Source organism: Strigops habroptila, chromosome 1, assembly GCF_004027225.2.
Source record: "Strigops habroptila isolate Jane chromosome 1, bStrHab1.2.pri, whole genome shotgun sequence".
NCBI classification, from domain to species: Eukaryota; Metazoa; Chordata; class Aves; order Psittaciformes; family Psittacidae; genus Strigops; species Strigops habroptila.
Genome location: NC_044277.2, coordinates 155,490,177 through 155,634,355, shown reverse-complemented (window position 1 = coordinate 155,634,355; position 144,179 = coordinate 155,490,177). Strand labels below are relative to the sequence as shown.

At 42.8% G+C, this 144,179-nt stretch overlaps 3 protein-coding genes across 3 annotated transcripts; 2 read left to right on the top strand and 1 right to left on the bottom strand.

Moving 5' to 3' along the window:
* The first annotated feature begins 40,386 nt into the window (after positions 1-40,386).
* GGCT (gamma-glutamylcyclotransferase) lies at positions 40,387-50,113 on the top strand. Its single transcript, XM_030498949.1, has 4 exons — positions 40,387-40,583; positions 43,468-43,613; positions 46,666-46,801; positions 48,824-50,113. Exons 1-4 carry the CDS (start codon positions 40,437-40,439, stop codon positions 48,971-48,973), a joined length of 579 nt encoding a protein of 192 aa, XP_030354809.1. The 5' UTR covers positions 40,387-40,436; the 3' UTR covers positions 48,974-50,113.
* A 988-nt stretch (positions 50,114-51,101) lies between these two features.
* NOD1 (nucleotide binding oligomerization domain containing 1) lies at positions 51,102-80,159 on the top strand. The gene is made up of 12 exons (XM_030498934.1): positions 51,102-51,166; positions 58,181-58,511; positions 60,408-60,582; positions 61,771-63,574; positions 65,657-65,740; positions 66,791-66,874; positions 68,798-68,881; positions 70,771-70,854; positions 72,959-73,042; positions 73,668-73,751; positions 75,837-75,920; positions 77,296-80,159. Exons 2-12 carry the CDS (start codon positions 58,296-58,298, stop codon positions 77,366-77,368), a joined length of 2,856 nt encoding a protein of 951 aa, XP_030354794.1. The 5' UTR covers positions 51,102-51,166; positions 58,181-58,295; the 3' UTR covers positions 77,369-80,159.
* A 3,263-nt stretch (positions 80,160-83,422) lies between these two features.
* On the bottom strand, positions 83,423-143,598 carry ZNRF2 (zinc and ring finger 2). Its single transcript, XM_030484400.1, has 5 exons — positions 142,600-143,598; positions 112,226-112,321; positions 91,237-91,342; positions 90,408-90,485; positions 83,423-89,238 (listed from the first exon to the last, which is right to left on the bottom strand). Exons 1-4 carry the CDS (start codon positions 143,069-143,071, stop codon positions 90,428-90,430), a joined length of 732 nt encoding a protein of 243 aa, XP_030340260.1. The 5' UTR covers positions 143,072-143,598; the 3' UTR covers positions 83,423-89,238; positions 90,408-90,427.
* Between the last annotated feature and the right edge of the window lie 581 nt (positions 143,599-144,179).

The window sequence follows — 144,179 nt, the reverse complement described above, 5'->3', positions numbered from 1 at the left end:
ACTTGGATTGGCAACATAAGGGTGAACTATTTTTAGCCCGGTGGGCCCATGACACATCAGGCCATCAAGGCAGAGATGCAACATATAGATGGGCTCGTGATCGAGGGGTGGACTTAACGATGGACACTATTGCCCAGGTTATTCACGAATGTGAAACATGTGCTGCAATTAACCAAGCCAAGCGGTTAAAGCCTCTCTGGTATGGAGGACGATGGCTGAAGTACAAGTATGGGGAGGCCTGGCAGATTGACTATATCACACTCCCACCAACCCGCCAAGGCAAGCGCTATGTGCTGACCATGGTGGAAGCAACCACCAGACGGCTGGAAACATACGCTGTGTCCCACGCCACTGCCTGGAACACTATCCTGGGCCTTGAGAAACAAGTCTTGTGGCAACACGGCACCCCAGAGAGAATTGAGTCAGATGATGGGACTCATTTCTGGAACAACCTTATCGACACTTGGGCCAAAGAGCATGGCATTGAGTGGGTATATCACATCCCCTACCATGCACCAGCCTCTGGGAAAATCGAACGGTACAATGGGCTGTTGAAAACTACACTGAGAGCAATGGGTGGTGGGGCTTTCAAACACTGGGATACACATTTACCAAAAGCCACCTGGTTGGTCAACAGTAGGGGATCTGCCAACAGGGCTGGCCCAGCCCAATCAGAACTTTTACGTGCTGTAGAGGGGGATAAAGTTCCTGTGGTGCACATAAAGAATTTGTTGGGGAAGAGAGTCTGGGTTATTCCTGCTTCAGGTAAAGGCAAACCCACACGTGGGGTTGCTTTTGCTCAGGGACCTGGATATACTTGGTGGGTAATGCGGGAAGATGGGGAAGTCCGATGTGTACCTCAAGGGGATATGATTTTGGGGGAAAACAGCCAATGAACTCAATTGTACACTGTTGCCTACTCTATAACACTTTTATAGCCCACCAGCTAGATATCTTCAGGTTGCCAGCAATTGACCCTGACTTCCCTCCGATCATCACCTCAACAAAGAATGAATTTTGAGGAAACCAGAGGAGCTCAGCAGTGACCAGACGAGTTTGGCGGTGTCATCAGCAGGCAACAACCCAACACTACATACCGTCCCTCCTGCCCTGAAAGACTATTACAAGAGATGGAGCCTGACATCAGGGACTGGATGAGTTCAGCAATTTTACAGGGATTGGTCCATGGACTAGGGAATGATATCTTTCTCTGTGTGTGGCTGTGGGTGTATATATATGTGTATATATGGGACAGGGGTGATTGTGTGTTGAGAGATGTGGGATCTGAGCATGACGTGAATGGTATGGAATAAGGGGTGGATACTGTCCTGGGTTCAGCTATAGCAGTCATTTTTCTCCTTCTTAGTAGCTGGTGCAGTGCTGTTTTTTAACTTTCAGCCTGGGAACAACGCTGATAACACTGAAGTTTTTAGTTGTTGCTAAGTAATGTTTATTCCAACCAAGGACTTTCTCAGTCTCATGCTTTGCCAGGGAGGAGGGGAAGCCGGGAGGAAACAGAGACAGGACACCTGACCCAAACTGGCCAAAGGGGTATTCCATGCCACAGCACGTCATGCCCAGTATATAAACCGGGGGGAGTTACCCGAAAGGCCCAGATCACTGCTCAGGTCGGGCTCGGTATCGGTCGGTGGGTGGTGAGCAATTGTATCCTCTCCCCTTGTTATTTCACTAATCGTTATTATCATTGGTGGTAGCAGTAGTGGTTTTGTATTATACCTTAGTTGCGGGACTGCTCTTATCTCAACCCGTGGGAGTTACATTCTTCCGATTCTACTCCCCATCCCTCCGGGAGCGGGGGGAGGAAGAAGGGGGGGGAGTGAGCGAGCGGCTGTGTGGTTCTGAGTTACTGGCTGGGCTCAAACCACGACAGCCATGTAGCGGTTGTAGGACATGATAGTGAGAATACTCTGCTGAACAGGAAAAGATGGACAGAAATACTTGGACAGCGCAACCCAGATAGGAGATGGCCCTGGTGGCCCAGAGGGAATTGACCATGGATTTCAGGAGAGTAGTAGATGTAGAGACCAGGTCCAGGAGGGAGAGGTTGAGCAGGAAGAAGCACATGGGCGTGTGGAGGTGCTGGTCGCAGGCTGTGCTGGTGATGATGAGGCCATTGCCCAGGAGTGCAGCCAGGGAGATGCCCAGGAAGAGCCAGAAGTGACAGAGCTGCAGCTCCCGTGTGCCTGCGAATGGCAGGAGGAGGAACTGGGTGATGGAGCTGCCGTTGGACATCTGCAGCCCTAACTTAGGGAAAAAAAGACTGTGAGAAGTTAGGGAAGACCGACCCTAACATCGGCACTCCCAGTGCTAGGCAATAGGAATGGCAAAGGCACTTTATCAGCTCTAGTATGTAAAAAAAAGGTTTTTACAATTCCCCACCATCTCCCATGGTGAGTATTCTTGGATGTCAGAAGCCCTCAGCATTTCTGCTGCCCACAGGGAGAACAGAGCGAATTCTGCAAGGCAAGAGGATTGTCTGTGGTTTAGTGCAGAATGAGGGGAGATGCTCTGTCCCTCTGTCTAGGTCCCAGTTTCTCTGGGCTTGTACCTTTCTGAGATGGAGGGTCATCACACTCTCATGGGCCCCTGAAAAGCCACCAGACAATGCTGAGATCAGAGGGATCCAGTGTGGACCGCTAAATGTCTCACCCTTTCTCAAGGTCTCAGCACTCCACTTCTAGCCCAGGACACAACACGGCTCATGTCACAAACACAACGGCATTTGCTCTTTCAATGCATTTCTGTGTTTCTATGTGGGGCTTTCAGATAACACAGAGATGCTCTAGGACAGTTTTGAATCCTGGAGAGAAGCTCACAGCTTGGAAGGAAACCTCAGGGAGAGAGCCAAGTGTCTCAGTGATGGCATTTGACTGAGGGATATGCGGCTCATTCCCTAGACGCACAAACTGCATTGCCCACAGCCCCACAGGTGAGGAAAGCGGGGATGCTTTTTCCCATCGACACACCTGCATTTAAGGACCCAGGCGATCCATGTGTGACTCTGCAGCTGAAACTCCTGTCCCAGCGAGCCTGACAGTAAGAACAAGACAACAGCACTGACACAGCCAAGTGGAGAACAAAGGCAAAACAGGGCGAGGGCCTGGCTGAGAGAGGCCCGGGCAGAGTAGCCGGCTCTCAGGACAGCGTTCCCCTGCCCGAGCCGTGCAGCCGCCTCCCAGCACCAGCACTGCCGGGCAGCTGCTCCCAGCCCCGGGGCTCTGCAGAGGGCACTGGGCACGTCGCTGCAGAGCGGCACCACAGCTCTGCGGGAGCTCTGCCTGCAGGGGAGGGGGGTCACGCCTTGGACCCCCGGCCCTGAGGGCAGAGCTGTGCTGGGTGGGAGAGGAGCCAAGGGGGCTTGCTCAGAGGAAGGGCTCTGCATGCAAGGGCTCACACGGGTAGTTCTGAATTCTCCCTGCCACAGCAATTCTGGGTTTAGTTTTCTCCTGTTCCCAGATCATATCCCTGCTACTTGGAGATTTTCCAGCTGGGAGGTGTTTCCCTGCCCCATGTCTTTCCCTGTGAGTGCTCACAGACCTCATGTGAACCTCTCTGCACTCACCTTAGTCCTCCTGAAACCTGCCTGTTTTAAGGGAACTGCCTGGGCACGTGTTCCTGTTTGCAGGTGGAGCAGGGCAGGTCACACCAAGCCTGATGGATGATGCTGGTGGTGTCCATAGGCAGAGGAGTGGCTGAAGGTACTTCAGGATGCTCATACCAGACCGGCTGGTCACTCCAAGTAACACCTCAGGAGTCTCAGAGACTTGTTCAGGCAGGAGAGTTCCTTTTCATTTCTAACCCAAAATTCGTCAAAAATAGGAAACTGAGAACACAGGCTCAGAAAAGCTCCTTGTCTTTATGTGCTGGCTTGCCTCGAGCTTCCCCTTGGAAAGTCCCCTTTGAAATGTCCTGCAGTGACCTGGAGCTGTGAGCAGCCCTGACCCACACAGCACCCTTTTTCCAGCAGCAGCACCCTTCATTGCCCTGCTGGGGTCAATCTTCCCCTCCAGCTTCTCCCCCAGCACCGTGGGGAGCTCCCAGGCAGGCTGAGCGCTGACCCTGGCACAGGGTGCAGGGACACTGCTCGGAAGGACAGCGCTGGGCACCCCTGGCTGCACACCGACACTCACACCCTGCAGCCAGCCCCGGGACAAGGGACCTGTCTTGTCCTGTCCCTCGCATGGTGCAGAGGGAAGCCCTGCTCTGGAGCACATCCTCCTCCTTATCTACATAGAGAAACTAAGAGAGTCCTCCTGACAGATCCCATGGACTGTCTGAAGCAGCAGCTTTAGGAGATCCCTCCGGGAACTGCAGCCGCAATTGCCCTGCACCCAGAGCCTTACCACGCACAAGGCTGGGAATGTTTCTCCTGCAGGGAGCTCCTGAGTGTTGCTGGGGCTGGGGCAGTGCTTGCCAAGGGCAGGGGGGGGCCCAGCAACAGCCTTCTGTCCTGGCACTGTTGCTGTGGGAGCACAGGGGCTCCTGGAGGCATTGCCACAGTCAGGATTCTGCAGGGGTGGCCAGAGCCCACCAGCTCCTTCCCACCTTCTGGAATGCCTGGCAGGTGTTTGCAGGCATTGGCAGTACCTGCCAGGGCCTCCTCCTCCTTACACAATGTCCAACACTCTTCCCAGGGCCTTGCCAGAGCCCAAACGTTACCCTGTTGCCTGCCAGAATTCCCGGTGGGCGTCCATGGGCTTTGCCCTAGTTCGTGAAGGACACTACTGCCTTCCGCAGTGCCTGGAGGGCTTTCATTGCTGGAACCCAACAGCTCGCATGTTGCCTTCTGGAATGCCCGGCACAGGGATCACTAGGACCTGACGGGACCCCACCACCTTCCGGAATGCCCGGTGGGCTTCTGGGCTGTGCCTGCGCCTGCCAGGGCCTTTGTCACCTTCCAGAATGCATTGCCAGAGCCCAGCAGAGCACTGGAGCCTTCCGCAATGCCCGGCGCTGGCCTGGGCTTTACCAGAGCCCACCAGGACCCCTCCTGACTTCCGCAATGCCCGGTGGGCTTCTGCGCGCATTTCTGGAGCCAGGCAGGTCCCCTTGTGCTGAGCTCCCAGGGACAGCACCAGCAGCTGCACTGCCCAGGGGCTGCTCCTGCCCTCACACCTTCTCAGCACCTCTCACACCAGCAGCTCCTGCACACACAAGGCTCCTGCTTCGCCCCCAGCACCTCTGCAGCCAGAGCTGAGCTCCAAGCACAGGAACAAGCCCAGGGCCTCCTCCTCACCTCTCCCCTGCTCCTCCAGCTGGAATGGCACCAGCACATCGACTGACAGCTTCTCCTCCCTTTAGAGCACGCACCCACAATGTGTTTAGATCGAACACTAAACTAGGATTGAAAAGTCAAAGAACACGTACCTGGATGCGCAGGGCAGCCAGGGGAGATGCAGCCTCCCCAGGGAGGGGTCTCCACTGCACTGGTTAACTCCAGGGCTCTCACTCCTTAAATAGCCCATGGTCACCGGGGGGGCCCCCGTCACAATGGACGTCTCCACAGTGACCGCCACGGCTTTGTGATGGCGGCAGCATCGTGCCCATGGCCACTGGGCACCCAGGGGTGCTCTGGGAGTCGCTGTGGGGGAACCAGCCTCTGCCCAGCTGGCTTGGGGAGGTCCCTCATGGGCTGCTCTTCCTCAGTGCCTTTCGTCTGGAGCTGGAGCACGCGAGGGGTCACAGCTCAACCTGGGCAATGGAACAGGGCGTCACGTCCACCTACGAGAAGTGGAGAGTGACTGACATTTGCATATCAGAGAATCATGGAATCCCAGACTGGTTTGGGTTGGAAGAGACCTTAAATTTTGTCCAGTTCCAACCCCCTGCCGTGGGCAGGGACACCTTCCACTAGAGCAGGTTGCTCCAAGCCCCTGTGTCCAACCTGGCCTTGAACACTGCCAGGAATGGGGCAGCCACAGCTTCTCTGGGCACCCTGTGCCAGCGCCTCACCACCCTCACAGGGAAGAGCTTCTTCCTAAGATCTCATCTCAATCTACCTTTGTGTAGATCTATTTGTTGGTAAACACAGAAGATGAAAAGAGAAAAAATTATTTGGAAGACCTATTTAAACCAAAGTTCTAAACCAACAAATATGTTAGCATTGCAGAAACCATCAGAATCAAATGAGAATTGTTAAAACAGTCGAATTCTGCACTAATGTAGAAGATTGGCTTTTATTACTCACAGGTAGAAAATACAGAGAATTTAACGGACAAGCAGTGAAAACTGGAGCGACTCATTCCCTCCAGAGCTCAGCTGAAAACCAGATCTGATCCCATCACCGCTGCACTTGTCCAGTTTTATCAAAGTTCATTCTTCATTAATGTGGTGATAAGAGAGTCAGGTTCAGATCCTCAAATCCGGAGCAGTGAGGACAGGTGCCACGAGGTATCCCATGCAGTGGTGGGTGTTTAGCCGAATATTACACAGCATCATACAGTTCAATTCACTGGCTATTTTCACCCAAAATCAGATCTCCTTCAGGTACACACCGGAATTCCCCATCCTCTTGCAGTACCCACCAAGTGCACCTAGGTCCTTGAGCAAAAGCAATCCAACAAGTGTGTTTGCCTTTGCCCAAGGCAGGAATAACTCAGACTCTCTTCCCCAACAAATTCTTTATGTGCACCACAGGAACTTTATCCCCCTCTACAGTATATAGAAGTTCTGATTGGGCTGGGCCAGCCCTGTTGGCAGATCCCCTGCTGTTGACCAACCAGGTGGCTTTTGGTAAATGCGTATCCCAATGTTTGAAAGTCCCACCACCCATTGCTCTCAGTGCAGTTTTTAACAGCCCTTTGTAACATTCAATTTTCCCAGAGGCTGGTGCGTGACAGGGGATGTGATATACCCACTCAATGCCATGCTCTTTGGCCCAAGTGTCTATGAGGTTGTTCCGGAAATGAGTCCCATTGTCTGACTCAATTCTCTCTGGGGTGCCGTGTCGCCACAAAACTTGTTTCTCAAGGCCCAGGACAGTGTTCCGGGCAGTGGCGTGGGACACAGCGTATGTTTCCAGCCGTCCGGTGGTTGCTTCCACCATGGTCAGCACATAGTGCTTGCCTTGGCGTGTCGGTGATTGTGATACAGTCAATCTGCCAGGCCTCCCCATATTTGTAATTCAGCCATCATCCTCCATACCAGAGAGGATTTAACCGCTTGGCTTGCTTTATTGCAGCACATGTTTCACATACATGAATAACCTGGGCAATAGTGTCCATTGTTAGGCCCACCCCACAATCACGACCACATCTATATGTTGCATCTCTGCCTTGATGGCCTGAGGTGCCATGGGCCCACCAGGCTAAAAATAATTCACCCTTATGTTGCCAATCTAAACCCACCTGAGCCACTTCAATCTTAGCAGCTTTATTTACCTGTTGGTTGTTCTGGTGTTCTTCAGTGGCCCAGCTCTTGGGTACATGAGCATCTACATGGCGTACCTTTGTAGGAGAGGATGGAAACTATTTGATTATTGCCAAAGAGAAGTAACTGCTTGGCTGGAGAAGAAAGAATTAAAGAAGCAGCAAAGTACACTGCGTGATTAAGCAGAGCAACCCAGGTGGACAGGAGTAAGAGAACAGAAAGATAAGGAACTAGTTATTTTGGGACTGTTTGTGAAACAACGAAGAATGTTGAAAAAACAAAACTGTAAACCAGGAACTAAACATGATGTGCTAAAACTAGCTTGGTATAAAAGGTAGAGCAATAGGCTAAAAATATCTTTTGCTAGAATGGTATAAAAGCTAGAGCAACAGGCATTAAAGTGATTTGCTGCATGAAGATGCTCTGAGTCTGTGCCTTTCATACACCACATACCTTCATCACCAGGTTCTGCACCGGGGCAGCGATATCTCACCACAATGCAGCAGCCCAGATGGGTTTACTTCTGCGTTGCCAGTTGCTCTGCTTCCATTGCTGCAACCGCCAACACAGGGCATTTGCCATCATCCATGAGTCAGTATAAAGTACTGGCCATTTTTCTCGTTCAGCAATGTCCAAGGCCAGCTGGATGGCTTTCACCTCTGCAAACTGACTCGATTCACCCTCTCCTTCAGCAGTTTCTGCAACTCGTTGTAGGGAACTCCATACAGTGCTCCAATGCTTTCCCAAAACACAGCAGGACCCATCAGTAAACACGACCTATTGCTTCTCACTGTCTGGGAGTTTGCTGTACAGTGGGGCCTCTTCAGCACGTGCCACCTCCTCCTGTGGCGACATTCCGAAATCTTTGCCTTCTGGCCAGTCCACGATCACTTCAAAGATTCCTGGATGATTGGGATTTCTATTTGAGCTCATTGCGTGACCAGTGCAACCTACTTACTCCATGTAGCATCGGTTGTATGATGTATAGAGAAGACCCTCCCTTTGAACATCCAGCCCAGCACAGGCAACCGGGTTGCCAGGAGGAGCTGTGGGAGCAGGGGCCGGACGTTCACACTCTGCGCGCCGTGCTCCAGGAAACCCGAGAGAGGGCACCAGAGAGGCCGCACGCAGAAGGACTGTTAGGTGGGAAAGCGAGGACGGACAGCAATGCCGATGGCACCGTTGCGGAGCTCTGTGTGTGTAGAAGATGCCCAGCATCAGGTTTCTGTCCTGGCTCTTCGGCTGTGGGAGGAGGGGCCGGACGTTAGCACTCTGTGCACCGTGCTCCAGGTCGCCCGAGAGCAGGCACTGGAGAGGCCGTACACAGATGGAGTTTTAGGTGGGAAAGCAAGGACCAATAAATTCCAGAAACTATTCCTTGGGACTTCATCCTTTAAAAATGCTATATGAAAACCTGTTCAACATGGAGCAGTGAGGTTGTGAGGCTGACAACTCTAAATGAATAATGTTTCACCTTGCATGGTTCAGAAGTAATTGCTGGGAAACTGCTAGTTCAGGAGAAGAGAGTCATGCTCTGTTTTTTTAAAAAAGTATGAAGTAGTCCTCATAGCAACATTTCTGTCACCTTTTTGTGCTCTTCCAGGAATGGACAAAATTGGCTGAGTAACTCTAAAAGTCCTGGATAAAATCCCTTCCACTGCAATTCCATGCAGGTCAGGTTATCTTCTGGAGAACAAGATCTGTAGTTGAAAAAAGATTTACTGCAACTTTTTCCAAGTCCACCTCCCATTATTGTTATTCACTGTTGCTTTGCTTCACTAACTCTGAGTCAATGTTAACAAGTTCTTTTTGGCATTTTCAATGCGCTAACATTAAACTGCAATTGTTTGGGATTGTTCATAGGCTCAGAAATACATTTATAGCCATTAAAGTCAGTTGCACAGAACAAGAAGCCTGTGGGGGAAAACAATGAGCACACGAAGGAGTAGAGTGATCCCTGTAATAGTAATAACAACAACCACTTCTAATCTGCAGACTCACCCTTATGTAGTTCCTGCTTGAAAACAACCCGCACTAAATAGGTTGTTTGTTCACCGATTGAATAAATAGATATTTACTAAAATAATAGTCCTCATTCTAACAGATTGAAAAGCTTTTTCTTATCCTATATGAGGGAAAAGAACTTCTTGCTAACTGGAGAGCAAAGCTGGGTCCGGTGGATGGCGTGAGGTGCATGTTGATTGGGATGCTCCTACAATCTTCACTGTGTTTCATTATCTTCATTCTTCTTTGCAGTCACAATCACAGTACCATCTCTCCAGTTCATGATAGCAATCGTAAATATGCATCTGACATGAACAATGCATCCAGTTTTGGTATGTCTGTGATTTCTCCTTTTGGTCATTCCTTTTGTCTCCATTTTGGTGCCCTGAATATTTATGACCTGCTTAAAGGCACATGACACACACCATTTTATCATCAGCTGATGGGTTTATGAACCCCTTCAAGGCAGCACTTCTGGCTTATGTCAGGCAGGTTTGTGCCTTGAATCAGCCCTGGGTGCAAGCAGAGTGCCAGAAATAGCATAAAATCTAAGTGACAGAGATCCTGCCTGCAACTTGAGTGTTATGCCATTCACAAGCAATAGGCCCTGTCAACCATAGGATTTGTTGTATATGAACAGTAAAACCAGACATATTAAAGGCAGCTGATGTATGGACCAACCACGCCCAGGAGTGCTCTCAAACACTGCAGTTACTTGGTTGGCCATATGAGCAGTATAAGCACAAAATAAGAAGGGTGACAATTTCATATGAACACTTTGAAGGCTGGTGTCAGTCTGTTAGGCATTAGTTTCTCCCTGTGTCTCCCCAAGTCAGGTATCTTAATGGTATCCTGTCCCACTGTTCCTCCTCCAAAGCCAAATACACTTTTTGGCCCCTTGGCATGACAGTCATCCTGCACCTCCTTACCTGTCTTGCTTTGCTCCTCACTCAGACGTCTTCAGCTCTTCCCACTGGTTGTGCTGTTTTCAATGGTTTCCTCCTCAAATGACACACCTCTCAGACCTCTCTCCAAAATGTTTCCATCTACCATTGGTGGCAGATTCCTTTAAAAAAATTCAGGACAAAAGAAAACCCCTCTCCTTGAAAAAGCATATGTGTGCATTGAATACTCTGTGACAACAGACAGGCCAATGTCCTCTCCTCTACTCCCTGTCGTGGTCTGTGTTGTGAGCTCTCTGAGGAAGGGATTATCTCTGAAGTGGAAGAGGCATGGTGCCAAGAACATTTGGCCAGAGTACAGGACAGAACTGTGACAAAAGATATTAATCATCATAAACCTGGAAAGGGGCTCCATGAAGCCACACATGCTTATAGTCCAGCTGACTTTGAATAATATCCATGAGCACAAAAGCTGACCTCCCCAGGGTCTCTTCACATCAGTGCAAATGATTATAACCCATAGGAAAACAAACCACTTCTCTATGGTTTCCAAGCTATTTATTTGCCCAGAACAAATTAAGTTCATCTTGTATTGCACATATACAGCTTTTTACATAAACCTGTATATGCAAAGTTCTACATGTCAGAAGCTGCCAGACAGGCATTTTCATTTTGATTTCTATCTGCTGAGCAAGGTTAAGTGTATTTATTTCAGGAACATACCTATGCATACTATTAATATTGTATTTTTCAGTTTGCTCTCTCCCTTCACCTCAGTAATTCAATCCTGCCTTCCCAAAACTAATACAAAAGAACTATCAAATGTACAAGATCAGACAGAAGGCAGATGTGCCTTCTCTCTGAACATCGGTAGGAGCAGATGTCTGTGAGAAGGCTCTTGGGACTGGGCTACCACACATGGGTAATTCCTCCGAAATACCTTCTCAGTTTCTGCCATCTCTGGCCTTGGAGAATTTTTGTGCCAGATGTCAGATTCACTTTAATAGCCCCTGATGGATCTCTCTGTATTTGATGACTTTTTGAGCACATGCATGTGCAGCAGGCAAATCCACAAGGTGCCCGTCTCTTTCTTTAAAGTTCAACAGCAGCTTGAATGCTAGATGTGGTCTGGTTTAATCAGCTTGACTCTCTCAGTAAGTTCCAGACTTCCACAGAGAAACCTTGTCCAAAAATGTCTTTTTTTAATTCTCTGAGACATACTTAATTCTTTTATAAGCTGAGGTATATTTATCCAGTATTACAACATTTGGTTCTTAGGGTATATTTATGCTTGCCTAGTCTTTAGGATTAGATTATTAGTTTTATTATAACGGTGAAAAATGAAAACGTGAAATGCTATAATATTACTGTTTCAAATTCCTAATTCTGCATGTGTAAGCCCAAGAAAAGCCTGGGCAGTAATAATGGTAATAATAACAATTATTTGCAGGCACCCAGCCTTCATCCTGTTTTGCACCAGGAGGTGCAAGGCCATTATGATAAGATTAGAAAAGGCACAAAGACCCTGTAAGGTATCATTTTAAATGCTTTTTATTATAGCTATCTGTCCTAGGTTCAGCTATAGCAGTCATTTTTCTCCTTCTTAGTAGCTGATGCAGTGCTGTGTTTTTGACTTTCAGCCAGCTACACTCTCACTGAAAAAGAGATACTGGCAGCCTGTGAAGGGGTTTGAGCTGCTTCAGAAGTGATCGGAACTGAAGTGCAGCTCCTCCTGGCACTCCGGTTGCCTGTACTGGGCTCGATGTTCAAAGGGAGGGTCTCCTCTACACGTCATGCAACCATGGAGTAAGTGGGCCGCACTAATTACACAACGAGCTCGAATAGGAAATCCCAGTCGTCCAGGAATTCTAGAAGTCATCATGGACTGGCCAGAGGGCAAAGATTTTGGGATGTCACCAGAAGAGGAGGTGACGCGTGCTGAAGAGGCCCCACCATATAATGAACTGTCAGAGAGTGAAAAGCAATATGCCTTGTTTACTGATGGGTGCTGCCGTATTGTGGGAAAGCATCGGAGATGGAAGGCAGCTGTGTGGAGTCCCCTGAGACAAGTTGCAGAAACTGCTGAGGGAGAGGGTGAATCGAGTCAGTTTGCAGAGGTGAAAGCCATCCAGCTGGCCTTGGACATTGCTGAACGAGAAAAATGGCCAGTACTTTATCTCTATACTGACTCATGGGTGGCGGCAAATGCCCTGTGTTGGTGGTTGCAGCAATGGAAACAGAGCAACTGGCAATGCAGAAGTAAACCCATCTGGGCTGCTGCATTGTGGCAAGATATCGCTGCTCGGGTGCAGAACCTGGCGGTGAAGGTATACCATGTAGATGGTCAGGTACCCAAGAGCTGGGCCACTGAGGAACACCAGAACAATCAGCAAGTGGATAAAGCTGCTAAGATTGAAGTGGCTCAGATGGACTTGGATTGGCAACATATGGGTGAATTATTTTTAGCCCGGTGGGCCCATGACACATCAGGCCATCAAGGCAGAGATGCAACTTATAGATGTGCTCGTGATTGAGGGGTGGGCCTAACAATGGACACTATTGCCCAGGTTATTAATGAATGTGAAACATGTGCTGCAATTAAGCAAGCCAAACGATTAAATCCTCTCTGGTATGGAGGACGATGGCTGAAGCACAAGTATGGGGAGGCCTGGCAGATTGACTATATCACACTCCCACCAACTCCCACTATGTGCTGACCATGGTGGAAGCAACCACCGGACGGCTGGAAACATATGCTGTGTCCCACGCCACTGCCTGGAACACTGTCCTGGGCCTTGAGGAACAAGTCTTGTGGCGACACGGCACCCCAGAGAGAATTGAGTCAGATGATGGGACTCATTTCCGGAACAACCTCATAGACACTTGGGCCAAAGAGCATGGCATTGAGTGGGTATATCACATCCCCTACCATGCACCAGCCTCTGGGAAAATCGAACGGTACAATGGGCTGTTAAAAACTGCACTGAGAGCAATGGGTGGTGGGACTTTCAAACATTGGGATACGCATTTACCAAAAGCCACCTGGTTGGTCAACAGCAGGGGATCTGCCAACAGGGCTGGCCCAGCCCAATCAGAACTTCTATGTACTGTAGAGGGGGATAAAGTTCCTGTGGTGCACATAAAGAATTTGTTGGGGAAGACAGTCTGAGTTATTCCTGCTTCAGGTAAAGGCAAACCCACTCGTGGGGTTGCTTTTGCTCAGGGACCTGGATATACCTGGTGGGTAATGCGGGAAGATGGGGAAGTCCGATGTGTACCTCAAGGGGATTTGATTTTGGGGGAAAACAGCCAATGAACTCAATTGTACGCTGTTGCCTACTCTATAACACTTTTATAGCCCACCAGCTAGATATCTTCAGGTCGCCAGCAACTGACCCTGACTTCCCTCCAATCACCACCCCTACAAAGAATGAATTTTGAAGAAACCAGACGAGCTCAGCAGTGACCAGACGAGTTTGGCGGTGTCATCAGCAGGCAACAACCCAACACTACATACCGTCCCTCCTGCCCTGAAAGACTATTACAAGAGATGGAGCCTGACATCAGGGACTGGATGAGTTCAGCAATTTTATAGGGATTGGTCCATGGACTAGGGAATGATATCTTTCTCTCTGTGTGTGGGTGTGTATATATATATGTATATATGGGACAGGGGCGATGGTGTGTTGAGAGATGTGGGATCTGAGCATGACGTGAATGGTATGGAATAAGGGGTGGATACTGTCCTGGGTTCAGCTATAGCAGTCATTTTTCTCCTTCTTAGTAGCTGGTGCAGTGCTGTGTTTTTGACTTTCAGCCTGGGAACAACGCTGATAACACCGATGTTTTTAGTTATTGCTAAGTAGTGTTTACTCCGACCAAGGACTTTCTCAGTCTCATGCTTTGCCAGGAAGGAGGGGAAGCCGGGAGGAAGCAGAGACAGGACACCTGAGCCAAACTAGCCAAAGGGGTATTCCATACCACAGCACGTCATGCCCAGTATATAAACTGGGGGCAGTTACCCAGAAGGCCCAGATCGCTGCTCGGGTCGGGCTGGGTATCGGTCGGCGGGTGGTGAGCAATTGTATCCTCTCCCCTTGTTATTTCCATTATCATTATTATTATTGGTGGTAGCAGTAATGGTTTTTTATTATACCTTAGTTACTGGACTGTTTTTATCTCAACCCGTGGGAGTTACATTCTTCCGATTCTCCTCCCCATCCCTCCGGGAGCGGGGGGAGGAAGAAGTGGGGAGAGTGAGTGAGCGGCTGCGTGGCTCCGAGTTACCGGCTGGGCTCAAACCACGGCACTATCTCTACAAGGAGAGAATGGTACAGATGATTTTATGTCCCCTTAGCCTGTGGGAACTGCAGGTGGTGTAGCACCAAATGGGCCTCTAATCCATGTACAGCATGTTGGGCAAACATCTTCCGTAGAGGAGATATTCCCATACTTCGTTCACTGGAGCTACTAAAGGATTTTCTTGCAAGAAACAACTTTATTCATCATTTGTATTGCCAAACAGAAAGGATGTCCACATGAGAACTTGCTGCTGCACACCCAGATCACAGCATGGACACATAAGAAGACAATCATTCATGCCAAGAGAGAGCTGCCTGCAGCTTCCTCCACTATAATTAACTGCAGAATTTATCCTGCAGGCAATGGGTTTGTGCAGCACAAAAGGGGGCTCAAGGCCAGGCTGAGTGTGAGGCAAAGTGGCTGGGTGACTGCAGACACCCAGCATGGTGACAGCGAAGCATGCAGAGACCAGGAACCACGTTTGTATTGTGATTCCACTCTATATTACTATTGTGATACCATGCTTGTGTGGTGCCTTCAGAACATCACTCTTCTAAATCAAAATCATGTGTAAAGCCAAATATATCAAAGTCGTCAATCTGATATTAAACATTAAGCCCTCCTTGTGGAACACCCAAAGGAGACTAGTCATAGAATATTGGACTCCGACAGCATTACAGACAAAATCTTGGTGTGAATATATGGTCTTTGCTGTGGGTTCAATGTCTTTTGATGGGGTGCATACAGCAGTCAGAAGAAGAGCTTAATTGGTACAGAGGCTTTTTGCTGGTTCTCTGCACAAGCTGAATTTCAATCACTACCAAAGTGTCTCGTGAGAGCTTATTTACATGTATCATTTTTACAGCCAGACCTTGGCAGAGCTTTCTGATCCAGACATAAATTTAAAAACTCACGTCTTTTTAGGAGCCTGACTGTCAACACTTGCCTTTGACCTGGTCTGTGACCCACCAGCCACCTCCTGCTGGTCCCTCTGGCCACTCCTTCATGTTTCTGGCAGACCTTTAATACTCACTCGATGTAACTTCGCAAGGCTTTTGGACAATCAAACACATGAGAAAACTACATGAATTAGGGGATTTCAGGGTCAGAATTTAACAATCGACAGGAGCTAAAGACCAGCCTATACATCCTGAGAACTAAGATTCACTTTTGCATTACCCATTTGCATGACTGCACAGACTTTTAGAACAACCTGACCTTATGAGGAAATTGCATCCATTCCTCCATACTGTCACAAGAAAAATCCAGGAGGAGAAGCATCAAATCAATTAGGTTGGAAAAGACCTTTAGGATCATCAAGTCCAACCATTACCCAGGACTGCCAAGACCACCATTAAACCATATCGCTGAGGGCCTCATCTGCACAGTTTTGAGAAGTAACTGTTAGTGCCACCACATCCTAATTACAAACCAAAAAACATGGAGAGAGAAAGTTCAGGCATTTAAGCAAAACCGCAATTATCCCATTCTGGTCTCTTTCAAAACAGGGGCTTGCTGCTGTCACCTGGGAAGGGTCAAAAATTAACAAACATGACACCTACTGCTGTCATGTCTGCCCACAGCGGTTGTCCACATTCCGGCCACTAATCACCAAAGGTGGTAGACTGGAAATTAAAGGACCACTCAAATGAAAAGTGCTCTCCTGAATTGCCAGGCTCCTTGGTGAGATATACTGAGACACATAGAGAGGCAGCTTTCAGAAATGAGATCAGTGCAAGTTCTCTATAGCTGACACAATATGTATATTTACCAAAGAAACAAGTGGGAATAGAAGAAGTACAGCATGCCTAGGGCAAAGAAGAGTGTGTTTGTGTTCAGCACATCGGAGAGGTCACCAAAGAATTGTTCTGTGTGAACATATGATGTCTGTACTGCTATCAAGAGCATGGAAGCATGGTATTATGAGCAGCAGCTTTCATTAAGCACCTCATATTTGTAAGATAAAACCAACAGAAAATACACAGCAAATTTGTTGCACTCAGTTATTTCGCCCCTTTCCCTCCTCTTAAGTAATATCCATCTCATCTCTTTTACCTGGAGACATCCTAATACACTTTCCAAGTCAGAAGGGTAATTTTGCCTAGTTCAGAGCTACGTACATTCACCCCACAATGAAACAGAAAATCCAGTCATGATAGAAAATTGAAAGAAAATAGTACTTTTTTAAAACTTCTGCTAGAGATCTTTACAGTTATTCCTGTTTTCCAGAGCAAATGCAGTTGACTTGTAGGAACTGACAGCCCACTAACAAACTGGTCTGTTGAGACCATGAGAGATATTTATTCTTTTGACGTCAAATTCTCCATGGGCTCAACTCCACCAACTGTAACTGAATTCTGCAGTCATGAATTTAATGAAGCTAAAATTCAAAGACAAAATTCACTCATTCTTTGCAGAATTTTTTCATATATTGAAGCTAACAATGCAAACTGATTAGTGTGTGCAACAAATACATAGAACTGTTTTTCTTTAGTGATAGTTGATGTTGCTTCAAGATACAGTCTCTCCTTCTAAGGCTGGAAATGAGATACAAAGGAAAAGTCTCATGTATTCTTCACATCACTCATAACATAAATAACATAAATAACTCTCCATAATTTGAAAATTTAGTTATTGACATGGAAACCACTTTCTGCATTTTCCCACAAGCTCTTGGGAGCCTCTGCTAACCTCATGCCAGTGGCACTTCAAAATATAAAACAACCCTACCCCTTCCAGAAAGAAAAAAAGATATTTAAATCAGAACAGGGGCTGTGATGGGAGACAATATTGCATTAGCATAGAGACAACTACTTATGGTTTGGCAGCTTCTGATTAACAGCAAGCTTAGTCCACCTCCCAAGAAAGATATTTGCCAATTGATTTCTATGGGGTTTGGCTATGACCCACACTGTGCATGCTGTGAATTATTCTTCTCATCCTAGGCTCTCAAATACTAAATAAATAGGAATAAAGTTAAAAGGGGGAAGAAAATTCCCAGTTTTGCCCCTTTTTTTGCATGGACAGGTTCAATGGGATTTTCAGGGGGTAGATAACTGCCTGATGTCTTCTAACCTGATGTCTTTTTTTACAGTTTTGAGAGTAGTATCATGATATACTTGCAACATCCATTCTCTCATGCCTGACTGGCTTAGTAATCATAAATAATAACATTGTTCCATTGAGAAGCAGTAAAAATATACAAAAGCTGCAATTTCTCTGATCACACCCACACACCACCCCACCCCCACCCTCCGTTAAAATACTGAAAAGACTAAAATCTCCTGTAGAGAAAAAAAAAATATCTAGGTTTTCTGTATTGCTGCTGCTCACTGAAATTTCTTTCTGATGCCAGTTCAATAGTAACAGAATTGAGCAATATGCTCCACAAGAAAAGATAACAAAGAATCGATCTCTAAGCAATTTCAGGATCATCTCTGAATTTGATGTCCAGCTGATTAGTCTATATCATAATGGTTCCTTGGTCCTATTTTAAGCATCTTAGAGAAGAACACTTCGTAACCCAGTTAAAATGTTTCCTCCTTGGACAGAAATCAATACCCAACAAGGTGACAATGACCTTTCTCAAGTTTTGTCATGCTCACTACAGGAGTGCTTAAAATATCAATCCCAGGAAACCTACTGCAAAATTGAACAGGTTTTTAATAGTCCATCATAGTAAAAAGAACCTCTAACAATTCACCCAGAGAAGAGAAGATTGCCTGTTCCTCCTTCCTTCACCCAGATTGGCCAGGTCTGGGTGGCTCTGCCTATTTGACTTGGCCTTGAGACAAGGCAACTCTCAACACGTGTGTGTCATGGAGGGAGGCAAGGCAAGGCAAGGCATTCTTGAGAAACACGTTTCTTCTGTGTCAGTGCTACCATAGTGGAAAGGATGAAGAAGTTCATTACTCCATTGTCTTTAATTCTCCATAGTCCCTCTGACCTTCACACAGTCTCTGTTCTTGGAAATATAGAAAATAGGTCATATATATCTCATACACATGTATGCATACATATGTATATACACATATATTCTTCGTATATATACTTCTGCGTGCATTGGGTCTCCTCACCTGTGAATACAGCTCAGACAGTGTTACACTAGGTGCAATGCTTGGCACATAGGCTTGAATCTTTGCTATCCTGGCTAGACATATTATTAGTATACACCCAATAATACTAACACATATAGTCCAAGCTATCCAATTATTGCTCACTCCTTTTAATTCTCTAGTTAAAACGGTTATGCACAGACTTTCTGTTAGTCCTTTCTCTGTTGCTAATTCTTTCCATGGCCTCCTGGGTCCTAAGGTTGATGGTACCAGTCTTAAGAGTGAAGGTTTAAAGTGAGTCACCAGTGTTCCAAGTGTTTTGTTGGGAGGTATGTGCTCAATACGTGTGTGTGGGCAGGGCATTCATTCCTCCTTGGTTTGGTGTCCACTTAGAATTGCTTTTACACACCCTCTGTTTTTTGGTGGTCATTCGTTCTTTCTTTACTGGCCCACAGGTTACTTACAACAACTACTTAGTTTCATTAAACTTTCCCTTAGTTTTGTTAGACTTTTACCACAAATGGCCAATGATACCATTGCAGAATCAGCATTAAGCCATAGCAGAAGTGCCCTGAGTAGGGCAGCATCTGGCTATAAGATAATTTTCCAGTCCTAGCAAAAGCCAGTATGGGAAAGAAAAATTAAAGCAAACTGGAAGAGACGGATCTGGTCTGAGTCAGGCATAAAGAAGCTCATAATGACTTGAAGAAGAATGGAAGAAATTATCTGCTTTGCTGATTTAACAGACCAAAAATTTTCAATCTGGAATTGTGTTTGCACAGCAAAGTGTTCACAAAGGGAATGTTTCTCATCCCTTTCCCAGAATGAATTGGGACACTCTCCTGCAAACACTGCAGGAACAAAAATGGGATTTTCCAGTCCTGATCAGTCAAGAACACTTTATCTCTGGCAGCAGAAAAAAAAGAGAGTGCTGGAGAAAGCATCACACAAACTAGGACTTAAGGGGCTTCACAATGACTCTTGTTTAGTACCACTTGTTTTAAGCATCCACTGGATGGAATGGGGAATTAAAAGGATGGTTTGGTCACTTATTTGAGAGATAAAAGATACATAGATTCACCTATTCTCACCTGGTGTTCCAAGACAGGCACTGAGAAATTTTGTACTGCTTAACTTCGAAACAGACAGACTCTGGTTGCTTTCCCCAATTGCACAGGTAATTAAGTTCTCAGCTAATTAAACTGGATAGTAATTATTCTGCTCATTTTAATGTGCTCTCTAAAAACTGTACCATTATAGTCGTTAGATGGATGAGTGCTTATAATATACTTCTGTTTTGCTGTTGGTGGTCAGAGTCCTGGGGGCTCCAACAATGCATCCATCGCTGCTTAGATGCACTTCTGTCAAGGAGCCAGATGTCCCTGGGCAGCAGAGAAGCAGCAAGCATCAGGCATTCAGGAACAGAGAAACCCCCAGGAAACCTGAAAAGAAGGAAGCTCATTGACCAGATAAAATTCTCCTGCTCATCTGGTGAATCTGGAAACAGCAAGACAAGAATATTGTCTCCATGCGGAGGCAAGTATGTAAGTGCTGATGTAAAGTCAGCTTGTGGCTTCAACTGCCTGGCCCATGCAACTGTAGGGCTCACACGGGGATTATTTGGGTGGCACCACTGTCCTTCACACCTTGTGCCTGGAGCAGGCACCTGAGTAAGGGAGAACCAAGGCTTGCCCCTGTCCTCCTCCTTGTCATCTTTGATCCCACTGATGACCACAGGGCTGGGAGGGCAGAGGGAGGGATGCCAGCCACTTCCAGTGCATTACCCTCTTGCTCTTCTTGCAAGGAAGTGAATAATACTGCTTTCACAATCCCCTGCTTATATCCTGGCTTGCATTACTTCTACAAGCCATCCCACACAAACCCATCCTTTCCTCAGGTACCACCACTCTGCCTTCAGTGGGAGTTTGAGTGGAAATGGAGTAACTACCCAGATTTGGGTTATAGCTCTGGAAAAAACAACTTAATCCTTGTAAGAGTTTGGTTATAACCACATTTACATATTAGCAAGCTATTTAAACATAAGAGAAAACATCTGTCTTCTGCTTGGCTCGTGTATCTTATTCTGTGTTCCAGCCAAGGAATGCCTGTTATTAGACTCAGTATTTTTCCATTAATTAAAATGCTTTAGTTAGGTGGGACAGGTACTTCAAATTAGCTCTAGAAACAGGTGTAATCCTCAAGAGAGCAAAGGACAATGACTGCAGTTAATTCAGAATAGTTTGAGGGAAGCTCTGCTTTAGGAAAGACATTTATCCAGGTAAACCAAGACAGCACTGGATGCTCAGCTGGTTATTTAAATGTGTTAGGTTTTGCTGGTTTTTTTTTTTTTTTGCACACAGTCCTTATTGGTCCTTTCTGGAGCTATAGCCGCAGGTTTTCCGTGCACACCACCCCACCCCCCCCCATATTATCCCAGCTGGATTTTTGTCTGCCAAAAAAAGGTATTTTTCACAACCCTGTACTACCTTCATGCAATGTGAGAACTAGAAAAAACAAGCCAGCTGTGTCTTTCCAGGGGTGGCATACTGCATGTCACCAGCCCTGAGACAGTTGGGCCATTAGCAATCTTTTCCATTACTGCCTTTCTTTCACCACAGTGAGGGACCATACTGTGTGAAAAGCCAACATGCTGAGGGCACATACCAGAGCTGGCTCACCGTCCCATGGAGCAGGGCGGAACACGAGATCAGAAGCCTAAAAAGGAGCAGGAAATCCAGGGCTGATGCTATAGAAGACACCTGGTTCCTGATTCAGAAATGGGCAAAGAGCCTTTCCAAGGAGGCAAGCTGGACTAGGGATACAGAAAACAATATCAAATATGTTTTCTTTTTTCTTTACACAAGCAAAATTCTATCAACAAAGGAAGGAAATGGGGAAAACAAGGTACAGATTTTGATCAGCTGTTGTGATTATTCTAGCAATAAGCTTTGGATTTTAAATCCCTGATGTGTTTATCACTGCAGGAAGAACTTGTTCTACAGAACAGGTAAGGCCGTCTGCAGGTGCAGACAAATGTATAGGTTACTTTTCTCAACATTGACACATTCCAGCAGGCTGGCCTGTAGAAGGATTTTGACACTGGGTCAGAAAAAAAGTGTTCACTGAAGAGTGAAATGTTCTAGCTAACCAAAACCTGCCAGAGCCAGGATAGAATCCTTATCACTAGCACAGATATGCCTCCAAACCCAACAAAATACAGCTATTTTAGAAATAGCAGCAACTTCTCATCCTTGTACAAACAGCCACGAATGGACATTGTTGGAAAGGCCACAACATATTTGCTTTGTGCTGACATGAATCCTTCACATAAGATGTGAAGCAGGACCCCAAGCCAGTGACTTGGACTTCTTGAGACCATGCTTCTTTTTTCCCAGGAAATACCACTTTGAGCTTAACAAACACATCACACTGTTCAGCAGGACACACATGTAAAACTTAAGACAGCAGATTAAGTTTGGTTCTGCATATCAGCTGATCCACTTTCCTCCAGGGAGCACATCAGAACAGGGGCATGAAAATAGGCTTGCAAAAGTCTCCATGGGGTTAACCACCCTACATTCAAATGAGGGTGTTGCATTCCCCACTCTCCACCCTGTCAAACGTAAATCCCTATCAGTCCCATATGAGGTACCTCCCTCACCACTTGAAGAACCGCAAAGAGCTGACCAGCATTAATGCAAGGCTGGTATATTATAACAGCTTTTTAATCATTTTTCCAGGAAATCAGTATTTGGGGGGGATTTCTTTGTTGGTTTTTGGTTGTAGGGGTTTTTTCCTACCTCTTTTGTTTTAAAATGTTAATCTGTTGAAAAACCGAACTGCTACTAAATACACCAGGAAGGCCTCATCAAGCAAACAATTAACAAAGGAAGATACTAAAATAAGGCTTCTGTAATATGATGGGATTGATTTAAGAGGGTTACAGGAAGCTGCAGCCTGCTGTTCCACAACAAATGATTTTCCTGAGAAAACCCGGTAAGTGAAACATAATCACGTAATGAAATTGGTCTTGAAATATTACTAGCTCCAGGGTTTAGAAACTGGCAGCCCCCTCTGACCTTGTATTTAATATCTTTATTCATGATTTAGGAAAAGTAAAGGTAAAAAGCATAAAGGGTAAACTAGTGGACAAGAAGGGCCTTCAACTGAAGCAGAAGATGGCAATGTCAGGCTTGTTGTCTATGGGGAACTCAAATGAAAAGAGGTCTGATTAGAGAAGTCAAGTGGGATGTTACAGGCTACATCAAAAACCAAGTCTGATGAGTCATTTAAGGGGAGGACAGAATGGAGGGTTGCAGAAAGGGAGAGCAAGGCAAGCAGAAGCAGAGGAAAAAACTGAGCTTACTGATGTGATTTAGGGTCACATGAGAAGTAGACATGGTGCCCATACGGTGCTAAGAGGTCTAAAAGCCCTTTGGTTCTCAAACACAGCTACACGCAAATGTCAGCCCAGATCACCAAGATCAGAAAATCAGGAGCAGAAGTGGAAACTGTGCCTTCCCAACCCCTCCAGCTTGAAAATTAAAGCAGTTACAGAACATCACAAGCCATTTCCTAGAGCCACTGGTAACACCAGTCAGCCTCCAGGGCAACTCTCATGGTGGCAAGCAGGTAGGAAAGCCTAGGTTGGAACTAGATGATCTTTAAGGTCCCTTCAACCCAAACCATTCTATGATTCTATTATTTCATTCACAAGGAAACATGAGGGCCAGGAAATGCCAGGACTCTGTTGCCTAGGACACAGAAAACTGTGCCCAGAAGATGAGCAAAACTAGGGAGGCTACCCCATGGAAACCACAGGCTTGAATTCCATGACCAAAACAGAAGGGGTAACTACTGCACTTACAGCAATTACAAACTGTTCAGTGCTAAATAACACCATAAGGTCCCAGAGGAGACATAGGCTGGAGGAAGCACCAACTTTTCTGATGTACAGCAGAATGAGGAGATGGCGAAAGAGGCCACAGCCTTCTCAAGCAGCAACTTTCCATCTACATCCCTCCCTATGCAAAAACACTGCCGGCAAAGCTGAAACTTAGACCAGGGTGAGTGGTACCCCAAGTTTTTCAGCATCAGGAGCTTCCCAGTGTCCCCCTTACTGGAGGGTGGGGAGAGGCTGCTGTCCCAGCTGTAGGAATATCCAGAGATGGACAAAATGTTTCCACTTTTCCTGCAAACTATGACTGTCTCTGAAGCCTCCCCATATTTCCTGTGGAGTGAGAGTGGGACCTGGTGGTCACATCTCCCCCGAACTAGCCACAAACTGATTTCAGTACTACTGTTTTGAATGCTAGGTACAGTGGAAATGATGGGGGAGCACTTTGTATAATGCAGTCCTGATTAACCAGATCAGTGACAACTGCTGGCTGCAATTAGTCCTGTAACTCACTGTTCTTCGGTGCCCCTCGTCATGCAAGTAGCACCAATTCACAATCTGTCGTTGCAGCATGAATGCTGCACAAGCCTCCCTACCCACTCATTATGCTCCTGTGAGTGGAAGGAAGGAAGGAAGCAATGAGGACCTGTTCTAGCTTGCTGGAAACAAGTATTATTTTTTTCCTGACTGCTAAAAAAATACATGTATATTCAGGGCTTCCTATGCAGGCAGATATAAAATAAGCCTGTCTCCAATCAGCTACCAAATGTACATCCCTAGAGATGCTTAGGGCCACATGTGCCTTGGAAGAAAATGTTATCCTCCTGTCTGTCTCTCAGACATTCTGTGCCCCAGTAAGACATGACTTCTGTAACTTCCTGCATTCTGCAAACCCTGTGAATAATACATGTGCTCTGAGTCAGAACTACTGCCCGGCGTGCTTCTCACATCGCTGACTTGTCTGGCAAGCTGAATTTTTGGTGCAGAAGGGCTCTTTCTGAGAGATGAACAGGAAAACAGGCCCACACAGAGCCCTGAACCTGGAACAGCCTGTTTTCATTGTATTCAGAACTTGCTGCTGAGTGATTTTTGCATGGCTGGAGTGCTTCATTAGAGATCAGAGACATCCTAGAGGGGTTGTCTGTCCCCTTATCTCTGACAAACATAAACTCCTATTTGAAGTTTTTCTGCAGCTGGCCACTGTCTCTCTCCTGGGCAAGGTCTTTGCTGTCTAAGAGTAGATGTACTCAGACTGCTACCTTTCCCTATTTGAGACTTATTTTTTTGCCCAGACGCCCCCTCTCCTAAAACTCACAGGAATGTACTGTCTCAGAGATTGGTACCTCTCTGCAGTACTCTGTAGGATTTGCCCAACATGCTGAGCAGTCACTAGGATGGCCAGTGAAGGATGTGCACACAGTGGTGTAAGCACGTGATGCCATAGCATGAGCTGCACTTCCTTAGGAAAACAGACTGCAAGGTCTGGGGATGAATGAAACAAAATTCATCTCTCCATAGCTTTTGTTCTGCCAAGACATTGAGAGAGTGAAGATGAAATCAATTATACAGCAACTGTCACAAAGCAAAAGCCACCTGGGCTGGCTTTCCTATGTGCCAGGCTCACCTTTCCAAGCACCATAACTGCACTCAGAGAGGGATATCCACCTGTTTGACATTGCCAGCACAAACAGCAACTGAAGAAAGGGTGACTTTATGTGAGCACTGCAATGAATTCTAGTGAAGAGTGGGATCTGCAAGTACAGCCTGAGGGTGCCTTCCCTGGCTTTTTTTCCTGAGACACCTTCAAGGTAACAGAAATGAGGTATCTCTAATGTATCCTGTGTCGTGGTTTGAGCCCAGCTGGTAACTCAGAACCACGCAGCCGCTCGCTCACTCCACCCCCTTCTTCCTCCCCCCACTCCCAGAAGGATGGGGAGGAGAATCAGAAGAATGTAACTCCCACGGGTTGAGATAAAAACAGTCCAGTAACTAAGGTATAACACAAAACCACTACTGCTACCACCAATGATAATAATGATTAGTGAAATAACAAGTGGAGAGGATACAATTGCTCACCACCCGCCGACTGATACCCAGCCCGACCCGAGCAGTGATCTGGGCCTTTCGGGTAACTCCCCCCGGTTTATATACTGGGCATGACGTGCTGTGGTATGGAATACCCCTTTGGCTAGTTTGGGTCAGGTGTCCTGTCTCTGCTTCCTCCCGGCTTCCCCTCCTCCCCGGCAAAGCATGAGACTGAGAAAGTCCTTGGTCGGAGTAAACACTACTTAGCAATAACTAAAAACATCAGTGTTATCAGCGTTGTTCCCAGGCTGAAAGTTAAAAAACACAGCACTGAACCAGCTACTAAGAAGGAGAAAAATGACTGCTATAGCTGAACCCAGGACAGTATCCACCCCTTATTCCATACCATTCACGTCATGCTCAGATCTCACATCTCTCAACACACCATCGCCCCTGTCCCATATATACATATATATATACACACCCACACACAGAGAGAAAGATATCATTCCCTAGTCCATGGACCAATCCCTGTAAAATTGCTGAATTTATCCAGTTCATGATGTCAGGCTCCATCTCTTGTAATAGTCTTTCAGGGCAGGAGGGACGGTGTGTAGTGTTGGGTTGTGGCCTGCTGATGATACCGCCAAACTCGTCTGGTCACTGCTGAGCTCGTCTGGTTTCCTCAAAATTCATTCTTTGTTGAGGTAATGATCGGAGGGAAGTCAGGGTCAGTTGCTGGTGACCTGAAGATATCTAGCTGGTGGGCTATAAAAGTGTTATAGAGCAGGCAACAGCGTACAATTGAGTTCATTGGCTGTTTTCCCCCAAAATTAAATCCCCTTGAGGTACACATCGGACTTCCCCATCTTCCTGCATTACCCACCAAGTATATCCAGGTCCCTGAGCAAAAGCAACCCCACGAGTGGGTTTGCCTTTACCTGAAGCAGGAATAACCCAGACTCTCTTCCCCAACAAATTCTTTATGTGCACCACAGGAACTTTATCCCCCTCTACAGTACGTAAAAGTTCTGATTGGGCTGGGCCAGCCCTGTTGACAGATCCCCTACTGTTGACCAACCAGGTGGCTTTTGGTAAATGTGTATCCCAGTGTTTGAAAGTCCCACCACCCATTGCTCTCAGTGTAGTTTTTAACAGCCCATTGTACCGTTCGATTTTCCCAGAGGCTGGTGCATGGTAGGGGATGTGATATACCCACTCAATGCCATGCTCTTTGGCCCAAGTGTCTATGAGGTTGTTCTGGAAATGAGTCCCATCATCTGACTCAATTCTCTCTGGGGTGCCGTGTCGCCACAAGACTTGTTCCTCAAGGCCCAGGACAGTATTCCGGGCAGTGGGGTGGGGCAGAGCATATGTTTCCAGCCATCCGGTGGTTGCTTCCACCATGGTCAGCACATAGCGCTTGCCTTGGCGGGTTGGTGGGAGTGTGATATAGTCAATCTGCCACGCCTCCCCATACTTGTGCTTCAGCCATCGTCCTCCATACCAGAGAGGATTTAATCGTTTGGCTTGCTTAATTGCAGCACGTTTCACATTCGTGAATAACCTGGGCAATAGTGTCCATCATTAAGTCCACCCCTCAATCACGAGCCCATCGATATGTTCCACCTCTGCCTTGATGGCCTGAGGTGTCATGAGCTCACCAGGCTAAAAATAATTCACCCTTAGGTTGCCAATCCAAGTCCATCTGAGCCACTTTAATCTTAGCAGCTTTATCCACTTGCTGGTTGTTCTGGTGTTCCTCAGTGGCCCGACTCTTGGGTACATGAGCATCTACGTGGTATACCTTCACCACTAGGTTCTGCACCCGAGCAGTGATATCTTGCCACAGTGCAGCAGCCCAGATGGGTTTACTTCTGCGTTGCCAGTTGCTCTGCTTCCATTGCTGCAACCACCAACACAGGGCATTTGCCACCACCCATGAGTCAGTACAGAGATAAAGTACAGGCCATTTTGCTCGTTCAGCAATGTCCAAGGCCAGCTGGATGGCTTTCACCTCTGCAAACTGACTCAATTCACCCTCTCCTTCAGCAGTTTCTGCAACTTGTCTCAGGGGACTCCACACAGCTGCCTTCCATCTCCAATGCTTTCCCACAATACGGCAGCACCCATCAGTAAACAAGGCATATTGCTTTTCACTCTCTGACAGTTCATTATATGGTGGGGCCTCCTCAGCACCCGCCACCTCCTTTTCTGGTGACATCCCAAAATCTTTGCCCTCTGGCCAGTCCATGATGACTTCTAGAATTCCTGGACGACTGGGATTTCCTATTCGAGCTCGTTGTGTAATTAGTGCAGCCCACTTACTCCATGTAGCATCAGTTGCATGATGTGTAGAGGAGACCCTGCCTTTGAACATCCAGCCCAGCACAGGCAACCGGGGTGCCAGGAGGAGCTGCGCTTCAGTTCCGATCACTTCTGAGGCAGCTCGAACCCCTTCATAGGCTGCCAGTATCTCTTTTTCAGTGGGAGTATAGCTGGCCTCGGATCCTTTATATCCCCGACTCCAAAAGCCAAGGGGTCGACCTCGAGTCTGCCCTGGAGCTTTCTGCCAGAGGCTCCAGGTAGGACCATTCTCCCCAGCTGCGGTATAGAGCACATTTTTCACGTCTGGCCCGGCCCGGCCCGGTCCAAGGGCTACTGCATGAACTATTTCTCGTTTAATTTGTTCAAAGGCTTGTTGTTGCTCAGGACCCCATTTGAAATCATTCTTCTTCCGGGTCACGTGATAGAGAGGGCTTACAATCGAACTGTAATTTGGGATGTGCATTCTCCAGAACCCCACAACACCTAAGAAAGCTTGTGTTTCTTTCTTGTTAGTTGGTGGAGACATTGCTGTTATCTTGTTGATCACGTCTGTGGGGATCTGGCGGCGTCCATCTTGCCATTTTATTCCCAAAAATTGAATCTCCTGTGCAGGTCCCTTGACCTTACTCCATTTTATGGCAAAACCGGCCTTCAGCAGGATTTGGATTATCTTCCTCCCTTTCTCAAAAACTTCTTCTGCTGTATCACCCTACACGATGATGTCATCAATGTATTGCAGGTGTACTGGAGCTTGCCCCTGTTCCAGTGCAGTCTAGATCAATCCATGGCAGATGGTAGGGCTGTGTTTCCACCCCTGGGGCAGTCGGTTCCAAGTGTACTGGACGCCCCTCCAAGTGAAAGCAAACTGTGGCCTGCATTCTGCTGCCAAAGGGATTGAGAAAAATGCATTGGCAATATCAATTGTGGCATACCACTTGGCTGCCTTTGACTCCAGTCCATACTGAAGTTCTAGCATGTCCGGTACGGCAGCACTCAATGGTGGTGTGACTTCACTCAGGCCATGATAGTCTACTGTTAGTCTCCACTCTCCATTAGACTTTTGCACTGGCCTAATGGGGTTATTAAAGGGTGAGCGGGTCCTGCTGATCACTCCTTGGCTCTCCAGTCTACGGATCAGCTTATGGATGGGAATCAAGGAGTCCTGGTTGGTGCGATATTGCCGACGGTGCACTGTTGTGGTCGCAACTGGCACTTGTTGTTCTTCGACCTTCAGCAACCCCACAACAGAAGGATCCTCTGAGAGACCGGGCAAGCTGGACAGCTGCTGAATTCCCTCTGTTTCCAAGGCAGCGATGCCAAAAGCCCATCTATACACTTTTGGGTCTTTGAAGTACCCTCTCCCGAGATAGTCTATGCCAAGGATGCATGGAGCCCCTGGACCAGTCACAATGGGGTGCTTTTGCCACTTTCTCCCAGTCAGGCTGATTTCAGCTTCCAGCATAGTTAACGCTTGGGATCCTCCTGTCACTCCAGAAATATAAATGGGTTTCACCCCTTGATACCTTGATGGCATCAGGGTACACTGTGCACGGGTATCTACTAGAGCCTTATACTTCTGTGGGACTGATTTGCCAGGCCATCTGATCCACACAGTCCAGTAAACCCGATTATCCCTCTCCTCCACCTGGCTGGAGGCAGGGCCCCTCTAATAGTGATCACAAGATTGTCCACTTCTGTCTTGTAGAAAGGGATTAGTATTCCTTATCGCAGGAGCTGGAGTAAAATCAGCTCTTCCACTCCATCTGGGAAACTGCTCACCAGAGACTGGAGCAGCAGCTTTCCTGGGAGGATCATCCTTGACCATTGTTCTCCTCTTCAGTTCACGCACCCGTTGCTCCAGAACTGAGGTATGTTTTCCATCCCACTTTCTCATGTCTTCTCCGTGATCCCGCAGGTAAAACCATAATTGGCCCATGGCGTGTACCTCCTATATTTTCTCTCTCGAGCAGCAGGGCACCTTCTGTTAATAGCTGAGACATGGGTTGGTACACGTGTGGAGCTGGATAGATCGGATAAATCGTCTCTCAATTGTTTGAACTCCTGGGACAGTTTTTCCACAGCTGAAATGATGGAAGGGGTGAGATTGTCTTCAAAATCTCGGAGTTGACGAATCAGGCAATCCACTGTTGGTGATATTCCGTCACTCCAGGTCATTGATACCAATGAGTGGGCATATGATGATGGTGCACTCCGTGTAAGTTTCCGCCACATGGGTCGTGTACATTTGGCTTCATGTGGATCTACAGATGTGTTCCTGGCATCCGGCCTACAATAGATCGTCTCTAGAATGGCTGATTCCCTCAGGGACTGGATGCCTTTCTCTATCGTGGTCCAGTTGGCTGAGCGACTCATAACATCGTCTTTATAGGGAAGCCTTTCCTTCACAGCTGCCAGGAGCCGCCTCCAAAGGCTGAGGGCTCGCTTCTCTTTTGCAATCGCTTTGTCAATTCCTCCTTCCTTAGCAAGTGATCCCAGCTGCTTGGCTTCCCTACCTTCTAGTTCGTGACCGTCAGCCCCATTGTCCCAGCATCGGAGCAACCAGGTGACAATGTGCTCCCCTGGAAGACGGGTGAAATCTTTTCGCATATTCCGCAGCTCGGTTGAGGTCCAGGGTCAAGAAGTCACCTCTTCTTCTTCTTCCTTTTCCTCTGATCCACATAGTAGTAACTCTTGTTCAGATCCTGTTCCGTGTAGTAATGGCATTGGGTCTTCATCTTTCTTTGCTTCACGGGTTGCTTTTTGTGCCTCTCGTTTGCTTTTGCTTACAGGGGCAACAGATATTGTCACAAACTGGCCATTTGGTTTAGCTGCAGTGTCTATCACTGTGGTTGGAGTGGCTGCAATGTCTGTTGCTGGGGTTGTTGCAGCTGTTGTGCTTGGGAGTTGAGTAACACCAACAGCTGCATTGTCTGTTGCTGTCGGGGTTTGAGTAGCTACTGTGCATGTCACTGGGGTTGGCGTAGCTGCAGTATTTGGAGTAGCCACGTTGACCGTTGCTGTCGGGGTCTGAGTAGCTACTGTGCTTGTCACTGGGGTTGGTGTAGCTGCGGTGCTTGGAGTAGCCACATTGTTGCTGTCGGGGTTTGAGTAGCTGCTGTGCTTATCACTGGGGTTGGTGTAGCTGCTGTATTTGAAGTTGAGGTGGTTGCGTTGTCTGTTGTGGTCAGGGTTTGAGTAGCTGTTGTGCTTGTCACTGGGGTTGATGTAGCTGCTGTACTTGGAGTAGCTGCGTTGTCTGTTGCTTTGCCATCAGATCCAGAGACATTTTTTTCCCTTTGAAGGTGCTGCATAGTGTTGAGCAGGGCTCTGTAGGCGTAGGCCAAGCCCCAGCATGTTGCAGCGAGTTGTCCCTCTCTGGTATAACCAGAACAACAGCACACCTCGATTAAGTGTTCTACTAGTTTTTCCGGACGTTGCACTTGTTCAGTGGTGAAGTTCCAAAGCACTGGAGGGGCCCACTGGCCTAGATACTTGCCCATACTATCCCACACACCCTGCCACTCATGACTGTCCAGCCTCAGGGAAAATCTCTTGGTGGTCCTCCTATATCATCGTCTAACCCTAGACCAGATTTGAACCCGACACTGCTTAACTTTCGAGATTAGACGAAATAGGGTGTTCCCAGGGTGGGATGGCCATGGGTAAAACACACTCCGTATGTGTGCCAATATGCTGATCCCCAGCACAATCAGCCAGCAGGTCTCAAGGGTATTCAAAGGCCATCCAAAACCTTCAGAACTCTCAACTGCTGTTGCAAACAGGCTGGTGGGAGAACGGGGGGTGTAAGGGAATGCCTTCTTCATAGGTTTACCCCCCGAGGAGAAAAAAAAAGATATGCAACTGCTAAAATATTTCATTATATACCTCCCAAAGTATAAAGGTGATGGCCACGCTGGGAACGCAAGCCAGACCAGTTTCGTGATCAATCAGTCTATTGTATTACAAGTCATTACCACGAAGTACAGTGAAACAAGAACCTTAGCCCAGGCCCCCCAGCTGATAAACACTAAAACAGCAAATAGTGGCTGTAAGTAAGGTACAACATGCTGAAACTCTGAGATCAAGTGCAACAAGTCTGAGAGCCAAATAATCACCATTGTTACGAGTAGTAACAATGAATGCTTATCACAAATATGATTAGACACTCTCTGGTCAGATCTGTCATTATCTCAACCCTTCCTGCCCCACGTTGGGCGCCACAAAGAACTGTCGTGGTTTGAGCCCAGCCAGTAACTCGGAACCACGCAGCCGCCCACTCACTCTACCCCCTTCTTCCTCCCCCTACTCCCAGAGGGATGGGGAGGAGAATCGGAAGAATGTAACTCCCACGGGTTGAGATAAAAACAGTCCAGTAACTAAGGTATAACACAAAACCACTACTGCTACCACCAATGATAATGATGATAACGGAAATAACAAGGGGAGAGGATACAAACCCGCCGACTGATACCCAGCCCGACCCGAGCAGTGATCTGGGCCTTCCGGGTAACTCCTCCCGGTTTATATACTGGGCATGACGTGCTGTGGTATGGAATACCGCTTTGGCTAGTTTGGGTCAGGTGTCCTGTCTCTGCTTCCTCCCAGCTTCCCCTCCTCCCCGGCAAAGCATGAGACTGAGAAAGTCCTTGGTCGGAGTAAACATTACTTAGCAATAACTAAAAACATCAGTGTTATCAGCGTTGTTCCCAGGCTGAAAGTTAAAAAACACAGCGCTGCACCAGCTACTAAGGAGAAAAATGACTGCTATAGCTGAACCCAGGACAATCCTGGAAGGCTCATCTGGTGAAGAAAGCAAAGAAGTGCCGGCGCTCTTTCCACCACCAAGTTTTCCTCCTGTCCTCCTCCAAGGGTTGCATCCCAGACACAATGGCAGAGACTGTGGAAGAAAGAAGTAAATGAAGGAAGACAGATGGTAGTCAGAGTGCTCCATCACTAAGAAGTGATAAGAATATGGTCGTTCAAAGGAAACAAGATAGGAGTGCAAGATGAAAGAAAAACAGCTTTGAGGGACAAAAGACTTACTCTTCCTTGTTTCTCCTTGAGAAGTGCTTGTAGACAGCAGAGGAGTATTTTTATTCTTGCCACATCTTCTCTGGAGATATAGAGCTTGCCCTCAGCCTGCTCTCTTCCCCTCCTGGTTTTGCAACATAAGGCTGGAGTGAAGAAAACACTGCCAACCCCTAACCACAGTCAAGCACGGTGCAGCTGAGCCAGACCAGGTCTTGCTGCTGATTCAAGATTGGCTTACACGTAAGAGCAGAGCAATGGGAAGCCACAGTGTGAGCTCAAACTGCTGTTGTCACACCAACGGAGTGCTGAGGATCCACCTCTTTTTCTGATGTGGGGATTTTACTGGTTTAGCTTATGTCACGCTGGAACAGGTTTAAAACAAGTGAAAAAGAGTGCCACTTTTATCCACAACAAAAACATCCACCAGCGTAGCAGAAGGACTGAATTAAATTTACCAGTAATTGCTGCAACATTTCTGACCAGAATCACTCAGCAGGGATTCATACCATGTTTTGCAAGGTCTGTGCAGAACTAGGAGGAGCTGGACAACCAGGGCCTGTTTTGGTGTGCACGCCACATGCTTCTGCTACAGTTTCTAGCACTGCTCATGAAAGCAGGGATATGCTACTGCCTTTCTCCATCCCAACACTTCTCAGGCCATAGCTGCCCTCAGAGCTCACAAAGGGCAATGGTGCTGCTTCTGGGAAAGCATGTGACTGTGAGCCACATTCTGGCTCAGCAGCTACAGCTATGCAATATCTTCTGCAGGCGGAAGGTTAGCAGCACAGAAATGGTTACAAACATGGCTCTGCAAAATAAGAAGTACCAACCTACTTCGTGTGAAACACACTGCAAGGTTCAGATGTCAAGCCATAGGGTTAATACAGGATTGGAAAATACCATCCGGAACTGAATTTATTTGATAGCCTTCCTGTGCTGAAAGAGAACAAAAAGAGAAAGAAAACAAGAGTGCTTTGAGCCTACAAAAGGTAAAAGAATGGGAAGAAAGCAAATTAATATTAAACTTTAAATAATAATATTAAATACAATTCTAAAATAAGAATTAAATTGTAACATGGACTAAATAGCAGAACTGCCTAAAGACAGCAGGATACAGCCCCTTCATCTGCCAGTCTACATTCAATAGTCATAGAAGCAGTCGCTTCTGCAGTGGGAGATGCTAATGCACCCCGAGACAACAGGCCACAGAAACATCACACTGACAAAATCCTCTTGACACAGCAAAGTAAAAGATGTCAGTAACAAGGGAAAATATTTTGACAAAATATCCTGTAACCATTTGCTCTGTATCACTAGAGACTTGCTGTCATGCAGAACAGCTTTACAATGAGGGAAGCAAAACATCAGGTCATAGGAAAGCAGCTAGATTTTGCATGTACTAACACAAAGATGAACACATATTCAACATTAAGCTGTTCCCACTGTACATTCATATACAAGAATAGAAATCAGGCCCCAGGTACAGCCTGTGCAGTACAACCCAGCTTTCTTCCCTTGAAAACTGGTGTAATACTTGGCAAGATTTTCAAACCAGTTGCTGAAGTCAGACCTGCAAGTACCTGTCAGCCTGTGAGCAGAGCAGACGCCCTCACAAGCCAAAGTGACTGAAGCCAGATGCATGCCAAGACTGCACGCATCAGGATCAGTTTTCAAAAGCTCTCTCCCACTTTTCATGAGTCCAGATTTCATTCACATCAAGGTTTTAGCATTTTTATTTTTTTTATTAAATAGATCCCATACATTTTGTCCCTCCATGGGTTAGAAGTTGTTCAGGTAGCAAGAAGCTCATCACAGTCTGTACAGACCTGGGGTCCAGGAGGTACGAGCAAAATCATGACATAGATATGCACCCTCCTCCTTACAATATCAGATTTGGAAGGGGAATTCACATGGCTATTCTTTCCCTTTGCCCCTTTCTTCACCCTGACTGGTACAGACCATACAGTGACATCTCAGGACTATACTGAATGTGAAGCAGCCAGGGGGAGCTCGAGGCTGCCTCAGGAAAGGCCTAAAACTCACTTTAGCATTGGCCAGAGCCAAAAAACCCACATGTGGATACATGCACAGACATAGCTACTTTAATAGTTCATCTCTCCTAAATGATTGCATATACTATTTGTGGAAACACATGAAAACAGAATTGCAAAATGAATGATGGGTATTCCTCCTGGTCAGTGGTGTTACAAGCCACATAGATGAGTGGCTATTCCATCAGGCAGAGCAAGGAAGGAGTCTGGGTTTCTGCAGGACATCATGGTCACTGTTTTGTATGGCAGGAACAAGCTGTCGTGGTTTAAGCCCAGCCGGTAACTCAGAACCACGCACCGCTCGCTCACTCCCTCCCTTCTTTCTCCCCCTGCTCCCGGAGGGATGGGGAGGAGAATCCAAAGAATGTAACTCCCACGGGTTGAGATAAGAGCAGTCCAGTAACTAAGGTATAATACAAAACCACTACTGCTACCACCAATGATAATAATGATAAGGGAAATAACAAGGGGAGAGCATATAAAACTAAAAGGGGAAAAGGAAAAGAAAACAGTAAACACAAGTGATGCACAATACAATTGCTCACCACCTGCTGACCGATACCCAGCCTGACCAGAGCAGCGATCTGGGCGTTCCAGGACTCCCCCCAGTTTATATACTGGGCATGGTATGGAATACCCCTTTGGCTAGTTTGCGTCAGGTGTCCTGTCTCTGCTTCCTCCCAGCTTCCCAAGCCCTTCCTCACTGGCAGAGCATGAGTCTGAAAAGTCCTTGATTTCAGTAACCATTACTTAGCAACAACTAAAAACACTGGTGTGTTATCAGCGTTGTTCTCAGGCTAAAGTTGAAAACACAGCACTGCACTAGCCACTAAGAAGAAGAAAAATAACTGCTACAGCTGAACCCAGGACACAAGCACAGCAACATCATGACACCTTGTAAAATCATTTGCATTCATTTGCATGAACATGAAACTGCTGCAAACCTCTGGACCTCGCACACAGTATTAATATGCTACCACCAGCCATAACCATCTTGCAGCTAAAAAGGTATAATTTCAATTAAACACTAGTTGCAGAGCACATTCTACACGGCTCCTCAGGGAGAAGAGAAAAGCTGTGGGGAGGCCTGCACATGTGGTTTGTTTGCATCACTTGCCCTTATTATTCCTCCACGTTCTCTTTTTAATTCAGTCTCAATTAAAGTTCATGCTGTGATAACCATGGGGAAGAAAGAGAGTGATGGGGAGGCACACTGAGTGACTAGCAGACATTTCAGCAGCTTTAACTTACCCCACTATATCTTATTCCTAATTCCTTTTTTTCCCTAACTCCTCATTTTTTCCTAATTTCCTTGTTTTGTTCCCTAAAAACCTGAGTATATAATTTAAATAATATATTGCATCTAAGGATAAAAACCTGATGGAAACAAATTCCTGCTTTCTTTGTATGAATAACCCTGTTGATCTCCTCCACAGACAATGCACAAATAGCTGTGGATATCCAGAGCTTTCCCCCATGTTTGGGAAGCCCCCAAACAGGAGGCGTACTCCTGACTGCTTACTCTGCGCAGGTTTTGTAGTACCATGCAAGGGAAAACAATGCCTCCAAATTGTTTGGGGCTTCAAACAGGTTAACACAGGTCTCATGTCAGCTGCTCTGAGGTAGTTTTCGACTCCAGAACTGATTTAATTTCCATAAGAAATATCAGGGGTTTATTTAACACCTTTCTCTACCAAAAAGTTAATTTTCACCTTAAAAGGTTGTGAACCAGCAGAAGCGTGAAAGCCAGTAGTACCACCAGAGACCTGCAGGTTTCTACTCGAATTGCTACAGGAAAAGTTCTCTCATCCTCCTCCCTCTTTTTTCAACCAGAAATTTGGTTTCAAAGCAAGGTCTGCTTTGAAAGAGCGTCCAAGTGTCTTCCTATGCACATACAGCCATTTGGCCACAATTTGGATGTTCATCAACAGAAAGACTTGCAAAGCTTTCTCTCCAGACCAAACTCCCCTTCTGCTTTGTGACTGTCCACACTACATCTGCAGCATGCATCAGTAGACCTGCCTGAGGCTTTCTGTCCCTTTTCTGGCTCATAGCAGAACTGTTTTTCTCCCATCTCAGGCCTAACAGTATGAAAACAAAGAACAATCTAAGCTGTGCCACCTCACAGTGCTATGGTGAGAAGCTACAGACAATTCAGAGGCTGATTCCTAAGGAGCATAAACACTGGCCTTTGCATCTTTTTAGCAAAGAAAACTTTATTTTCTGCCTGACAGTAAGTTCCAGAGTTAATATTCCCTCTTTAAAGTACACTTTGTATGCTCTGTAGATGCAGGAGGCCTCATTTCTATGAGCTGTTCAGTGCTCTGCAGTAGCTATTACCATCTCACTGCCCATGGGCTCAGAGCATGCAGTGCACATTTGGGTGCTTGATCAATTCAGTTTTAATAAAGGCTTTAATTAAAAAGTGCTTAATAAAAGCTATTGGGATTAGAGGTTTGTATTCTCCAGATAGTTTAAAGCAAAAGTTTACTGTGACACTGACACACCAGCAGTGTTGGCCCTTTCAATTCAACTCTCAAATCTATCATCTTCCTCATGAATAGTCGAGAGGCTCAATGCGCTCTTTCTAAATTGCTGTGGGCCATGCTGGGGAAGAAATGGGCTTCAGAAGTGCAAACTGCTTGACGTGGTTCAATTAATTAAATATTAACCTGAACAGCATAAATCAAGGTTTTACCCCAATACCATCTGAATGCACGTCATGCTGTATCTAGAATAAGCAAGAATGGCTTATACCATGTACACCAAAACGATGCTCCTGGAAATACTGGCTACTGCTCCTTGGTCTTAGAATAGGCTTGGTATTCAGTAGACTATAAAAATATAGCTTCTAAAAAAATATTTTAATTATTTTAAATATTTTAAATTATTTTAAATATTTAATTAGTTTTAATATTTTAAAATGCCTTTTTAAGGGATTAATACTTAGAATTGTGAGTGGCAGTGTTTTAAACTGACTCTCTTTCCATAAATTTAACTGTAATTTGACTGTAAACTGCCTTTGCTAACAACGGCTTCCACATGCACAAACCCAGCCATGAGATCAAGGACTTGGGTTCTCATTCGTCAATCCCCCGACTTTCTTTGTAACATTAAAGTCTAGATTTGAATAGCATGAAAAAGGACACTAGTTCTAAGAGAAAACTTTCCCCTTGTTCAAAGTATTCATGGTTTTTGAATGAAAAATCGTCACAACTGTTGCTGAAATTCTGAGTATTGAGGAAAAGGTTGGACAGAGCCCTGGGCAACATGGTTTAGTGTGAGGTGTCCCTGCCCATGGCAGGGGGGGTGGAACTAGATGATCTTAAGGTCCTTTCCAACCCTTACTATTCTATGATTCTATGATTCTATAAAAAATCGCATTTTTTGTGCAGAATGCCAAAAGTTTCAATAATTTAAAAAATGTTATGAGAGGCTGGTTGGGGTTGGGTTACTTTTAGAAGGCTCTTTTGAGATTAAAAGGAAATAATTGCTACGTGCTCCATTATAATTCCTACATAAGATTTTTCTGTTTAGAAACAGCAAACCCAAACAGTTTGCTCAGCATACACCAGCACCTGGAGAACCTGCACTCCAGCAGGCTCAGTCCCTGGGGCTCCAGGGTGCCCTCTGCAAGCTTCTCCCATGGGATCTCCACCGTCTCACAGCCAGCTCTGCCTCTTTTCTTGAGACCAGCAGAAACTTAGTTCCATCTTTGAAACCTCCTGCTTGCTGGTTGAAATCATCCAGTAGTCCAGACACTGCTGGAAAAGGAGAGACACTTCTCATGGAGCTCACATTTCCATAAGAAAAGGGGAGTAAAAGCATGTATGACAAGCAGATTTTCAAAAGATGTGTTCAGCTACTAGTTGTTAAGGAGTGAGAGTGAGGAAGTCTTGCTATATAAGCCTATGACTTGTGTAAAAAGTGAACACGTTCCCTCTCACACCAAAGTATTTATTCCTACATAAGCAAAAAACCTCAAACCCTTAAACATGGAAAACTGCTATTCAAGAAGGACTAGAGCCACATTGATCACTTTATGTGTTTTATGATGAATCTGAGTTTGCCCACGCCTGTGTTGGGAAAACTAAAGCCGGGATCCAAATGGAGCACTGCACCCATCATTAAGGAAGGAACAGCTTCAGTTCACTGGCTGCTTTCCCCTCTGTGTTGCATATTGTGAGGTGAGGTGAGGACGTGCCCAAAGAAGCCAGATCCGATGCCGAATCCTGCACGAGCTGCCTCTGCTCAGCAGGCTGGTGCAGGCCAAGGGCTATTTTAACAGCGTTAATGAATGGTGCCTCACCATGTATTGTTATGCTGTTGTTAATTACAGCGTTCTGTGGCAGTTTTGCTGTATTATACATATATGTTTATATCGCTTCAACAGCTTAGGGTACCTGCAATAAAGCTTCCTCCTATCTCATTTGAGCATTGCTTACATCAGGAACTGCCTATGTGCACAGATCTGCAGTCCTGCCTGCTTGCACGTCTGCATCTTCTCACCTTTTACTCTTGCATATTACCAGCTTACTCTGTTCTGAGCGCTCCCAGCAGGGACAAGTTGCACTATTTTACTTCTCAGGGAATGTATTTACAATTCGTCGCTGTTTAATTTCTCTCAGAGGCAGACAGGATACTCACAAGTGAAATGCATTAGCTTGACTTTAGCGGGGGGCTGTAACCCTCCCCAGTTCAGTACAAGAGGCTGCGGGCTCTGCTCAGTGACTCTGTGTTCCTCCCCACAGGAAGCAGCTCCCGCTCCCTGCCATGGCTAACACACTTGAACACATGTGCTGCACAAGGTGTGGTGCCGAGGCTGCAGGGACCCAGGGCAGTATGCCTCCCTCCTCCTGTCTAGATTATAGAAGGGCTTGTGTTGGAAGGGACCTTAAAGCTCATCTGTTCCAACTCCCTGCCATGGGCAGGGACACCTTCCACTAGACCAGGTTGCTTCGAGCCCCGTCCAACCTGGCCTTGAACACTGCCAGGGACGACGCAGCCACAGCTTCTCTGGGTACCCTGTGCCAGTGCCTCACCACCTTCATAGTGAAGAATTTCTTCCTGCGGTCCAATCTCAATCTCCCCTCTGGCAGGTTAAAGCCATTCCCCCTCGTCCTGTCACTACTTGCCCTCACACAAAGCCCATCTCCATGTTTCCTGGAGCCCCTTTGCGCACTGGAAGCTGCCTTCAGGTCTCCCCAGGACGACCGGAAGCCTCCTTGCTCTCCATTACTGCCCCGCGGGGAGCCCGCATGACGCAACCCAAACACGCCACCACCGCCACACTGCACATCGGCTCTCACGTGACTACGGTAATAGCGATGGAGGCGTGGCACGCGGGTGACCCGCCAATGGCGAGCGGCCCCGCGCGGCGGCCCAGCCCAGGCAGCCGCCGGCGGGAAGGGGGGGCTTAAAGCGGCAGCGCGGCGGGGCCCAGAGCGGAGCGATGGAGCCGGGTGGTGGCATGGGCACCCAGCAGGGCAGCAGCGGTGGCTGTTGCTTCTTGTACTACGCGTACGGCAGCAACTTGCTGCGGGAGCGGCTGCTTCTGAGCAACCCCTCGGCGGCGCTGTACGGCCTGGCATGCCTGCAGGTGTGTGCGGCGGACGGGGAGCGGGGCCCGCCTTTGCTGCGTGGGGCCCGGTGCTGCGGAACGGCGATCCCTCCCACCGGTGACGGGCGGGGGGCCATCAGTGGTAACGTCACGGGGTGTGCCGCGGCGCTTCGGGCTGCTGGGCCCACGCAAGTGGTGGCGTTAGTCCCGCCTCTGCGGGGTATCTTACCGCGTTTAGCCACGTCTGTCGTGCTGCCAGCCACGACCCTGCGTGTAGAGAGCTGTGAACTACCAGTGAACACGTTGAGTTGCAGGTGTTGGGCTTATGGGATGAGTTTCTGGCAGTTCTAAAAGGATGATGCTTCACCTATAAATCAGAATTCCTCCTTCCCCTCTGCCACACTGGCTACAAGTGGGAAGCCCTTCTCGTGCTGTGTGTCGAGGCGGATGCAAGCTGCCCTCAGCGCTGCTCAGCAGCAGCTGGCTCCTTCCTCTGCCCTGGCAGTTCTCCCCCTGCATGGGGTTATTAAGTAACAGTACATCAGCTTGGCTTTAGGAGACTTGGAAATAAGAGCTTATGGTCATTAAGTTGATGTAGAGATTTGTACAACTGGAAGGATCCTTGGAGAAGCAGAGCATTGACTGATGCCATTTAAGGATGACTTGAAGGTTCTCTTGGGGTAACTGGTAGGAAATGATCTATGTGAGAGTGTGTGAAGAAGTTCCAAAAGCTTGTCATAAACTCCCTGCAGTCAGGTACTTGGTGTCTCTTGGAACTATCAACCGGGCAACTGAGGCATGTTACTAAGCGTGAGGTGCTTAGAAGTACCACTGAGGAACTGAACGTGTTGAGAGCCCAGCACCTTGCAGGATCAGATGTGGAAGGTGAGCAGGAAAGCAGCAGTAGTGTGTGCTTACCTTGGAATAAAAGAAAGCCCTATGCTTCAGCTTTCGTTTTGGGTAGATTTTCAGGTGACACATCTGTCACACTGCAGGACAGCCAGGCGCTGGCTTTTCTGGCCAGCCTCTAACTGATTGCCATGTTCCCTGTTAACACCGGGTGGCTTTGCTCCTGTGCTTCGAGCTGGAAAGCCACCGAGGTTTGGGAGTGACAAAGTGTGCAAAGGTTGGAGCTGATTTCTATTAATTGCCCTACGGTAGGACCGTGTTGGCTTAAAAAAGGAAAACCAGCCTGTAAACAGAATATTTTGGCTGCTGAACTACAGTATTAAATTAACTTCCCTCTGGTTTTACTTCTTAAAGCTTTGTTAATCTTCAGCCAACAGCTGTAAGGAATGGGGTGCATAAGATGCACAGAAAGGGTATTACACTGGTATTTAGAAGAAGGGCCAAAGACCAAGCTCTTGACCCAAGAAAGTATGTAGTGTGTTTGTTCCCTCTGCCCTGCGGTGCTTGCTGCAGTTGCCTGCACAGCATAACATCAGGTTTCCTGCTTCTGGAACCAGAGCTAACTGCACTATTCCTGTGTGGTCTTTGTCACCCTTTTTGGATGTTACCTGATCGTTTTATACACCCCCTTGCAGGTATTCAGTGTGGGTTAGGCCAGGAAAACATCACTGAAGGAATAAATCAGCACTGATTGCTGATCAGTGCTGTTCTGTGTGTGAGCCTCCAACTGCTCAACTTCTGCAAACTTTTTTCCCATGTCTCTTAAGGGCATATTACAAGAAGGCAACATGTCTCAGAAAGTGAATATTAATATGTACGCATGCATATTTCAAATTAAAATTAGAGCTTAAAGAGGGTGATTTTTGAGAAATAAGTAAAGCTGTGGGGTTGTGTAGGTTTGGGCTTTATTTTTGTTGTTGTTTTTAATCCCTTTCACCTTTGCCAAATTTTGTTGTTGTGGTTAAGCAGGAAGTCTTCTTTAAAGTTTGTTGGTTTGGGGTTTCTTTTTCTTTCCCTTTTCTACTGCTAGGGAAGGATCCACAAACTAGCTAACAAGTAGGAGAGGAAACGTAGTGTATGGAGTCAAATGGGAAATTACTCTGGTAAAATGCAAGAACCCATTACTCTCTTTTGTCTCTATGGTAAGATGTGATATTACTTGTAAGAAAAAGAGATACTTGATTTCTAAAAGAATGTTTCAACTTCAAGTGTTGTTTAAATACTGTAGAATTGCAGAATAAGCTCACTCAAGGAGGCATACACCATCACTTAAAAATACCCAGGAACATTTCAGTGAAGTGATGGCACAAAACACTGGAAAATGCACAGGGTAGTGCATGAAGACAAGATCTAAATTTCACCATCTTGTGGGCTTCTTTACCCTTACTCTTTTCCTGGACCCTGCATGGTAGCATTTAAGTCTTGTAACTGCACCAAAAGCTGCAAAGGGGTGGGCACTGGGTGGGCATGTCTTTTGAAGAATGAGAAGGCGGCAGTTCCTTCCTTCCTTCCTTCCTTCATGGCACACCTCAGCTGAGGGCCCTTCAGACTGCCTAACAGGAAACACATTGGCAATCCTGTCACTGCCAACCTGGACAAAGGTCAAGCTGACTTCAGTGGTACTGTGTTTACTGCACAATGGGGTGCATATGCTGCTCGTGAAAAAGGGCTACCTCTGCTTTCTTCTCACCCCTAGAAGCTGTTAGCTCATACTTAGGCCAGAAGTTTGGATTGATCCAGGTCTTGGCAAACCAAGACTTTTATCAGTAGTGCTCTCTGCCAGATCTCCCTCCCCTTTGTCCCAAGGCTGCTGTTTCTTATGGGGAGGTGGAAAAGGCTGACTTCAGCCCCTTGTGAGATGGGAGCTGGATCAGATCCTGCCTGTTCGTTCTTCCTTCTGTGGGTCCAACTGACTACTTGCAGATTCTCCTTTAGCTGCCCCATTCATGTCAAGATTAGCCAACAGCCCTTGCCTTAAGTGGAAATTGATTCTCTGCATTGGTTTCATTTGCAGGATTTTAAGCTCGAGTTTGGCCATCATCAAGGCAGGACAAGTTCTGTCTGGCATGGAGGTACAGCTACCATTGTTCAGAGCCCTGGAGACGAAGTATGGGGAATAGTGTGGAAAATGAACACTAGCAATTTAAGTTCACTGGATAAGTAGGTGACTTAACTTTTGCTGTCTTCTACTTTAGAGAGCAATTAAAAGTGGTAGTTAATTTTTGGTGAAGAGCTGTGTGGAAGCTTTGGTGTTGGAATCAAGAAGGTGCTTTGGACTTTAATATGTGAATTTCACTTCACAGTATGCGTATTGACTTCTAGCACATTTGGGGTTAAAATGGCTTTGTTTTCAACATAAAGCTACTTAAGGGTATTTCAATAAGATGTGGACCTTGATTTGGAGCCGATACATTGGTCAGGCTCCTTTTTTTAACCCCTGACCTCACAACGTCCTGTCCCATAAATGACTCAACTCTCTATTTGTGGTGTAGCACTTCTCCCATTGGTTTAGGGGGAGTTTCCTTTGAGACTGATGTCAATTTCTCTCTATACATCTAGTCTCGAGATGTAGTGAAAAGGAAGGGCTGAAGACAAGACTTTGCAGAAGAGAAGGGGATCTTTAATAAAGGCAATGGGACCTTTTGAGGAGTTTATTTTGCATGTCTTCTAAGGATTCAAACTTTTGTGAACTTGAGGTATATCCAAGCAAGGAGCTGTTTCTCCCATTGAATGGGAGGGGCTGCCTGCACCATTACAGTGCATGGTGGAGAATGTTCTGCCTGTGACTGATAATTAAAACAAGTTTAAGGCAACCTGAGCAAGTTGTTCCCAGGCTGAAGTCTAGAGGACCACCTGGGTAAACAAAATCAAGGTGTAGCATAATTTCTTGAAGCATCTAAGGCAGGATTTAGAACTTAATCTCCAAAATTTTGGCTGGTGTCATGTGCTTATTGCAGCTTTTGGGATGCGCCTGCCCAGCATAGTGCTTTTAGTATACAAGGATAGTTTGTTCAGAGCCGTTCATCACCATCAATTAAATCCAGTAAAAATCTGGGCTTGGGAGGCTAAGAAAGCAGGGCGTATTAAACCCACTGAAAGCACTACATTAACACAGTGCTCCTGCCTGTGGTACTGTTGCCATTTTGGTTATGGCTGCACCGTGCTGTGTAGACATGTCCTTATAACCTTGGCCATGGAACTTGGAAGTTCCAACTTGCTTTTGATTGCCTACAGTGAACCTGAAATACAACAGAAACTGTTGCCCAAGTTCTGTTAGCACACCATAGGAATGGGCACTCTCAGCAGTGTCATGTCCTGGTTGGGGGTGCTAGTCCCAGGCAGGAGGGCATCTACTTGGTATGCTTATGGTTGGAGAGAGCATCACATATCCCTGCTTTATGATCTCCTGAGTTCCCCCTCTGTTGTATACACTAGCACTTACCTCCTGCCTCCGTTTCTGCTGACCTTTACAGAAATTTCCCCATGTACCATGCTTTCCTAAAGTGTAAACTTTCACCAGTATAAAAAGCCTGTCTGGTAGCATCTGCTTTGATAGTAGCACTGTGTTTCCCTGCTTTATGGGGACGTTGTTTTGTATTTTGACTTCTAGAAGTGTTGTTTAAATACTGTAGAATTGCAGATCCCTGCCATTTGTTTGACAGGGGATAAACTTTAATGCTGGCTAAGATGCTAGAGACTTGAGTGCTGTAACGTCACCAGAAACGGCAGGATGGATGCTAGCATTAAAGAATGCTTTTTATCCAGCTGCTTCATTGATGTCATAAAGGTGAGCTGGAAATGGAAGGAAACAGAATGTGTTCTTGGCTTTTAAAATGTTAGTTGATGGTGTTCTTCTAAGGACTGCTCTAACCAACTCAAATGAGTTTGTATGTGTCCCTGCTGAGGGTCTTGGGATTCTCTGGCTGTGCACAGATATATTTGTAAGTTCTTCACCAAGTTATTCCCTGAAATTTCCATTTATCAAGAAAAAAAATCACATTCCCATTTCCCTCCTTCCTTTTTCTTCCTCCACAATCTGGGTAAAGAGGTCTGTGCTTGTTATCCAGAAGCAGAGGAAGGAATGTGTAATTGATGCTGCATGTAGTTACTTGAACTACTAGTAAAACAATGTAATACACAGAAAAGAAACATGGGAGAGGAATCTTTTGCTTAGATGGCTGAACTCTTTGGCTTCAAATGCATTTTGGTGCTATCTTATCGTTAGATTTATTTTTTTTTTTTTTTGTCCTCTGTATTTCACACAGAGGTTACAAACTAAATCATGACTTTTTCTTATATATCATAGCAATTGATCTCTTCTGTAAACATTCCTTTACTGTAACATTTTTCTTGCTCTTCACACCCAACTGACTGACTTTGCAGTCTTTGTAGACCTTGAATCTGTGGTTAGCTTCGAGCGTCTACTTGTACTTAACCTAATTACTCACATAACATGGCCCGTGTTGTGTATGTTAATTGAAATGAAAGATAAGTTGTCAAAATGATATTTTGATGAGCAGCCTTAAAACCCATGTTATCACTCGTATCTAAAGCACATCTAAAGGTGGCTAAATGCTAAATGGTTAAAGGCAGCAAACAGCCTTGGTTTTGAGTTTGTTAAGACAGCATGGTTTTGCTAATGAAAAAATAACAAAATGGGGTTTGCCCTGATCTAACTCTTTGTTGCTGTACAAGTCTTACACAAACTAAAAGGTGTCTTGGATTATTCTTTGGAATGTGCTTTGCAAGAGTTGTATAAGTTTCCCCTTATTGAAATGTAACACAATGGGCAAGATAAAACTTTGCAGTTGTTTCATTCTCTGAGCAGAATGTAATGACTGGTATATGCCTGGCTCATTAATTCTGATACTCTTGGTTGTGTTTCTCTTGTAGATTATCAGACTTGCATGGTAATTAATTCACAAGGAGTATTCTCTAACTTTGCAAGTCATCTTTCTTACAGAGATGAAATTATAAAAGTGTATGCTGCTGCTATTGTTGCTGCTTTAGAAATATTTTTGGATATGAAACAAGTCTGCACAGAAAGTACTGGAACATGTTTTGCTTTATTTGCTTTTCTTTAAGTCTGTTAACAGTGCAGACCAGTGTCCTGCTTTGAATTCTGTTATAATAAATGCATATGTTTAATTGCACAGTTTGTTTGAAAGATATACCTGTTATTTGGCATGAAAGGAATATATGTCCTTTACAGGCAAGAGGGAGTTGAAGCTGGCATTTATGTCCCAATAGAAGTTAATGTCCAGACTCAAGCAGGAGAGGTACTCACGTGTCGGAGCTACCAGATGCAGGACTATGTCTGTGGTCCCCCTTCTCCTCAGTATAAAAAGGTAGGTATTGCATCACTGTAACTTTGGAAGAATTAATAGAAATATATAATGCAGTACTTCTGTCCCATTTAATAAATATGTTAGTTAGTCATGCCTTCCATCCACTGTAAATAAAGATATACCTCGATCCTTGTGCAATCTGTTGCTGTAATGATGCTCACAGAGGATTGCTAGCTCTTGAAGGCCTGCTAAAACAGTTTTACTTTTTGGCTTAGTTATGTCTTGCATGAAGCCTCTATTTAACTTGTGAATTAGTTACGACTGACACAAGGATTTCTGAAAGATGCTGTTTATAGATATGCAGCAATTCTCTGTTTGAAAAATTAATGTACTCCACTAAAAGGACAGAGGGAAGCTTCTGTGGGGAAAATAGAGCACCTGGCTTATAGTCTCAAGGGCACAGATTATCTTTGTTTTATGAAGTATCTCACTATCATTTAATACAGAAGTCCACCTGCCTTCTTTTAAAAGAGGCATCATCAGTATATCACAGGACTTCCAGCAACATTGCAGAGCACTGCAGTCTTCCCGCTTGATGGCTGGTGAGGCAGTGTTTCAACACTTCTGCAACGCACTGGCTCTATAGAGACACATGATCCAGTCATGCAGCAGGCCTGACCTGCTTAGCTTGTGAGATCTGATGTGGGCCTAGCCTCAGGTGGAATGACAGCATGTCTGGAATTATACAGCTGTTAGCAATTGTAGATGGGCATCACGGTGACGTGTTGACTTTTTCTACCAAAAGCAAAGCTTGCACTTGTTAAATCCCAAGTGTGCTGCTTTCTCTTAACTGAGGAACTCACTGCTGTGAATCAGCTTCCAGGAGCACAGCGGAAGCCAGCTGCTGCAGGACTCTTGAAGAAAAAGCTTGCTTAGAAAGCAGGCTCTGCTACTTCACAAACCTCCTCCCTACAAACCCACTTCCTGTCAAGACAGATCTTTAGGGCTTTTCAGGGAGTTTCAACAGTCTGCTGCTGTCTGTCAGCTCTCCCTAGTATGCTGTAAAAGCAGACCTCCAATACTGGCAACGTTAGCTAAACATTCCTGCCTGCTGTTGTCAGGGTCAGTTGTTAGTTCTCTTCTTTCCCCATGCCCCCAGCTTTTTTTGCTTAAGTTAACCAAGTAAGGGGGCTAAAAATTTAGTACAGGTGACTGCATCAACACACAGTGATCGGTACCTATCTACTGTTGTGCACGTTCTGTGGCAAAGGTCATCCTTTCTAGACAACTCATCCTTGAATTTCCTGCATGTTGAATACATGAAATAATATTTACAATAGTGTCAGCTTTTAAAACCTGTGTGTATATCTATTCATGGGGAGCTTACTGGTCTCTTTCAAGTCTTGGTTCCTACAGCTTCCTCTCTTCCTCTCACTGACACTTCTTTTCTCTTGCACCAATGCTCAGGTTTATTTTGTATGTAGAAGGAAAGCTATGGTAACAAACCCTAAGTGCTTTTTCACTCAACTAAGTATCTGTTTCTGTTACTCCTGCAACCTGTCTAGGTACTCACCTCTGTGGTTTGGATTTGAACAGCTTAGTTTTAAAAACAACTTCAATAATATACACTGCTTCTCACTCAGAAGAGATACTAAGCCTGGCTAAAGGCATAGAAAGTAGTTCTCATCCTCACTTGAAAGAATGGAATTAACAGCTTAATTGTACAGTCTTGTGTAATTACTGTTGTGTACTACTTGTATGCAAGTAGTACACAACAGTAGATTGTAGAGTACAACAGCAGAGATTGTGTACTACTTGTGTAGCTATTAAGATTTCAGAATCTTAGGGGTATGTCTTAGTGTAGCTACCAGCCTTTTCAGAGTAATTTTGTTGATACTATTAAGGTCTTCAGTGGTCTTCCAGAAGCCTTTGGCTATCTTTAGGTACAAATAGCATTATTTGTGATTAATTCTCTTGTTACCTTAAGTAGTTTTTCCCATACAAGTAAGTTTGGAGGAGTCTGTTGTTCCTAACACTATTATTGAAGGCTTATTTATTTATTTATGTATCTTTTCATTATAGGTTATCTGTATGGGTGCAAAACAGAATGGCTTGCCAACTGACTATCAGAAGAAACTAGAAGCTGTTGAAACTAACAACTATGCAGGGCCGGTGCCAATCATGGAAAAAATTGAAGCTGCTATTAAAGAAAAGGAAAAAAAATCTGCATAGAATACCTCTGCACTTGCTTGGCCATTCACCTTCATTTAGATACCGCTCATCGCTCTGCTGATCAGGAGTTTCTTTATTTATCCAGGAAAGATGAGTTTGCTCTGCATCTACATCAGACATAATTTGCAGTCTGATGACACACTGACATTGGTAACTTCTTTGCTTTGCATGTATAGCTTGAGTACCTGCTGAAGTTGTTGCAGATTTAGACAATATATTTCTGTAGCTGTCATACTGTGCTGCGCACATATCTGTGCTTCATGTCCTGTTTACTGACCTTTTTAAAAGAAAAAGGCCATCTTGATGAGTATATCTCTTGCCTTCTGAGGAGTAAGCACTGCAGGATCAGGCCCTTTGTTCTTCAGTGTTGTATACACAAGTGTCAAGACTTTCAAAGATTTGTTAGATGCAAAGTAGACTCGAACTCTAAAACAAGACTAAACTCTTTCCTCTGCTGCTTCTCTTAATGGTTTAAAGCCCAAGCTACTTAAAGCTATGGACTTCCTGTTTCTGTTTATATAGTTAACAAAGAAAAGTAATTTTTTTTTTTAATTATTTGCATGTTTTTAAGTGTTAGTCCAAAAGGCAACCCAGGCCTGAAGACAACATTCAGCAAAGGATCTCATCCAAAGCATAATGGCTGTCTACTTTCCATGCATAGTAATAGGTTAGGTATAATCAACAAATTTCAAAGAATTCGTTTTAGTTAGATAATTGTAAGGGTTTTTTAAATGACCTTTTTGACCAGCTTGTTGCTATCTAGGCCTTGTGCTCACGTCCAGTGAAATCAGGAAGTCCCCTGTGAATCCTAGTGCATTTGTTTCATGGGTTTGTCTGTTATACCCCAGATGAACAGACTTGGCCTCTTCCCCCGCCTCACCCCCAGCTTTGCCAATCTGCTGCAGAACTGGAAGCTTTTGTAAGGTTTAGCGTACTTATCTTCATGGCGCTTGGCAACCTCTGTAGTTAACCTGTGGGGAACAAGGGAAAACTGACACCCTGAAAAATGTCAAACAAGTGAACTTTGGCTTATCTTCTGTACAGTGTATTTTGTTGTTTTTCTCTTAATGTACAGAGGGATGTAAGAGATGATAACTAGTGTCACTGTGTGACTGCTTAAATAAACAAATGACAAAGTAACACGTCTTCTCTGCATAAACTTTTTCTGTAAACTTCTGCCGGGGATGGATGGGTGCTGTCTTGATGTCATATGTGTGTTTTCAGAGTTGGGCACTGTGTCTGCAGCAAAACACAGTACTTTCAGTGTTGGCAATGTCTAGTCTGAAACTGAGTAAATAAAACCTCTCCCTATCCAGTGCATGCTTCAAGAGGATCAGTGTTGCATATGTAAGTGAAGGTTACATGGAAAGGTAACTGAAACTTCTGTTGGTTATTTGTGGTTTTTAATGGATGTAATTTCAGTATGGAGGGCATGATCATTAATTTTAAGTATTTTTCATATATAAAAAAAATTTATTAAATGAACAGTATGTAGAGGGTGGCTACAACAAAGACAGACACCCTTTTTACGAGGAGTCACATGATGAGGTGTAATGGGCAAAAGTCCCTCCTAGAGGGATTCTGACTGCACACAAGAGGAAGATTTTTTTAACAGCCATTGGCATAATCTCTCTAGGAAGTGCTGGACTCCCCAGCACTGGACTCTCTGAAGATTAGGCTGGACAGGGTGCTGGGATATTTAGTCTAAGTCAGGCTTGCTGAGAAAGGTTGGACCAGATGATCCTCGAGGTCTCTTCCAACCTGGGATTCTATGATCAGCACCACTTCTGCTTTACCCTTACCACACCCACTTGGGCTTTTGAACTCTTAAATGCGTATTTTGCAAGAAGAAAGTGGAAATCAATCTCCCGACAGCCTCCCTGGGGGCTGTTGACAGAAGGTACTTGGTGCCTCCTGTTGAGGAAAAGAGAGGGAGCTCCTGAGGGCTGGGGGGAGGCCGCCTTCCCTGAGGCGGGACCCCTGGCACCTCTCAGAGGAGGAGGCCTTCGCCATGCCGGTGTGGGGAGGGAAAGCCGGTGTTCGTGAGGACAACAGGCTCTTCGGCGATGCCTGCGTGGGGAGGAGCCACATCCCGCCAGGGAGGAGACACCGTGTGTGCGGCGGGAGATCTTTCCCGGGGGGAAGGACCTATGGGCCGGCTCCTCCCCTTGCCTCCGTCCCTTCGCCGCCGCGGTGAGTGCAGGGGAAGGGCCAGGGGTGGAGGAGGGTCGTCGGGGTTGCTGCCCGCCCCGCTCTCCTAGTCGCGACCGGCGGCTTCCTCTGTGGGGCAGAGTGGGGGGTGGCCGCCATGTCGTGAGAGGCGGGCGGCGCGGAAGAGGGGGGAGCTCGGGGCAGGCGCGAGGGGGCCGTGAGGCAGCAGGGTAGCGCCGGGAGAGGCTGTAGGGGGCAAGTCAAAATTTCTGCTTTCTGTAAACCAAAGTTTTCCTGTTGCCGCGTGAAAGTTTCTCTGTTACTTTTTTCCCCTGCCGAGGTGGAAGGGGAAGAAGGGCTGCGCCGTGGCGGCTCCTGCCGGCGTCTGCGTCTTGGTGAACTTGTCGCGCTTGCGAATTGGAAGTTGGGACTTTTTCGTGTTTCTATAGCAGGGGCTTCTTCCGCCTCCGAGGTGGAGGTTGCCGAGTGTCAGGCAGCGAGTGAGGAGCGGCCGGGACAGGCAGCAGTGTCCCCGCATCTCCTCGGTGAGGAAAACAGCGCCTTCATACAACAGCAAGGCTACCAGGAGTAAATAGTTTTTTACCCATGCTGGCCGGTGGTGCAGTTTTCCTGAAGGAAAGGCTGGCACCGGCAGTTAACTCTGTCTCACTTGGGGTAGTCGGGCATTTCCCGCTCGGGACCCCGTGTTGCTGGATCGGTGGATTACGAGGCACAAGCGAGCGGTGGTGGTCGGCCGGCGGAGTGGCTGTAGCTAATTTGGTTTGCTGTTTATGACCAGAACGATGCTTGAGAGCGAGCGTTAGGAGAGCTGTGAAAATGCGACACCATCAGTTGGAACTTCAGTTGTAGAATTTGCTGCAGGTTGCATGTAAGAATATTATATGGTGGTAGAAAAGCAGTTCCATTTTTTAGATACACCAGTAAATAGTTCCCTTCCTGCTCCATCTCTTAATAAAATCCCCAAGATTTCTCTGATTGAAGGAATTTTCCTTTGCTTTTTAATAGTGGTTCCTTCTTATTTATTGAACTTTTCACACCAGAACAGAGTTATCAGGAAGCCACATACAATGTTTTTGACAGGGGCTGGCTAATTCAGCCAAACGTTATATACAAAGTTCTGTTTCTTTAAAACTAATCTTTTAGGAAATGTAGCAGCAAAACTGTGAGGGATTTGAATATTTTTGTAAAAACCTTTGCCTTTTAAACAAAAGCTTGTCAGTTTACTGCGTGGAGGCAGAAATAATTCCTTCTGTTTTCATTTATATCTGTGGCTCTTCAAACAACTAGGGATGGCTACAAAAGCTTATGCTACTGTCAGAGAGGGGGGGAATCGCTGAAAGATGCTGATCTTGGTGACCCCAGAGCAAAAAAAATCACAGGAGTTGTAATGGATTTACACCATTGTGATGTTAATGTATGGGTCCCAGGGCACTTACTGACATACATAGCATCAATGATGATAGACAGAGATTGTAAACGGGGGCTCTGAACAAGCTCTACCAGTGCACCATTTCTGCTATAAAAAGAAAAAGCTATTTTTTTAGTACCTCTGAGAAATACATAGAATCACTTTTCATCAAGACGTACAGATCTTTTGTGTAGTGTATGTGTCCTTTTTCCCCTGTTTTCTACATATTTTTTACTATTCTTGAACTATGTAAAATAGTTTTAAGTTCTTTCAAAAGTGAGAGCTGCTGTGTGGAAATGTATTCTGCCTTATTCATTTGTTACAGACTGGCTGCTGTGGCACACATGAAATAAGACATGGAAAATCAGTTTCTTGCTATCACTGGGAGAAACAGAGGAAGTTGAGTTTACATTGGGCTGACTGAGTCTAGTTTACTGTTATTATTGAGAAAGCATGGCACAGTCTGCAGTTCTCTTGCTTGTAATGACTCTGCAGTGGGGTGGCTGGCACTGTAAAACAGCTTTCCTCAGGAAACAAATCTGACTTGGAGACGTAAAGAGCACAGATTTTCATGTGAAATGGGGCACTATTTTCATACAGCCACCTCTCGAAGAGTAATTACATTTTGAATACCACAGGCAGAGGGCTATGCCAGCAGGGGCTCCCTTGCCCTAGGCTGGCACTGGGATTTGTGTGTGTGCTTTGCTGTTTGCCAGAGATGGCTGTTAATTGCTGTAAAAATCCTGAAGATGTTCCAGCTACTGGCTGTGGTTAACCAGTTATGTACCTTAGGACTTTGTTTCACAAGCAATTTAGAGGAACAGTTTTTGTCAGAATAACAAGACTACAGAAGAAGTAGTATTGACTGAGTTTTCAGCTCTTCAGGAATATTCTAGTTTGGTCTTAAAACAGCTGCTTTAAAAGGCAGTGAATTAATTTGCTGCTTGTATTGCCTTCACTGCTTCATCCTACTCAATCTCTTTGGGAGCAACTGTCTCGATTAGGAGTAAATTCCCTAGTTCACCCCAAAGTGGAAATGTTTTTTAGCTATTCTTTAAGATTCTTCAGCCCTTTATCTGCAGCATTTACATATGGTACGACCTTGTTGTGATAAAAGAGCATTTTTTTCACTGCCAGAGGACTTGCACTGGAAGGTGAACAGGCATAGCAGTTTTGTTAGAAGAAGAGCAAGGAGATCTTAGTGAAAAGAGGATGTGAGAAGGGCAAGGCTAGGAAAGATATAAATGTATGTATACTTGCACAATGTTGAGAACAGAGAAGTCAGAAGAACCACCACATAAAAGTGCCAGTGCGTTCATGCAGAGGCCATCAGCACCGCTGCAGCTTATTGACATGGGTTATATAAAACCTTGCTGTAAGCACTGATACGTTTAGTGTACTTCTTACTACGACTAATTTCATTTCTCTTTTTCCCTCCTTGTCCCTGGCCTTATCACTGTCTTGCTTTCTCTTTGTATTTCTCAGTTATACAGGCTTATGCTATGCATCTCTTGCCACACTTGCTGTTGCTTCTCACATCCCTTCAGTCCCCATTGCGTTTCATTTGGCCAGGGCTGTGTCTTTTCTCTCTTCTCGGCCTTTACAACTGATGAGTGAGCACTCCGTTCTCTGGTTCTTTTTAATTCCTGGTAGTCTCTGTCTTGTTAGTGATTTTTATGAAGGGTTCTAAGAGCCTTAAGGTGGCTTTCAGAAAAATTATTGTATTCATAAGCTCTTTCAGAAATGGAACAGTTCCAGAAATCACAGAATCATAGAATGGTAGATGTTCTTAGACCTTGGTCAGTGAATTGAGATGTCTCACATCAATGTATGTCTTGGTCTTTTCTAACAGCTTTCTAATGACTGATGCCACATCAGTCACAAGAATTGCACTAGAATCCAGCATCTGGAGTGCCCAAAATAAGGCAACTGCATACAGAACACTGTATGCACTATAAGCAAGGAGATGCTTTCAGCACATGTTTAAAAGCTGTAGAAGCATTTACCTTTAAGCATACCAGATGTGTAACCTAGCATTGTAAAACTAACAGATCCTTTAACAAGAGACTTAGTACTTTGTAACCTTGCGATCCCTCATTGAAAAGGCTCATGTGTATAAGTGGAACTCTTTCTAGGAAGAGACGTGATGGACTTGCAGATAAGTTGGAGACCTCGTGATGTCAACACATTGGCCTTATGTTTAAAAAAACCCCAACAAAACCAAACTGACAAAAAAATGCCCTAGCAAACCAGAATCGTATACATCAGAATCATAAGGCAGTGTGTTCCTCTGAGAGAACAAGCTTGTTTCTCATGCTGATCAGGACTTTTAGGTGCTGTTGTACCAAGAACTGCTACTGAAGGAAATTTTTGTGGTTACTTTTGTCTGAGTAGGACCTGAAGTTTCCTCATATAGCTAATACACATTGCTACAAACATGCATGTGCCTGCCTTGTTCTTAACTACGTGCGGCAGGAAGTCTTTCTGTTCCAGCACCATTTAAGGTGTTCAGCCTCTCATCTGATGTGGCATTTTCTTAGTCTATGGATAGTGGAAATTTCCATTGTTTCTTATTAAGAGACTGATGAAAATTACTGTTTTCTCCAGTACTGAGTGGTGTACAGTTTTTTGCTTTGAAGTCAATATTGCCACTGAAAATACCACTGAGTACGTCATCATGCACAGAATTCATATTGCTAGCTCTGACTTCCCTGCCTGGCATTTCTGCACTCTTTCCTTTTCTCCCCAGATGCTTAGCCTCGCTTCATATTCTCTTTGATTGCAGCTTTATTTCTCCACTCTCTTGCACCCGGGCATTTTTGGGACCTTCTGATCTTTCCATATTTTCCACATTCTTGTCCTTTTCCTGTATTTATTTTTTTTTTTTCCTTACCCTCTTTGTAGATGGCTCTGAAGGAGTGAAGAAAATACTTCTCTTTAGTTTGTACACATAACAGGACTTTGGTTCATTATTATGGTTTCCTTGATGTTCCTCAGTCCTTCTCACAAAGCAGGAAGAAAGAAAATATATTAGGATAATGTGGTCCTAGAATAACCACAGCAAGCAAGGGAATGTTGGGTAGATGCAGTATCTTGAAAGAAAAGATACTGCATCTCTATTAAGATCTCTATTATGTGTGTTTTAAGGTGACTGTCCCTTTAACTAAAAGTGTGCTAAAGCTTTAGAGTAAATGATGTTTTCAACATCGGTCTTCATGATAGAGTTCGTTTATGGAATGAGCTTTCTTGAACAAAGAGTTGTGCCAGTGTGGCTTCTAGGAAGCTCAGTGACTCAGAAATCAGCCACTTCATCTGGTGGGTCATGTGAATGGCATAATGAAAGGTTGATTTGTCTGAGTAGATGCAGTCACTTACTTATGTGGTAAGAAATTCAGATCACTTGGTTACATTCCCTTTGCTTTAGAGAGTATTTAGTTTTGGAGTTGGCTGTGATCCGGTTGGGAATTTGCATAGTCTCAGCCTTTGAAGGGCTCAGCTCTTAATGCAGTTATCTGCATCTATACTGGTTAGCAACCAGAAGTTAGCACTAATTGGTCTCCTGAAATCAGAGGAACTAAGCTGGTTTGCCCTGTCATTCATTGTAAGTGTAGATAGGTAGTATCACTAAAATGCAGTAGTATAAAACCTGTGTCCTCCAGCGTCAAGCAGGAGAAGCTAAACTGATGCAGACTGCACCTTCTGGTATGGAAACCCCATAGAAATGAACTTGTTCCAGCAGCAGGTCACCTGGAAGAATCTGTGAGCTGGCAGGGCTCAGTTCTAGCTTGCCAGGGCAGTGCAGGGAGTGTTTGGAAAGTTTGCCATCACTGTAAACATGTTGGGAAACTCTGTGAATTTTGTAGCAGCAGAGCTGGCGCCTTTACAGAATTGTTGAACAAGAACTTTGTGTTCTGTTTTTATTCATATGACAGTAATCAGAATCTAAATATTCTTTCAAATAACCCTTGTGCTGCTGAAGCAGTACATTTTACCTGTTACTGGACGGTGCCAGTAATTTGTGTTCATCATGCATATTCTCACTGTCCATGTGGAGGTGATTCAGTTGTGATCTTGCAAAAATCTGCTTTTTGCATGGGAAATTGTATGCGCAAGGTTCATACCTAAATGAACTTATTGTTGAATTGTAATTACAATATAACTTCATGCCTGATATATTACCTGCAATTAAAACAAAACAACTTGAGTAATACAACAGAGAGCAAACCAGTCCGATCCCAATTCCTATTTCTTTATGCCTTGTAAAGAAAAATGGGAATAAATGGCCATCTAAAAAGAGCTCCCAAGAGCTCGTATAGAAAACTAGAGCGTGCACAGCATATATATTTATAGACAAGGAGAGAGCATTCATGCTTAAGAGTATGGTTTCTAAACAACATCTCTATAGCAATGAGAGGGTTTCCTGATCCCCATAGCTGTCAGGGTTAATGATCTCATTGTGTCTGTAGGTGTACAAACAGGGGCTGAGGTCAGGTCTTCAAGCCTAAGTGTTTGCACAGGCTTTAAATTGATATCTTCATTACAAGCTGTATTGGGTGCAATCTCTTCCCTTTATGAAGATGGAGGTGATTGGATGCCCAGTCCAGTAGTGAATATGAATTGTGATGCCATCTTCCAGGTCTAGTTCATCACATGGGGAAAGAGTCTGTGAATTCAGTTATTCTGTGCAATTCCTGCTCAAGGAGAGGTCCATATTTTTTGTGTGAATCACTAGAGATGGGATCTTGTATATTTACAGTCACCTAATTTCAGTGCTTTTGGTAATATTGTTGTTTTTCAGATTCTGAAAAACCCTGTTTTTAACTTTTATGGTTACTCACTTGGATTTGATAAGATTAACCAAATTAAACCCATGCAATTATATTTTCCCTGCTTTACACGCTGTCTGAACTGATAGCTTTAGAAGGTGTGAAGTGCTCTGTGCCCTAAATGGTGTATTAGCTCTGAAATCAGCAGCATCATTTTCACTGTTATCATCATTTTACTCCTGGCTTTCACATCAGAAACATCTGATCAGTGGTTTTCCCGCAGTTTCTCACTATTGCCTCTCAACCCTTCTGTCCTGAAGCTAAATGCTTTTTCCTAGTTTAGCTAAAACTGTGTCAAGATTTCACAAGGCCTCACTTACAGGGACAGATACCGTATTGGCAACACTTTATACAGGGTCTGTGTTGTAACACAGAAAAAAGCAAAGTGAATTGCCAGCAGAAATTAATCCCCCCTACCAAATTAATTACTATGAAATACAATTTTATTCAGTTTACTTCCTTGCCCAGATAGATTTGGACAGATGCCCCGCTTTGCTATTGAAACATGAAAAGCTAATAAAAATATTAAATTATGCACTAAGAACAGGCAGTTAATAAAGCAGATACTAGCAGTGGTGTTTGAGGCAAGCTGCAGTGAAGTGCTGGTACAGAAGGGATACTGCGTGCTGTAGATATTTTCTTTTCCAAAACCTGAACAAATAAATGGAACTACCTGAGGAAGAGACCTCTTATTGAAGTTGGCCATGATATTACACAGGAGTATTTTTTGATGGCAAAATGAAGACTATATCTTCATAGGATAAGGTTTAAATTGAGGTTCTATACACTTACTCTTTACAGGCTCGGTAGTGTGAAGGACAGATTGGATGTTTCCCCGAAGTTAACTCCAAGGTGACTTCTCACTGCACATGGACAGTGATGAGGCTAGGTGGAGCAGCTTCTTGATATCTCAACTATGGAAGACCAACTTTGTGCTAACTTTGAGATTTCTGTGGAAAAACCTCCAGGAGCAAGTCCTCCATCCTTCATTGCTTTGCTGAAGGTATACAGAGAACTTTTGGTCAGTAGAATCCGAAACACGCAGTGTTTGATTGACAACTTGATTGAGAATGACTACTTCTCCACTGAAGATGCAGAGATTGTTGTCCAATTTCCAACTCAAGCAGATAAGGTAATCTTTTTATTTCACTCGCCAGGGTAAAGCTTTTGTTGCTTTCAATTTATGACTGGGGTTTATGGGTTTATCTGGCAATTTCATGTCTAGTGTCTTTTCTAATCTTTGTTATATTGGAGTTTCCTCACCCCATTCCTTTTGGACAGGGATTTCCAGCACATCTTTTTACAGCATGGTTGGCACTGCTTGTAATGCCTGTTGACAGCTGTCAGAATGAGCAGGGTGATAATTGCTGTTCTGTCTCCAGTAGCTGCAGCTTTGTCCTCTGATAAGATGTCTTTGTCCTCTGATAAGATGTGGCCACAGTAGCTGTTGAGTACAGCTTGCTACACGCAACCCTTCATTATTGTGCAGAGCATTGCAAGGAAAATCTGCTTCAGGATGCTATGGGACATCGTCCTGCTTTAGAGGAGGAGAGTTGGAAATGAAATATTATTTTAAAAGTTAATGACTGTCCATGTGCACACCCTCCCTTCTCTTTAAAGACCTATGTACATTGCGAATGTTTGTATGGAAAACTGATACATCCTGGCACATTTAGGTTCTTGATTTGTCTTTGGACATCAGTAGCAAAAATTATTTCCTGGTCTTTTGATAGGAGAAAATTATCACATGCACAGTTGCTCTTTGCATCATGACTTAAAACAAACCCCTCATTTCTTTCCCTGAAAAAACAGTCATGCAGCTTCAGAATAGTGTCACAGATAGAGGCAGACAAACCATAAAAAATTTGAAGACCTTGGACTTCACTAACAGTGAAGATTTTCATAAAATAATCATTCTTGGTGGCAAGTTGAAATGGTGACACAGTGCTCACTCTCTGTATAGAGTCAAAGCTGAATAAATGCACACTGTATAATCATCTGCATTTCTTATTGTTCAGCATAATATATGTGATTGTAACAAAGCCGAGGGGGAGGCCGTGCATCAGCAGTCTAAGCATAGACAGCAGGCCCCAGCAGTTAAGTGAATTGGACTCTGGGGGAGCTTCTCTGGAAGGCATAAAATTGTTTTTTAGAGCATACAAATTGTAAAAAAATACTGTGTTTATGCTGGGCTGCATGTTCCTCACCCTGCTTTAAGCTCACAAAAGACCACAGTCTCTATAAACACTTTGTCTAGTTTAGAATTGAATTCTTCATTAATTTCTAGCAAAAGGATCCAGACATTCAAAATGGGTCGCCAGATGATTGCTGTGTCTTGCAGAGGGTTTTGTACTAGGGTTGCCCTGTCCTAGTTGCACAGAGATCATGCTCTGCCTTGCATTCAGAGGTAAGGCTTAGTCTTGAACTTCTCCAGCCACTGCCTCGTAGCCATTAGTTTTGGTAAATGTTGCAGGCAGCGAGTGCATTGTACTGAGAGAGCCTGCAGAATTGAGCTCCTGTGTTAAAACGAAGAGTTGTAAGTTTTGGGATCTACATTAAGGTCCAGAGAGAGATCTGCCTATCCTGCTCTGGATCTGGCTGGATCCTGAGGTAAATCTAAATGTGACTGGAGTATTTAGAAACCAGAGAGTGAACTTAGGGAAACCACCCTTTTTTAATTTTAACCAGCATGGGATTTAAAATATGCTATCTAGTCAGGCTGAGGAAATCCTTCGGGACCCCTCTTGAGGAGCAGTTTTTATCCATTTTTTTTCTGGTTAGCATATGGTTTAGCTAAAAGTTCAGTCCTTAACTTGCAGAGCCAACTCTCTTGCAACATCCAAATACAAATAGCAAGTGAGGTTTTTGACAGTTCAACTTCAGAGCTAGATTTTGAATTCACATTGTTGAAGCACCCGTTCTGATTTTAGTCCCCTGTTCCAGTCCAGAAAGGATCCTAAAGTAGTCTACAAGTGTAACTGTGATAAAATGGTATGTATCAACGATCTTTCATGTGGTGTTTCTTCAGGTTCGCAAGATTCTAGACTTGGTTCAAAGCAAGGGTGAAGAAGTTTCAGAATATTTCATCCGTGTCCTGCAGAAAGTCACTGATGCTTACTATGAACTTCAGCCTTGGCTGGATGAAATAGGTTATGAGCCTTCAGAGAATATTTGTAGTAAACCTGTGGTAAATACAGATCCAGGTAAGACCATGCATCTATACTACTTCCCTTAGAACTACCTTGCTATGTAGGAAGCTCTAACCAGGTAATATGAGAGTGGGAAAGTCTAGGCAGGCACAGCCAGTGCATGCTGTACTTGCTAGCAGTGGTAGCCAAATAATTAAAAGGCACACCGTATAACACAACAGTCATGTTGATATATTACATTCTGTTTTGCTGAAGTCAAACTCTTTCTGCATTTGTTTGTGGATATGTAGCATAATGGCATAACTGTCTTGTGCCAGCTGTGGTATTTTCTAGGCCTCTACTACAATTTATTAGCAATACCGTGGTGTTCTGGCAATGGAATAGCCAGTATTTCAGGATGAGGACAGTCAAGCAATGAGGCAGGTTGCCCAGAGAGGCTGTGCAGTTTCCATACTTGGAGGTTTTCAAGATCCAACTTGATAAAGCCCACCGTAACCTCACCTGTTCTCATAAATAACCCTGCTCTGAGCAGGAAGTAGGACTGAAGACCTTCTGAAGTCCTTTCCAACCTGAATTATTCTATGATCCTAAACAAATTATACCAAAAGTCAGAGTTAAAGTATTGCCGAAATAAATGTTTTCCTCTTTAGAGATATTTTCATACTATATAAATATAAGAATTACTTTGCCCCATCTGAAGCAAAGTTTCTGTTGCAGTAAAAACACAAACCAATATGTAAAAAAAAAAAAATCTTGTGAGATGCTTGGCACCTGGTTTCTAAAATGCATGCCTTCTATTTACAGTAATAAAAGTTAACAAACAACTTAGGAAAGAATAACCACCTCCTTGATAGAACTCTCAGGTAGCATGTAAATATAGTGAAAAGGCAGATGCCAAAACTAATCAGTGACCAACAAGCTTTTGCAGAGAGTAAAACAGCCTTTAACAAAGTGTCAGGGTCTTGGCTTTGAGTCTCAACTGAAAGATGGCAGCCCCTTAAACCAATGCAATGTCAGTACTGGCTTTCAGGAAACGGTGGCTCACACGTTACCTTTCATTAGCACCTGAATTTCCCGAGAGAGTGATAATGGCAGCACAAATAGAAGTAATCTGCCAAAGAACCTGTTTTGCATTAGAATTACATTTGCTTATTACCCTTGTCAGTTCCCAAAGAGGTGGCTCATTGTCTACACAGGCTTTTTAATAATAGTCTTTTCAATAATAGTTCCCTGTCTTTTTAGTTAGCAGGTATTGCCAAAAACTCAGATGTGAACTGGGACGGGACTCCAAGTTTGTTATGTCATATGCTCAGAGGGAAGAGATGCTGCTGGAAGAAATCTACTCCAACAGTATTATGGAGCTGGTCAGTTTTACCCATGAGAGTCTAGGCAAAGTGTGTCAATTAGAAGCCCTTTTTGATGACACAATTGGTCTAATTAATGAAGATGGAGAGACTATTTATGTCTTTGGTGATGCAGGAATTGGAAAGTCCATCTTGCTGCAAAAGATACAAAGCCTTTGGGCCAGAAAAGAACTGGACGTAGGGGCCAGATTTTTCTTCCATTTCCGATGTAGGATGTTTAGTTGCTTTAAGGAAGATGAAGCCATATGTTTGAAAGACCTACTCTTCAAATATAATTGCTACCCAGACCAGGATCCCACAGAAGTGTTCCATCACATCTTACAATTCCCTCATACGGTTCTTTTCACATTTGATGGCTTCGATGAGATCTATTCCAACTTTGATCTCAGTAGCATGCCCGAGATGTGTTCGCCCAGTGAACCCGTCCACCCCCTGGTGCTGCTGGTAAGCCTTCTCAGAGGAAAGCTGCTTAAGGGATCCAAGAAAATTCTTACAGCGAGGACAGGAACTGAGATCCAAAAAAACATCATCAGAAAGAAAGTGTTGCTTCGTGGCTTCTCCAGCAATAACCTGAAGGACTACACTGCTGTGTTTTTCAAAGATGAGGGGCAACGAACACTGGTATTGAACCAGCTGGAAGCTAACCCCAATCTCTGCAGTTTGTGTACAGTGCCTTTATTTTGTTGGATTATTTTTAAATGCTATGAACACTTCCATTCCATGTTTGACAGCCACGAGCTTCCAGACTGTTCTGTTACATTGACAGATGTATTTTTGCTCATGATTGAAGTCCATCTGAACCGGTCTCTGAAAACAAGTTTGCTGAAGAACAACACCAGGAGCCAAGCAGAGGTGTTCAAATCACAAAAGGAAACTCTTCTAGCTTTGGGTAAAATGGCATACAAGGGGATGGAGAACTCTTTCTTTATCTTCAAGCAGGAGGAAGTCTCATCAGTGAACATATCTGAAGGAGATTTGCAATTGGGCTTTCTTAGGACAGTTAAAGGTTACAGTGGCTGTGACGATCAGTTCACGTATGAGTTCTTGCACCTAACCCTTCAGTCTTTTTTCACAGCTTTGTTCCTGGTTATTGAAGAGAAAGTGAGTGCCAAGGAGTTACTTCAGTTTTTCAATGAGTGTTCGTCCACCGAGACTGCCCGGCCTACTTGCCTTCGTATTCCTTGGTTGAAGAAACAACTAGCAGGGGAGGATCCTTTCCGAAATAATGAACACTTTCATTTTACCAACCTGTTTCTTTGTGGCCTGCTTTCAAGATCCAAGCAGAAGCTCTTCAGACATTTAGTTTTGCCTGCAGTCATTAAGAGGAAGAGAAAGATACTCATCACATACCTTGGGGAGAGCATGAAATCCCACCTGAAAGGCCTCACTCGATCCAGGCTTCCAAACTACAATCAGATCCAGGTCCAACCCAACTTTGTTTGGATGCTGAGGTGCCTCTATGAGACTCAGAGCGAGAAAGTGGGGAAGTTGGCTGCCAAACGCATGCACGCCAATTACATCAAGCTCACGTACTGCAATGCCTACTCTGCTGACTGCAGTGCTATTTCCTTCGTTGTGCATCACTTTCAAAAGCGCCTGGCTCTGGATCTGGACAACAACAACATCAATGACTACGGAGTGAAACAGCTGCTGCCTTGTTTCAGCAAGCTTGCAGTGATCAGGTGGGAGTCTGTGCAAGCAGGTCTTTGCTTATCCTTGTTTTATTACACAGGCTGCTGGGCTGGAGGAATTGATCTCAAAAGTGGAGAAGGATGAGGATTCTTACTGCTGCTGGAAATCAAAATGTCATATTTTCTGAACTCTTTGTTCAGCCAGTCACAGGAGCTAGGGACAAGCTGTGAATTTGGAAACCCAAATGGAAAGGGTAATAAGAAGTCCTTAGAAGCCAGGACTGTTTAAACCTGTAGGTTCAGTTAGCTCCACCTCAAATTGTTTTTTCTCACAAGAGGATTTTTATGGGAGAAAGTGCATAAGGGAAAAGAAAGGAAACAGAAGTGCTTCCTCCATTACCTCAAGATTGCCTCAGCCTATCTGTGTCCTTGGCCATATGGGGTAAGAGAGGATCTGCTGTTCACAATAAGCCTTGATCAGAAGCTCTGAATTTCTTGCTTTTACATCTTGCCAAGATGTCTGGCTTTCACAGAATAAAAGCTAACGTATAGTACTCCATGAAGGATGTAGCTGATGTCTTTAGATGTGGTGTTTCTCTGAGGTGATGTGGAGAGAGGACATGGCTTGGTGTCCATGGAGATCTGACAGAGAACTAACTCCACCTCTAACATCACAGGCCAGATTGTTCCACCTGTAGTCCTTTGAGGTTGTGCCATGTAGTTATACCTTATTCATCCAAACATTTAGGTGCAGAGGACCAGAAACTTCAAATATACCTTTTTTTAAAGCTCCTTCAGCCTCATGAGTTTGTTGGAGGGGAGGAGGTTGGTTGGTTTTCATTTGTTTGCTTTTATAAATGGATTTATTCCTTATGGTTGGCTGTGCTCTGCCTTGTTTTCCTCTAGGACTAAATCAGAACAAGTGACACTTTTTCCAGTTAGTTGCAAATCAGCTGACCTCCCAAGAGAAAGCAATAAGGAAACCTGGGGGGAAAATGCTTAAGTATGTAAGACAAACAGAGAAGAAAAGGAAAGACTTTCATTCTTTGTGCCTATCATACGATCATGCCCATACACAGTGTGATATTAACACCATCCCCAGCACCAAACCAGTTTGTTAGGCTGCCTTTTTGTCTTTATGGCTCTTCTGATGTTAGGACTTTGATTTCTAATGAGGAATTTCTCCAAATCAGGAAATGTTGTTTCTATCAGCTTAACCATCCCTTTCAAAGAAGCAGACTCTGCTGGTCTGTAGAAATCAGCCCTGATTTCTCCTGTGTGCTAGTGCATGCTAAAGTGACCAAGTTACTAACTAGCAATAGCCAGTGATGCTTTTGGTAATAAGGGACTCTCAGCCGTGAATGTTCAACTTCTGAGTTTGTGTAGAAACTAAAGCTGGTCAGAATGTTTTTACGGGGACAGCTTTACCCAGAAAAATGTGATTCATCACAATTGGAATGCTTCATGGGAGCCTGTCCCTTTAATCAAGGTGAAAAAGCTTGAGAAGCTAAAACCAAACCAACACAACATCAACAAGAAGAAAAAAAAAACCAAACCTGTGAAAAGAAGTACTTTTGTTCTGTGAATGACTGATGTTGATTTGTTTCATGTCTACTTGGTACAAAAAAATCAGAAACATCTAGGATACCCATGGGATTGCAGTTCTATTTCCTGGCCAGGCCTTTTCACAGCGTTTATTCAGTGAAGCCTGAATGTGTGGTGACTTCCAAGGTGCCTGGCTTTCACTAGGTACTCAGAGAGAAAGTTTCAGGAAGAGTAGTTAGGAAAGCTTGGTTTTGGTAGGGTGTCAAGCAGAATTTCTTCCTTGCAATCACAGTAAGCGTGGGAGGATGAGGGGCTTGTTTCTGGTTTCTGACTTACTACATGTTTTCAGCTCTATGGACAGCTTCCAGAGCATTACCTTGGAGATTTGGGGCTTTTTGTTTTCTATTGGTTTCAAAGTGAGCTGTATGAAACTGAGCTTGCATTTCCCTTAATGGCTTTTAATATGTGGCATAAGGGCCTTTTAAAATATCAGAGACCTCTATGCGTAGACCTATTCATTAACTCATGGGTGATGAACACCTGTAATCTGTATCAGTTCAAACTTTCTTTTTGTTCCTTTCATTCCAGGCTCAGTGTAAATCAGGTCACAGATCATGGAGTAAGGATCTTGTATGAAGAACTCTCCAAGTACCAAATTGTGTCTTTCTTGGGGTACGTACCAACTGGAAGCAAAACACTAGATACTGATACTAGAAAATAAAACTGGCATGCTGACAGTACTGACACTGCAAAGGTGGGGTGGAAACCACAGTTACCTCCTCATTTACTGAACATACGCGAAGCAGCATTTTGTGTCAGAAATGATTCAGCTGCCATCCTGTGACAGTTCACTGAGAAAAGGCCCACAGCTTCCTCTCCCATTGCACTGCACCATAGGGTGGTCTTCCACTGACAGCAAGCACTTCTGTAACACACTGCAGACCACTGTCGGGTTACTGAACTGTGTGGGCATGCTAGTTTTATATGTAAAGCCTTCTGCTAGCTGTGGAGGGGGGAGAGACAGCATGAGCAAGAGTGTGAGCTTCATAGCTAAAGCCTTCTGTTTGCTCTGCTGTAAACTGATTTATTTCAACTATGCAAAGCAGATAGAGACTTGGTAGAGACTAGTATCAGAAACATACAGTTTAAAGCATAATGTTCATGGTACCAATTTCTTGAAGACCTTAGTTCTTAATCAAGTTGAAGCTGGAAGGCATGTTAGCTCTGACTCCCTGCTTCTTGGTTAAGTAGCTACATAAAAATGACTTTTTGAAAAGTAAATATGAATAGCAGTAACTGCCTTCTTCCTCCAGTGCCCTAATGTAAGTACCTCTGCTCAGGTATCTGATCTTCAGTAATATTTGCAAGGGGATTTTCTGACTTTTAAAAGACCAAAAATACATTCTTCTGGTGTTTTCTGGCAATATTATTTCTGTACTAACACAGGAATAGAGGGAAGGTTTGTTTGCTTGGAGAGACCATTTATTAAAAAATTTATATAATATATATTTTCCCATCATTTGGAGTCTGGTCTCCTTGTATTTTATATCTAGCCCTTCACAATATGAATTGTATATCAAAATAGAAATACAAGTAACTGTGAATGTGTACAAAGGCATACAAAAAAGATAGATGCTGTGTGTTATTATAGAACATTCAGGTTGTAAATATTAAAGTAACAGCAGGAATAACCTATTTTTACCAATGTGATTTTTCTTGAAGCTTATACAACAATCAAATCACTGATGTTGGAGCCAAATATGTTGCAAAACTAATTGAGGAGTGTTCAAGCCTTGAATACGTTAAGTATGGTGGACTTTTTTCCTTTCTTTTTCTACAGTATCCTAATTAAAGCAACTTGAAACAGGAGGGAGAGTGGAAAAAGAGCAAAAATTGTGATTCAAATAACATATAACTTAGATTGAAGTTGTATCTTCTTTTACAGTCGTCTAGCAGTGAATGGCAGCAGGTGAAACCCTGCTCATTGCAAGGGGGTTGGACCAGATGACCTTTGAAGGTCCCAACCCAAACTATTCTATGATTCTATAATTCTATAATCCAAAGTCTTTACTAGAATATAGTAACTAGCAGAAAGAGAGTATGAGACCTGTTCTTTACCTAAATTCAGTCTGAGCACCTGAGTGAGGCCAGTGGTGCATGAATCTTGCTGCCCCTTGCAATAGGCGAATTCACTTGGATTTAGTACCAGGCTTCTTTATATCTTGTCTTTTATGGGCCATTGGAGTCAGGCTGTGCTGGTGTCATACTTCAACTCTGGAATTCCCCGAATTCACTTGGTGAGTTGTTCCATTTAATTCCTGGAACTTCCCCAAGTAAGAGTGTCTGGCCATACACAACACTAGTCTGACATAAAGGTCAATATGATCATTAACCAATGGTTTAATTGTGACCGTAGCAGAAAGTAGAGGTAACTACAGCAATGTCAGCTGTAGTTGGTATGAATGTAGAAACTAGGAGCCAGGGACTCTTGGGTTCTGGTCCAGTTCTGAACACCCCCCCAGTAGCCACATCCTTCCCACTTGAAATACTTGCAGAATTTGGTTCTTTCACTGCTTTGACACAGTGCTTTGCTTATTTCATGTAACTTTCACAAGAAAGCCTTTCTGGAAGATGGTTATTTTCAGGCTGCATAGTTACCCCAGAGATTATTTTGAGGTAGAGCGCATGTTCATGTGCCTGAAGTCAGTCAAACAAGCCAGTTTTACTTTATGTAAATGTAGTGGGTTGAGGGGTTTTTGGGTTTAGTTTGTTCTTTACATCAGTGTATATGCAATTGAGACTTAGCTCTTCCTTGAGCTTCAGCCATTTGATATCCGCACATAGGCCAAAAAAAAGAACAGGGCTCCTGCAGAGTGCCAGCCAGAGACATTGTTGCACTGACCTATGCCACTACCTATGGCCTATGCTCAGAATAGAAATATTTGAATTTATTAGGATGCTGGGGAGGGACTCTTCATTAGGGACTGTAGTGGTAGGACAAGGGGTAACAGGTTCAAACTTAAGCAGGGGAAGTTTAGATTAGACGTAAGGAGGAAGTTCTTTACAGTGAGGATGGTGAGGCACTGGAATGGGTTGCCCAAGGAAGTGGTGAATGCTCCATCCCTGGCAGTGTTCAAGGCTAGGTTGGACAGAGCCTTGGACAACATGGTTTAGTGTGAGGTGTCCCTGCCCATGTCAGGGGGGTTGGAAGTAGATGATCTTAAGGTCCTTTCCAACCCTAACTATTCTGTGATTCTATGATTACAGCCTGTGCTTATCAGCTGCAGTCTCTTCTAGAGCCACACAGTCAAGAACAGGTGCTCTGTTCCTTGTGGCATCGTGAAACATGCTGCATGTAATTCATGTACTCTGTAGCAACTGCTGATATTATGAACTATATTAAAAACTAGGCAGGGGTCCTTGTCTTGAGGATTGGTTCCTAAAGCTTGTTTCTGACATACTGAGCACCAAACCCAAGATTCTACTGTAATACTTCTGGTTTGGAGGGCTGACATGCAAAGTATGTAAAAGACAACATAAAATTATGTATTTTAATCAAAGATTAAATGACTGCAGTATTTTTTTACTCTAGATTAACCTTTGATAACTGCAGCTAGCCTCCAGAATTAATTAGCATTAAATACTTGCATTGCTTTCTGAGGTAGTGGTCTAATAACTGTACAGTTGTAAGTAAGTGATGTACCTCATCAATTCTTGTATTTTGTGCAGAATAGGAGCAAACAAGATAACCAGTGAAGGAGGGAAGTGCCTTGCCCAGGCCATCCAGAAGAGCAAGACAATGTTTGAAATTGGGTAAGTTCAGTGCTAAGGAGCAGAGCTCAGGGCTTGGTCTTGGCAGTGCATCTGTAGGATTCTACTTTTAGTCTTACCTTCTCTCTTGCTATTCCTTCCCCACCAGTGGTGGCATTAGAACAAATCAGTGCAGAAGTATAGTCATGTTTTCCTCTCAGAGGGAGACGGAGAGCCGCTTTATTGTTCTCCAGTTCACTTAATGATTGTTTTGGGTTTTGTTTTTCCCCTGTTCTGACAGAACCTTAAAGGAGGGACAAACTAGCAAGAGGAGAGTATGTAAAGATAGCCACTTTCCTTATGGCAACACAGCTTTTCTAGAGATATTTGGTCATTTTTAAGTCTGGGTGGTTTTGTGACTATTGGTAATGTACCTAGTTATGGAGTGTCATTGTTACAATTGTCAAACCTTCTGCACCAAGTCCTCATAAAGCTGTGAGAGAATAAAATAGAAGTCCCATCGTCTTTCTCTCTAGTCCCTAACTGGAGACTGCTATTATTGGAGAGAGGTCTGAATGTGCTCAAATAAACCTTTAGTCCCTGACCACTTTCTCAGGAGTAGTGCTAGACTTTAGGGTTTAATTTATTTTTTAATCTATCCCCCCTGCCCCTGGCAACTCACAGTTTCTCCTTCCACTCTACAGGAGAACATTTCTTTCAGAATCAAATACTCGAAGGCATGGAATTAAAACCTTTTTGGCCATTGTGAATGTCACAAAAACACCTGAAATATGAAAATCAGATTTGAACAATCAGATTTTTGGCTTTTAATTTTGTTGTTCTACAACATTTCACGAGTGTAGTCAACAGCAGGCACACTTCCATTATCATATAGCTGGGCTGCTGTGCTGTACTTGCTGTAATTTCAGTGAAGGACTCCTGTTTTCTCCTGTGGAGGAAATGGTCACTCCAAATGGATTTAGGATAGCTTGGACAGTGATGTTTAAACAGATGTATTCAGCATTTACATAACAAACTGTCAAGGACAAGGAAATTCTGGGGAACTTACTGGAAGTGGATTTGTTTAGATACCACAAAGCTCAATTGATTTTAAAAGAGCTGCCAACTAATTACCCATCAAGCTGAGTGTGTCTCTGAGTCATCAAGCCATGATCCCTGTAAAAAACCCTCTTATTACCTCAGCAGAGGCGCTTTCAAACCTCATAATATAGGACGAATTTTCAAAGTGGTTGGTCTGCATAGAAAAGATTTTACCAGATACTGCTATTAAATGTTGACCAAATCTCTGCAGTTTTTACCACATTACTTTCCCTTAACCCTTTGTGTTACCAAGGATTGTTTTGCCATTGGAAATACTATTCCTTACAAATGTGTGGAAGAGCCCAGGGTCATACGGTCCCCGTGAGATTTTGATCTTTCTCTTGGCCACTGGCGAGAGAGGAGATACCATTTGGGTATAATGCTGAAGGAACTGTAACCATTTTGCCAGACTATTCTGAAGGAGGAGGGGAGCTTGAGAGGGGGAGGAAACGCTGAGCAGGGAAACTATAGGATTTAGGACTTGGTCTGTTTCTCATGGCAGCTCACTGTACAGGACCACAAGACTCCTTTACCCCATAACGGGGCTGCAGAGGGTTTGCCCAATGCAGGAAGGTGATCCCAAAAGCACTCCTCCTCCAGCAGGCTGTCTCCTAGAGCTGCTTCTGTGCTGTAGCCTTAGGGTACAGATGAGTCAGCAGAGGCTGGTGGTGTGTTGTGCAGGGAGTGCAACATGCCTGGCTCAGCCAGGAGGTACCTTCCAGGTTTCTCACAAGCCTGAAAGACTGTGAAGTAATCAGGGGGTAGCGGGGGGAAGAGAAAAGGGGAGAATGCAACACTAAGGGGCACTAGGGCAGCACACCTGATATCTCCTGGTTTCCTCTCTTCACCAGGATGTGGGGTAATCAAGTTGGAGATGAAGGAGCAAAGGCATTTGCAGAGGCCCTGAGGAACCACCCCAGGTTAACAAACGTGAGGTAAAGCACCAGCAGAGCCGGGCAGCTTGTTGTAGTGCTGGCTGTCCTATCGTGCTTTGAAGCAATGATTCTTCCCACCAAGCGTTAGCTTGGAATGCCATCTGGTATTGCAGCCTTCTCTGTGTAACCAACAGGCTCCTGGTGGAAGCAAGAGGCCAGATTGAATCAAAAAGCCCTGTGCAACCATTAAGCAAGTTAAAAATATTGAAGGGCTGGCATCCTTTCCTCTGTCTGCACCTCCTCCCCTCGTGCTGCACAGAGTTGCTGGCATTTGGGAAAGCACATTGTCAGTGGGTGCCATTTTGATCTGGGAGCTTTAGCAGAAGGATACACCAGCTGTCACAGAATCAGGATCCCAGTGAGCTCAGTGCTAACAGCTTCTGTTGTGAAGGTATAACAGTACTTTTACCAAAGTAATTTTTACGAGATATTGGGTAGGGACCGGGGCATTCTTCAATTCAAGCTCATCCTGTACTGCAGTAATGCTAAGACCCCACACATTCAGTGCTAATGAAATGTAGTTCTTACTGGAGTTCAGTGATTCATTTCTAACCAGCCTTCCGGAAGCCCCAGCATGGGTGAAGTTGGTAGCACAGCACAGGCAGAAGCCAGCAGTGTGAAAGAGCCCATCCCCCACCAGACTTTCAAGTGCTGGCTAGGGATTTAAAGAAGCATACTGAAGCGTCTGCTGCTGTTTTGGAGTCCATCCACACAGCTGGTTCATGGTGATCCTTTCAGTTTGTCTCCCAGTTCCACTGGCCTCCACTGCGAGGGAGCAGACAAGGCTCTTTGGTTTCCCCACAAGGTGGCACATGGCACTAGTTTCTTGGGGAGTTTTGGGATCTCTGGAGAGCTTATTGCTGCCATTTCGGATACACGGATTTTGGAGCTGGTGCCTTGCCTTCCTTTCTGTAACTGGAGAGTCGGGCTTAAAAAATTAAAAGATGAACAGGTGCAGTGACCTAGATATGTTTAAACTTAAAAGCTATCTGAAATAGCCATCTTCCCATAATTGCAGAATCCATCCAGACGCATCAGACTTGAAAGAAAACATTTTGAACCTGAACCAGAGCTGAGTGATTCTCAGACGGAAACAAATCTGCTGATGAATGTGTTTGCAAGAATAAGGAGGAGTAACTGCGCTGGCTAGACCTAGGTTTTGCTGGCACCTGTGCAGGGTGAATCCTCTGCTCTGCCATGTACTTGCACTCAGGTTCATTTCTTATCTTCCAGTGGTTAACCTTGCTTCATGACTTGAATTCATAGTTAGCACCAGTGGTAGCTTTATGAGAAGATTAAGGGAAGATAGTCCCTACTACATCAGTTTACTTCAGCATATTTGTCATTTTTAGGCTCAGCCATGATGGACTGAGAATATCTGATTTCAGCTGAAGCTAGGAGGGACTTGTGCTAACATATATTTGTGCCATTGCCCTACTTGATGTCCCTTTCTACCTTTTTTTGAGACGTTGCATTATTTTCAGGTTCTGACCTGGCTTTTGAGGGGGGGAAATGCTTTTTGAACTCTCAAAGCCTGGAGCATAATTTTAACTGGATGATTTTGCCAATGTCTATTCAAAGAATTAAGGGCAGACTAAGAAATGTTTGTGGTTTGTAATGGAAAGCATGCATTTACAAGCTAATCTCTCCCTGCACAACAGAAGGTTGTGTGTTTGGAAGAAAAATGAGGTATTCAGGTGTCTGAAGGACTTAAAGGACAATATGCTCAGTTTATACCAGGACTTGGGTTGACAAATCCATGTAAAAACCCATGTACTGCTAAGCACAAGTCTTTGTCCTTGTTAAAAGCCTCGACTCTCAAAACCACTGGGTGCAGCTCTGCTTTCAGTCCTGAGAGTACAGCTTGCTGACAGCAAGCCTTACAGCCTGTATGACAGACCTGCACTCAGGCCGCAGCCTGGGAACTGTTCTCACTTGTAACATTTGTAAGGACTTAGTAGTTTGCAAAGTATGTGAGCCTTTGAAACACCCAAATGCTGAACTATACAACTGGGAAATAGATCATCCAGGATATGCACTAGTATTTGGTAGTGGAAGGGCCAAGTGATGCTGTGTCTTACACATTTGTATCTTTATTTCACAGTCTTGCATTCAATGGCATCACGACAGAGGGAGGCAAAAGCATTGCTGAAGCTATGCAACACAACAACTCCGTGAAAATCTTCTGGTAATTGACAGTGTGGTCTGCTTCTCCTCCTCTTCTTTCTCCATAGAAAGCTGCAGCCTAATTTTATTTCCTTCAATCCCATTGCCTCCTCCTACTCTCCTCACCTCCTTCTCTCCCTCCCCTCATCTGCTATGCTTTCACTACCAGCAAACTGTAAGATGTATCCCTTTGGAAGAATGTGGACATGAGTAATGGAGCAGCAGTGCTTGTCCTCTAGGACACATTCCAATGTCCCAGTGTCATGCTTCACTCTGCTCCCTCCATCTCGCTTTCCCCATCTTCTCTCACTTCCATCATATGAAGTCAAGTTCTTTGTCCCCAGTTTTTGCACCTCTTCAGTGTTGTCTCTACCTCTCTGCATTTGTGCACTACACCTCATTCACCTTTTAGCCACTAGAACATCATTAGGATGTTGCTCTAAGAAATAAAGATCTGATACTCTTGTTTCTTTTACCTTCAGGGCTTCTCTTCAGTATCTCTTTGTGTCCAGACTTTAGAAATTGCTCAGGGCAAGAACAGCACACCCCCCTTTGGCTGTCTAAAGCTAAGTCACAGACAAGCTGGTAAAACAGGGGGCTGAAAAATAATGATAACATCCTAAGTGAACGTTTTATCTCCCATTTAGGTTGACTAAAAATGAGTTGGATGATGAGGCAGCAATCAGTTTTGCAGAGATGCTGAAGGTCAACAAGAAATTGGTGCATTTATGGTGAGTTACATTCCACAGAAGCACAGGCTCTTTGGCAGTCACTGCATTAAAGCTTCACCTTCCAAGTCTATGTAGGTCACAGTAAGCTTTCTGTGCATGGTCTGGATGCAGCTGACTGGTTGTAGACAGTTATAATGGAAAGTTAATAAAGCTGCTGTCTGGCGTTTTGAACCTGCTTTCATAGAGGCAAAAGTTGAAGCTGTTTGTGTGTCCTGGTAACTTTCAAACTGCTAATTGATTTCATCTTTCCTTTGGGGAACAGCACTGGCCTCAAACACAAAAGTTTCATAAAAAAACAAAACCAAGAAAAAAACCAAACAAAAGAAAAACCAAGCAGTGAGCTAGAATAGAATAACCTGATTATGATTCTTACTATTTATCATCATACTATGAAAGTAGCAAGCTCAACTCTTACTCTTCGACCAAGGACCTACATGACAGACAGTTCAATACATGTCCCATTTGCTTGATGTTTTCTTCTAGGGCTAGCACTTTCGCTTATGCAAGACACTCATCTATAAGAAGTCCCCAGAGATCCTTCCTAGCAATCCCAAAGAGACTAGTTAAACTTCTAAGAAAACACAGCATTGGCTGTTCTAGTACAGAAGTTCACAAGAATTTGTCCATGGATGGAGTTGGGCACATGTGGTCTGTGAAACAAACGGCCATCCATTCATTCCAAGTGATCAAGAGAGCATAATAAATGGAGTCTGTTTACAAGCTGTACACAGACTTTGCTAACTGCACTCTAGCATTCCCTGTATTAACTCTCGTTCTCACTCCTTAGGAAGCCTGATGGTTGTCAGAGGTGCCAAGTACTTGTAGCCTCTTCTGAAACCAGTAGAAGCTCTGCTGCCCATCACCCTGAAAATAAAAAGTGGTGGGGAGAGCTTGATTTGTTTGTGCAGAGCTGCAGATACATTTCACTGAGCAGTTTGGTTTGAATTAATATTAAAACTTTCCCCATCCAAAGAAGGCCTAGTAATCTTAGATATGTGCCTTTACCATGGCTTGGGGTTTCTGCCAGTAGACAAATTTATATCCTACTTTATTGGTTATACCAATGGATACCTCCAAAAGGTAGTGACCTATATAGATAGTTGGACTTGAGGCACGATTAGAGGTAGCTGAAAGCATCTACTGGATCCCTTTGCATTTTGATTAATTTACCAAATGCAGAAAGTCCTTTAATGGGAATGCCTCCCTGATTCCTTCCTTCTCTCCCCACTAAGAGATTGTTCAATTCATTCCAATTTTCTTGAATCCTGTGGGATTCATGCAGCCAGTCACATGGAGAGGTACAGCTACAGGGGACACCATGGCAGTCTGAAAGGTAAGTATTGACTTGGGCTAGGGGGATGAGTATTTTTATACTCATGCAGATGAGAGGGCTTTGTTAATTTTTAGCTAGGGGGATGGTCTGCAGTCTGCAGAGTAAGAGTTACCTACTGCTTCCATCAACTGTGCAACTTGAGAGCCGTCTTGTATCATGTTTTTCCCTCCGCTCAGATAAGACATATGTTGTAGCTGCTAAGGTGGCTTCACTGGGACTTGCACCTACTCGTACCAGGGTCAAATTCAGTGCCTTATTTTTTCAGAGATCTTGCTGGTCTGATAAACAAGACAGGAGGATTTGGCAACCTGCAGATCATAACTGCTAAATCACTGTGCGTACACAGGTTCTGTACCCAGAATTTTTTGTACATCACTTATGTCTCGCAGCATTCTTAATAAGAAACCAGAGCTAAGAGGTTTGTGTGTCTCAGAGAGTCCAAATATCACAGTCCTATACCAGCAGTAAATGGTTCTTAGCAGAAATTTGTCAGCTATGTAATTAATCTCAGTATTTCTGGAATGCAACCACAAGCAAGATAAAAAGGAAGAGACTAATATCCTGAGCTCTGTTTCTGAAAGTGCATGTGGGGTGTTCGACCAACACTGTGTGCCATCCTCACAGGCAGGAATCACAGCCATCATCGTGTGGCAAACAGGCAGCTCTGCTCCTTGACGTCAAGCTGAGCGTAGGTTGTGCATGTGCAGTAAATTAGTTTGTGTGTTATTTGACATGAAGTGCTTTCTTTTTAGGCTTATCCAGAATCAGATTACAGCCAAAGGAGTGAAGTACCTCAGTGAAGCTCTCAAGGAGAACACAGCTATTAAAGAAGTCTGGTAAAGATCCCTTCCTCAAAGGCTCACTTTGTAAACTTTCTCTTTAAAACACTTCTGGCATTGCTTCTTTCCAGCCTAAAAAATTCAGAGCAAAGTTTATGTGAGGCAGGGGCTGTAGTTCCAGCAGTGGGTTTCAAATAGGTAAAAAGCCTCTGTCATTGAAACACTTCCCCGTGTTTTACGAATGTCATGCAGTTTGGTGAGTTCACATCTGTCTGTACCACTGATTGGCAGAATGTGCGTGTTTGCAGAATTTGGGCCTAAATTCATAGACCGAGTCTTGCTTGTCCTGATTTATTTTTAAACGTTGGAACATGTTCATGCTTTTCAGAAGCTAAATCCCAACAAGCAGGAGATGGTTCCGTTTAATTAGCATTGCTAACGTTGTTCATGGAATTTGTGCTTGGATTTTCTTTGGGCAGTGCTAAGCTACAAGAAGATTAACTTTTCGTAACATTTGCTTGTAGATTAGGTGGGCATCACGGAGTCACGCATGTGCACTGTCAGGCACAAAGCCAAATCCCACATTCCTTCCCTCACCTCAGGGAGCTCAGAAGTCAATAAGAGAATGCTGGGTTTAGCACCACTGCTTTATTGTTGAACATGAAATTTATTTTTAAATATATATATTTGTTTTAGTGAAAGGACACTGAATTCTTGCTTAGGAAGACGATGACTCACTATCTGACTAGTGGGTTCCCTGGGGATGTGGAAGAGATGCTTTTTTCAAAGGCCACTGTCAGCTTTCGTTTACAGAAGAGGCATCAAGTTCCACTTGAAACGTTCTGAATCTTCAGACTGAAATCTGCCTCTTGATTCTTGCCTGAATTTTCAGAGGTGTTCATTAACCCCAAGAATTTCCTCAGTCTAAATGGCTTAATAGATTTCAGCTCTTACTCAGGCTGCTTATTTTCAGGGGTGTAAATATCAGTGTGGATTATGATGCCAGACTTGAAAATTTTGCCGTAAATCTTTTCACATTAATAATGCCTGAGTACTTAAGAGTTTTCGAGCCATATTGTTATGGAAGACACAGAATGCTCTGAAGACTATTTCAGTTTCTTTAAACTAGCCCACTGCATGGTAAGAACCTTTGTCAGCTATCAGCTTGCTAAAATGCAAACAGCTGAGTATCTACCACTGCTTCAGTTTTATTTCTGAAGATGATGTTCCTCATACATGCAGTGGGAACAGCAGAGCTGTTCCTGCTGGTCTGAGGCCAGTTCCCAGCTGTGTGCCCACAAGAAGCATGCAGCTCATCTGGCCTTGCAAAGCTGCGATCTCTGCTCCAAAGCCTTGGAAAAATGCATATATTGAAATAGATGGGCAACAGTCACTACCTTACTCTCACATCCCTTTTATTTTTCCCCTCCAGTTTGAATGGGAACCTGATAAGCCAAGAAGAGGCCAAAGCTTTTGAAGATGAAGAACGGATCATTTGCTTTTGATTGAGGACTTTCCCATGTTGACAAGCTTTGTGTTACAAAGGTTACTCCTGCGTTTGGGCTGCAGAGTTTATAAAGGCATAAATCTGCAGTGCTCATGGCAGGAGAGAGATACACGATTAGCTGCCTTTTTATGAACGTGCTGCACTCCCTCAGCTCCATCCTTTATCCTGCCTGTTAATCCTTTTGGTGAGTGGGAAGCTGCTGGGTAAATATTAATGTCTGTATGGTGCTTTGAAGGTGAAATGCAAAGTGTTACCAGATCAAATCCACTGGCAGGTGTATGCATTTTGATAACTGAGATTTAGATTTATTCTGTACACTGATGTAAATATTCCCTAACTTATATAGATAAATATACACACACGCATATATATATATATGCAAAAAAGGGGAGAAGATGCACAAACTCCATGAGCTCACAGTATTACCTGCTGCAAAACTGAAAATGAACAGCTTTACTGGAAACATAATCCATCCATAATAGTTGAATGGTATCAATGTTTTAACATGAATACCTTCTCCTGCCTAGAAATTAGGCCCATATTTCCCCACTGACCTCAGGCAGCATTGTAGACACTGCTTATTTTGGGGGAAGAAATTGATACATCAGGCTCAGATTACTTTCAGTAGTCTTTTCTTTTTCCATACTGAAGCTAATAGGTTTTCTTTTATACAACCAGAAGTCCTTATTGCCATGGCTGTAAAAACATAAACCTGGCAGTAAAACACTCCTGCTGAACGCTTCCTGAGGACTGCATAGAAACTGCTACCTCCTGTTTTCCACAGTGTTTGTTCTGGGGAGGGGGTTTGGAATCAAATTAATTAGCAGGCTGTTCGTTGCCTTGGCTCTGGGCCTAGACACCATGCTGGTGGGCAATACACCAATATTAAGTTGCCTAGCTTCAGGGGGGAGGAAGGATGATTGAAAATCAATTGTGTCAAGTAGAAATCCCTCCTCTTAGCAACATGTAAGCACAGAGAAGGAGTGAGATTTGCTTGGAAAGCTTTTATTCTGTGCTTGAACGAGTGGAAAATGCAAGACAAAGGACAGGTAGCAATGATAAGGACCAGCAAGAAAACATTATCCCCCCCCTCAAAATAATTAGTGTTTAGAGAGTGTAACTTTAGATGCCCGTAAAAGAAACCAGTTTGCAAAGAGTGGTGTATTTGATTATTTTTGCGTAAATTAGTCATGCTTTATAAAGGATAATGAAGTTCTACCCCACAGGGTGTACAAGGAGCCTAAGCTGGAAAAGCATGAGCCATTTTCCTTCCTCCTCCCATGTTACCACCCCCCAAAACTTTGAGAAACAGTTCTCCAGTTGCTGACTAATGCACAAAACCTTGGTAGGCTGGAAGAAGAATCTCCAGTTAAAATGCCACACTAAAGAGCCCTCACCCTCCCATCTCCCACATCTGCCCCATAAAGCAAAACATGAATAAAGGCTTGCTTTGCGGGTCAGAGTGCCTCCAGTTCCTGTGTGGCAGCAGACCTTTCCCAGTCCCCAATTCTCTCCCTTCAGCTCCGTAATACATTTTGAAATACTCATAAAGCTTTTCAGAAAACCTGCAGTTTACAAGAACAGAAGACCAACTTACTGTTCATCCCTTTTCAGTGGCTTTTCCTCCTTGTCCATGGTATCAGCACCGGTGTTTTGCAGGAAGATAGATAAGGCTTTTAGACCATGCCAGAGGACAGTCAGCTAACCTGAACCATTTCTGCGCCTGGGCCATTTATTTACCAAGCAAAAGGGCACATGGTTACAGATGAGCTGGATTCCAGCTGCAAAATCATCTGCCAAAGCAAGGCTTTTACAGACTCCTCAGCAACCCTAACAAGTCAGACACCCATGACACAAAATGTTCCTGTTCTGCCAGGCTGCCTTTACAGAGAGAGGCGACACTGGTGTGGGAAGGACCTTCACTGGAACTGTCAGTTGCCTGTGTTGATGGGCAGTTTGCTCTAATCACTGAATTATTTGCTCAGTTTCCAGGTAGAAAAATGTAGTTTAAAACTCCAACTCTTGCCCTCACTTTACTGATAGACTAAAGCAGCACAGTGTCTCTGACAGCTGCTTCCATGCTTCCAAGCACAGACGCTTCTGCCCCTTATTTTGGTTTAGAACAGCCTTTGGAGCTATTGGTGGCACAACCACCTCAACCCTGTTGCAAATCCTGTTATGTGCCTGGCTGTTACAAGCTGGGTATCCAGGGCAGTGTTTGTGGACAAGAGCATCTACATAGCTGCAGCAGCTAAACACAGCCTCACTCAGAGCAAGTGGTGGCAGTAGATTCAGCCCAGCTCCACATGAGACAGGGTTTGGCGCTGTTCATGGTGTTAGTGACTGTGCCAATTGCAGCCACTCATTTCAGAGGTGATTTGGGTCTGTGAACACAGCTGCGTCTGGCACTGACAAGACTGAGGGGTTTCACAGTGCTCCCAGCTCAGCCAGGGCAGAGGGTGCTTCATGCAGCACATCACAGCCTCGGAAATCACAGTGGGGGAGCAGCTGGAGCTTCCTTGTCTATTGGTACACCTTGTCTATTGGCACACCTTGTCTATTGGCACACCTTGTCTATTGGCACAGCGTTTGGGGCCGCAGTTCATTCTTCCTAGTCTTACCAGACCATTTCTAGAGCACATCGGAGCAGCACATCTGCAGTGAGAGCCTTGTTTACTCAGAGACAACTGTCTTTTTTAATACTTGTCATTTGCTGAGACCTCCTCTGTACACAGCGTTGTTTTTTCCATTTGTCCAGTGTAATAGTAAAGAGCTTTTTAAAGAACTGACCAGACTGCCTGTGAGTGATGCTTTGCTGAAGCCCCGTCAAGCAGACACTTAGCTAAATCAAGACAGGACAATGACAGCCTGACTAATTCTGGCTGCAGATGAGAGAGAGAGGAGCTGCCACTGTTCAGGAGGGACCTTTCCAGCAGTGGGTGCCAGCCCAGTTAGGGGCAGCGAGGAAAACACTCTACTTACCTTCTTCCCACACGCTTAGGGACACGCTGCTGCCACGCTGACTGCAGGAGCTCTCTGCATTTCCATCCACTGCTGGGTGCAAAGCCTTGCTGGCTTGAGGTGCAACACTTGCATTTGATTGGTGCAAGCTCTGTGCACTTACTGGTGCCACACAATGCAGTGGCCCTGGAGACAGCCCAGCCTTGCAGGCCAGGAGATTCAGACCTCGTGGCCTGGAGCAAATAAAGCTGTCAAGTTTTCACACTCCTGTAACTTGCCAGACTCCCTAATCCTGAGTTTAGCTGATGATAATCCTGGCCTGGGTGACATGTGAGGAGGAAAACTGCTCCCTTTAGGAGTCACCCAGGTCTGCTGAGGCAGGGAACAGGTGAGGAGACCCCGAGGAGACCCCACTGCTGCATGGGGGAACATGGTCCCATGGTGGTTGCTCTCCTTGGTGACAAAGCCTGCTCAAGCTCAGAGGTTTGGTGGTTTCCGTCTTAAAGAAAGCAACTAGGATGGGAAGGGGGAGGGATGTCTTTGTTAAAATTCAAATGTGTGTTCAAACAAAGCAATCTGTAACCAGGGTGCAAACAAAATGCAGGGCAGGACAAAAACATGGCTCGAGATAACAGAGCAGATCAGGAGAGGCACCGAGCACCTGCAGCTTCCACCGAGCTCAGCTGAGGACTTGTCCCCGTGCTTTTAGTACCTGCCTCCTCTACGCTCGCGCCTTTATGAGCAGTGACTCATCTTGCATCAGCTGAGGATGGGCTCTGAGCAATTATTTATTTATGTCGAACCCTCCTCCCTGCCCCCACATGTCCCTGATCTCATCCCCTTGCAAAACAGATGCTGCATTAAATGAGGGCTAGAGAACGCCATCTCTCTTGGCTGTTGCTAAGGCTCCTTGTTGTCCAGTGGCCGGCTGGTGAGGAGACGGCTGTGCAGCACCTCGTAAGCAGTGTCCTCTGGGGCCTTGTTTGGCTTTTGGACATGGGCACCCCTCCACCTGCAGGGTGGAATGGAGCTGGGAACCTGCTCAGCTATACAGACACATCGGGGGATGCTTACAGAGAGCAGCAGGCTCCAGGCTGCACCTCCAGGCACTGACAGTGCTTGGGTCTTGTAGCCTCAAGAAAGACAATGAGACCTTCCAGCACAGGCATTCAAAAGCCAGTGATAAAACACCCCTGTTTAGCTCCAGCTGCTGCAGGGGACTCTCCTCTCCTTCCCTGCTCTCTTTGCTGCAGGCTCTGTGTTTTGCTCCTTTCCTGCTAATAGCAATGCAGCATCCACAAGCCAACATGGACCACTGGCTGTACCAAGCAACAGCCTGCGGTAGCAGGGCCGAAGGCACACTCACGTGCAGCATCACCATCCTGCGCTGACAGCCACCAGGAACAGCCTGGGGCAGGCACTGTTGGCTAGTTCACAGGCAAGAACTAGACAGGACAAGCACCTCAGGGCAGTAGCAGCATGTCCTGTGTCCCAGCCACAGGCAGGAGGGCAGGACAGGATACCAACAGATGCGACTATAAATTGCACACATGAAATCCTGTACCTACCGAACTGGAATGATTTCCAGCAGATCTTCATGATGCAAAGCCAAACGTGGCTCTAACTAGTTATCAATTGCTTCCATAATATGGCTCAAGACTGAGGAGAAAAACACGGGAATTACTGGCAGTGAAGGAATTAAGGCTTCCCAGAAGGCAACCAGGAAGGGGGGTGGAAGTTACACTAGCAAGAGATATGAACACGTTCCTTAGTAATTGCATCCAACTGTCTCTCGGTGCAGACTTGAATAACTCATGCATTAAAATTATCATCTCCTACAGAGAAAGCTGTGAGGGTCGTGACTGTCACCGAGCTTCAGCAACGGGCTCAGCTACCCTCAGCTACACCATAACGCTTCTCCCAAAAGTGGAGCAAGGATGGACAGACACCCAGTCTCAGAATAACCTGTGCCATAAATCCTTCCATCCCATTCCACCAGCAGCTATTCCCAGCCTGGCTAGGAGAAGCAGATGGTTGGGTTGACATGCAATGTACCAACATAAGGAACATTTCCTGCCTGGAGAATGAACTTCTTTCATTTTCCCACCTGCACTCCACATAACCCTTGTGAACTGGCACTTTGGCTTTGCTCAGAGCACCCACAGCTCCACTCCCAGCTAGTGTAGGGGAAGTAAAATCACCCCCTCTTTCCCCCCAAGCAGACTTACACCATACACCATCCAACACCTCTGTGACCTCAGTAGCACATGGCGTCTGCGCTCCCATTCCTACCTCACTTACTTTTAGCCCCTTGGTGGCTGTGGGCAGAGATTCCCCCCCCCAGCAACACATCCTTGCAGGAGCCTGTTGCAGTAGCCTCCTCCCAACTGTTTAGGGACAGACAAGAGAGTGTTAGTAGGAAATCCATGTGCTGCCTAGCCATGTAGGGAGCCAGCTTTAAAGAGGAAACTGAAGTGTTTTGGGAGGAAGCTGGAGTGGTATTGGGGATAGAGGAAACAGAGCAATGTATTAAGCCAGCTTGGTGCCTTGCTGGACCTTCCCAGGCCCTGGGTGATGAGAAAGGGCTGTTTGACACCCTCTTCCCCTCCCTGTGTTTCCCATTTTAAACCACCCATGAGTTTCCGACCTCCAGGCCTGGCAGCTCTAACTGATGCTCACCTCAAAGGCCATCTTGTCTGCTCAAGACCATGAGAGGACATCAACCAGAAACACCTGTCCTCCAGCCACCTTGGCAGAACAGCAGCTACATCAGCTCTGCTCTGCCCAGGCCAGCCAGGTAAAAGCCTGGTGGCACAGAGCCACCAGATGCACGGATACATAGATCCAGATTTGCCAGATACGAGAGCGAAGCGGGCTCTGAGCAGAGCTGGAGGCTGGCCCAGAGGGTCTGCACTCTGACCTGTAGGACTGCAAAGAGGCACATACCGACCTGCTTTTCCATGTACACACCAGGCATTGCTCTCCCCTCCTCTGCTTCAGCGTTGTCTGCAGCACAGACATAAAGCAGCTCTGCCTCACAGTGATGCCCTTCTCACTAAAAACATAAATCAGCTGGAAGTGTGAAGAAAACTGTGCTTCAAAAGATTTATTACATATATTTGTACATATTTTACATGAATGGAATGTTAAACATACAACCTAGAAATCAATAAAAAAATATTTTTGTTCATGATTATATACTGGCAAACCACTGAAAAGAGTACCTTGGAACAACTAAAGTCAACTTGCAATCATACTGTGCAATTAAAAAAACAAAAACAGAACAACAGAAAAACCCCAAACTGAATATGTTTTACATTAGACATTGCAGATTACATTCTGATTTCTGGTAATGAAGGAAGACATCTTGTCCATTACTGCTGCACGTCTAGGTGGCATTCCAGAAGCTAGCATGGAGTTCCCTCTAACTTCTTGTGGGCAAGGTGAGCTCTGTGGGAAGAGGCATAAAGGGGAATATACACTCTGCTCCCTACCAGCAGGTACCTGCCAAGGGGTAGAAAGAGCCGGAATGGAATTCCCAATCAAGTGATAAGGATAATGCTGGATCACCACCCATTCAGTGTGATGCTGCAGCTTGTAAAATTAAGTAGTTCCTTAAAACATCCCCTCTACAGCTGAGCCACCTCCCTTCTTTCTTGAAAGTTATACTGCTTTGGCAATATCAGCCAAGAGAGAGTTCCTGACTGTACAATAACAAATACTTCAGCTTCATCTTAATAAATACAGGAAGAGCACAGAACCATGCTTCGATGCCTCTTCTGTTAGCATTTCACATCTTGACAGCGTGTGACCTGTCATGTTGAGAAGTGTTTACTATTAAACATAACAAATTAGCAACGAAAGGGGCAGATGTGAGGGAAAACAAGATGAACAGGATTCAGCAACAGATTATGTTCTTGCAACGTCGGGTTACTTATACTTGAAACTCTGCCAGAATCAAGCAAATCCTACTTACCATTGCAAAATCTTTGCCAAAGCACACCCAAGGGCAAAAGTCTCTCAAACAAACAAACATGGATTAAAAGTTGCCAGAAGGATCAGCTAGCAGGCTTGCTGCCTTCCACTTCTTGTACAGTGGCAACTTACTACATCAAAGACACAACCAAGTCCAGCCTTTTTCAGATGCAGGATATTCCTGCAGTGGTTTACCTGAGCGAGTCATCAGAAACCAATAATGCCCCACAGTGAGGTCGTTTTACAGTTTATCCCATCGTCAGCTCTGATGGACTTAACTGAGAAATCACTTTTCAGAACGCGATGCAGCAGCTTGGGAAGCCAGCGAACTGTGTGGTAAGATAACTGAATGCAACTTGGGACAACTGCAGAGTGAGGACTGGGGATTTTTTTTAACCACTGGCTAAAACATCTTCAACCTGATATTAGAAGCAGGTTGATTTATATGGAGAAATGTAAGTTCTACATTCAGGAAACAAATCCTGGACATAGTTCTGTTGTGAATTTCTCACGCAGAGCATTTTGAATGACAAGAAGTTAAGTGGTACAAGCTGATGATACTGCTGCAGGAAAACACACGTTTGGCTCAGTTGTAGCGAACCCATAACAAGCCCTCTTCTTCCAGCTACAACCTCTTACATTACTTTTGCTGATGGCAATGCAAAGCCTGTCCAAAGATCGAAGGAATATGGCCTAAAATGTATCGTGACCTCAGCTAGGAAGAGGAAAAGAAATAGATACTGAAGAGAGTTTTAGGCTTGGAAGGGTGGAAGGTGAATCATAAAATATAGCACTCATCAAAAAATGAGATAATCCTCCACTGGCAAAGGTGAGGTGGAAAGTCCCATAGTAGCAGTGCTGCACCCCCAGGTATATGGTAGTCTCTTGGCAGGAAACTCCCACTGTACAGCAAAATTAGCAGGTACAAAACAGCAGTAGCAAATGTGCACACAAATATTCTCTTTCAATATGGGAAAGCAGCTAAAATTCACAGAAATTCAGAGAGATCATGGCCTGTAGTAAAAATAATGTATGCTTTGTTGCTGTTTATGCAGAGATAGTAACATTCAAGTGATGAGTTCCCTGCTTTTGGTAGAACGCATAAGAAATGGAGCGAGTTTCTGAAGCCCTCACATAGAAAAGGCAGCATACTAAAAGCATCCATAAGCACATTTTATGTGCTAGACATTATCCATCCAGAAACACCAAAGATCCACATTTCTGAATAAAAATTACCTTTCCCACATTTGCTGAGGTTTTAGTCTTTGGGAGGGTGTCAGTTTTACTAGTTCTCCAGCCTTTTAGCAAAGACTTAATTAAAAGGCCAATGCCCCTAACATAAAGAACTAGGATAAATGTATAAACTTAAGATTAGGTCGTAATACCCCCTTTACATCATAAAAGGGAAAAAAAGAGGTCACTAGTATCCACCCACATCTTTGTGCATCACCTACACATTTCCCATTTCAAAATACTGCAGTACACCTACCCTTGAATATGAAAGTAAAATTGATTACAAATAAGACCATCTGGTTTAGGCTTTATTCTTCCCACAAATTGCAGTGTGCTTTGCATTTTTGCTTTTATGTCTCCCATACGAACATACACGTTGAAAGAAAATTAGCTACCTCCTTTAAAAAGCAAGTGTTGGCATAAATATACTGATTTATTAGGAGAGAAAGGACAGTGCGTGCCCTGTGGGGACAGTGGCATGGCTCTCTTGGTGTTGTATGGGATATGATTATATACAATCCAACTCATAGCTACCTCCACTATGAACTTCAAAACACAAGTTGCTACTCAAGATATATGGGTATGTTACAAGTTCAGAAACATCTCACATTTCAAGACAGTGTTGAGTCTACTCTTCCCCTCCTGGCAAGCAGCATGTTAATGGCAGACCTGAGTATGGGAATTACTTCACACCCTTACATACTTAGGGAAGATACAGGCCAGATGACAGGAAATACACTGAAACAGCACAGAATTGGCAACCTCAAGATATTTACAGGCAAAGAAGTGTATCGCTCCGTAATTTAAGTTATTGCTTCTTGTGGACAAGTGTGGTATTCCTTGATCGAGACACGGGACTTGTTCAGTGTTGATTTTCTCCTTCTGAAGCACAATGACTCAGAACCACTGAGGTGAGGATGCTTTTAAAACAAAGGTGTTGCCTATGACTAGAGCTATGCCTGCATCATGGTCATCATCAACTGACCAACACAGCTGGTGAAACAAAGTTTATGTAGGTGAGTTTCTGCAAGCGTTTTCAAACACAAGCATCGCCCTCATGCTGTCAGGGTCATTCTAGGCTTGGTCTATACTACAGGTTTTAACACAAGAAAATCTCCCATAGCCTTCCAGAAGAAATTTATGGATACCAAGAGTGCCAAACTAGGATCTAGGCCTGACCTTGTATCAGTTCCTCAAATAATCCAAGGTACTGCTGCTCTGCTGTGCTCACGGAAGCAGCAACAGACACTTGCCTGCAAAACCACTGTGATTGCTAGTGGCGTGCTTTTCAAACACTGGTCCTAAATGTAGTACAGCAGCGATAACTGCTGGGTCTTTAAACCAGTCACTTGCATCTGAATACAGAAAATTAAGGTTTTTGAAACAAGCTCAAATAGTAAATGAACTAGAAATATGAACGATTAAAACTGAGCTTAAGTTGTAAACAGATTTATATTATTTACCTACTTAAACCCTAAGCCAAAGGCTATCTATGACCTTGGAGCACAGGACACCAAAACAATTACCTACGCCCTTTACATTATTATAGGTGAGTTTCTGTAGGCATGAAGCTAACAGCAAACATTAAACCAATGCAAATGCAAAAGCTTTACTTTCAGAAGATAGCAGGAATTTAAAACAGTGGAAAAGTGGGCCTGCAGGCAACACCACTATGGGAGTATTACAGGTGCTGTAATTCCTCATCCTCTCCCTCCCCCCCATGACAATACAAGGCAACACAAATATTCTTGTCTAAAAAGGAATCTGTACAGGGAATGACTGTACATTTGATGTGACTACAGAATTCAAAGTGTGACAAAATGATTCTGCTCCCACTGAAAAAAAGAATATAACAGGGGCCCGTAGCTACAGGTTCAGCTGAAACCAGTGATGCAAGCCCAAAATGTAGAAACTGCACTGGCAATTATGACAATTATCTAGTTTGGACTCTTTTAGATTTGCAGCATAACAAAGGCATTTCACAGAACAACATTCAGAAGAAAATGTTATCCAGGCAAGAACTGCTCTGGATAACAAGATTGCTCTATCTGCAACATAGAGTTCAGTAACGTGCACTGCACTTGTTCTCCAGATAGCAGCAGTTGCTCCTGTTCTTTGTCCTTTTTGATATAAATCACAGTAGCAACAGAGAGAAATATGTACTTAAACAAAAAAAAAAAAAAAAAAGAGCAGAATTATTTATGTACAGGAAAAAGTGTTTGAAGTGTGTGCAATTTATTTTAACTATTGAAACTCACTAAAATGCTGTCGCTAATAAATATTCATAAACTTTTCCCTGTGCTGTGAAATTAAGAAACTACTATGTTTAATTCTAGATATAAAAAGTATACTTCTAAGCCCTGACAGCTGTTCCAGTTTATTGTCTTTTTTGAACTGTGATACTTTATGGGAACTAATACTTATCCACAGCTTTACTTGGTGTACCCTCCCCCGAGACATCTTGTGTTTTACGGAGCCCTGGTTTGTACCAATATAATACAGTAAAATAATAATAAATTAAACAAACGCAGGTACATTAAAAAAACAAAATGAAACAAGAAACAAACCACACTGTCAAATGCTGTTCTCCACATGAAGAGACCAAGGACTTACATGCAAAGTACTACAGATCCTGTCACCAAAAAAACCCACATTCAAACAAAGAAAGAGAATCTTGCGCGTTTTAAAACTGAAAAACAAATCCCACCTCGATGTTATCTCACCCATGCCTATAGAAACCTCTTGCTGTGCCCGCATTTGCAGTTATTCATTTACACATCAGGAGGCAGCCTGGAGATGATAGTAGTACAACAAAATAATTACCTGAAACATTGTTAAAAAAATACCCGTTAAACAAATTACCTTGAACTGGCAGCACTTAAAACTGGTTAATTCTTCTTTTTTCCCTAGTTAAAAAAAAGTTGCATAGCTGTAAGGTTTTGCTTTGCTGCAATTTTTTTTTTGTTGTTGTTGTTTTTACTCACAAGCAGTAAAAGAGAAGTTTTAGTTATTTAAATAGCAACACAATGTGCAGATTTCAACAATCCCTATAGCTGGATCAATAGAAATTAGTTGCCTGTCTTGGTTTTACTCTTTGGACTGCATTGTGACCAACATTTAGTTACAAAATTCTGAAATACAGTATTCCTATGCAGAGAAGTTTATGTTTTCTGTTCTTGAAAAAAGTGAGGAACACAGAACAGGGTGTGAATTCAGTAAATTAAGGTCACACTGTTAGATTCTATTTAGTTTGCCATTTTACTGTTCTTCAGCCAACAAGAAGGTGAAAACATTCCCACTCAAAACCGGGGCCATCTTCCTGCAAGGGTTTCAGATAGCACATATCGAACATCTCCACTTCCACTTGAGGCACATGTCCAATAACCCGCTTCTTCACAGAACCAGAAGTGAGGCTGAAATTAGGAACTTTGGCCTTCAATACAAAATAGCGTCAGTAACGTCTGTGGGGAGTCGATTGTTACAGAATGTGCAGCATTTTCAAAATCCCTGTGTGTCTTTTGCGTGAGTGTTTGGTATACTGAGCACTACTGGCAAGTAACCAGTTTCTGCAATGCTTTTTCCATGTCACTGTCCATCTTTGCCTTTTTCAGCCACAAAGAACTGTGAGTCTCAAGCCAGGCATGCTGTGTTCAGCAAAGGAACCTCACACCTCCTGTGTTTTCTTATCAGTGGAAGCAGCTGTTGAAAAAGCAGAAGACAAAGTACCATCATTTTGGCTATTTCAGTATATAACACACTCAAACAGCACAGGCACAACCACTGTGTGTTTTCCTTTCCCTTTTCCCTAAGCCTCCAGTTATCAGCATCTCTGCTGTGAAAAGCAAATAGAATTTAACATGACGCTCACCCATGAGCATGAACACGAATGTGTTCAAAACCATCATGTGGGCTTCTTCCACAGTTCAATTGTTGGGGGCAATACAAGAAACGTGTTTGTTTATTAATTTTGGATAACACTGCCCTGAGGTTAAAACAATTATCCCTGTGGCAGAATACTTGCCTTCAGGTTTTCTCTGCTACCCCTGCAACAAGGATAGCACTGCAGTGTGACCTGCAACGCAGACTCATGAAGCAAGATCAAACCAATGTACAAATAAATACCAATGATGAACTCTTCAGATTATTATTTTTCTTTTAATTTCCATCAGAACAACAAAACTAAACCCTAAGCTACTGTTTCTCTAAGAATTCTCTAAGACTGTTGCTGTGTTTTGCAATGCTCAGGGGCAATAGTTTAATGGAAGATAATGTTTTCAAACTAGTCGACTAAAAGAATAAACCTATCCTTTAAACCTTTGACACTGATTGCAGATCTGCAATCATTAACACAACATAAGGCATAAGATAGAAAAAGGTGAACCTCTGTGAGATGGGATGGATAGAAATATGTTCACATTTTTTTATTTATTTCTCCATTTTAAACATTCTGGAATGCATTAACATGAAAGTAGTTTTGAAGATACCTAGTTTCAACTTTTTCATACAATTCCAAAAGCTTCCTGTTAGAAATAAATGCCAGTACTCATGGAACAAGCCAAAATTACACAATTATATTATTTTGATTTTATTTCCATGGAAAAAATACTCCTTAAAAGTTAATGCTAAAGCTTATTGGCACAGACGTGCCACTTTCCAGTACTAAAACTGGAATACACCATTTCAGACCATGCCATATAAGGATGCAGAAACCTTTTACATATTGCAATACACGTCAATACTTGCTGATTAATATTGCAGTTCCGAGACACAGTAGCACATTCACAAATTAAAAACACCAGCATAAAGAGTGATTTCAGATAATCAAGATATTTATTGTTAAAATGTACACGTCTAAAAATAAATATTACCTAAAAACATGAATCTTGTCTTAATCTGATGGATGCTCAGGGCAAGATCTATTTACTTCAAACCATTCATCTATGCAGCTGTTGGATACAAGACAAAAATGAAAACAACTGACATTAATATCTTAGTAACATTCAGCAGTCAGATATGAATATAAATTGGTTTCTCAATTTCAATGACTAGAAAGATTGTATATTATACAAATAAGTATATGTATATACACGCATCATTGGAAAATTTAATAACCCCAAACCACAGTAACATTCGGATATTAAACACTGTTGAAAAACTGAATTTCCTAAGTGTTAAAATTTCTAAGGAAGCATTTTACAAGTTACTATCCAGCTTTTACACACAGGTTACTTCACTACTATCACTATCATCTTGCTTATTCATTGACATTTTACTTCCTGTAGTTACAGACACAGACGCTTGTGAAAACAGATACGACACAGGTTTAAAAGGCGTCCCCTCCTCTTCCCTCCCAAGTCTATTAGCACTTGACAAAACTGAAGTACACACAACTTAGGCCCCCTACCCATGATGTATACTCCTTCCCCATACAGGTGAGTTTGCCTAATTTTTCCTGTGGGCTTTTCATGCAAGCGTAAGACAACAACAGCAGGGAAACTGACTGCAAATACATTGGTGGGAACACAGAAAGACACCATTTTAAAAACATCTTTAGGGTTGCTGTTGTTTCTTTGCTGTTTGTTTGGTTTGAAATGTAAAAAGCAACTAAATCTTAGTGCTCCTTTAAGCAACCCTTAGAGGAGTTACCCAATAAATGCAGCCTTCTGGAATTTTATATGCATCCTGAGAAATACTTGCCCTTTATGATATATGCAGAGGCAAGGCAGCCGTGCTATAGTATCTCCTTGCTGCAGGTCTTCCAGGCATATTGCACACTCCCCAGCATCTTTACTCAGCACATCCTCTAAGGAAAGAGCACAAAGTTAAATGGTTAAAAAGCAGACAAGCAGACTACTACAAGCAAAATATTCTTTATTCAGAACATCAAGAACAGTTACAGAGGATATTTCTTGTCCTGCAGAAAGCCCTGCCAAGGTAAGGATAAGTCACACACCAGCTGAGTATTCCTGATGGGAGACCTCTTAGCAGCTCAACTTAAAATATGGTTATGATTCAGTTTCTTGCCTGAATACCACAGCTGCAGCTCAAAATGAAATCCTGTAGGAAGAACCCATATGGAGAAGAAGGGTAGCAATAATCAACAGTCAGTATCCCTTTGGAGTTTATACTCTCCAAGATTATCCACACCCCACCACGCAGAGTGCTCTGATCTGACCTCGGAAACCTGCGCTCTAAACCACGCAGCCACAGCAGACATACATACCCTGTGCTGCTGACACCAAGAGTTAAGCACTTGGGAAGTTGGGTACTGCATACAAATACGGTGTGTAATGCCTCCAGGGCTTTGAGGATTCAGGCTGGGTGGGTTTTTCCTAGCTGTACCTTCTTCCCCGTGCTCAGTTTTCACTATGGAGATTAAGATCAAGCCTGAACATAACATTTCTCTGGACAGGACACTGCAGGTGATTAACTAGGTAAAGATAATATTAACTTCTAAACACAGCCTATCATTTGCTTTCTCTACCCTCCTACTCATCTCTCTTCTATACATCTGGATTTCTTTTACCAGCTTTGCTTGTACTCGTATTTCACACCTTCAACCTCCTCTTCTCACCGTGTCAGCATGCTCTACCACATCCCATCCACCTTTTCCTCAATGTGAAGCATGCAACTGTTAGTAACAGGCATAGGAGTTTTCCATCAGGGAAAGATGAGTGTTGTATAGCTCCAATAACCCTAAATTCCCGGAGAAACTGATTTTTTTGAAGCATTACCAAATCCCATTACAAAGGAGGAGAAAGTAAGTTAGTAGGAATGCACAAGAATTGGCCTTCACAGAGAAGTTTCTGGGAAAATATATTATTTTTAATAAAAACCTTCTCTCTTGGACACGTCTCTTAGTCAGAATGTGGGATGCAGAATTCAATCTTAGCACAAAGCAAACCAGGAGATCATGGAAGGCCCTGTTTGCCAGAGGCAGGTTAAAAGTCCCAGTTAGACCTCACAGAATACACAGGGCATTCCCAAGGGACTATGTAGCAACTAAGCTGGCAATCTCTGGCAGATCAGAAAGATGCACACTTGGCAAAGTAAAGCCCACATCTTCAAATTTCCAAAGTTTCATGGGAAAAGCTTCCCCTTCTTAACCAAAAGGAGCCTAAAGGGACTCCTTAATGAAGGGTACAGTTCCCAGGTACGACTGAGAAACCACCAGCTCTACGCTATTCTGTTCAGTGGCTCTAAGTCTCATCACTATGGCATTCCAAACACACAGAAAATGACAAGCAGACAACTAAAAAAGCTCTCATGGCAGCAAAAAAGTGAAATGAAATTAGGTCTACCTTGTTTCCCTTAAAATGACAGCAAGCTGTCTTGCAGGTGCTTGGGTTTCTAAATCAGCACTTATTTCAGTCTCTGCTATACTCACTGGTTATGCTAAAAATACTGTATAATGCCATGTGTGTGGCATTTTCATGAGGATATGTGAAGAATATCTAACATCAGGTGAACTGTTATAAAGAAAAAATATTCAAAACAAAATAATAAACAATATATATCCACCACAATGAAGAAAACAGAAGAATGTATTTTACACATGGTAGCATTGTTGGGAGGCATCATATTAAGAAATTTCTTCTCTTCTATCAGAAGCTGTAAGCTCCCGGGAACATTAGAGGTACCTAACAGACAAAGCAATTTAAAATAATACAAAAGATCTTAAAAACTCTTATATGTTGTTACAAAATCCGGACACTAAGAAATTGCCCAGAAGAGGGTGCTAAGAATAAATACTTCCTTGAGGGTTTTTTATTGTTGTTGTTTTGTTCTGGTTTTAAATTAAAATATACTTTAATATCTGACACCAAGAGGCAAAGACTCTCCAGACAGCATTGTCCTGCTACAAAGATACCAATTTTTGCCTGAGACACTAATCTTTGACTGAACATTACCCTCCTAGACCATCTCTCTGCACAAGTATTTTGTCTTATATCTATTCTCTTCCCAAAGTAGGGCTGCAAGAAGAAGCACCATTAATAATTCAAGCATGTATCATACACACAGAGGATTCTTATTAAAAGTCACTTTTTCCATGGAGTCACTTCACCAGATCAGCAGCTGGTACCCAAAACCAAAATGGCACTATGATGCCTCCAGTGAATTAAAGCCCAGCTTCCCTCTCTCAGCACTCTTCAGAGGGAAGCGTTTAGTCAAGCTTTTGATAAAAAAATTAAAAAGCTGTTCAATAAAAATACAATTTATAACAGAAAACATTCCTGTGCAACTGCTTTCCCATCATTCTCTATTGTGCATGTCTGGCTTATCATGCGCTCGCCCGACAGAACAACTTGGGTTTGAACTCCTGCTGAGCAATTTAACAAGGTTCTGCACCTTTTGGCTAACATTAGGGCAAGATGCCAATCTAAACATCTGTATCTCCCCCCAGCCAGGCCATAAGTGTTTGAGACTCCTTTTGTTCCCTCCCGTGCTCCCGTGCTCTGCCCAGCTGCCATTAGCCTCCCTCACTAGCCCTGCTGCACCAGTCCCAGGCAAACAGCTTGCCACCCTCCCTGGCTTCATCCCGAGCTTTCCCACAGGGATGAGCTGCCAGGCACACACTGGATTTGCCTAGTCATGCCAGAGAGAGCTGATGTGAACGCTGGCATGGATGGGGCCTTAGAAATGTGGTGGAGTTCTGCCACCCCTGCAGAAGAGATGTTGCTAACAGGCTTCTCTGCTGCTCTTCCTCTGAAATAACAAGGAGTCAGCACTCCCTACATCTTGTGTTAACCTTACAAATCCTACGAGGCTCTTGTGCAAGAGAAAAGCATAAATACTGGTGGAATCAGTACAAAATACGCAGCTGCTGTAAATGCCCAGGTGCAACTTGGTACTGCACGTTAACAGACTCCAAACTTGTGTAATTATGCTCATAAGTGATTACACATGCAGAGTGACAACAGCAAAACCAAATCCTTCACAGACCTATGACACTTTGGGTCTGACTCCCTTTTGACCACTTGAGGTGATTTGGATCATCAGTCCCAGATAAAGAAAAAGAAGTAAAAACCTGTTAGACCTGGATCTGGTCAGAATTTGTTCTGTACTTGTTTCATGCAGCACTCTCCTGTACCAACACTGGCTTATACAAGATGGAAGTCAGTTTAAGGGCCATTTAACACCACCTTCTAAACATATCTGTTACAGAAATATGTGTAAATCATTTTGCATAGAACCACTGCAGTCTGAACAACTTTTTATTTTTTCCTGTATTTCCCTGCAGCAGTGATTCAGCAGATACATGTTATTCTTTTTCTCTTAAAACAAAAAGAAAAAAAAGGAACAGTTTGAGATTTTCATCAATGTTATGATTAAAACATTTATGAGTGTATTACCTAAATGGAAGTGAGAAAAGGAAATAAGCAGAGGCCACATTTTTCCATTTCACCCACACAATGGTACATACACAAACACTCACCACACCCCCCACATCCATCTGCCTTGCACCAAATAGGAGGTAAACACTCCTCCGCCTTCCCAGCTATTTGAACAAGTACTCACTAGCCAAAGACTGGTGTCAAAGATGAAATCTGGCAAAAAAAGCATAGTATTTCCTTCCTATGTCTGCTCAAATACTTCCTCCTCCTCTCTCTCCCTGGTTAATACTACTACTGTTTTAACTTCTGGTTGTCAATAATTTTTCCTCCTAAAATTCTGCCTTTATCTTATCTTCTGAAAAATAAATTCCATTCCACTACTGCATTTATAGCAAAACAGGTAGTACTGAATTAAAATACAGTCATCCTGGTGATTTTGCACATACTTTCCCAATTAAAACCTTTTTCTAGAACCTGGGAAAAATGACAACTGTCAAAGCTACCAACTCAGCCATGGTTAAAATGATAGGCAATGTCTGTGATGGAACTGTCTTTAAACTAAGGACTGCAAAAGCACATGCAATACGTACCTTATGGATTAAGTCATTAAAATCTGTGCCACTGCTTTTTGGTTTTCTTTTTAAAACACAGATAGCTATAGGCCTAGGCTCAGGGAACACCAAGTCACAAACCACAGAGGCAGTGATAGTATTTGCAGAAATATCACCTTATAGTATTATACTTCTCTCTAGGCATTTACTGGAAACAAACACCACGTTATCTAATCCCGTATGACAGTTTTTCGAAATAATCTGTATTTTTTCTAAAACCTAAAAGCTGAAATGTCTGTGGAAGCTGCCACCATAGCTAACTTAACAGCAAAAGACACTATAGAAGTGCACCCTTTCAGGTATATGACTGAAACTTTGTTGGAACATAACTTCTGAACGGTATCTTAGCAGCACTGAAATTGGTAAAACAAGAGCCATAAGAGGTTAAAAAATACTGACGGATAGTACATATTACCATATATCTGTTACATATTAATTTTTGTTGCTGATTACTACAAACTCTCTCAATTTAGTAGCAGAGACAGTTTTTGCTTATTTCTTAAAGAAGTACGTCAAGCTCTGGACACCTAGAGGCCAACTTATTTCTTCACACATATAGCATGAATTCATCCATATTGCACAATCTATTCTGTAGTTTTACTGATATCACCTTCTGGGACAATCCAGAGGTTTTCCTTACACTGATAACAAAAACAAGTAGACAAGAAGGACCTGCATGTTCCACAGGCAAAACTATTTGGTAGCCAGCAAGTATGTGTGTATGTTGTTAACATATTCTTATTAGATGTTACTGACTTTATTTACTAAATCTTTCCAGCTTCTGCCACATCTATTTTTCTCTCTCTTCATTCCTTTCCATCTACTTCCTACTATACTCTCCTCCTCTTCATACCCATTTTCCACAAAGTATCATTTTCTCTAGTCTTGCAAAGAGAGACTTTTTCTACCACTCATCCTACCCCCCATCATCTCATTTACTGCTACGATGCAGGCATTGGAGAAATGAGGAAGAGATTAACATTATTAGCCAGTATCTGACATGAATAATATGGACAACCTTCTTATTAGGAGTTAATATCCTTGGGAGAACTAAGACACTGGAATGGAAAGAAAAGAGACCATTATGCGAGGTGTACTTCTCTCATACAGCTCAGTAACTGTCTTTGCAACCTGGTTCTGGCTGCAAGCAAAAGCTTTCTCTTCTTGCCCATCCTAAGGACTAGGAAAGCAAGCAGTTTCTTTGGCATTCCAGCTGGTTTTCCTGGCTGCCACAATAGGAACATCCTTGATTCAGCATGCTCCAGCTAGGGGCCATTTTTGGATGACCAGGTGAGCCCTCTGCTGCTGCTCAAAAACTGAGGTAAGAAGACACGCTGTACGACAGCTGATTCTTCAGCGCAGAACTTTGTTGCTACTCAGAGCTTTCCAAGCTACGGGGCCTGTCAGATTGAGCACAGCAGAGCTAAAGCCATTAGCTTGGTTCACCTATGAAGACTGCACTTTCATAGTCAGAAGCTAACCTTGCGGTAATATAAGCAACCTCCTCTTGATTAGATGCAAAAGGAAAAATCTTTAACATCTAGTGTTTTTACCTGAACCACAACTAAGTGGTTTTCAGGATTCATAATACCAGAAAATTGAGCACACAGAAATTCAGAATTCAGCTCTCCTGACTAACTTTAACCCAAACTCCCTTTTATACTGCTGAAAAACCTAATACCCATATGCTAACCAAAAAAGCACATTACAACTTTTTGTGCGCTTCCGACAGGCACAAAAACCCCAAACACCATTGCACAACTTGCGTGGTAATACCTAGAACTTCAGCAATCTAAAACACCTTCCGCACCACACTACATAAAACTATAATCTCTCTAAAGCAAACTAACCAGCTACAACAAATGTGGCACTTCATCAAACACTAACAAAGCATTTAGTGAATTTTGGGCGAGGGTGGCCTTTGGCATCTCACTCTTCACCCCTTGCATCACGGCAGCCTGTTACAATTTCCTATTCAAAGTCCAAGCGTTATCCTTGTCTTCCCCTTCCCTCTCACCTTTCTCTGTGTTGGTCCAAGACTGAGATATCTATATACAAACAGATACCCATCACGAAAGACTTCCTCCACAAACATTGCCTACGGTCTTTGGTGCTCCCTCTTCTTAAAACACAAAGGTAAAGGGAAGGGAGCACACAAAGAGAAAGTCACACAAGAAAAAACATTTACAGAATAAGGCCTAAGTGGCAATTCTTGTATCACAACACCATGCTGTGCTGGAGGTAGGTGGCTGCAGAAGTTTCGCTGTTTCTCAGCTAAACTAACATTTGAAGAACTGGATTTAGACTTTTGTGGGACATTCTCAACTTTCAGAAGCTGATTCTGAGAAACAGCTAGATGCTTCCTGTTCAGACAGACAGTGATCAGATATATGGTAGAGAAAAAATACTCTTTGTTGAATAAAGATAAAAACTGAAATGGTAGCAATAGAAATACATTTTAGGAAGCACGATGAGTGTAAAAGCCTGTATTATCCTAGTTACCCTGATACAATTCTAATCCGGTAAACTAAATAATATAGAGAGGAAAGGGAAACACTATGTGCACTGAGGGAAAACAGTTCTTTTGAAGAGGTTTCCTTCAGTGGTCACAATGGAAATTTGCAACTTTAAAAAACATGGTGTCAATACAAGGTACAGTTCTGCAAAACAACATTTAAATCCCAAGTTTAAATGACACAGCTTTCATACAATGGCCAATTAAGATATCTTGATTAATGAAAAAGTCAAGTTTGTATCCCAGGACTCCCAGTGAAGAGCTAGGCTTTGAAAAAAGGCCAACTATTCTGAGAAACAAAGCTCTTCACTTCTGAGCAACAACATCCACAGCTGCTCCTATGCTGTCGTGATCAGTGTAATAACTTTCTCAGTCCATACTTATATTCCTAGTAAAATGCACTGGGGTGAAAGAAACTATCTCACGTAAGATAAAATTTAACTACTCAATTAGACATGAAACATCTTGCGCTCCTGTGTCTTGAGATTTATTGCCAGAGTGACTGTGTTTCCACAGATTCAAGATTTGCTCTCGATTCAGAGAAAATTATCCAACTGACTCCAAAACCTCTGGTTAAGCTCCTGTCTTTCCAACTTCTGTTTAATCAACCTGCTTGCAGTTTGAGATGCCTTTGAACATTAAATCATCTCAAGATAAGTAAACAACTTTCTCCTGTTGCACTGACTTCTGAAGATAAGTTCATTCACCACATTTGTAAGTACCATGTGCTTAAACTGTCACATTTTAGTCTAGGTACAGGCCAAAAGCTGTACCTGTTCGCAAATGAACCACAAACAGTCTTGTCCTCGAGAACATGATTTAAACAGACTTTACGCCAGCCTTACCCATTCTGTACTAAGTCCTCAGTCCAACTAAATGGATGTATATTTGTGTTTTTAATGACCCAAGGGGTAACTTGTTCTTGAATTGTCTTCCTTGGCATACTGTGTTTGTCCCAAGGCTAGAAACATTATTCCTGGGAGATGAAAATACTTCTAAATATTTTCTCACCACAAGCTGTCTAGATGAAAAAGCCCTGAATACAGCAGTACCAAACTAATGCCCCGCAGCAAAACCCCATCACAAATGATGAACCCCAGCACAGACCGTCTGAAACAAAAACCGCTTGTTGCAGCACAGGGAACAAGGAAGCTGCCTTTACGCTGTTTTCTTGGGTTTTAATTTTTAATGTTTTAATTACATGATTTTCAGGTATCACTCTTGAACATCAGGAGTTAAATCAAAAGTAGCATGTAAAGGGGCAAACCCTCAAGAAACAAAACGGCAGCAAAATAAGACTCCTTAGGAAACAGTGTAAGGAACTATCAATTGGGGAATACCTCCTCCTAGGCTCTGCTGGGTAAGAATGATTTACACTTCTCAAGGCTGAGAGTTTACCATCAAAGAGTTTCTTGCACCACAAATATGCTACAAAAGAAGGAGTGGTTGAGTAAATGGCCAGGGGCAACCAGCATGTATTGCTGCCAAAGAATCTGCTGCAGTTAGGATTGTTTCTTACACTGAGCTGGAAATAGCTGGGATGAAAGAAACTTGCAGAAGCAAGCAAGAAAGAATATCAGTGTGGGATACATGCATGCAGATCCTTTATAATTTTTATTCTTTGCTAAACAATGCTTCTTATCTTTGAGGAGTAAACCAAAGCAAAATATTTAAGGACTGCTTGTATGTATCTGCCAATCTGTACATGCACTAAGAAACTGCTATGATAGATGGGGGGGAAAAAAAAAAAAATCAATTTAGGCACATTGAGAATTTCAGATTGCAAACCAGAGATCCAGTCCAAACCATGTGGCTGAACCATATGGTTTCCCCCTGAGCAACAGGCAGCAATCAAGTCTTATCACCAAGTGGGGCACACTCAAGAAAAATGAGAGGCCTGAGGTCCAGCTTGCCTTGGGTAGTAGTTGTCTTCTTTACCAATGGTGTAAAAGCCAACAACAACAACAAACAACAACAATACAACAATAAATCCCACCAAACAAACAAAAAATCCCCCACAAAAAACCAAAACCAACCAACCAAAAAAAAAAACCAAAACCACCACCACAACCAACCAGGCATAAAAGCCCAGGAGTATTTACCTACAGAAGCTTCTTCTGGTAGTATGTCACTTGGGAATCTGAGATAATGATTTAATGAGGAAAAGATACCACTGTGGTCAGGAGGAGGGTGAAGAATTCATTTCATATACCTTGCAGAGACAGTTTTCTTCAACTAGCTTTATGGTCACAAGGAAGACTTAACTACAATGATTTAAGTCTGTTAAAATGAGCAACTTTTCCACATCAAGAGTGGATGCCTGGATGCTATCACCAACAGTGTTCACAAAACTGGGAAAGTAAAGCAGAGTGAGGATGTGGCAGAGTACATACAACAGAAGATGGTTGTCTCTGATCACGCTGAAGTAAATTGGAAAATATCTTGCAAGTGCAGGATGTTGATGTGAGTGTACAAAAGGATCCCCACTGAGATTAGGAAATTCCTCTTGCTCTGTCAGCTTTTTTAAGTTACTAAGCTGATTTCATCCCCAATACAAAAAGGGACCAAAAAGATTGCAGAACAGAGTTTTTCCAAATGGCAAGGCTTCAACCACTGACCATCACCAAAACTATGGTCAGAAGCCAAAGAAACTGCTTTGTAATGATTTCCAATTAAGAAGCTTCATTCTAGTAATGGTCTGCAATGAACTGACAGTGTGATGGGGACATGCTGGCCTAATGAAATCTATAAGAACTCTCCTCTAACACAATGCAGGTGAAGTAGGTGCATTAGGAACCTTCATGGAAGGAAAGCGTAGGGCAATAGTGTCGGTCAAAAGCAGAGACAAAGAATGAAGAGAAGAAGCTCAGATGCAGTTAGCTATCCTACTACTCTGGACAACATGGGTTACTTCAGCAGTGGCTTTTTCTGAGGTTGGATGTGGGATTTGATTCAGTGTTTTGCTCGCTTTGTCCTTTTCCAAGTTCCTATACCAAGCTTCCTACAGGTGCCCTGAACACAATCATAGAATCATAGAATAGTAAGGGTTGGAAAGGACCTTAAGATCATCTAGTTCCAACTCCCCTGCCATGGGCAGGGACACCTTGCACTAAACCATGTCGCCAAGGTTCCGTCCAGCCTGGCCTTGAACACCCCCAGGGATGGAGCATCCACAACCTCCCTGGGCAACCCATTCCAGTGCTTCACCACCCTCACTGTAAAGAACTTCTTCCTTATATCTAATCTAAACTTCCCCTGTTTAAGTTTGAAGCCATTACCCCTTGTCCTACCACTACAGTCCCTGATGAAGAGTCCCTCCCCAGCATCCTTGTAGGCCCCCTTCAGATACTGGAAGGCTGCTATGAGGTCTCCACGCAGCCTTCTCTTCTCCAGGATGAACAGCCCCAACTCTCTCAGCCTGTCTTCATACGGGAGGTGCTCCACCCCCTTATCATCCTCGTGGCCCTCCTCTGGACTCGCTCCAACAGCTCCATGTCCTTTTTATGTTGAGGACACCAGAACTGTACGCAGTACTCCAAGTGAGGTCTCACAAGAGCAGAGTAGAGGGGCAGGATCACCTCCTTCGACCTGCTGGTCACACTTCTTTTGATGCAGCCCAGGATACGGTTGGCTTTCTGGGCTGCAAGCGCACACTGAAGCTGGCTCATGTTAAGCTTTTCGTCAACCAACACCCCCAAGTCCTTCTCTGCAGGGCTGCTCTGAATCTCTTCTCCGCCCAACCTGTAGCAGTGCCTGGGGTTGCCCCGACCCAGGTGTAGGACCTTACACTTGGCTTGGTTAAACTTCATAAGGTTGGCATCGGCCCACCTCACAAGCGTGTCAAGGTCCCTCTGGATGGCATCCCTTCCCTCCAGCATATCAACCGAACCACACAGCTTGGTGTCGTCGGCAAACTTGCTGAGGGTGCACTCAATCCCACTGTCCATGTCACCGACAAAGATGTTGAACAGGACCGGTCCCAACAGCAATCCCTGAGGGACACCACTCGTTACAGGTTTCCAACTAGACATCGAGCCATTGCCAAGTCTTTTTTCCAGTCTTTTAACACTGGCTGAATAACTGACTCACTTCTTTGCAAGCCTGCAGAGGAGTCTGGTTTGATCTGATGCAAAATGAATGCATCGGGAGTACTACGGAAGATGGCAAGAAAGATGAAACTATGAGCTTAGGCTCAAAACAGGAGAAGGGGAGAAAAACAGGTGTATCTGACTAAAATGCTATTCTTAGGGAAGATACAATGCATTACTGAGCAACACACAATGAAGACACTGGTGCCAAAACTCAGCGTGCATAAAGTCTGGCTTATTAACCCCAGTGCCAGGTGCTAGGCCTACAGGGTGCTTTTCCATGCAGGCTTGAGATCAGCCTTCTCCAAGTTAAAATTGAACGTCTGGTGTCAACGTGCATACACAGGACAGGGATATGAATCACCGCATAATTTTTACTTGTCTGTCTTTTCTGCTCACAGCAGACAGACTGCTTTTTACAAGCTATTCCTATTTTAAATGCAATTATCCTTGTGATGCAGATGGAATGCAAAACACATCTGAATGCAAAAAGTTCTGATAACATCAAATATTGAGTCGGAGCTTTCAAAGTTATCTCAATTTTTCTGCTCTATGCTAATCCTTAATCCAGTATTGTAACTTATTCCTGTGCTAACAAGTACCTACAGGTTTTTACTATCCCAGTAAGACACTAAGTATATGGGTCTTTAAGAGGAGAAAAAACCCGAAACACCAAACCCCATCAATAAACCTTCATTTATATTTTAAACCAAACAGCACCAATTTCTCGATCCTTGCAATTAAGTCAAATAAGACACACACATAATTCCAACAGTATTCATCAATCATGATTGTTCACAAATATTAATACAAAAAAGATTAACATGGGAGATATGTTAAAAAAACCCACAACCCAGTAGTCCCCAAAGACAATTCTCCAGTATTTGTTCAAAGCTTTATGCACATAGTCTGGCAGTATATTTCTACAACCATATTAAAGTCTTACTTTTCTCCTCATTTTTTAATTTTACAGGCTATCAAAATTATTGGACACCATCATGACAAAACATTTCAGCTAATAAAGCCATAGATTCAAATAGACTTCCTTGGAATTAGGGAGAAAAAAATAAGATAAAAGTGTTAATCAAACAATTCCTCCCCCATCTCTTCATTCCAAACAAATAAGCATTATTTATGGGCTCAAAATTACCAATGAATACTACATTATTGCTTAGCTACATGAAAGCTATCCAATACCTACTGTTACACATGACTATCTAATGAAACTTCCCACAAGGAGGGGACAAAAAACATCGTCAAAATGAAGACAATTTGATATGGCTTTAAATTACAGATAGATATTAGTGGAGGGTTAAAACATTAGTTATCTGAGGTTTTCATGAGGAAACTTTAACAAGGTTTCATCAGTGTCAATACAGTTCAGCAATAAATCTAGCAATAGTGAAGTTTTTTATGTTTCAGCTGTTAGAACTTCGTGTTATTTCTGGAGCTGAACAAATCTGTATCGATGTGAGACAAAGTTACGCAAACTTCAGGAGCAAGGAGGTTCCTCCAGGGAGGATACAATAGGCAAGTCTAGTACTTTGTACCTATGTCAGTATATAGTCAATGCAATTCATGTCAATAGGCAATTTACAGCCCTGTTCTAGAATCACTGGATTTTATTAAAAAAACTAAAAAATTGTATTCTTTCTCCTATGTAAGCAGTGGTAACAATATGATAGACTACTCTCACTTCTAAACTGGGGATTAACAGTGTTTTCACCCAGCTTGTTTCTGAAGAGTTAGGCTTGTTCTATCACTGAAATCCCCTGCAAAAGCTTCTTTTGAAGGGTTGAGTCTGCAACTCAGAAGCACAAGACTTCAAGTAATCAAAAGGTAGCAGGTTTTAAAGGAACATTTTAATCTGAAGAAAAAATAAAACTACAAATGACATTTCAGGCAATACTTTTGATTGTTCTGCTCTTGGGGCAGTTTTGAAGCAAGGAGCGCCTCTTAGTCTTTTCTATTTCTTTAGAAAAAAAATCCTGATCTGTGAATAATCTGTTCTAGTTCCTGCAAAACAGTAAGGAATTTAGGGAAGGAAATACCATTAAATTCCTACACAGATCACTCAATCTCAGTGAGATGTAGTTTGGCATTTTTTTAAAAAAGATTTCAAGTGGTTTTATTTCAAAATCTAGCCCGTGAAACTTATTCTCTAAGATTAGGAAAAGCTGTGTTTTTCCAAGCATTTTGTTTCTAAAGAGCAACTACAAAAAAAATGAGACAGTTTGCTGCTAATAGACAAGTAAAATCTGAAGGTTTTAGAAGTATCAGCTTTAAGGACTACAGAATTCCCTTACAAAAGTAGGAACACTATTTCTCCTGAAGCTAAATTCCCAGCAGTCACAAGACTGCAGCAGTTGCAGACACGATTTATGACATCCTCCGAATGACCTCTCAAAGCTAAAGACTGATTAAGTGTAAGACAGAGAAGGTAGCTCCTGTCTGTCTGCATTACATGGTGCAGAGTCACAGCACAGTGAGCATTTGCTACCGAGCAAACAAAACTGTCCCTTAGCTTCCCACTGCATGCAGCACTGCACTGCCATTATATAAAAGAAACACAACATACAGAGCAGTATATCAGGTCCTCTTCTAACCCAACCTGAGTCACTCTTTTTGTCACCTGCAGATGTTCTTTACAGCACTGGTTCACAGGTGTATCTGTAATTTTCTAGGACAAGAATTGTCGTTTGACTTTAGCAGCACTCTCGTTAGCAAAGCAAGACAACGGCAGGACCTGAGGTTAGGAGTAGCTCATAAGAAAAGAAACAACTTGAGCTATTCAGCACATGAATGATCCTATTTTCTCTACTTCAGAAACAAGCAGACTTGTTCTATAGTTGTCAAAAGCTTTACTGCACTTATCAAGTGCTGCATAAAAAAATATTCCCATGTCGCATATGTGCATTTACATAAAGGCCATTCCAATGTACTGAGAAAAAATTTGTTGTCCCACTCTCAAGAACTGAATTAAGTATGAGGTGACATTGCAGCTATTTTGACCAGGAGTGATTTGCAATGGCTCCTTCACAGGAAGTTCAGTCTAGCAGATTTAGGCCTGGCTCAAGGGAAAGTAGGCAGAGAATCACCCACCAAATACCCTTCTGCCCAAAGGTTCATTAAAAGAGTAAGTCACATTCACAACAAATTGGAGAAAAGTTTAAGATATGAATGGATGTGATCTCTGCAGTATGTTCTCCTCAGCAGGATCCAAGCATGTCAACTTTACTTCATTACAGCAAGAAAATTCAGCATAATCTGTTGAGCATCCCCAACTTGAACCGTGACAGTGACCTGTCATAGCTTCTTTACAAATCTATGCCTCCCTCTCACATGAAAATAAAATAAAAAGCAATACTGATATCTCAACCACCACCACTAAACCTCTGAGATTGTGTCTTACCAAGATAAATGGGACAGCCTCCAGTTCTAGGAACTGCCATTCCAGACGTTCAAAGCACTTCCCTCTTAGTTACACTATGTTCCTGTTTCAGGAGCTTTCTTCACAGACACACCATTGGAAATACACAGCTTAGTTTTTTGACCCCATTGCAAAGGATTGACAGTTTGTGGATGTGGAGGCAAGATAAGAGGCTGCAGACTCTAGAAGTGCTGCAACTCCACACTATCACAGACTGACCCAGTTCATCCACCGAATGAGGCTGAAATGGGGTCACTGAAGCAGGCCCTACCCCCGGGAGGTACACGCTGAAGTTGAGTGTGGTTTTATTTAGCGACATTTGTCAGCACTACTCTTTAAAATGAACAAACTCCCTCCTAACAAACCTGAAATGTAACAGGCTGCTTTTGCAGCGATGCTTCTGAGAGGTACCAAAGACTGCTGAGAGGAGATCTGGGATGGTTGGAAGGAAATGCAGCTTTACTGAATAAAAGGGAGGAAGAGCCAGAGTTTGCCACTGTTCCTCCTGGCAGTCTGGTTCTGATGAGTAGCTATGCACGGAAAACACTGGTGAACACCAGTGAAAGTTTCCTCCGTGTTCAAATGTTACCAACAATTCCCGAAGAGAGGAAGTACAAACCAATCAACGTATTTTAATCAAGTTCTTCAAACACAAATTCCGCTTTAAATTGTAACAATGGTTTGCAAGACAAGCTGTGGAAAGTCTGGGATGATATTAGGTCAATTCACAGAATAACAGCTGTCCAAATGTCTCAGAATGAAATTTTATTTACTATATTAATGTTCTACTGTCACCATGTTAAAATCTTAAAGTTCAACAGAGGTACAACAGTTCTCATTATTTTAAGAACTACTTAAGAAAACACTTTTAAAGCATCAGGGAAACTGAATGAACCTCCTACATACTCTGGAGGATGCTCATGAGTACATAAGATCAGAACAAGAGTAGATGTCACTATTTCAACTGCAAGCACAGGATAAGTGTCTGTTTATTTGTCTCCCTCCCTAGCATCCCTGAGGGCAGAGCAAGAAGCTTGAAACTTTTAGCCAAGAATCTTGTTAAACTCCAAAAATGGAAGAATTGAGAAATTCTATGGAGAATTTTATACCTCGGATGAAGTGGAATGAAAGAACTGATTTGCCTTAGCATTATTTTGTACTGCTTTGCTGAAAGTCTAGTCCTATTAAAGGATGAGGACAAGGAGGAAGGCTTAAGCTTTTCCAGGCAGACTGGCAAGATGCCCTTTTGCAAGGTCTTTTAGGGTATGATCTCTCTGGCAGAGAAGTGAACTTGAAGTTCGCAACTCTTTTTATTCCAGACTGAAGTTCTGAGTGCATCAGTCAAAACAGTTGACAGCATCAGCCCTGCTGAGTAAAACACTCCCCCCTTCTTTTGTGCACAGAAGTGACCAAGGAAATCAAGTCACTCCTGTGGGCTGAACTACCAGATTCATGTATTTCAGTGGTCCAAGTGTTAGGTTAAGATGTGCTATTTTTATCCCTTCTACTGAGCAATATAAACTGAGTAAGCTCTAGCACAGGTAGCTTGCCCCAAGGATGTTGAAACAGCTTACAGCTTGTGTTAGAAAAAAAATTAGTTCAGCCCCATTCGCAAAGAATGTTTCAAAAAGATTTTTATTTAGTCTTTTAGGTGACTCATGCCAATCTTCAGGTCTCTACTTTGGATCAAAATGCATGCATTATATGGGTGTCATTTAGATGTCAACTCCTCTAGCGAGATTATTGCTCATACAGATTCCAGCTGAGGATTCTGACATTCACTCAGTGCAGGCCTCAGCATGTAGCAGTACCAGCATTTCTCTCTCCTCACAAGACAAAACTTAGCCAAATACCTCAAACTGATTTAAAATAAAGTGTATTTAAATCCTCATGACAAAACCCTGCTTTGCATCCTTGCTAATCTAAATCAGTTGCAGTGTTGTGGCCAAGTCACTTCGATTTCAGTTAGACAGCAGGGGAATATTGGCTAAACTGCGCATGGTGTTAGATTCGAACACCCTAGAAGACAAATTGAGTTGCTGGACAGGAAGAGCACAGAGTTATCATTCACGTTTTCCCTCCTAGTACCCTTCTAATTTTCAATATTCTGTCTGTAACAGTCTTTCAACACACTAATCCTCCATTCAAAACAGAGGTACATAAACTTTAAATATAAAATCATATAGGTAATTCTTTCTATCTGTGATGTTTGATCCCCTGCTCTTTTTTGGTAGGGCTAAAAAAATTCACTTACTATAAGTGAATTTAAAAAGAATAATTGCAAATTCATTACCTCGAGTAAGGAAAAAACCATCTAGCACCTTATGCACTAGATGTCTCAACATTCTCCCTCTCTGAAATTACACTAGCGAAAGCCTTTCCCCTTAAAATGAACCTTGGTAAACATGTTAGCCAATAATCAGATCCACTGCCATATCTGAATTAAATCCAGAGTGGTCTGAGTGAAAGCAGCACTGATATCAAAGCAGCAGCAGCACCTCTCAGCAAGTGGCTTTGACGAGACCTGCTTAGAAAGTTTCCAGTAGAACAGCGTTCCAACACTAAGTGCTGACTTGATGAAACCCAAAATATTCCACAGGAATGTGCTAATTCAGTCAAAACTTTTGAAAGGGGACAGGCTGCCTCACTGAGCCAGCCAACCAGTCTAGGGAGCTGACTGGCTCTCCCCAGCTCCCCAGGGTCACTGGCTTCCCCATCTGGCATGGAGCCAGACTGCTAGTCCCTGCTCTCAGAGAGGCCCTTTAATAGCAATAACAATAATAATAATGATAAAGTGTTACAAAGTGTTCTGAGAAACAAACAAAGGAATTTTTAAAATGAAAACCAGAATTACTTCAGAAACAACTGTAAGGTTTGTTCAAGAGGAACTGGTTGCATTTGTTGCAAAGCATCTAAAACTTGTGGCTTTGAAGTCACAAATCTCTCTTGCATCTTCTAAATTTTTATAGAACACTTCCCAGTGAAAAAAGGCAGCAATACTGTAACAACAAAAAAATGCACAATAATTATATTCAAAACCTAAACTTCACCAGATAGGTCATCGGCAAGGAGTTAAAGGCAAGTTGCTTCCAAAGCACTAAGTAAATTCAAGTAAATGCCCCTGGCTTACCAAAACGCAGGGCTATCTTGTAAGCAACGTCTTTCACAGAGTAGTCCCTAAGTGGGCTCCCTGCATAACTCATCGTGGCAAACTTCAGTGAGATGGTACAAGGTGCCTCATTTAACACTCTAGAGAAGCTCAAAGGAATATGTATGGCTATATATATATACGCTAATATTTTAGCAGTGACTAAAAAAACCAAATAAATAAAAAAAAAAATCTGTCAGCTAGCAAGTAACTGACTTTCTTCATAGAACTGGCTTTTGGCAGCCTGTGGCTAACCAGTGCATGGGATCTACTCTGGCTTCTCAGCAACTCAGCAAGTAACGGTATGAAGAGAGTTCTTAATTGCTAAGAAAAGCGAGGCTTTTTAAGATAGTAATACCAAACACCACAATGGTTTTGCACAATTCTATTCATTTAACCAGCTTTCATATCAAAATGCCTAGATACTGGTTCATGTGTGAACACAAGTAGTTTTAGAGATGTGAAACAAAGTTCCACAGAAAAAAAGAAAGAGGTCTTTTTACATGCCAAATTGAGTCAGCAATGAGATCTCTGTTGCAGGCAAGTCATATGATTGTGAAAGAATAAGGCTAATAAAATGTACTTATTTATTTATATGAAAATCAGCACAACTTCCAGCATAGAACTGGACAAAATTTTGACCACTCTCAGAAAAGACATGTAAATCAGCTGCCAGAGTTTGCAGTTCACTGACCCTTCCTACTGCCAAATGCAAAGCACAAAGTTAGCTCAGAAAGCAATTAAGAGATTGGCTGGGAGGACTCATTAATTTTTTGCAAACTTAAAATCACAACTGAACAGTCTTACAAGATTTTTCTTGGGAAGACTGTATGCCTCAGACTCACATTTAAAAAGAAAGGTTTGTCTTCTCAGAATGACAAAATACATACAGTTTGCTCCCTGCTGTTTCTTAGATAGAACAACTAATACATTTACAGTATCATGAGGAAACACATCTAGAACCAAGCTAGACATAAGCACAGTTCAATCCAACTGCTCATTTTTTTTAACATCTCAGCAGCTGCTAAGATAGTCTAAGGCTCCCTCCAACTACTGAGATAGTCTAAGCCTAAGGTTTTCTTCTGCTACTTGCAAGCGAAATTGAGATGCCCTTCTTATGGCTTATGACAAAAAAGTAGATCTCCTCATCATGGCAAAACTATACAAGGGAAAAAACCCCTGCATACAGACATTCATATGCAATTCTGGGCCTGTAATCACAGCAGCATTAAGTTACCAATCTGGTGGTTAATTCTCTTTCATTAGCCTCATTAAACGGATCACAATCATACCACAAAGTAACTCCTGAGCACTGTACAACTCTGAAGCTATAGCCTCCATTTCTTTGTGCTGCAGTAATTTAAATAACCAGATATAGGCTATAATTTAAGCTTTAGTCCTTGACTCCAGGAGCTAACCAACTGGAGTTAGAAGGATCAGTGAACACTTCTATTAAGTGTTTATGAGAATGAGACCATACTTCTCAGTGTCTTTCTCAAACCAGCCTATGTAATTCAGTCATTTTTGCTTTCAAGCTTATATAACTATTTCCTAGAATAAGTTTCTGAGGCTTTCTATACAGTAGATGCAATCCTAAATTGAGAAATTACATGTTGCTGGTAATAACTTAGATTGCACTTTCTAAAACTGCTTTTATCCAGAGACTGGCTTCAGGTGCCACTCATGTTTTACTTCTGCTCATTTATACAGAAGCTTGGTCACTTAACAGACTGCTCAAAGGTAACAAGATGGCCCAAAGCAGTGCACCAGCTGAGAGAAACAGTACACGAAAAAAACAATCAACCAAACAAAAATAGAGTCTGAATTGAATTGCACCATTGTGATACAAATGAACAACACCAACGACAAGAGGTTACATTATGCAAATGCTGTCTCTTTGGGGAAAAAAAGGTTACTCAGCTGAGTGTGCTCATATGTACAGGTACGAAGCAGCAAGGGCAAAGGATTTCTGTCAGTAATCTCAATTTGTGCACATCCCATCAGTTAGGTTACTGCCAGAGCTTGGTCTTTGCCAGCTTGCCTTCTGCTGCTCCACCCTAACTGAACCCAAGCGCATTATCTGTCCCTTACTGAGGCGATAGCCTACTACTCCCTAATGTTCAACATCCCTCAGTACACAGATGTCTAGCAACTCATTTTGGAAAATGCTCAGTCCTAAATGAAAAAAGGCAAAACAGAGAGAAACAAGACGCCTCTGTTAAAAGAAGTAAAACCTTCTGAAATATATGTATGCTAACAACAGGAAGAAAAAAAAGCAACAACATAAAAACCAAACCAAACAAACCCAGACTTTTTCTGAGTGCTGTGCTTTGAAATGGATTTCAAAACTCTAAGTATATGATCTCAAATTATTTTTGCAATTAAGGGCCCGCGTTATTGCTTTCCAGAAAAAGAATAAGGTGGGCCCAACCATTCTTCAGGACTTGTTCCAATAAAAAAGATCCAGTGTAGATAACCCTTAGAGCAAGGTGCCAGGAGGGTCAAAGAGCTCATAACCCTGCAGGTTATCTATGCAATAACTAACTTATGTTGGAAGGGACCTCTGGAGGTCCTCTGGTCCAGCCCCTTGCCCAAAGCAGAACCAAGTTAAACTAAGTTGCTCATGGCCTTGTTCAATCCATTTCTGATCATTTCCAAGGACGGAGGTTGCACAACCTCTTCAGGTGCCTGCTACTGTGTTTGACCACCCTCACTATGCAGCGTTCGCATTCGGTCCTCACATATTTCACATCTGATGGCTGTTAAGCAATAATCTCATTCAGGAGTCACTGTAACATTTCCTGATGGTAGGGCAGCTCTGCCAAATTAGGCACTAAGATTTCAGTAAGATTTTTTAATTCCTAGTTGTCTGAAAGCTTTTTGGGTGCTTGCCATAGAACTGTCAGCTTAAGCAACAGCGATAGAAAGGTTTGATACCAACAGTGGCAAAAGTCCTATTTGCCTTGCATTAAAGGCTGCCTATAAGAAGAGCTTAGTAGTAGAGAAAAAACAGAGCTACCACACGTGATTCATTTGACATGAGCAAGCTTCAATAAAAAACCAAAACCATACATATCTACCAATCCTTATGAAGTATCACATATGCAATCAGCTGAAGGACAAAGTTCTTCAGCTCCTTCAAGAAAGGGTCTTTTTCTTGAATAACATGCAAATGTACAGCACAAGAAGTCCTTAATTATGTCTCCAGAAGGAGACTTGACTGACCTACTTCACTACTCGATGTCATTAGATGAGAGGATGTTTAAGCCACACCTATCTCAAGTGGACACTAAATGCACACTGACCAACGTCTGATCTTGTGGTCAAAGAATGGAATAAACACGCTCAAACAAGAATATTTTTATATTTGCAGAACAAGTCAACAGTGTAACCTATATTGGCATGCAGTATAAAACCCACCAAGTTCTTAGGAATTAATATGAAAAAATAAACTACAAGCAAAAAACACTGAACTATTTACCTTAGCATCTTATTAAATAACAAATTATTATCACTCTAATGTTTAAAATTAATAATTATCAGCTTACTTCTTTCTTACCATTGTAGGTTATCCTTGGTTTTGTCAGACACATCACAAGATGTAAATCCATTTCATCAGAAGATACAAATTTTGAACATACAGGGCACTTGAATCCTATGGAAAATAAAGACATGTAAGTCTGAGTACACTCAACCTTGTTGCAAATATGTATATTCAAGCCAAAAAACTGCTCTGCACACATCAATAGAAAGAAAAAAAAAATATATATATGGCAGCTTTTCAGTTTTGACCTGACATTTCTTACATTAATATAATACCCTTGATTTCAAAAGATCTCAAAACAGACAAGTGTTTCTGCAAATTAATCTGTTGCCAATTGCAAACGTCAGCACCTCCGGAATGCCAACTTTCCCAACGACTTTAAGAACAGTTAAGACAGGAGCAAGAGGATAATATGACTCTACTGAAAGAGAAATTAAAAAATGTATGGGGAACATACCCATTCAAATTTGAACTTGGGCAGGAACCCCGAGTTACATCTTAAATGGAATAGCACTGAAACTTTAACAAAGGATCTCAGTTTTACATCTCATCATGCAAGCTCCAGCACCTTTTACCAGTCTGGGGCACAGTGAAAACATTAACTCAGGGGTGTTGCCTCACCTACTGAATCACTAATATTTCCTGTAGAGCTGAATTTACTTGACACATCTCATCCTAGCCAAGCACGACCTTGTTTAGCTCTTGAGGTAACAGCCTGAGCCAATATGGGGTAAAGAATAATTAAGACAGTCTGAATTGTGATGCAACTGCACACTAGTTCATGAAAAAACTATGTAATATTTTATGTCCTTACTGAAGACAGCAGTATTCCAGTTAAAGGACAAAGTGGTTAGACAAGTTTTACAGTCCACAGAGAAGTCTGACTGTCATATCCTGAATAATTAACACATAATTGAGAGACAAAAAGGCACGAACAGGAATCTTGATGTGTAACAGTTGTTTAGGAATATACCAACAGGGCGCCATATGGCAAAAATATTGAAATCCATGCTCAGTGCAAAGGACCAACTTCTTTGATGCTGTTGAAAAGTAGTAACGCAGGCACGTATAAAAGACCACTGCACCTTCCACCAACATCCACATGTTGGCCTGCTCCCACATGTTTGTTTGTTGCCCCTTATTTTTGTACTTCTAACCTTGGGAGCCCACAATGAGCCGAATCAGTTAAGGATGACAAGCGTCTTGATGCTGCACTTCAAGTTACTGTTGCCTGAGAATTTTGATCTTTACTGTTAATTATTAGCCAGATGTAAATCAAGCAACTAACCTGAAGCATTAGCACTTGATAGAAGTAATACACTCGTTTGTCAAGACAACAATTTTTATTTCTTCAGTGCAGCTAATAGGAAGCAAGTCAAAGCAGACAACTGGTAACACCCATGAGGAACTCTTGAGCAGCAGCTGAACATGTACTGGAAACCACTTCCTGAGATAAAGTACAGTTCTGATTCTTCCCACTTTAGCAATAAGCAGTTCATATCTATTTCTTCTTGTGTCAGTCTTATGCTTCAGTTTAAATATTGCTCTCCTCTCCTTTTTTTTAATCCTCCTCCCAACCCACATCTATACAATTACAACCATAGGTTAATAAGCATACAACAGCCAAACACATCTTTTGGAAAAAACAAGTTGATTCTATGATTCTATGAAAGGATTAATTTACTTGTAGAAAGCTTTGTCAGTGACCCTTCAGCCACTCTGTAGTCTTCTTCCCCCAGGCTGCATCTCAACATGACTAAGATCAAAATTAATATCTCAGTCCTCCAAACACCCAAAACCACCCGTAACTGTTTTGTTACGGTTTTCTTCAAAAACTGACCTGGGGGAAGTTTTCTCTCAACCTTTATCAGCCTAATGCAGCTGACTACTCTTAAGTCTAGTCAAAACCTACTAAGACCCACACATTATTCTCATTTATATGCTTCTGTAAGGCATAATTGACAACATATTTGGATATGGAAAAGCATGTAACTTCCTTATGCATTGCAGACTGAGTCCTGCTGTGCCAGAACAGTTTGCATTAGAGCAAGTTAACATCTATGTTCATGGCTCATTAGTTAAGCACCAGGACCATCATTAACAGGTTCCCTCTGCTTCTCTGCTTTCTGGACAGAACCCCTCCAGCTTATTCCCTATGGTTATCTAATTGTGACTGATAAGGGGCAGAGAAAACCATCACTAGATCTTTAGATTTATTAACTGTTAACTTGCTTGTATTAAGAAGGTACATATCCCAGGAATCATTAGAGGGAATACTTAAATCCAAATAAAACTGTAGGGAGAGTTTGGGTAAATAATAATGATGATGATAATAATAACTTTTTACTTAAAACCTTGCTTAAAGGTAGACAGCTGTGAAAAATCTTTCTGCTTATCCACCTACTCAGCCAAATGTGCTTATACTATTATGCACCTGCCCCTAAACCTAGTAAACAGTTTGCATTCTACCAATATAGTAATTATTTTAACAATACCAGTATCTTGTGGCTTGTCCAGTATCAAGGGTATCTGAAGGTAATAGTGAAACAACTACAAACGTCCCCCCTGACGCAAGTCTGGGATATCTGACTGCTGTAGCTCTACTCAGCATGCAGAAAGGTACACTGAAGAACACAAGAAGCAGAGGACACCACACTTAACTAAGCCTCATGGACCAACTTAGCTGCCAGTGGCAAAGATATCTTTGTGGAAAAGACGTTTTTCCAGTGACCAGCATCAGTGGCATGCCAGAGACATAAAAGCAGAAAAAGAGCCTTAAACTCAGAACACTTGCTGAACCATTTTTCAAATACAAGTGAAATCCAGCTTCTCACCCCTTCACAATGTTCTGTTGCAATGTTCTGGATTTAGCCATCTTCCCCAAGAGGTGTGCAGTGTATGTTCTGTGTGAAAGGAACTGCCATTTCCAGTAACCCCGAAGAACAAATTATTTTGATTGTAGACGCAATATTTACTTTATTAACTGTATTTGAAAAATATAAGTAAGTGAATGATCAACACTGTCTACAAGCCAGCTAAAGGTCCTTTAAAAAAGCTGGTATTTTCTCACCTTTCCACAAATCATAAGGCAATAGTTTCATGACCCAGTTTACAATTAAGTACTCCGTAAGAACAAAAGCTCTATTGTACCATTGCCCAGCAGGCTAACAACATTTATAGCCTATGTTTGTTTTTACCACAAGTCTCAAGGAACAATTCCGATAACTTGAAGAAAGTCACGTTGCTGACTTTAACAATCAGCAACAGGTCGAAAATAACTTGCTCTCTACATGACTTTTTTTACTGAGTTCTGCAGATAAACAATGCATTCACAGACATTTGGACAACAAAGTGGAAGTAGTCATCAAATGAGGTGGCATCACATGAAGCGTCCTCTAAAACTAGGAAACTCAATGAACTACTTTCTCACTCTCTTTACGAGGAGAGCACAAGAGAATATGTAGTTTTAGGTAAAAATCCAGCTCTTATGAAGGTGTTGGTTTCACAGCATCCCTTATCCTCATCCAAGATGAGGAACTATCACTTTTGTATGAGGGTCGTCACTGTTAGCATATGAGTGCAAAGCTGTACTTCCTTCTCCCATAGTAGAGAGGACATTGCCTGTGATACATCCTAAGTCAGGGGAAGAACCACCTCTCGCCCCATTCTTTTTCTGTACAGCAGGAAAGAACTGAGCAGCAAAACTGAGCAAGCACACGCCTTTAGCTGACTTTTACAACCGCACACTTAAGAGTCAGGGAGACAAATTCTCACAAACTGCCATTGTCTGGTTTCATAACCCTGACTACAATACCGAAAGTAACACATTACTTAAAACCAGAATCCTGGGGGAAGAAAAAAAAAAAAAACCAATTACAAGAAAAGAGACAGAACAGAAAGTTGCAGCACAGCCCCTAGAAAATCCCAAGGTGGCACAGAAAGTTTGAAGTAGTTAAACCTATGCAAGTAGCAGGACTTGAATATTCAGAGATGACCTCTCTCTCATTCTCTCTTGAATGTATTGGTTTCTTCAGACTTCACCAGCTTTTGCAAATGAACCTGCAGTTAGCCAAGAATCCCATCTTCTCTCACATCCATCTACCCAATGTGCAACTTCCATCTCTGGCAGGATTGGAAACTATCCACAGGGACAGGCAGATGGGTGACTCTCATTCTATCTGTACCAATTTCAGCCTTTTACTGTTATTTTACTGTGTTTGCCTTGCTTTGCAAACATCAGCCTGTTAAACTTGCAGTTCAGTGCATAGTGAAGTAAACAAAAATCATCCAACAAATAACAAACTTCTGGACCTCTATGATTTTTTGCAAAATAATGTTGGCAACTCATTCTGGAATATTTACTTTGTGGTGGGAAAAAAGGGAGCTAAGAGCTCCCAGACAATACAGTGTGGAGTGTCACAGAAGTGCACATAAAGGAAACACGTTAAAGCTGTATCAGACTTGCACAGAAGAATGGATGATCCTTTTGGTCAACATCAAACAGTTGTAGCAAGGAGCAACCACAAATAAAACCTGCAACAACACAAAAGACTGCATCAGCCTGATCAGAGTAACCTTTCAGCAGAAAACATCTTCACAGGAACATTGCCAAAACCAAACTAGAAGTATAATGAGACCAGCTGTTCTTTTAAAGTAAGTATGCAACATACTAGTATTTTAAGGTTTTTGCATCCTTCTGTTTTCAAAGAAGATGGATAAATCCATCTTGGCTTACATTTAAAGAAGCCATAAGAAAAGAATAATCCTTGCATACACATACTTTTCTAAAGTGTATTTGACAATAGGAAGCTTGACAAATGTTTACTCGCACTTGTTCTTTGGTGCTTAGAAAAAAAAGTATAGACAATCTGGAAGCACAGCGTTCAGTAAATATGATGGCATAAGGGTGGTATGCAAGATTACCATCACACAAATAAAGCCTGCATAATGATGCTAAAAGAAAATAACACAAATAATTCCCTCCCGCCAATAAACAGAAAAGACTTCACATAATCAGAGGAACATGTCAGAATGAACCTCAAGAGGTCACCAAGTCTATCCTATACTGGAAAAGTGGGTTAAATGTACTTAGAGGAGTTAATCTGCCCTTAAAAGTCAACTAGTGAAAGATTTTACAGACATCCTGGATAACCTGCAATGCTGTTCAGCTATTCCTAGGCAGTTAGAAAAATCTTCCCTTATCTATAATCTGGCAGCCTTCAGTTACAAAAGAGGTTGCTTATTTCTTGTGTGTTCAGTAGATGCAGAAAACAGTCAGTAACTGTCTTCAGTATAAAAAACATGTTCACATTGGAAAATGTGTGTCCGTCTTTTTCCCCTAGGCTGAAAAAAAAAGTTAGTCTAATCTTTCCATCCAGGCCTGGTGCCTAAACATTTTGTTCCTATTGCTGTCGTCTGGTCTCTCTCCAACCTTAACATATTGCATTGCCAAGAAGTGGGCAGACATTTCAGGCTAAGACTTTGTAAGTCCTAAGCAGAAATTAAATAGTTACTTATCACATCATTCTTTTACACTAGGAGTTGAATATAGATCTATTTATAGATAGAAATTATCTTCATTGTGTGTATATAGGTACATACACATACATTTTAAACCATTGGATTACTGGCTCATTCCTCTCATGACCCATAACAATCCCTAAATCTTCAGCAGAACTGTTACAAGCCAGGTCCCATATTCTAGTGGTACATTTTGTTTCTCCTCACATTTAGTAATTCTCATTTACCTTTTTTAATCAATTATGGACACTTTTCTAACATGTTAAAAACAATTATGAACTCAAATTTTGCACTCCATAGTGCTTTCAGATCTTACAAGTTCATCATTATATTCTTTTTTAAAGCGTCCGCCCTCCAAAGAAAGATGATTGAAACCAGACCCATCCACTGATACTTGAATTGCTCTGCTAGAGCAGCTACAGGATTTTGTTCCCAACTATTTCAGCATCCACCTACTTTTTCACCTAGACCATATTTTTTAAGTTTCCTAATGAGAATATAAAGCAGAATAGCATAAACATTTTATTAAAGTCAAACTGTAATGCCTTTATTTCTTCCACTTTTTCCTTTTACATTCAACTGTGTAGAGGACTATGAAGTGAGATTGTAAGAACAGCAGAAAAATAGATGGAAATAATTCAGATTCTTAGTGAAGTAACAACAGTCCGGGTCAAGTCAAAATTCTGTTACTCCCTTCTTCTGTAAATTCATTTGTAAAATTTAAAGAAGGAAAAAGAAAAAAGAAAAAAAGTCTACATGGATCTATCAGAGTTATATGGCCACAGAAGTCTCTTTTCTCCTCAGACAACTGAAATGGAAAGACAGAATGAGTAATTTCTTAAGCTTAAAAACATGAAGCTTTGTACACGAAAGCTAACATCTTACCTGGCAACCTTACCCATAACATTTAAGAGAATATGAAGATTATTTCACACTAAACTCAAGGACAGAAAACTGACATTAAAAAAATGTCTTTAAGTTAGAATGGAAAAGATAAAAGAGGATTACCAATTCCCAGCAAACCCTCTACAGGAGGATTTCTAGGTGCTGTAGCTCTCAATACAAGTGGCTACTTGGATAAGGTTTGCCATTTTATGTACAGAAGTTCTTTTATTCAGGGAGAAAGTGTATTGCTGAAAAGATACATCTAGTTCTCTAGTTTTTATCCTTCCTTATGCTGTAAATGGCCTAAGCTGGGAGAACACAGCACCATCTGGAAAGACTTCTGGAGATTAAAAGAAATAAAGAAATACTCCCCTCCATTTGGGAGAGAATAGGAAATCAAATAGAAATAAGGAACAAAATACAAACATTCCAAACTCTGTCTTTTCCAGAAAACTGAACCAGGATAAGTACAAATAATTTCTTTTTCTCAGCACTTAATCTAGAGGGGTTTTCTTCCCCACTTCTGTATGATAAAACTGAAGTAAATAGACTTGTGTATTCCTTGAGAGAAACAAGAGATTCTCTCTTGTGTTTTCCAATTCAAAGCTCCCACAGCACTCAGTGGGAAAGGGGGATATATAAATTGGGGAATAAAACTAAACCTGAATCTTATTTTAGTTAAGGAACCCATGGAATAATTAGAGAAGATGTGGTTAGATAATCCTTCATCTCCTAAAAGTTATGAAAGACAAAATTGTACTACATAACTTCTTCAGCTTCCTTCACCTTGGTAATTAGGAAAGTGACATCTTCAGTAGCAATCACTGAAAAACACCACACTACAGAATGAAGAAAAATTGAATTCAAGTCACGTTTTCTTCATAAATATCTTTATCAACTGCACAACTTCAGGTGTCTAAAATCAAGGTAAAAGTAACATGATGATGATCATAATTGACAGCTGCACATTTTTAGAAACTGAAGAACAATTTCTTGAGAAAATTGAGAGAAAAAAAAGCCCCATGCTAAAATGTCTTGCAACCCAGAAGATGAAATTACAGGTGGGAAAGACCTATGGAAAGATTGATTTCACCTCATCATACAAAAAATAAGAACAGCTGTTATTAGAGGAACAGCTTTTAAGAGTGACATTTTAGATCAATGCAAGCACCCAACAAAAAGAATAGGAAAAACCTTCTTGGCTCCACCTGTGTTTGTGGGTGGGTGTTATCCCCCTATCCCATCATCCACAGGGATCTGTAGTCAAGGTAGATGAGAGACTGCTCAAGTCTGCTTCATCCAAACTCCTAGAGCCTTTGTGCTTTCAAACTGACAAGTGCACAAACAAGAACAGTTCTTAAAGTGACTTGTAAGATATTAGTTTACTCTTTAACTTACTACTGTATTAACTGCATTTCAGACATGTCACCCCCCCAAGCACAGATCCATAACATAAGTTTCTCAATGGAACAGAAGCAGCTGAAGACAGACAAGTGTGAATACAAACTTAACATTGCGAGTTGCATTTGGTACATTAAGAGGTAAGAGCAAGATGGTTTTCATGGTTTTCAAAAAATCCACCCACAACCCAGACTATTTTAGATTTTAGCTTACTACGTTTGAGAAGTGTATTTTCAACTAGCAACCAAAACCTCCCACTTATCAACAAGATCTTCCCCAGAAGAATACCATTAATTTTCATAGCATCTTTCCCAAGGGAGGGGGGCAGGAGAAAGAACCCAAGGAACACACTTTCTCTCTCTTTCATATAAGTGTGATGAGTCCCTTCCAAAATCTGAATCAAGGGCAACAAAGAAAAAAACTTTTCCTCTCTCTCATGTCTATTCATCGTCAGATCTCTGGCAAGCAGAGATAAGAGCCAGGTTCCCTCCTAGCCACGCTGGCAGAGCAACACCAGTAGTATGGGCAGAAACTAACCCTATCACTATTCCACAGGCTTCTGCACACAAACGGGGTTCTTGCCACACTGGAGAAATCTTGTGGAGCTGTGAGGAGGACAACAGTTGTCTGAATATGCAGTTAAGCCAGGTTGGACGCATTTTTGAGCCCAACAAACTAACTACCTTATTCAGAAAGCAAGTAGCCAGAAAGCACTGTCAATGGTTTGGGTCACAAGTGTGTTTTATTTCCACACAGCAGGCAAGATTAACCTGTCAAACAAGCTTAGTTCTTGCATTACCAGATGATGGCAAGTAACTTACTACAGGTCAGCCGGGAGGTCTGAAAACTTTATGTGAATGAGATGCCTTAAACCTCGTACTTTAGAGATACTACATATTCACATTGCTTTTTATCTTCTAAACTCATCTATCACAGTTGAAGAAAGAAGAATTCTTCTCTCTCATTCCTAGTCTCTCCTGAACCTATAGCTTTATTTGTTTCTTCTTTAATTTTCCTACTCCCTCAATTCTCTCATTGCCTGGAGCAATATGTTCCTCAAGCATCTGAAAAAGGTTTTTCCACTCACAATTTCACAATGAAACTTGGGAAAGACAGACAGGATAAAGGTGTTCCATTGCCAGAAGTAGGCACTTCTGGAGTAACTGAGTAATTTGGCAAGACAACTATAAATTTTTAAGTACAGGGAGCAAGTCTGTCTACACTCCCCTCCCTTTCACACTGTCAATAAGTCACTACTTTCAAAAATAGTAGGGTTAAAGAGAAAGTTTCCATTAGAAATCACATCATTTAAAAGGAAGTGTAGGAAGAGCTGCTCCAAGATCAGAAGAAAGAACGAGTCCCGCTTTTCGAAAATTATGTAAGTATCTTGAAAACCTATACTGTATAATGCAACAAATCTGGTTAAAATTACATGAAGCATGATAATAAGAGAGGAGAGGGCTATACCATGCTGACAGTATATTTAATGATAGCTAAAAGGGAAGAAGTATGATGTGAAAATGGCTGAATAATGGTTGACAAGGATGACTAAACTGAACACGTGAAAGAGAGCATCTTGTCGGACGCAGAGAAGTCTTCTGAGCAAACTGGCCAAAATGCATACAAGGTCTTACAAAAAAAAGAAATGGGAGAGACACAGTAAACACTGCACTTGAAACGCAGCAGACAGGAACAAAGGAGCAAGCCCCAGGAGAAGGCAGCATCTTGGAAAACAGCACAGATAATGATGCTGCTTGAAAGCATGCAGAAGACAAAGTCTCTCAGAGAATCCGAAAACTATTACCCTGCTACACAAACAAGGCGATAATGGAGACCTGAGAAAGCACAGCATTTTATAGACAATAGGTCTGTTGTCTACAAAGTTTTTACCAAAGTAAGTGAGGGTAAAAATAAAAAAGAAGTCCTCACTAAGGCAAAACTTTGTAAAGTCTGATTTAGTTGAAATACTTACCAATAACCTACTTGTTCCTGCAGAAATAGAGGTAGCAGTGACAAAGAAAAAAGGGGAAAACCAATCAATGACAAAAAAGTCAGAGTACAAAATATTAAAGATTACAACTGGGAAGAATATATGTAAATAAAAAGTTAAATTATCATGTAGGATGTTCCCAGGACTTTAAATATTAATTCTAAACATAATAATGTTTCATTTTAACAGTAACATTGTTAGATATCAAAAGTAGTTATAATTACATTTATCATTCAGTATAACAGAAAAATGATACCTATTGAAAGTACAGTTTCAAGGAAGTCAAGGACAAATGTGTCAAAGCATACTTGTTTTCTTGTGCTTTTCATCTCATTTTGTAGTCACACATACAAAACTTTTTATCACCTCAGCACAACTGCAGGCTTTCCTGCATTATTATACTATACATATATATATATATTTTCTCTCTTTAGCTCTCAAAATAGCAGTCCTCCACAGAGGGCACCAATTTCTTAATTCTGCAGGGAAACATCCAACCTACGGACTAATGTACTTTCATTCACTTGAAACTGGTGAGAGCAGAGTAAGTATGTTTGTTTGGGTTTGTTGGTTTTGTTTTGGTTTGTTGGTTTTTTGTTGGGTTTTCTTTTTCTTTCCTCCCTCCCCAAGTAAAGGTATGAGTTATGACTAAGGCCTGAGCTTAGCAGAAAAATCCAGGCTGAAAAGCATCATTCATCCTCAGAATAAAGGAATTTTGTTTAAGGATTAACATTGTAAAAGTACTGACATCTCTGCTTATCATAAAGCAGCCTTTCATTTTCAAATGCAAAATTCAGTTAAGAGAAGTTCACTGTGCACTGACCCCTCTATTCTTCCAATTTGAAAAATATTTACCTTAGTGTATGGACTGTTGCAGAAATGGGGCAAAGGGTTACAAAACACCACTTCAGAAAGGTGCACACTGAAGTAAGATCATTAAATCTTTCAGTATTAACATATTTAAGTGTTTAACATTAAATACGTATAAATTTCTATAAAAACTGAGAGCAGTTTCTTAAGTTCTTAAGTACACCTTTATGCACTATAATGACTAATTTTGCAAAAGTTTCTAAGACAGCATCTTTTAATCACATTTGGGGAGTTACCATATTGAAGCAAGCATGCAAAATGCCTAATAAGAGGAATAGGAAAGATGATATATCAATTGGTTAAGAGAAAGACAGAACTGAACTCATAAAGAAAGAACCTCCCAACCAAGTTTTCTTAACTACTGTCAGTAAAAGCTGAAGAAAATCAAGTTATTGACTTACTGTTTTAAACATATCAATCACGACAGTTTCATCTGTATTTACGGTCTTTTGCCTCTATTAAGAGAGCACGGAGCACACATATCATATTCTGCAAACTCTAATAGAACATCCATAAATCACAAACAAGCCAAACTTTCAGATGACATGCCACATCATTCCTGCCACAGCAACTAAGTCAGCAATGTAATTCTTGCTTTTTCATGGTTAAACTGCCACTGTTCGAACAAACTGTTAAGAAATATTTTGTGTTTCACTCACATTTTAAGTGACCTTTGTAGAAACTGCTCAGTAGCATTATCTATTTTTTACTGTTCACAACTGCTGCATTGGTCTATCAGTTAAATTGTTGAGGAAATTGATTAGTTACCCATTTTAAACATCTAGGCTTAGAAGAGAAAGATCTTGTTTTCATTAACTGAAGCCTTACCTAATGAGTTAGCAAGACTTTACTCCAGATCGCAAACACAACTGACCAAGCAGTTGAAATATAAATAATAAAATGCTCAAAAGAATAACAACAAAAAAATTATCTGGTTTTGAAGGAAGAAAGCTCTCTACAATAGTTCTTGAGGGCAGCATAAAGAATGACGGAGTTTGAGCCTGCACTCCTCTCAGCTTATTTAGGTGTTCATCCCTTCACCTTCCTTCTGTCTCCTAGCAGTGCTAACTCCATTGCTCTTGCTGTCTCTTCCTGCCTGTGTGTCACCTGGTGGGGACCAGCCCAAGCAAGCAGGACTCTGAGTTTTCCCAGTGGGAAATTCCACAGCATGGTCACCAACAAAGTAGTGAGATTAAGCCAGGTATGTGTCATCAGCTCTGGTGAAACGACAGACTTATTCAAGTTCTTCTATAGTAAACTGTATCAGTGTTAAAGACTACTGAGAAGTAAGCCACAGGCATGTAAAGGACAACTTCTGCCTCCAGGCTTTGTTTCACCAAGTAACTTAAAAAAAAAAAAAAAAAGAAAATTTGCATTTAGCTACCATTTTCAGAAACTCCTAAAAAAAGCTCTCAAAGGAAGCCTGACATTCTTGTTGGTCATCACAAAATACACTTCCTCTTTCTAGTGGAGATCTTGCCATACCTGCCCTTTACAGCAGTTGTATCACATCAGAAATCAGTAAACTGGGAGATGTGCCAAGAAGAGAAATGTACTTTTATTGTTTTTTCCTTGAGAAGAAGCAATACTCAATACAATTCCTGGCTTTGTGCAGCAAGAATGCCGTTTAAACATCTAAACTTATGTCTTCGCTTTCCAGAATGGTGTAGACATTGTACCATTTGTTCTATTAATCCTATAATCTACAACAACAGTTCCTCCACAGAGTAGTAGATAGGCTACAGAAGACTAACAGCTGCCTAATCTTTCAGAGACATATTCCAGCTCTAGGTTGAAAAATGAGTGAGTAAATGCTGAACAACATCAGAAGACCACAGCCTGACATGCTGTTTGTCTGGTGATTTCCACACAACATGGTAGAAGAGACTGAAATTCTGTTCTTGGTGTAAAACCAATCTGTACCTAAAACTGTATCAAAATTGTCCAGAAGATGGTCTAAGAGTAAAAAACAAACAAAAAAAAAAAAACCAAAAACCAACCAACCAAAACAAAACAAAACAAAAAAAAACCCATAAAAAAACCCCAAAACAACAAAGCAAACAAAACCAACCAAACCAAAACAGATGCAGTTGGAAAGGTTATGTCATATGCAGGGGAATATAAATATTTTACACATGAGAATATATTTTTAGGTCAACATGAAAATTGCCCTTCTTCACTACTCTGGAGGTAGGACAATTTTTATTGACACCAGAGACATTCAAAAAACACTGAAAATTAAGCTCTTAGTTAAGGAAGGGAGTTCACAGCACTTAACACCTACATAATAACTTCCAGAACGAAAAATGAAAATTTCAACTTATTCATCAGGTTTCTACCTGCAACAAAATTCAAAAGACGCACTAAATCTTGAGACAGACTAATCCTGTCAGTTACTCTAGAACTATATAGCGACAGCTTCAAGGGGAAGAAAAGTTCATTTAGGCTCTTAAAAAAATAAATCAAATGTTTCAGATGCATTTATGTCAATTCAGCATGTTACTTGACATACAGCATAGGTGGGATTATAAATCCTGCAGTATGTTATTGTTGCTCTTGACCTAGCCTGGTATCTCACAAAGCTGAGGGTAGTACCATAGAGCAAAATAAAACAGCAAACCTTCAGGAATATATTCAAACTACTAAAAAAGGACAAATACGGTCTTCTAATCGATTAATATTCCAGGAAGAACAAGTATACACAAATCTGAGTCTTTAAAACAAATTTAGACAAAAATCCTAATCTCAAATGTATTACTAGGGACAGCTACAAAGCAAATGTACTAATAGGGACAGCTACAAAGCTTTTTCCTTTTATTTTTTTTTTTTTTTTTAATAGATACACAGCTTGTACACGAGAAATTTATAAAAGACACAGGAACATCTTCTAAAGTACCAGTTATGACAACTTTTATTATCAATTCTTATTGCCTCAGGGAAAGTTTTACAGAGGAAATTGGAAGTGAGGCAACAACAAAAACCTCGCCTCTTACTAAACTACTAGCTTTTGTCTTCCACTGGCTGATCTGTTAAAGTAGGTTTTAAATTTATTTAAATATAAATGTACCTGGTGGGTTCCACCCCCAACTGTGTCCCCCTATCCAAGCAAAAATGAATCGTATTTTGTTCACTTCCCAATCTCCGTATGTTTCTGTAACTACTGAGGGACCAAACCATTCTTATACCAAACCTAAGAAATCAGAATACCAGAGAAATAACTTCTAGAATGTGACTTCAATAAAAGCCTTCTAAATAAAATCATGCTATATATCATCTCTGCAATGAAGCAAGTTCAAGGGGAAGGTATAAAAAAAAAGAAAAAAAAAAGTGGACTGCAACCCATCCTAAGGCAGAGGTCCAACCTAAACAAAGCAAAGGTCCAACCTAAACAAAGCAAAGTTACCCATAAGTTAGGGACGATGGATTTGGAAACACAGCTTTTCCACGACATTGAGGAAACTCTAATAGTAATGTTGTTTAATGATGTTATTTCCAATTTTCTTTTAGAAGTTGAAATGCGTGTACTCCAACAATTGAAATAACAAAACCAGGGGTTTTTTTCTTTTCCACCTGAAATTCACTTTATTTCTTCTAGGAGGGAGTAGCAAACTGAATAAAGCTGCCCATGTTCTTACGTTGCTAGTGTAATGGTATGGTAGTATACCAAAAGGTGTTCAAGATAAAAAGAAAATAATATTTATTTAGGAAAATCCTGCAAGACATTTCTAAAAGCTAACAGCATGTAGGAAAAAAAAGCACATAGTATCTTAAATAAACTGCACTTAACAATAGGAAAAAAATATTCAGACCACATAGCGCTCTGCAGCAGGGTCATAAAAAGAAAGGAAAAAGGTCACTGAAGTATTTACAAATCCTGTGTTTTCACACTTAAATCAAAGTATTAGTGTGTTTTCCATCTTGGCTTTGAAAGCCGTCAAGTGAAATTAATTATTTACTTGTTTTGTTCTTTTTCCTCCACAGAAAAGATGGACCTTATCTTGTTACCTCAGCATTACTGGATGCAAAACTACCCCTTTTCAAAAGTAAATCTTTCAGAATACCATCTTCTAGATTTTAACCTCTTGTCAAGAAAAAAATAATATTATGTCTAAAGGTTAATCTTGCAGTGAGCCTCCTACTGCTCAAGCCATCTTTCTAATACTAACTCAAAACATAACAGAAGTTTCTCCAGGTTTTTAGGTATTTAAGGTCAAACATTTTCATCCTCTAATTTTAAAAAGTGGTGTGACCTAGTGTCAAAGAAAACTGAACAGACAGTGTGATAACAGAAAGGATCTGTATAATCTGCTTTTAATTCTTCTACTTCCACTTACTGGAAGGAACCAAGCAGGGAAGTCCACTTGAAACTACAAGACTAAGATTTTTAATAGAAAATGAGAGCTAGCTCCAGAAAGTCCTTAAACCAAGGGAAAAATAAAGAGCAGAGATGAAACTAAGAACAAGGAAGCTAGCTTACCAATGTTTGGGAAAGCTGTGACACAAAAAAAGAACCTATTTTCTAGGATAGAAATAAACAAAATAAAAGTGAATAGATGAAGACAATTTCTGAAAGTCAAGATTAAAAATTGAAAAGAACACATAGGAACTGTAGGTATATGAGTCAGACTTAGAAGGAGCTACAAAAAGCCTTCCGAGGGAGTCTATGTGGTCTACTCAAGGCTGTCAAAGCTGCTTTCTGTACCACAGGGAATAGGGGCAAATGAGAGTCTATCACAAACTCTTGATCTTTTCAACATAATTCAGTAGCCCAACCAGAAAGCTTTGGACCAGCATGAAACGTACTGTTCTTGAAAGGTACCTTGTTTCATCTCCTGGATAAGAACCCAGCGCACCTCATTCCAGAAGCACCTGGCAGGAGCAGCCGCCTGGAAGAGGCTTCGCTTGAGCTGTCCAGGGTGCGGGTGCTGAAGAGGTCCCTGCCCTGGCAGGGTCTCGCCTGGGGCTTGGAGTTCTCTTTTTGGCTTCTAAAGAGTGTGTATTAAACCCTGAACAATTCACCCTTGATTATTAATCCTGTTATTAAGTGCAGTTAGCCAAGTATCACAGCAATGACACAAATAGATATATTAATACATTGTTTGTCTTCTGCAGCCAGGCCAGATTCAAGCCCTTTTAATAGTTCTTACTCTTGGTCTTCAGGCAAGATTCATAGCTTAAAGACACAAAGATACTAATTTCAGTTTGTGTAAAGATGATGAGGTATATGCAAGTGTAAAAAAAAAACCAAACCAAACAAACAAACAAAAAACCCCAAAATCAAAAGAACAAAACACCACCTAACTGAAAACCCTCTCTATTTATACAGCACTAGTGCCAATTTGCATACACTGTCACAATCGTACTTCTATCTGTGTTATGGAAAGGTTTTTCACAGCCCAATCAAATGCTTTGAGTATTAGACAATAATTGCAGCTGGCTTTCTTGTTTATACAGGAAGAAGCAGCTTCCAGATTACTAGCTTACAGAAATAGTAATACAAAACAAATGTAAGTCTGTTTTTAAGGAATTCTGTTATCAATCTATCCTCCTGAATCTGGGTCAGCAGAAACAGCGCCGTAAGTTTTCTAAGGCAGTTACTTTATTGTTAAATATTGTCTGCTTCAATACAACCCTGGTCCTTTATTGTCATATTCATCTAGTACACTAGAGCTCTCTACAAGCCTGATCCAAAGTAAGTGGATATAAAAACTGAGAGATGCTAAACCATTAACAGTGCAATAAATGCCCTTTCAGTTACATTTCAAGCTACATACATTGCTGAAATTGTATCTAATAGCTATAAAGAGTCAAGTACAATTTAAAAAGAAAAAAAGAGTCCTTTTGAATCAATTGCAAATTTCTGCATTCAAAATTGGGAATCAGTTGTGAAACAGTAATTTGCTTATTAGGAAGTTTTCCAATAGTAAAGTTGTCAAATAAAATTAGTTGTCAATATAAAATACCCAAGGAAATAGATGTATTTCCATTAAGAAATAATAAACAGATACATAAGTAAATAGATTAACAGTTGTTTTCCAACACATCGTGTGAGAAAGGAAAACGCAATGTTTAAGTATTGCATACAACAATAACTGACTGTAATAGCTGACAAAGCATCTTTTCTCTATACTTACCCCTCTATGAACAAGTACTTGTGGCGATATTCCTAATCCTCGGTTATAGGGTTCAACTGTCGTACCATTCACTGACTTCCAGGGTTAGGAAAGCACCGTTAAAATTAGCCTTCAGTTTAAGAGTTTCTGCAGAGGGCTATGAATCTAACAGTTTAAAGATACGAATACTGAGATTACAGAAAGAGCTCCTTTCCTTCAGCAGAGGAAGGAATCCTCGCCAGTAATATATGACAATTCCTGACAAATAGGATTATGCTTTTCAAAGCAGATCTGTGAGTATACCAAAAGTTCTGCACACGCAACTCACTGATTAGAGTAAAGCTATCCTCATAGTGTTGCAGCTGTACCAGTAGCTTAAAACTGTTGTACCCACTACATTTATCATCACGCCTGAAGGAGCACAATATGTTAGAGAGAAACTACAGTAGCGGAAATAAATGCAAGAAAAACACGGTACTGATGTGAAGCTTTTCTTCCTTTCCTATTTATATATGAAATTTCACATCTGAAATTGAATGAAATGTGTGTAATTTTGTAAATTTACAAATCTGTAAGGCGTAAACAGAACACTGATAGGATTAGAATTTAATACTAACATTTAAGTTGCATGCTTTAATGCTATATGTACAGCACATTTACCCAGTTAGATCTTTGAGGAAGCAAGTTAAATCAGTTTTCACTTGTCTGCACTTCAAAATACTGCTAAGGAAAAGAAAAAATTACATCACAATTTTCAAGTTCGGGGAAATGTAAGTTAGAAAAACTGGAGACAAGGAAATACCTAAAAATAGATACCCTAAGATAAAGAATTTAATCAAAATGGCCTCTATTCTCTTTGATATAGAGCTAATTATCTATTTCACTGTGTTTCTCTTCAGTGTTACTCCTCCATTAACAGTAGAGATGTAACTATTGCTAGCTAAAATTGGGATAACTAAGCTAAAATCCAAATTAAATATAATACCCAAAATTACATCCTCCTAGGAAAAAAAGAAAAAAGTCCTAAACTAAGACACTTAAAAAAAAAAAAAAAAATTTTTTTAAGATCCAGGTGAATCAGATTTCTGCAGATATTTTTGTTTCCAATAGCACTTCAGTTACTAATACAGGTGTTGTGAGCAAGATAACTCATACATGCTGAAAACAGCAAGAGGGCAGAAGGAAAAAAGGAGAGGCTCCCAATAATCTATACAAACACAGCTTGAGTGTGTCACAGAATCACAGTTTAAAAGCTTGGAAAACCACTGTATCAGCACACATATCCATGAATCCCGATTCCCTCTAAGAGTAACGTAACAAATGCCACCATTCCCTACAGTCTTTTCCCCCCTCCTCTCTCTGGCTTACAAATTTGGCACCCTTTCCAAGGATTTCCTTTCAAGTTAACATTTCCTGGGGTGCTTATTTTTCACTCATTTTAACTCTACATCTTTGTGAATAGTGTCAGGCCAGCCACATGTTGAATACAATCATTTTTTTTTAAACATATTTCAAAGAATGCTTGCATGCTACAGCTAACAAAGTTTTACAATTAAGAATAGGCTGTCATGGGAGGCAGCTGTTAAACAGCCCAGAAATAGTCCAAATCCATGATGGGAAAAGGAATTAAGAGTCCCTAGAGGCGCATCTTATAATCAGTATTTTGCAGCACTTTGTAAAATGCAGAACATTTTACAATTATTACAGCTAAATAAAAGTAAAGACATTTGACTATTGCCAAGCATTCCTCATGTTGACAAATTATGCATCATTTTTGCACACTTAACCTGCAAGCTAAGATGTTTGTTGAACAAAGCAAGGCGAAAATCAGAATAATACCTGAACTGATGGCATCTCATATAGACCACAACACCTTCAGGTCTCCCATTCTCAATATCAGAGCTGTAACTAGAGTAATTTCCATTATCAAAAGTCAGTATAGCTATATTACCCCAGCACCCTGTTCCTCAGCACAGTAAGCAATCCAGACACCCCATCAAACCAACAACATGGTTGTATAGCTTTTCACACTCAAAAAGCCAACAACATTCAATACCATGCTACACCCTCATTCACTACCACACTACACCTGCCATTTTCATTAGTTAACTAACAAACAAATTGGTGGAATGGCAGAGATGGAAGGCACAACTGTGGACAGCAAAATATAAGAACCACTTCAACTGGGATACACTTCATTTTTGGATGCTTTTGGCTACTTCTGGCTTTGCTGCTAAGTACATGTTTTTCATCAATAAAATACCAGGACAAAATACAAAATCTGTATGCCAGTAATTTCATCAGTAAATTAAAATTCAGCAAAAATGGAGGTCAGTACTATTGATTCACTATTAAAAATCATGCAACAGCCACACATAGGCAACTATTTTGCAGATAAAGACTGTTCAGAGTATAATTTTTTTCCAAGAGCTGAAAGAACTTACAAAAATTAATTCCTTCTGACTTTTCTAGCACTACTAAAAGCAAAAGCAGAGATCCTGGAAAGTTTTTGCTCTTAATAAGTAAAATGTAAAAGGCCAAATATTTAACAGGTTTTTTAAAAATATTTAGCCAGTGGCCAAAAATACCTTGATTAAAGATTACAGCTAGCCAATCCCTAAAAGACAATCAATAGCTGCCAGAACTTATAAACTAGAATGCTTTTGATAGCCACTCCATGACCTCAGAGCATTTCTTCTGAATAAAGTTTTAAAGCAAAACGTAAAATCATTCATTAAATTTAAAAGGTTGGTTTACCTGCACATCTGTAGAAGGAAGTCATATATACCCACCCAGCCCCTTAGAAGGAGCTCCTGCCTTCCAGCTCCAAATCATAGAATGGTTTAGGTTGGAAGGGACCTTTAAGATCATCTAGTTCCAGCCTCCTGCCATAGGCAGGGACACCTTTCACTAGACAAGGTTGCTCAAAGCCTTGTCCAGCCTGGTTTTGAGCACTGCCAGGGATGGGGCATCTGCAACCTCTCTGGCCCACCTGTTCTAGTGCCTCGGCACCCTTACAGTGAAGAATTTCTTCCTTACATCCCTCTTTCAGTTTAAAACCATTCCCCCTTGTCCCGTCACTGCATGGCCTTGTAAGAAGTCCCTTTCGAGATTTCTTGTAGGCTCCCTTTAGGCACTTTCAGCTGCTCTAAGGTATCCCCAGAGTCTTCTCTTCTCCAGGCTGAACAAGCCCAGCTCTCTCAGCCTGTCTGCATAGCAGAGCTGTTCCAGCCCTCGCAGCATCTCCGTGGCCCTCGTCTGGACTCACTCAGGCAGGTCCACATCCCTCTTGCGTCGGGGGTCCCAGAGCTGGACACAGTACTTCAGATGGGGTCTCATGAGAGCAGAGTAGGGGGAAAGAATCCCCTCCCTCAACCTGCTGGTGATGCAGCCCAGTACATGGGTGGTTTCTGGGCTGCAAGTGCGCACTGACGGCTAATGCTGAGCTTTCTGTCAACCAACACCCCCAAGTCCTTCTCCTCAGGGATGCTCTTAATCCATTCTCCACCCAGCCTGTGCTTGTCCTTGGACTGCCCCGACCCAGGTGTTCATCATTTCCTTTTGACTTCACCAGCTGAACACAACTGTTGTCTTTACAACTGGAGAGGCACAGCAGAGACACAAAGGAGAATAACCTGGGCTGAATACGTCATTCCCTACACTTGCACAACATAAACTACACCATTTGCATTAGCCTTCTTATTTGTTTGTTTGCAGAAGAACTAGTCCCACATTTCCAAGGAACATTTCCTCCACTCCCTAGTTTTATGCTTTCACTGGATCTTGGTCTTATCAAGAGTGCGAAAACCAAAGTTTATTTTAGCACAGGGCTTATTACGCTGGCAATGAAATCTGTATTTTCTCCAAACTGAAAGCTATTTCAGTATTGTATTTTACTTCAAAAGCATTTTAAACACTTTAGTTTTTCACATCCATGGTTACGAAGCCACCCAGTATTATCTGTCTTTGAAAATGTTATCACTCACAAACCACACAACTTCATGGATATGAGGCATTTGGATATAAACTAATCCAAGGCTGAGCTTTAGCAAACACACAATTAAAGCTAATTGAAGAGTAATATAATCCAGTCCTTCAAAAGTGAGGCAATGCCTGTACACTTGTCATCTAGTATCTAAAAACGTTAGTCATCTAGTATCTAAATGTTAGGACAGCTGAATTAGATATTTAAAGGGTGTTTCTTTGATAGCATGCAGCCCTTTTATATATGTGAATTTCATGCTGTTTTCATTCATTTCATGCTGTTCTAGAAGACCATTTCTCTTCAGCCAGCAACAGCCTTATGGCTTTACTGCACATGCGGAGCAGGTATTTAATTTCTTTACACAGCACTTCAAAAATATGGAAGTAGTTTTACAGTTATATTTTATTATTTTGGAGTTGTGATTTCTTAATAGAATAATAAAGTTTCAGCAAAATGTTGGGTCTTTTTTGTTTTATTTTAAACTCAGACAAAGAATCTACTCATCATATATTTAGAACTACTCCCAGTAAATAAGTATCTATGCACTGATCTGACTACCTCTTACAACCATACACACCATACCCATGGATAAGAGGAGAAACAAACCAAGCCACTCAAACCAAACCTAACTGGCCATTATGGCTGCAAAATCACAACACTGAAAACTTAAAAAGCTCTAGAAGAAATTTGCCTAGCTAACCCTGTATTTGGGCACTTCACACCTGAACTCAGTAATACTACCCTTCAGGACACTTCATCAAAATCACCTCTGAAGAGGAATCATGCTTATCCAGTTTAAGAGACTATAGCAGCTGTGAGTCACTCACTGCACAAGCATAATATGCTTTCCAATATTCAGAATGCAGATGTGTGATTTTAAACTCATTCTTCCCAAAGGATCGCAAAACACCGAACAAAATAGACAGCAAATCCTCAAGTCTGGCATCTTAGGCTACTTCAGTCATCCTTGCTTTAGGCTACTCCAGTCATCCTTGCTAATGCAGCAAAGACAATGAGAAGAAAGGGGCCTGCCTCATGGTGAAAACAGTTAAATGACCACAGAGAACTGCATTTTACTACTGTCACTGTTCTTTGTATTCTAGAGATCATCCACCACTGTCTCTCTAAAATTTGCTTAACTGATGATGCTCTGCTCTATTTGGTAGGGTCACAACATTTTTGCAAGACAGGCAAGATTTCTTCCTGATACTGGAACTTCAATCCATACTTGTGCTCAAGAATCAGAGAGGATTGATGTTTTTCAGCTCATAAGAAGTAAAACTCCTGACAGCTGCAGAAGTCAGGATTCAAAAGCGACATAATTTTCAGGGAACTACCTAGGATTCTTGGCAAGGAGACAGTTTATTTTGTAAGATTTCTGAAATACTATCACCAGATTGCTCCAGATTTCATTATAAAAGAAATTTTTTTAAGATTCTCAAAATACCATCTGTGTGGTCAGACAATCTGCAGAAAGCACCTCTAAGGAGACCTGTCTTTTGCTGCACATGGAAAACTTAACGACTTTTAAATTTCTTTCATGAAGGACACATCTGTTAGTGTACACTATGATAGGTTTTATTATAGCAGTACAGAAGAACTGCATTTAGGTTGTGCTCAATGCAGTTCAGCAGGAACCCATCCTTCAGTTCTGTGTCAAATTCAATAATCCAAGACAGATACACCTGTATTTTAATAAGACATTGAAGAAAGGGTCCCTCTCCTTTTTGCATTGAGTTCTGGTAATTTAAAAAAAACACATGGTAAGTGCCTTTAACTCCATTTCAACTCAAGCAAATGTATATACACTATATTTTATGAAAAAAATTCCAGGAGAATCATAACTAAAGTTTCATTTTTACCCACAGAATACCCGAATACCCTTTATGTATGTTCAGACAAAGTGCTAGTATTGACATACTGTAATTTACTAGTATTTATATTACTCCAGATGCTCAACTAACCTCTCATATCTAAAAACTCCACCTCCAATTTTTAAAAACATATCGAAATTACAGTATAAATCAATCTGACATAGGGACTAATTATGGTAGCTCGATTAGGAAGTGTTTTGGAACACCACTAGTTTTAAAGCCATTTACAGTTGAAATGTTGATAAATAATTGCTTTGTATAAATGACACTTCATATGGAGAGCCAAATAAATTGTAACAGCTCATTTTTTCTTGCCATTACTCTTACATGAATTCATTATAAGTCACTAGAAGACATGCAAAGTGCATGCTAGATGAGAACTCTGTATTTATAGCACACTAAGTCAGTCCGCAAACAGAATCTACTAAAAATATCCACAATGGTATGCAGCACACCCACCCTTTGGGGACTATTCACAGGCTGTGGTGGTCTGATTTTTAGACAGAGCAGACAAGGAAGAAGAAAACACCCAGGTAGATCAGCTCCTAAAGTTGACTAAAAGTAACGGAGTCAAATCCCACACAAGATCTAATATTCTGTTTGGCAGGCAGGCAGACATCCTGAGCCCTACAAGATTTTCCTGCATGCTTCCTGATCTCTCTGGTCAATGGTATGCAATTTCCATGCAGAAAACAGAAGCATGTCCTGAGCGAAAGTGAGAACCAGCCTCATTCTTTCTATGGCTTACACTCCCATTTTTGCAAGTGTCAGAAATTAGAAGCCTAACAAACAACAGACGTCAAAGAGCTCTGGATGCACACCGAGGAATCCTCATGAAAGTCATGATGATCATGTACAAACGAAAGGTGGCCTTGAGAACATAGGTGTTTGTTTAGGAAATGTCTAACCAAAGATTAGACAGCAAAAACACCTTCCTGGGTACCGAAGAAATGCTCTTCTGGTTTTATTCAGGTAATTGTGGGTTTTATACAAATTGGTTTTTTATGACTGATAAGATACATGTCTTTAAAGACATTCCAAAATACAGCACTCAGAGCACTCAAAGGTTTCTCACTATTCCTTTTCACGGGTTGAACATCTGCAAGAACAACATGTTCCATTACCACAGTAAATGAACCCAATCTCTAGAAATGACCATATGTCTCCCCTGAAACTAAACTGTTAATGAGCAGTACAGACACTGCAGAAAAATCTTGAAAATAACATAGATTTAGTTCGTGCATCTGCAAATATCAGGGAAAACCTACCCAAATATCTTCGAAGCATTATTCAAAATTGAAAAATGTCAAGCAAGGCTATGACAGCAAATCAAGAACATTTACATGATGAAGTTTTCCATGAGCAGCTGGCAAGAACAGGAGAGGAGAACTTACCCAAACAGATGGGTAGGCAGCGTGTTTTAAAAATAGTTTTGAATTTCTAGCAGTGACAAAAGGTTTTCTTTGTAAGACAAAGAAATTACTTGGGTGGTTGTTGGAGACTAATCTGCAATTATGTGAGAGAACACGAGGAGAGGCACACTGTTGGGATAACAAGGTTGGATAGGTATTCAGTAGACATTAGAGGAAGGCCTTCATTTGAACTGGCACTGCAAAGGCTCAATCAGGTATTATCGCTTTCTTGATAGCCAAAAGAAATATTTATATATGCCATTACAATTACGCTGTTTCCTTTACTTCAGGCCATTAACTATTTACTTTTTTCCCCTAAAAGCAGTGCTGCCATTTTTATTATTTGGCTTCTCCTAACCCAGGAGGAGAAGAAAAAGAAGCCCTTCAAAGATCCTCTATAACTCACCACAGTCCTTATTCCAGTGACCCAAGCCTCTCATCGTCACAGAGACCTATCTCCAACTGAAGGAAATGAAACATGGCTTCAGGGGCTTCACAAGCTCTACCGGAAGATCCAAACACTTCTTTTAGTGTTTTCGTCCAAACACTTAACATTTGAGACTAAAAGCACTCACCTGACTGAGGTGGAGCGGGTGGGCAGTGGACTTTTTGCTGTTCTTTCCTATCGCCTCCTTAGGAGAGTTTACACCTTTGCTGCCAACTGGGAACTCTATGCTGCCCACTGTACATATGCAGGCACAATAGAAGAGCCCACTAAACACAGGAACAGTGAAACCCTGAAAAGGGATCGGATTCCTCAAACCCATCTGTCAGAACAGCTCTTCAGAAACTCCTTATCAATAGATTTGTCCTTGGACTGCTTTTCCTAGCACACTGAATTTTTCAGTCTGTATTTTGGTTATTGGAATGGGAATACGTATCTTCAGAGTCTGCAAAAGTAGTTCCTCTCTCACTTTGGAATCAATTCACTGATATAACTGAAGAGAAAAAGAGGCACACATCTGTCTCCCCCTCAGTCTGTAGTTATTGTGAAGTTACGTGTATGCATAGACATTGTCTGTATTTCTACCAGCTTTCAGACTGGTGTCCATTTTAACCTTTTCCTACAATCAGCAGACTTCAGCCAGCCTCTCATTGTTATCGCTCTCATTTTTCCAAAGTGGACAAACATGGATATGATTGTGTTTCACTGGTGCAGCCAAGCAAACAGAAACAAATCAAAACACCAGAGAGAACCTTAGCTTTCACTGTTCTGCACCTTTTAAGACCTACGAATTGCAACAGCAAAACTATCTGAAAATGCACAGCAAATAGCAGTGTTACCCTCACCTGCTGGAGAGGGTCCATACCTCTAGGAAAAGGCAGAATTTGTATGGAAGAATTATAGCTTTTATTAGACTAAAGCCTTATACTCTTTCCTCATTCCGAATGGTTAGGAAGTAATTTAGAGAAATATTTATTGTATCAAAGGTTTGCTGGCCTTCCTCAAATATAAAAAAAAAGTCCAACTGCCAGGAGGAAAAGATACATCAAGTGGTGCCAAGGCATAAAGGCCAAAACTGCAACAGCAAGTTTCACTGCTTCTAACATGGTTCATGCACACAGGATAGCCCAACAGCCTCACTGCAAAGCACACTTCGCAACACTTATCCCACGTCAGGGGGCAAAGACCTCAGAATTACACCTTTGGCTGGCAAAACAGGGGCAGTGTTGAAGTCTTGAAGTGTTTAAGAGCTTCACAATTTCTCAAAGAAATAGTACTTGTGTGATACTATGAGGGAAGGGCAAGGAAGTGACCAAAAGATAATCATACTCCCCAAAAAAGGTGTGAGAAAGATGAAGAGAACCTTAAGAACATATTCAAACATACCATATATCTAAACAGATCAAATGGAAAACAAAACAAGATGCAGCTTTCTAGGCAGTTTGAGACATGTTTAAAAAAGTTATTTTCTGACACTTCATGTCATTCTTCTTCTGATATCTGCTTCCCACAATCCAACAAGAAGTTAAAGTTATAACCTGAGGCTTTCATGAACTTTATAGAATGAAGAATTCATTCATTACTTCTACAAGCTAGTACTACAAACAGATGCTACTATAACATACCTATCAGGTTCTACCCGTACTCTGCTATGTACATTCAGTACCTGACAATAAATCCTGCACTGTAAAGTACTTCATAAAAAAATCTTATCATTATTTGACTTGAGAAGAATGTAACAAACTTCCTTCTCCTAATAAAGTTGAACAGACAGAACTTAATCTCCAAATTATTATTCCAAGTCTTGACAGAGGCCTGAGAGCTGTCAACAGTTACATCTGACAACACTACATATTTAAAAACCTGTCTATAAAATTGTGTATGACCATATATAACACAATCTGAGATTCTGTATAATGCTTGTATGGTCCCAGCTCATTCAATGTGCATGAAGAACTGATCTGGAAATTCAGAAGACTCAATATGTAACATTTCTGGTATATTCAGCTGAATTTTTACATATTCTTCCCTAAGAGACTTTTAAAGACAAAAAAAAAAAAATATTAAAGGCTTTATTCTTGTCTTACAACAACACTCCCAAGACAAGATTTAAATTCGAAGAGCAGAAGGATAATTATATCAGTCCTCAGCACAGAAAGTCCTGTATGGACCTGTTGGAGAGGGTCCAGAGGAGGGCCACAGAAATGATCAGAGGAATGGAGCATCTCTGCTATGAGGAACAGCTGAGAGAGTTGGGGTTGTTCAGCCTGGGGAAGGCTCTGGGGAGACCTTATTGTGGCCTTTCAGGAGTTAAAAGGGGCCTGTAAGAAAGATGGGGAAAGGCTTTTTAGCAGGGCCTGTTGTGACAGGACGAGGGGTAATGGTTTTAAACTAAAAGAGATGAGATTTGGAGATTCAGGCTGGACGTAAGAAATTCTTTACAAGGAGGGTGATAAAATCCTGGCACAGGTTGCCCAGAGAGGTGGTGGATGTGCCATCCCTGGAGACATTCAAGGCCAGGCTGGATGTGTTTCTGGGCAACCAGATCTAGTTGAAGATGTCCCTCCCTGCTCACTGCAGGGGGGTTGGACTAGATGACCTTTGAAGGTCCCTTCCAACCCAAACTATTCTATGATCCTATGAAGAACAAGCCATAGTGTAACTATAGCTGTAGCTTTGCTGCAGTGCTGACAGTCTACACAGGAATCTTTATTGCCTAACAATACAATGGAAAAACTAACTGTGGATCTCAAAGCTAACTCTTCTACACGCTGTTCTTAACAGAAGGTAAGAATATTTATTTTGGGGCTGGGAGAGAGGGGAAGTCCCATTCACCGAGGAACAGGGAAGCTACTGGTCAAATTCCTGATAACAGTGTAATTGCCTCAAAGGAAGCTGGAACTCAGCGCTGCGTTGCAAGAAAGCGTCTGAGCATCATGTCACGCACAGGTTTGGCCTCTGCATCTGGGAGTGCCATAAGATCTTAGGGAATTTTGGTCTCGTTCTGCTTAATGCTCTAAGTCTATTCCAGGCATGCTTGCAGCAAGTTAAACACTTCTTTTTTGGTTCTAATAATTCAGTGAATTGAGCTTTCCCTGAGATAAGACATAAGGTTACACTGCAGTATTTAGTCCACTATACGTTGATCATAAAGGTGCACTAGCCTGCGGAACATCAGACCCTCACAGTCAGGAAGTTAGTATGGTTCCTGTTAAAGGAACATAGAAAATAACTGATCATGCTTTCCAATACATTAACATATATTTTATATTCTTGTTCAAATGGCATACTAACAAGCACAGTATGGATACGTTACATTGGAGAATTAATATTTATATACTACTTTGGCATGCAAAGCTGCTCAGTAAAAGTGACAATAGAGTGTAATTCACTAATAGCAAATTAATTACAGTCATTTAACAAATGCAGCACCCATGTGTCACTGACTGATGAAGCCAAGTAGTTTGCCTGAACGCAGAAATAGTTGGAGATTCAGTTCAACTTATGGAAGTTCTTCTTGCTCTTTTATATTTTAATTTTCATCGAATTGTTATGCTAATCCTCAAAATTCATTGCAATAGTTTCCACAATAAAAAGAAACAATTTGGCTAATTTGCAAGTTACAAAACAAGGGAGGGGACTTCAAGCATGCTTATGATATACAAGATAAATGCCAGATACCACACCTAGACAAGCCTGAGCAAGTTACCATCAGGACAAAAACAATGCTTCAAGTTATTTTTCACCACGCTGATGCTACTAATGGATAATCTCCAGTGGGGCTACTTGTTCTGAGCATCTAGTTATTGCAAGGAATAAAGAAAACACAAATGTAGACAAGTGCCTACATTCAATCCGATGTGGAGTAATGTATCAATGACATCACAGAATATTTAAATTGAAAGAAAGAATAATGTCTCAAGTGAGGCCCTCTTCAGAGGTGTTGCAGTAATACTAAGAAATACTAAGAAAGCAAGAAATACTTAGATTTTTAGAACAGAAGCAGCAAGTAGATTCATTACCATCTTGTGACTACATAAGGATAGTGTATTTTCAAACTTGCTACTCAAATTCCTAACATACGGCATTCCTTATCTGTCAGTAGATGAAGAGAGTGTACCCTTCCTAGTGTTTTTTCTGCACTCAGAACTTTCCATCATTTCAGCCTCTATCCTCTTTAATATGCCAATTTCAGAGATTTGCGAAAGACAAAATATAGTATAGTACAGCACTCAGTAGATTATTACATGCCATAGGAAAGTACGAGCAAATTCAGAGTTATTCTGAAGCAACTTTCCGGCATCTTTATAAACGGTTTCCTAGGTTATTGATCCTCAGGACTGCATTTACATTTAATCCAGCCCCTCCTGGCAGCCAGGCAGGTTGCAAGACAACGTTTAAACAAGAAGTTTTACCTTTGAGCAACAACTGGCTACATGTTCTAATGATTCCCTTGTGCTCAGCACAAACTGCACAATACTCCATGATAGGGCATCCGTTCATTACTAAGAGAAAGGCATGCACCTTCTTCCCCCACAAACTACCTTGACGGTATAATGAGCAACCTTGCAACAAAGCACTCCTACTGAGCAGCTTGGCACTATGAGAAGAGTTATGTTTTCTTAAGGGCAAATATTCCTTTATAATAAAAGGTTTTGACAGCTTTCTGTTAATGTTCAACCACTGTGCTGAGGTTCAGATCTAGGAAGTAATAGCTATGCTGTCTTTAGGTCAACACACCAACAACATACAGGTGGCAGGCCCTGAGAACAGAACCCCTGTGCACCCTGTGAAGGCCAGACTGGAGAGCTTTGCTTTGGCTGAGAACAGGACTCATGACAGAAAAGAATACACAGCATGCTACAAGATACAGAAACATAGGCATTTTACATAAGCTTCCTTTTACCCAAAAGAGAGCTTTTGGGGAAGTTCGTTAGTGTTTAGACAGGTTATATTAAATTATCAAGAGAATGAATCCATTAAAAAGTTACCTTGCACCTTAACATTTGGTTTATATGAACAACAATGAACGAGCAGTACTGAAAGCAGTCAGCAACCTTGAAAGCAGATGGCAACTTACAGGCACATTTTCAACTTTAAGGTAAAGAACGCAGGCAGTAAAACCAAGTTCTACCCAGCCCTATTCATCTCAATATCACATAGGACACAAAAAAATATGACAATTTGCTCCACTTCTACTATGCCTCTTAAAGGGCCTCAGCTTCTTGGTTAATTCAGAGTTTAGCTGCCTCAAGTGTTTCTCCTGCCTCAAGAGCACATCCTGAAGACTATACCGGTACTGCAAACCTGTACTTCAACGGCACGGACAACTATCTGGCTGTACTCATCTCTCATGGGGGAAACAAAGAGACTTACTTTAACTTCTGTTTTTCTTAAACAACTTTAAGAACCGAGAACCCGAGATCTTACAAAGAGGAACAAGCATCAGCCACATGTTACATCAGTACCTAAAGAGGGGTTTGGTCAGATTTTAGAATAAACGGCGGAGACACATGATCCAATTAAATTCTAATTATGTAAGTAGTAGGCAAGAGTATTTACACAGGCACTGATTACAGCTATTAGAGTCTAAAGTCGCCGGCCGGAGAGGCTCTGCTTCCTCTTCGCCGTCCCGACCGGACTGCCGCGGGGTTCGTTTCATTTTCAACCTCCCCCTTTCAGAGCTCTTTTTACAAACAATAGGAGACACTGCCCTGAAAACCCCATCTCCAAACCATGCCCCCCTCCGGCGAGCCTGGAAGAGCCGCCGCTCTCCCCAAAGTGATGATTCATTACCCACCCCACTGGGTAGGAAGGAGCCCCCTCAACCATCACCACGCCCGCCCGAGCCCCCAGCCCCGCGGGCACCGAACCCCTCCCGGGATGGCGCTTACCTCCGAACAGGTGCGGCGAGAGGTGAGCGGGCAGCGAGCCGATCACCAGCCGGGGCCCGCCGGAGGAGCCGCCGCCGCCGCCCCCCGCGGGCCGCTCCCGGCCGCCCTCCTCCGGGGTGCTGCTGACCGAGTCCTGCGAGCCGTAGGGGCCGCTGCTGTGGGGGATGTTGAAGGAGGACTGTGCGGCCCGGGCCCCGGCGGCGGTGGCCCCCCCTAAGGACCTGCTTCGGGGGGCCGACCCCGCGGCGGCACCCCCCGCCACTGCCGCCGCCGCTGTCGCTGCCGCGCCGCCGGGAGCGGCATGAGGCGCCGCCGCCAGGTGCGAGTACCGCCCGCCAGCGCCCGCCGAGCGCCCGCCGGTCCCGTTAGCGCCGCCGCCGCCGCTGCTGCTGGTGGAGGAAGGTAAATCCCCACCCGAGTACGCCCGGGTGCGGCCATTGGCGGCGGTGGGGCTGCTCTGCTTTGCGCCCATGGTCCCGCCGCCTCCTGGCGCTGCCCGGTGCCCTTCGCCGCCGCCTTCCCCGCGGTGCCCGGGGGTGGTGGAAGTCCGGCCCCGGCAAGGGCGATCCGAGGCGCGAGTCGCGCCGGGGAAGGGGGAGAGGGCGCGCCGGGGAAGGGGAACGGGTCGCTCGGTGGGTCGGTGTCGAGAGGGGAGAGCCGCCCGCCGGGATCCGGCTCAGCTGGCGGCCCCGGCGCGGCCGCTGCTCGCGGGTCTGGGGCGCCACCATGAGCTGCTCGGGACGGTGCTGGCTCCCTCCGCGCGGCCGCTCGGCCCCGCCGCTGCTGCTATGCCGGCCGCCGCCGTGACCGCTGCCGCCATCCTCCGCCGCCGCTGAGCCCTGTGGGGGGCACCGGCGGCAGCAGAGCCGCCGAGGCCGCTCGCTCGCCCGCGGCGCGTCGTGCCTGTGCCGAGGGAGGCGGGAGGGGGCGGTCACCTCACCGCAGCCGCTCCTCTACCGTGTCGCCATACTGGGGGCGGCACCAGCGGGCGGGACGGGCAACGGTTACGGAAGCAGCGACCGCCGCCTCTTCTGCCCACCCCCCGTAGCCCGGCAGGGGATCGGGCTCGCCGCCTCACCCCGTTCCTCACGCAAGGTGCGGGCCCAGACCGCCGCTAGGGCTGCCAGCGGAGGGAGGGTACCGGAGCGCGGGGCCGAGGAGAGAACCTGCCGGCGGCGGAGGGTGAGGGGTCGGCTGCCTGAGGGGAAGGAAGCCCGCGGGGTGCCGGAGCGGTCGCCCCGACTCGGCAGGCGTTGAAAGGTGATGTTGGCGGGCTGGGCGGGCGCGGCGGCCGTTGAGGGCGGCCGTTGGCGGTGCCCGCGGGCGGGAGGCGGCGGCCCGCGGGGCCGGGCTCAGAGCCGGGTCCCGCCAGGTGAACGAGCAGAGCGCGCAGGGCCGGGCGATCGAGAGCGGGGCGCTGCCCGCCGAGGCGGCCCGTGCCCTCCTGCCGCGCCGCTGCCTGGCTTGCCGTTGTAGCTTCTGCAGAGCGCCCGGATGCCAGGACTCCTCCTCGGGCGGGCCGCGCTCCGGCTGAGGGCGAAGAGCCCAACATGCCGCTTCCCGAGGCTGGGCTTGGCTGG

Bases quoted from the DNA above. Each gene is read 5' to 3' on its own strand.
- GGCT (XM_030498949.1), top strand. From the start codon at position 40,437: ATGGAGCCGGGTGGTGGCATGGGCACCCAGCAGGGCAGCAGCGGTGGC. The intron at 40,584-43,467 runs GTGTGTGCGGCG...TTTCATTTGCAG, and splicing joins ACGGCCTGGCATGCCTGCAG to GATTTTAAGCTCGAGTTTGG. The intron at 46,802-48,823 runs GTAGGTATTGCA...TTTTCATTATAG, and splicing joins CTTCTCCTCAGTATAAAAAG to GTTATCTGTATGGGTGCAAA.
- NOD1 (XM_030498934.1), top strand. From the start codon at position 58,296: ATGGAAGACCAACTTTGTGCTAACTTTGAGATTTCTGTGGAAAAACCT. The intron at 66,875-68,797 runs GTATGGTGGACT...TATTTTGTGCAG, and splicing joins TCAAGCCTTGAATACGTTAA to AATAGGAGCAAACAAGATAA. The intron at 68,882-70,770 runs GTAAGTTCAGTG...TCTCTTCACCAG, and splicing joins AAGACAATGTTTGAAATTGG to GATGTGGGGTAATCAAGTTG.
- ZNRF2 (XM_030484400.1), bottom strand. From the start codon at position 143,071: ATGGGCGCAAAGCAGAGCAGCCCCACCGCCGCCAATGGCCGCACCCGG. The intron at 112,322-142,599 runs GTAAGCGCCATC...TATTTTCCATAG, and splicing joins CTCGCCGCACCTGTTCGGAG to GATTCAAGTGCCCTGTATGT. The intron at 90,486-91,236 runs GCAAGTATTTCT...TGTATCCAACAG, and splicing joins CTCTGCATATATCATAAAGG to CTGCATAGATGAATGGTTTG.